The 144,179-nt window shown below is 38.5% G+C and overlaps 4 protein-coding genes across 6 annotated transcripts in view; 2 read left to right on the top strand and 2 right to left on the bottom strand.

The window, feature by feature from the left end:
* The window catches only part of LOC113951837 (ephrin type-B receptor 5), a 58,400-nt gene extending 45,618 nt beyond the window's left edge, over nucleotides 1-12,782 (top strand). The window contains exons 5-15 of the mRNA XM_027653357.1: nucleotides 1,077-1,201; nucleotides 2,260-2,422; nucleotides 3,228-3,342; nucleotides 6,080-6,135; nucleotides 6,251-6,370; nucleotides 6,762-7,009; nucleotides 7,926-8,141; nucleotides 9,142-9,291; nucleotides 9,440-9,633; nucleotides 10,871-11,026; nucleotides 12,075-12,782. Of these exons, the coding sequence (XP_027509158.1) occupies nucleotides 1,077-1,201; nucleotides 2,260-2,422; nucleotides 3,228-3,342; nucleotides 6,080-6,135; nucleotides 6,251-6,370; nucleotides 6,762-7,009; nucleotides 7,926-8,141; nucleotides 9,142-9,291; nucleotides 9,440-9,633; nucleotides 10,871-11,026; nucleotides 12,075-12,183 (1,652 nt within the window). The 3' untranslated portion in view covers nucleotides 12,184-12,782. The remainder of the gene's footprint in view (nucleotides 1-1,076; nucleotides 1,202-2,259; nucleotides 2,423-3,227; nucleotides 3,343-6,079; nucleotides 6,136-6,250; nucleotides 6,371-6,761; nucleotides 7,010-7,925; nucleotides 8,142-9,141; nucleotides 9,292-9,439; nucleotides 9,634-10,870; nucleotides 11,027-12,074) is intronic.
* Nucleotides 12,783-57,760: 44,978 nt separating this feature from the next.
* LOC113952018 (transient receptor potential cation channel subfamily V member 6-like) lies at nucleotides 57,761-82,090 on the bottom strand. Of its 2 annotated transcripts, none has more exons than XM_027653679.1 (15): nucleotides 81,471-82,090; nucleotides 71,789-71,886; nucleotides 71,287-71,409; nucleotides 70,575-70,715; nucleotides 69,940-70,038; nucleotides 69,567-69,742; nucleotides 68,573-68,719; nucleotides 66,559-66,597; nucleotides 65,966-66,052; nucleotides 64,263-64,339; nucleotides 63,920-64,085; nucleotides 63,569-63,635; nucleotides 62,716-62,984; nucleotides 61,853-61,959; nucleotides 57,761-60,359 (listed from the first exon to the last, which is right to left on the bottom strand). In XM_027653679.1, the coding sequence occupies exons 1-15, from the start codon at nucleotides 81,599-81,601 to the stop codon at nucleotides 60,086-60,088; spliced, it is 2,001 nt and encodes a 666-aa protein (XP_027509480.1). In that variant the 5' UTR covers nucleotides 81,602-82,090; the 3' UTR covers nucleotides 57,761-60,085. The 2 variants fall into 2 exon arrangements, with proteins under 2 accessions (XP_027509480.1, XP_027509479.1); XM_027653678.1 differs by having other exon boundaries at nucleotides 66,385-66,597; nucleotides 81,471-81,601.
* Nucleotides 82,091-102,324: 20,234 nt separating this feature from the next.
* On the bottom strand, nucleotides 102,325-123,690 carry KEL (Kell metallo-endopeptidase (Kell blood group)). Of its 2 annotated transcripts, XM_027653666.1 has the most exons (19): nucleotides 123,472-123,690; nucleotides 123,221-123,373; nucleotides 119,101-119,242; nucleotides 117,410-117,613; nucleotides 116,691-116,815; nucleotides 115,610-115,756; nucleotides 115,273-115,335; nucleotides 114,089-114,277; nucleotides 113,545-113,690; nucleotides 112,165-112,288; nucleotides 111,541-111,651; nucleotides 110,739-110,837; nucleotides 110,141-110,218; nucleotides 109,600-109,703; nucleotides 108,687-108,797; nucleotides 106,519-106,586; nucleotides 106,133-106,290; nucleotides 105,211-105,306; nucleotides 102,325-103,991 (listed from the first exon to the last, which is right to left on the bottom strand). In XM_027653666.1, exons 2-19 carry the CDS (start codon nucleotides 123,236-123,238, stop codon nucleotides 103,815-103,817), a joined length of 2,160 nt encoding a protein of 719 aa, XP_027509467.1. In that variant the 5' UTR covers nucleotides 123,239-123,373; nucleotides 123,472-123,690; the 3' UTR covers nucleotides 102,325-103,814. The 2 variants fall into 2 exon arrangements, with proteins under 2 accessions (XP_027509467.1, XP_027509468.1); XM_027653667.1 differs by lacking the exons at nucleotides 117,410-117,613; nucleotides 119,101-119,242; nucleotides 123,221-123,373; nucleotides 123,472-123,690 and adding an exon at nucleotides 117,281-117,376.
* A 10,387-nt stretch (nucleotides 123,691-134,077) lies between these two features.
* LOC113951836 (taste receptor type 2 member 40-like) lies at nucleotides 134,078-135,013 on the top strand. Its single transcript, XM_027653356.1, has one exon. The coding sequence runs from the start codon at nucleotides 134,078-134,080 to the stop codon at nucleotides 135,011-135,013; it is 936 nt and encodes a 311-aa protein (XP_027509157.1).
* The last annotated feature ends 9,166 nt before the right edge of the window (nucleotides 135,014-144,179 follow it).

Here is a 144,179-nt window from a genome sequence, read left to right as displayed (position 1 = left end):
TTCAGATTCATGCTTTTAAATCCTTCATTTATGTTTGTTATGTCCAGACCCTTGCTTTCTACATAAAGGGAAGTTGACATTTTCCCCCAGTAATTAATATCATTCTTTGGCTGTAAGTGCTTAATATCGTAATGTAATCAAGGGAGCTAACAACTTCATCTGGGTAGTATTCCAGGCTGGTGTGTTTACCTAAAGAAAGAACACTGGCAAACTATTTAAGAACAGACAGAAAAAACTGTATGTGACGTTTCTACACATGCACACTTAACAGTGACCTTTAGGTGGTGGTCCCAGGCAGCAGTGATAGTTAGAAGCCCATTCAGACTGGACTTCTGTATTCCAATGCCCCACAGAAGGACTAAGAGTCTCAAATACCGTAAAAGTTTTGACATCTAGGCAACAGTCTTGACAGAGATTGGTCTGAGATCCAGGAGCTGGTCTGAACACAAGGCTGCATACCAGGCTATGAAAATGAAGTGCTTTCATTCTCTGGGGTCTGCAACTGAACTGAGGCATACTCCAAAGTCTGTTCCTTAATGTGGCAGTGGTCTCATCTGCCTCTGTCTTCTGGTTTGCAGTAATGATCTGATAGTGAAAGGCCTCCGTTGCTCCAGTAGACAATACATGATTTTTTCCCCCAGGCAAAGAATCTAGGGGAGAAGCAGAAGGGAGGTAGTGTGTTCTGCTTCTGTTCTGACCACTATCACATTCTTTGTCCAAGTGTGATATTAAAACAAGGCAGTGGCACTGAACATCTTCTCAGCTTGATGTAAAAATTGCGAGTTTGAAGATTATGTTCCAGCTACAGTACAGATAATTTAGCTCCTGTGCATGATCAGTTGGATGTGGATTTCTTCATTTTCTTTCTGTCTGTGTTGTCAATGACTGTATCTCCCAGCAGAGTAGTATTGTGCCAGATTTCTTCTGGTTATTCTACAAAACACTTCATAACGCAAATTATGGGAAATTAAAGGAAAAGCTGACCTAACTTATTAACTCATCATAATGAATATTCAATCATAGTTCATTGTTAAGCTTGTCCCTTTGCAATCTCTCCTTTCTCTCTTTTATTTCAGTCCCCTCTGCAGTCCCTATGATGCATCAGGTGAGTCGTACTACCAATAGCATCACACTGTCATGGCCTCAGCCAGACCAGCCCAATGGAGTAATCCTGGATTACCAGCTACGCTACTTTGATAAGGTGAGTAGAAAGTGATACCGTGCTGATTGTTCTATAGAGAACAGAGAAATCTTCTGTCTGGGAGATGCACCCCTGGATCAGAATGAACAAGGTGGAGGAAAGAACAGAGGAGGAAAGAACAAACTGTAGCAGAATTATTACCAGAAGTAATACACGCTTCATCTGACATCAGTCCATGTGCATTTCCCAACTTGGAAACATCTATGGACATTGCAAATTAAAACAAATAGAAGACACTTGCTTAAACTTAAAAGCTGTGGCTAATAATAAGTTTAGCACCAGCTGACACAGGTAACAGCAGAAGGAACTCAATTTTCTAAATGTGTTTATTGGAATTGGACTGACTGCAAAAGTCTGTCATGTTTGTGAGGGAAGTCTTGTGTCCCCATTTATGCCTGGACAGATGTTTCTAAGAAAATTTTCGAGGAGGGATGCACTTTTTCATTCACTAAGTGATAAATACCAGTTACCTCTTTGTGTGCTGGAATTGCAGGGTGGCAAATACAGACTTGTCTTCCATTCACATGTTTTGTGACTCCTAATCCATCTGATTTGAGGGGAAGAGGTATGTGGGGCTATTCAGACAAGCTCCCATTCCATATTCTTGATCTTTCACATAAATATTTTTGCAGGATTGTGCGGGGCTACTGTTTTTCTAGTGGTAAAAGGGACTGCTATTTGTGATGTCTAGCAGCTTCCTGGATACAGCATTACACGTGTTCTTACTCTGGATTCTCGTAGGAGAATAAATGAGTTTGGAGTTTGTAGAAAGCAAATCACAGGACCAGGTAGTTTTCTCTCTCACTCTTGTTTAGATTAAGTCTTTAGCAGAGCCTAGGGAGTCTTTAGCAGAAGCCCAGGCCTAAGGGAATGAAAAGCAGTAGTGAGGAATGAGTAGTGTGTGGGAAAGTAAGGTCTTGAATAGCAGCTGTGGTTGGGAGGCTCTGTAACAGGTTCAGAGAATAATGGGCTGATGTGGAAACTATCATGTCTTGATGAGGAGAGCGAGCAGCGAGGGCAGAAGTTTCACATTCTTTTTTGGTCACTGACATTCACAGGCAGAAGATGAGGATAATTCATTCACTTTAACTAGTGAAACCAACATGGCCACCATATCAAGTCTGAGCCCAGGCAAGATCTATGCCTTTCAAGTACGAGCTAGAACAGCAGTGGGCTATGGCCCATACAGTGGGAAGATGTATTTCCAGACTTTAACAGGAGGTAAGTGCTACCATTTTGTAGTCAGATCTCTATATGATCATCTGTCACTTGTGTGTGTCCCTGAGTGTATTAGCTTATCCTCTGGAGGACTGCTACTAGACACTCCTGCTCAACTTGTATTTCTGTATATCTTAATTTGCATATGCAGATTTGTTCACTCAAAGAAGCTTCATGCTATCGGAGTGTATTGTTTACACTACTGCCATACTCCCCAGTCCTGTTCCTTGTTGCCTCTCTACCTCTGACCAGCAGGAGCTGAGTATGTCAGTAGAACTCTCTTCAGGGAGATGTTGCAGTACGTAGCACTATACACTGCTGTAGTTTGACTTCCAGCTGGACATCTTACATGGGACACGGGATGTCTCATGAGACATCTTGCAGCTGAAAGCTCTGTGAAAGTCTTAAAGACAGGTGGGACATAGGACACAAAGATAGATGGGGCACAAGCATATATGAGGAAGCTTGCTTTCCAGCAGTATGGAATTAGTTTGTATGGATCAAAGGTACTCATATATGTCATCTGCAAGCTAAATTGATAGGTGACAATGGGATCAAAGCCCAGGTGTAGAGCTAACCTATACTTAAGTGGCTAGTTAGGTGTCAGTGGACCAGGGGATGGAAAAATGGACTCAGGAGCACTGGCTTTTCAGAAGTAGAAGGAAGGCACTGGAGAAGCATAGTGACTGGGAACCAAAGGGCTGGTAGGGATGGAATTACAGGTGAGACCCAGCTGAGTAGAAGGGAAACTCTGACAATTCCTGTCCTCTGCATCTGTGTGTGTGTATGCATGTGTCTTCCGTTCTAGGGGAACGTTCGGAGATGGTGCAGGACCGACTGCCGCTTATCGTGGGGTCAGCACTCGGTGGTCTAGCCTTCTTGGTGATTGCTGCCATTGCCATCCTTGCCATCATCTTCAAGAGGTGAATTCCTTGACCTGCTCATGTGCACTTCAGACAGTGGAACTTTCTTACCCCCACAACATAACCCCGTCCCAAGGGAAACAGCCTGATCTACATTTATCCACATGTCCTTGGGATGCCATTTTGTAATTAAGGAAAGATCTACCCCATTATTCCTATCTGAGAAACCTCTCTTTGGTAAACCACTCACATACTCAGCTGATATTTGGCTAGTTAGCAATATGAACACAAGGAAAATATTTTAAAACTCGTGCTCAAAAGGTATTTAAATGTATCACTGTAAAGAAGGGACTGTAAATTGCATTTTAGGCAAGCAAGTGGAGAATGAAACTGTAGTGGAGAAGGAGTGGTGGAATAAGTATTCAGGTCTAGTTATTTAGAAGGTGCTAAGTATCCTGTCACCAAGAATCAAGGGCTCATTTGCTGAGGAGTAAAATCTATACAACCCCTATGGTTCCATGAAACACTAACTCATAAAATATAGGTTAAAGAAAACAGACACCACTTTCCATTTTGGAAAGAATAAAGGGCATATAAGTAATTGTAGAGATAATCGGTTATAGCAAAAATAGAAGGACAAATTTTAAAGAAAAAAAAGTAAGAGTTGCTGCTTTCGTAGAGATACAAAAGTAAACAATGGGGGTTTTGTTATTTGAAGAAAAGAAACAGTCATTACCCACTCCTTGAATTTACTGAGGTTTGAACTTAATCCCCTAGATTGTCAGTAATGGATTCTGTATCTTTTCTCTACTGTGCCTCTGCACAAGAGGGACTTTTTAGCTTTTTCTGCTGACCTAAAAAATGTATAAACTACTTAACTTTAGAAATTGACATCTAGTTTTAATGATTTCTTTTTTGTTGTCTTCCCTTATCCACATTTGTTTTCTCCTTCTGTGTATACTCTCTTTTAATATTTTTCTTTCCAGAAAGAAAAAAATTATAAAATATTGTTATAATTGAATTGTTGCCTTCTTTTGTAGCTTTGAACTGTTAAAAATATCAATTCTTGTTACAGCTGGAAATGTGATATTTTGTGCACAACTCAATAAAGCATATATTTTTCTAAAAAAAATAAACTAAACCCAGAATAAGTTAATACTACCAAAACTGTGTTGGGGAAAGACATTTATGGGTATCTGTAAATATACATATAAGGAAATATCATAAAAAATTGATCCATTTATACTTAAAGGATAATGTACAGTTAACAGACAATTGTTCAGAAGAAGCAGAGATACCAAATTTCTATTTTAAATTTGTCCTCCATAAGAAAAGTAAGTTTGAAGATGCAGGTAATGAGGAACACCACTTGAAATGAGTAGTTCTTTAAGAAGTTGAACATATGTAGAGTCAAATGCTATAACTTTAGCTTGTTTTTATAAATTGTTGATACACATTTTTCAGGCAATATGCAATGTGAAACACCTATTTTAACTAATTGTTTTGGGAGTTTTTTAAGATGGAAGACCATTAATATGTTAGATAATCCATAAAAAAACCTTAAAGTAGACCTGACTTTCAGGTGCAACAGCAGTTAGAGCTCTTAGGTGTGTGCCCCCAGTAAAGCCAGTTTCTTTGCACAACAAAACAGAATTTCAAGGTAGAATTGTCTGCGTTTTTGAAATTTTAGCAGAATTTTAAGAGATAAGCCTGACAAGTAAGAATAATACAGTTATCTGTTAGAATGACAGAATTAACTATGTTCATAAGGAAAAATAACGTTTCATGATACTCTGCGTTCAGAAGCTAGTTGAATCAGCAGCTAAAAGGTCTTGTGCTGAAACAGCAAAATATATGGGTTGACGCAAATCCATGCATACAGCAGAGATACTGCAGGATAACACAGAGTTTGATTTACAGTCTCATCTAATTGATAAGATGATTATAAACTAGCATGAATTGTAGATTTTTGAGGAAAAAATGAATGTTGTTGGGAACAAAGAAAGTGGCTTGAAATTGGAAAATATATTTAGAGCAAACAAAGAATAAGACGAAACTTAGAAAATAATTAGATCGTGTGGGAAAAAATGCTTGAATTGCATACCTTTAAAGGGAGAATGAAATCTGAGAAATGCCTGTGTTGAGAAGGACCTATACTTACTGGAAATCAGTTGCATATATGCAATAAAAATTACAGTAATAAAGACAATACCTGTTTTGATCTGCACATGCAAAAATAGCATCATGGTACAGATTTCTGTCCCTTTGGCTCTTTGTTGTTGTGTTTGGGTACCATACTTATGAAAAGAATAGCCAACGTAAATGCTATTAAGAGTCCAGGAGGAAAAACAATTGGGAGAAATCTATACAAATTAAGTATTAGAGTAAATGGCTCTTAGAATGTTTTCAAAGAAATTAAAAGGCATCACAGGAGATGGCTTAGATTACTATCAAAAAGAATCATTTGTTGTAATTTGATGAAATTAAAATGCAAATTTAGCCTGAATAGCAAGAAAATTTCCAAGACAGTGATGTTAAACTGTAATATTTTTTTTCAGGGTAGTGATGGAGGCCCTCTCATTTGTCATATCTAAAGTGAGGATGCAAACAGTGGTGTAAAAACTACCACATAGAAAACAAGCATGTACTGGTTACCTGGAGATGGACAGGATCTTAACACCCATCTTGTATCCCTAAATTCAAGGGTTCTCTGAGCCTTGCATTGAGAAGCCTACCCTGACATCCTGTGAGAGACTCTTGTGTGTGTTTTGACTTTACTTTCCTTTATGTCCTGCAGTAAAAGGCGCGAGACTCCATACACAGACCGCCTGCAGCAGTATATCGGTACACGAGGTAAGTGGTTTTGAGCAACAGAAGGCAAGGGCCTGTCTCTTTTCAGGAATCATTACCACCTGTATGTCTCAGGGTTTTATTCTGGTGATGTTTTGGGCTGTCTCCTCCGCTGCAGGACTTGGAGTGAAGTATTATATTGATCCCTCAACCTATGAAGATCCCAATGAAGCTATTCGAGAATTTGCCAAGGAGATTGATGTGTCCCTCATCAAGATTGAGGAGGTTATTGGATCAGGTAGTGTGAGAATCTCCAGATTTTAAAGTGCCTTCTTGTTCACCTTGAGAACTGGCACGCTGCGGGGCTGAAATGGACCCATGGATCCATGGTACATCAAGTGTGTCAGGATTGCTAACCTTCATTTTTACCAAAATTCATCTTAACCTACTTACCCTTAGATGCTGACTCCAAACCAAGTTTAAAACACCCTAAAACTCAGAATTCCTCATTTGAACCTTGAATATGTAGTCTCCAATCTTCATCAAGAACTTTACCTTAATCTGAACAGTCCTAATAACCCTATTTCCAAGCAGTGCCTGAAGTCATCCACAGTAGAATGCTTTAGTACACCTGACTAAAATTCATTGCTGTTTCCTTACTTGAGGTGTGTTTCTTCCCTTCCTGACAGGAGAGTTTGGAGAGGTGTGCTTTGGGCGCCTAAAACACCCAGGGAAGCGTGAATACACAGTAGCTATTAAGACTTTGAAGTCAGGTTACACAGAGGAACAGCGACGGGAGTTCCTGAGCGAGGCCAGCATCATGGGGCAATTTGAGCATCCCAATGTCATCCACCTGGAGGGTGTGGTCACCAAGAGCCGACCAGTCATGATTGTCACAGAGTTCATGGAGAACGGATCACTGGATTCCTTCCTCAGGGTACCACAACCAGAGTCTCCCACAGTCGTTACCTCTTCATCTTGCTGTGTGCCAGTCTCAGATCTGATAATTTTGCCTTTTCTTCCTTTTCACTCCTATCTCTTTAAGTCCTCAATTGCCCTCTTCAGGTGCAGTAGAAATAATAGCAAGTTACCAGAGTAAGTGGTTTTGGGCCATCATGGTGAAAATATTTCAAAAACTCAACCATCATATAACATTTTTTCAGTATTTTAGACTTCTCAAACTCCAGTAATTAATGTAAACAGTACCAAATTGTTTATCTTTGTACACAGCCTTTCAGTTGCTTATGCGCATGTTCCAGTTTGCCTTTCTAGTCATGTATATAAGACTTTATTCCACAGAATATTTTCAAGTTTCAACATTGTAATGAAGTAATGAATCTTGCAGTTATTTTTAGACTCATAGTTTTCAATGCTTTTTCTAGTAATGAAACAAAAATGCAGGCATTTTTTTGGTATAGATGGCCACTTCTCTTTTTTACTGGTTCATACACTAATTCAACCACAAATGCTTTGGCAGGTACATTTTGAAGAGTATGTGAACCCATTGTGTAGAACTGCATAAGCCCATTGTAAAGATCTTAGTAAGAGCAGAATTGTCTACTGCCATTCATTTAGTCATCTTAGCGCGACTGGGCATAGGATGCTAAAGGAGAATGTGGCCACAAGAGGAGAATTGCCTTCAGAAAAAGATAACTACTAGTGTCTGATTTCATTTGAGGTTACTTTAAGCACTTTCTTATTCGCTGTCCCTGAACCTTCAGATTTTGGCTGAAGATAAGATTTATGTTCTCTAACTTCATAGATCCACCTTGTTACCTTGTTTTTTGTTAATCTTCCCTGTTGGCTTTGTGTTTTGTGATCATAAAAGCTTCTGTTTGCCTCCTCTCTTGCAGCAGAAGGAGGGACAGTTCAGTGTGTTACAGCTGGTAGGAATGCTACGGGGGATTGCAGCTGGCATGCGCTATCTTTCCGACATGAACTATGTGCATCGTGACCTGGCAGCACGTAACATCTTAGTCAACAGTAACCTGGTGTGCAAGGTGTCAGACTTTGGGTTGTCCCGCTTTCTGGAGGACGATGCTTCAAATCCCACCTACACTGGAGGTCTGGTGAGTTACTGCAATGGTGCGAATTAGTCAGCAGTGCTGACAGCTGTAGTTATTTTCTTTGTTCCTCTTTGATTTGGTGTACCCTTTTTAGTCCATCTTGAGACCATAGAGAACAGTGGAGTAGAGTCTTCTGTCTCTGGGGCAATTTGTTCCAAACCAGCAAAAAACAAAGATAGCAATATCTGATTCACTCTGCCTGGTGAAGTCTTGGTGCTGTTCTTTTTGGCATGACGGTGAATAGGTCAAACCTCATAGCCTGATGTAGCTGTTATCTTCCTCCATTCATTAGCTTTTTACAGGAAGGATAAAGGACTGAAAGAGAGATTGAAATCCTGTACCACCACCCTTTGAGGAAAGAGTTCTTTTTTTCCTACAGAAAAGATAAATGGCCTAAGTATATTTATGGGCTTATAACTAACCATCAAATGAACTTATTGTCTATGAAGTTCTGGCACTTTATACACATACTACAAAAAGGGTGGGAGTATAACAGGTGGGTTGAAGATGAAGGGGATACAGAAGAATCCAGTCACTGAAAAGCAAAACAATTTTTAGATATATCCATTTTGAAGAACCACCACCTGAATGATACTTCATCTTGCCAGTCATACCTGAAGTCAGAGAGGTCAAGATGGAAAGAGAAAGAACCTAATGCTAGCCACTGAGTATAGTGTTGCAGGTTAGGATTATTTAAATGGCTTTAGATTTCCAAATGATTGCAACTTTCAGGAGGATTTTACTATATGCTGCTTTCAAATGCTGTAAAGTAGAGGTCTGTAGCAGAAAGGAGGCACGATTCTCTCTTTTCATCTAGATTTGTCAATAAAACAAGGTTGAAACCTTGAACATGATTTGAATTTAAACCAACAGTGTCTACAAGACAGAATCAAATTGACTGTCACCCCATGCTCAGAGTTGTGTTGTGCTGTTTCACTGATGTCATTTTCACAAATAGTCCTTATCTCACTAATGTTATGGTTGCTTTCTGTCTGCTTTCTAGGGCTGCAAAATCCCTATCCGTTGGACTGCCCCTGAAGCTATCCAGTATCGCAAGTTCACCTCCTCCAGTGATGTCTGGAGCTATGGCATTGTAATGTGGGAGGTGATGTCCTATGGTGAAAGACCTTACTGGGACATGTCCAATCAGGATGTAAGTTTTAGAAGTGGTGAGAATGTACATCCACCTCTCTATTCTATATCAGTTCAAGCAGAGAAAAATCATAAACACCAACTCACTGAAGGTCTTTTGTCTTTTATTTTCCCAGCCATGATAAAGCCTTGTTCTTCTTTTGCTGCAGGTAATTAATGCCATTGACCAGGACTATCGCCTGCCACCACCCCCAGACTGCCCAACTGTTTTGCACCTGCTGATGCTTGACTGCTGGCAGAAGGAACGGGTTCAGAGACCCAAGTTTGAGCAGATAGTCAGTGCCCTAGATAAAATGATTCGCAAACCATCTGCCCTGAAAGCCATTGGCACTGGGACCAGCAGGTGAGATGAGGATTAAATGCAAAATAATAGGACTTGTCTCTTGATAGGCATCATGAGGAACAGAAAACAATAAATCTTTTTTTTTTCCAACCCTCCCATCTGAGACTGGGAACAAAAAAGAAGAAAAAAAAAAAAGAGAAAGCAGGTTGGAAGAAATATGTATCCTAATTCATTTAATGGGTGATGAGGAGTCGTGAGTGCTGAATGTGACAGGAGATAAATCTCAGTGAGTTGCACTGAGGATGAATGAGTGAGGGATCTTAGGGAATGAAGGTAGGGGACAAATCTGAGTGTGGTTGCATAAGATATTCTGTGATCACACAATACTGTGTGACCACAAGAGATGATGAAGGAAAAGAAGACCTTAGCTTATGGAGAGAAGAAATTCTCCAGAAAATAATAATTAGAACTGCAGCTTGCATCCCGTATTTTCCCAACTGCATTTTGCAACATGATGGAACAGGGGGCAGGAGGTCAGCAAAGGAGAAGTCTCAGCGGAATAAATGGTGCCAAGGTTAGATGACTGCTGGGCTGATGACAAAATTACATCCTGCTGGCCTGGAGGGTTTTTCCCTGTGGTTATAAATCTTGTCTCTGTGGAATGCACTCCACATCTGGGGGAGGGGGAAAGTATCTAGTGACTTCTGGTTTACTAAAAGCAGCAAGTGTTATAGCTTCAGGACAGATTTAGATGATGGGGAGAAGAGCAAATACCATGTGTGAACAGTCATTTCTTTGGCCTTTTACTACTATGCGTTTATCTGATGGGTGTTGGAGCTCAAACAACACACTCATTCTCTCATAGGTTACTATCTGATCCAAGGAAAGCATTTATGAGAGGAAGACTTAGTCACGAAGTTGAAAAGGTATATAAGGTCTCATCTTTCCTTCAGAAACCTCATCACTGAAGCTCTTTGCCCAGCTACTAGGCCTAGACCCAGAAAGTGTGGAAAGATTATGGGCAATGAGAAGAGAATGTGCCTGAGCGAGTATGGGCAATGGGAAGGATCAATTTCTTGGGTTGGTTGACTGGTTTTAGGCAGAAAAAGGGACACAGGTAGCCAAGAAACAGCATATCATGGTGGGAGTTCATGAATCAGGGCATGAAGAACAAATGCCATTGTTCTTCATTCTGTACTCTTCGGAGGTTGTGTTCTCTTCCTCTCATATCTTTTACTTTACTAGTGTGGTCAGCTGAAGTTGATAACTTGGGTTTTAGAACCTGCCTCTTTTGCAGACCATCTCAGCCTCTCCTGAGCAACTGTTCTCCAGATTTCCCTTCACTCAGCAATGCCCATGAGTGGTTGGATGCTATCAAGATGGGCCGTTACAAGGAGAATTTTGACCAGGCTGGTCTGATGACGTTTGATGTCATATCCCGCATGACTCTAGAGTAAGTAGTGGGACAGAGAGCAAAAGATACCAGACACTGAGTTTTCCATGCAGAAAGTGAAAGCAGTCTGAGAAATGTTCAGTAAGGGCTACGTGGAGAATATATACACATGAAAAAGGAGAGGGAAGCCAGAGCAAAGTAGCTGCTGTTTCTTACATATTGCTAGGGCCTCTGGGCATCGTCCATACCATGATACATTTGTAGTGTGTTTCTATAAGCATTTGTTCTGATCCAGTGTGCGTTAGAAAACATATTGTCAGTGTTGCAGAGAAACTGTTACATCAGAATGTTCATGACAGCTACCACAGGTAATAACCACTTTTAAGTAGGTATGTAGAATCAGCCACACCATCTACTGGACTGAAGTGTTACTTAGAAGACAGGAACCAGGAAAAGGAACATTCTTGGAATCATAAAATGGTTTGGATTGGAAGGGACCTTTAAAGATTATCTGGTCCAAGACCCTTGCCATGAGCAGGGGCACCTTTCATTAGATGATGCTTCTCAGAGCCCTGTCCAACCTGACGTTGAATAGTTACAGGGATGGGGCATCCAGAACTTCTTCTGGCAACCTGTTTCACTGTCTCACTACCCTTTCTTGTCTCTCTAAAACTACCCTTTTTCAAACTGTTGTGCCTTGTCCTGTCACTGCAGGGCCTGGTAAAAAGTCTTTCTCCATCTTTCTTGTAAGCCCCCTTTATATATTAACAGGCTGCAAGAAGGTCTTTCTGGAGCCTTCTCTTCTCCTGGCTGAACAACTCTAACTCTCCTTTTTTTTTCATAGGAGAGGAGTTCCAATCCTCTGATCCTTTTTGTGGCCCACTTCCACTGCTTCTTTTTGTACCTACCAAGTTCTGCCAACGCCCCCCTCCACCCACACACATTTGTCAAGCAAAAGCAGAACCCTTGTCAGCAGTTTCTCAGAATATACAGATATACGCACATATATATCCATACACATTGATTTGGATGTACAGCAAAATGGACTGAGAGCATTCAGAACAAGCAGCCTATTTTAACAGTTTCCATGTCTTTTGTTCTTTTGCAGAGATATCCAGCGTATTGGCATCACCCTCGTCGGTCACCAAAAGAAGATTCTAAACAGCATCCAGCTCATGCGAGTCCATTTGAATCAACTTGAACCGGTTGAAGTGTGATGTTTACACCATCCTTATTCCACTAGTCTCAAACTCTGAAAAGGTTCTGGGGGAATTCAGAGGGATTTTCACTGTAAGAAAAAATCGTCAGTACGCTACTTGAAGACTTAATGCACCCAGAGTGCACGCTACATGTCCTGTTCCATGAACAAAAACAAAGCCTTGCTATGATTTGAAAGCAGAGCTAAATGACTGGTGACAATTAGTTGTGGTTGACATCATACATTGGGAATGGGTTCGGGGTGGGAAGGTTATAATAACATGGGGCGGAGATGGGATAATAACTTGGACAGATCACAAGCACCTGTTGCCTCTTCTCTGCCAGCGAAAGGTATCTGACAACTTTACAAAGTCATCAGCAGGCTTTGTCTATGGCCAAGAGCCCAGCAAAGCTACAAAGACATAATAAAGGCAAAAAAATTAGCATTTTTTTCAGAAGAATGGTCTGAGAGATTATTATTCAGATGGAGCATGAGGCTATCACTTGGTATGCCAGCTCAGTCCAGAACTGAAGTTCCAGCTGGTGCACAATATGTGGTAAGCAATAACACATTACCTGGTGAAGAAGTTGAGAGTAAAGGGTTCAAAATTCAATGCTATTTCACATTTCACATGCTGTTCTTGGATCTGCTTCGTGGTAGAAATTACTGATCTTTTCTGGTTATGTGAGGAACAGTCCATCCTTGGTGCTACACAACCCTATTTATGGGACTGCAACAGAATGGATAAATAAGAATTCGTAGAACCAATCCTGCTGGATCTACAAGTGGAGAGGGAAACAAATAGGTTCTGGTTCTCACAAGCCTGTTCTTATGAGGAAAGCCGTGATACTCAGAAATCCTGAGTACCCAGAATTTTGATTTTGTTCTCTTCTGACCCCCTTACAGACACTGAAGAGTGTGACAAAATCCAAAACCCTTTGCTCTTGAAAAATACTTCTTTTTCTCACCCTGGCCCTTGGGCACAGCTGTTTGAATATTGGTTTTGAAGAAAATGCAGACCTGTGGTAGTAAACTTTAAATAGACAATTGGAACAAGGAAGGTGAAACTCACAAATTTTTGTCAAAAGTGATCAGGGAATGGTACCAGTCCCACAAGTCACTTCAGTCCTTAAAAATCATTAACAATGTTCTTGAGATCGACTATGTTGTTTCGTAGAAGTACATGAGAGTGACCAGAATGGCAGAGCTTATATACCCCTTCAGACAGACTTAAGGAAAGATCTGCTTTGAGAAGGGGCAGAGTTTCAGGGCTATATCTCTCTGTCTATCCCTATGCAGGAGTAAGAAAACATGATACTGAGCTTGAGAGGAAAACTCATACACTTGGGGAAAACTATACACTAGCTACCTCATTAATACATAGGAAGGGAAATAGAAATGTCCCTGTTAAACAAGACCCCAGTGATGGTACCTTTTTTGTGTCTAGAGAGGAAATAACCCTGACTGTTCCAATATGTGCTCATCTGCTGGCTCACTGTGAACTAGTCATGAACTTACTGTATTTCTCCAGCTGTCAAGGTTAGAATATCACAACTACTTCAGATACTACTCCTGTACAAATTTAAGGATTCCCCCAGTCAACCCAGCAATTGAAGACTTTCTGTCTAAAGACATGTTTAATAGTGATTGAAGAGTCCAATAATATGATGGGAGGTGCTCCAGAATAGTTGCTCTAGAAGCCAACACAGTTCAGGCTCTTTGTTAAGCCATTAGAGCAACATTATAATTAATTTTTTTTAGCTGACGAGGGAAAACAGCAGGGCATTCTTTCAAGATATAAAAAAGTCAATACAAAAACAATACAAGGAAACATGAATAAAACATTCATGGCAGTACAAAGAGAGTGTGAAGGTTTAAAAAAACCCCACACATCAGCCTAGAGTCCAACCCTAGAAAATTTCAGTCTGTGCTTTTTAAGGGGTTTCTGTAAACTTGTAATACTCACACATCCAGTCCCATGTATGCTGACTGACTGTCAGCTCCACCCACGGCATCTGAGACAGAACAAGTGTTGTCCTTTTCAGAAAGCATATTGAGCACAAGATGTTGAGGGGAATCTGTGGTCTCTAGCACCTTCCATATATATTCACCAGAGGACAACAGTGCATATATGCATCTTTATATATGAGTATATTCTAGAAGTTCTCTATGTGGCATTTGGGGAAACGTGGCAGCCTTTCTTTTCCATGCCTTGGGTGGCCAGGATCAGTGGAGAAATTAGCAATCTAGTTCAAATCCTATGGCCTCTTTTCAGCCTGGCGGAAATTTATATGCAGAAAATACACTATGGGAGCCTTGTCTGAATCTTATTCTATTGTCAATGAGGTTTAGTAGCCCCTTGTGGGGAGCTGCAGTGAATTAACCTGCTCACTGGTAGTTCAGGCAGTACAACGTTTACTTTAGCATATGAAGTGTATTGCAAAGTTGTTTTCACAGTCAGTGGAAAGGGATTTACTTGCTATACCAAGGAAGGCATGTAGTGATTGGCCGTCATAGATCTCCTCTTCCTCCTCTTCTAAGGCATTTTGAAATCTCCCCATGATAGTTCCAAGTCAAGTGTCAAGGTGTCATGGCTGTGGCTAGAACTGCACAGGGACAGACTTGGCATCACAAACTGAGTGCAAATGGATAACTCTTTTCTCTAAGTCTCTCCATTCTCTTTATTCCCAGTCTGTTCCTTATTTTCAAGTGCTTATTTTCTTCCATAGGTTGGAATGCAAAGGTTCTGATGTTGCTATGCAACTTGTGTTGTTTGTCATCATGTCACTCCTCAACTCTCCAAGCATGGAGGAAAGGCAGTCATGGCAAAAGCGTTAGAAATATCCTGACCTTACTTTTCTCAATTGTCTGAAAACAGAAATGCTACATTCTGTTTCCACAGTCATCTGGGATGTCCTATAGTATATGAGCACCCTCAACAGGTAGGGATAAGGATCAGGAGAGAAAGGAGTGGGGCTCACCTAGGCACCTAATATCTGTCCTTCACCAGAACAGTGAGAAACAATGCCAAAAAGTCTTACAGAGCCATATTGTTTGCCAGAGGAGTAATGGGAGATTAACAAGTTATTGCCTGCCTTTACTCTGTGTGATTTCTATAGTATGCAGTGTATAAGAATAATGAGTAAATTAAATGCACAAGGATCAATGCACAGACCTTCTTGAGGGCATTAGATATTTTTAATGAAAGCTCAGAAGAGTCATACCTATAGTTAAAAAGAATATATTGCTAAGACTAATAGCTTGAACATCAACTTCTCACTGTCTGGAAACAGGAAGAAACTTCACCTTAAGGCAAGTTGTTTTGTAATTATTCCTGATGAGGTTCCTTGAACCTACCTTTTTAGTGTCAGTTGCTGGAGAGCCTCCCAGACAGATAATTGGATCTGCACCAGTATGTCAGTTAATGTATTGTGCTGCCAAAGAGCATGTCGGGCAAGCAAGTTCCCACCTATACCGCTTTGGCAGCCAAGTGAAATTCTCAGCCAGGAGCTACATGCCTGTGCACTCCCTGCCTCACTAAGCTGTGGCATGTTTATTCTGAAACAGGCCCTGCTCACCAGAGTGTTCAAAGACAAACATGTAAACTAAGATTTTTGCATCCATACCTGAAATGATGTTGAGGAAAGACTCCATGATGGTCTGACTTACAGAGGGATTTCTGTGTTTTGAACCTGAGTATCCTCAGTGCACATGCAGGTGAAATGGCTTGCAGACCCTGTTTGGGGTTTTGTTTGTTTGTTTGTTTGGGTTTGTTTGTTTTTTTTAATTGAAGGATGTAAACTTAGTACAACATGATATTAAGGCTAATTTAGGGAGCATAAGCTGCTTCATGGAGAGAAATGCTGGAAGAGGCTGTCTGTTTAGTACAAATATATTCAGCACTTAGGGCTATCTAGAAAGAAAGAAGCTGATGTAGCTTCCTTAGTCCTAGAAAATTCATATGTTATGAAGTTGAACGAAACCTCTGGGTGTGGTGGGAAATGATGAGCAACACCAAGGAACTCACCTTTAATAAGCAAATAAGGATAGAACTGTCCCCACCACTGGATCTTCCTTGGTCAGGAATTCCAGCCAAGTCTACCTGAGGGATACACTAAGTGAAGGCAGCCAGACTGAATCCATTCAGCCTTTGGCTTGCTTTCTCACCGGTCAACTACGCAGTTTTTTTAAAGATGCAGCTAGGCAATAGATCTGGGTTCAAGCCAGAGATCTGGGTTCTTTCCTTTTCCTGAAACCAGGTGATGCTAGAAGAGCAGTGAAATCAGCTGATCACATTTTCCATGCTAGCAACTATTCATGGGTACCGAGCACCCTGAGGATTGCAGACCACATGTAAATTTGAATCTTTGGATATCATTAAAAGACAGTATGGAAGAGCAAACCTCATGTCCAACTAAAAAGCTAATCTAATCCTTCACTTTTCAAATCTGTGGAAAAAATGGCACCTGTGTCAGAATTTACATTTTGTTGTGGCATTCAAGGTCATCGTGCCGTGTGTATGAAGCTGTTCCACTTCAGTGTTACTGAAAGGGCTGCACTGAGTTAATGAGAAATCACTGTCTTCTAGACCTTGCCGATCTGTAACTGGGGCCTGTTCAAAGAGGAATCACGCCCCCTGGTGTGCTGAAATACAGAGCTGCTCTCAAAAAGCCTTGGAGCTTAGCTATTTCATTTCCCTTTTTCAGGTGATAAGAAAACTCTCTTCTTGAAATATTCTCAGTTGAAACATGCAGATTCATGAAAACATGTCGAGATTTCTTTCTGGTTTCTTCCATTATCTTTCTTCCTTGAATGAACAGAGTAATATAATGTAATGTCTTCTAGGCAACTGTTTTAAAAGCAAGTCACAAGTATGAGTGCAATGGGTTGGCATCTATGCCTCAACTAGTTAATACAGTTTGGTCTGTTATTTATATCTCATACAAGACCAAGTGTACTTAGCTAACAGTGATAAAGCTGTTTGCTTCTTAAAGTTAATCCCTTAAATTCAGGCCATGCTAAGTAAGGTTGGGTTTTTTTACAGTGACTCTAGAAATCATACATGCTGCTGGCTAATACTAGAATTTTAGTTACATCTGTACAACTCTCTCTCTCTGCATTTTGGTAACTTTTAGCCAAACCTATACTGCCCGATCTGTAACAGATTGATCATTTATAAACAATTCTGTTTCTGAGAACAGACTCTAGTCCTCTTTGAAGTGTACTAACTGCAAGTGAACAGGAGATTAAAAATAAGAAAATCAGGTTTACTCAGACAAATCAGCTAGTTCAACAGACATGAATGAGAAGGTACTATCTGAAATAAGCTATTTAAAAATAGATGTATTCATGTTGCTCTGTTAAAAAGGGCAGTAATTATAATATAACCTTACTGTCTCTATTATATGTTGTAAAACTGTTGCTATTTTAACCTGTCATCTTTGTGAACTAATAACAAGAACAAACTAATAACAATAACAATAATAACAATTATCATGATAAAAAAGTGTGGGTTTCCCCAAAGAAGAGGACTACAGTAAGAATAGTCAACAGCTGAGTTGCCTGCAGTTTGTACTGAGAAGCAATGGTTGGATTTTTTTGGACAGGTAAAATATTATTGCAAAATAAAAGATCAGTCTATCAGACCTACCAAGCAGGAGACTAAATGTCTTCTCTTCTTCTGAACTCATATCCTGAATTTGGATCCTCTGAATAAGCTCTCCTTTTGTGGACCCAAGTCTGAACATGGGGCCTCCAAATATCATCTGCAGGTTATACAAAGTACTAGAAATAAGACCAAGTCTTTTCACAAAAAGCCATGAGCATATTGCCATGGAAATTAAGGCAGAAGAGGGAACATTGATCTTTACCCTCAAGGACATTACATTTCACCTCTTGACCCACTAGTGAGTTTACCTTACACTTGACTGAAGAATCATTCCTAGAAAGGCATCTCATCTTGATTAATTCAGGAATAATGAATCTACAAGATACATTGGACTGTTTTTTCCCATGGCTATGATAATGTTTAATTGATGTTTGCCTGACACTTCTTTACACTACCCAATTGGGATAAAGAGCTGTTTGTGATCTGATAGTTCTGCATTTTCCACTATCATTGGGTCACATATTCACTTCTTTATACTCTAAAATATTGAAATATTTAAATGTCTCCCTGTCACACATCTTTTTTAGTTCTCCCTTCATTGCTATGGTTCTCCATCACAATTTTGGGCTTCCTTTTTAAGAGGAGAATATCAAGAACAGACAAACCCAGTCTCACTATTACTATACATGGACAGGAAACCAGCTTCTTACACTGACATATTCACCCACAGATCATAGTAAGCCTTTCAAAATTAAGTTCTTTGACTACTAGGACATTCTGATCCTTCTGACATAAATGTTTTTTTTAGGAAACACATTCCATGTAGATAGAAAGTGCACTCTTTTTTCCCCAGCTGTCAAGGACTAACTCTGGGTGAGAGTTTTCAAAAAATGGATCTTTATATAATCATGGAATCACATATATTGGCATTTTACAATGCTAAGCAGTCTTTAGTTAGTATTGTCAATCTAATAGACCATAAAATGGTCCATAAGTCAAGTTTAGACCATGTGAGATCAATTTTATGAGAGCCTTGCTATCCAAATCTCAAACTAAATACTCACAAGAGTATATCACTGTCTACCACTTCCTCCCTAAACACAGTTTTCCTTTGCTTGTTTGGGACCTTGTCAGAAGAATCAGGCATCTAGCTATTCCTGAGTTGTAAGCCCTTCTTAAATACAATACAGAATGAACCTATTACTTCAATTTTCTGAAACTCCAAGGGCAGAAGTCACAAATCCTGGGCCTTATTGCTTAGTGTTATTTTAATGGCAAGTAAGAATGTACAAATATAAAATGCCTAAAAACTAAATTGATCCAGAACTTTAGTCTCCTTAATGGCCTTATCAAAGATAGGCTTTACCACATGCAGTATATTGGTTCTAAGTCACGTATGTGTGGTCTGGTGGGCAAGCATAGCAGCGGTATCCTAAGATCTAAAATAAATCAGTCAACAAAATCTTAAACAACTGCATCTTCTCACTGAAATGTATTAGGTAGAGCAACTGTGGATCACAGGCTTGGGCATTTAGGTGTTCTAGTCTTTTAGTGGATCTGGGTGGTCATGCTGTAAAATTATCCTGTCATTTGTTATATAACTCTAACTGTTCTGTTGGGATTGCACAAGACTGTGGTATATGTGTTCCATCATAGCAACTCAGTGTTATTTCCACACATCAGCTGGGATCTGTGATCCCATTCACGTGGGCATGTAACCATGTGAATTACTGAGTCTTTTAATCTGATGATAGAATTAAAAAATAATATCCACTCTTTCCAGTACTCTCTTCAAATTGATCCATTATAATCAAAATCCCACAATAATGAACTACTCTTAAGTTCTTAAGTAATGTCCCGGTCATCAATCTCCCCTGCTTTTTCATTTTTTGACATACCAAGCTAGATCAAGGATCATTCTTGGATCTCCTCTGTCTTGTTCAATGATCTGGTTAGATTGGCAGCATTAGTCAAAAAGAAGTATAGATTTATCCCTAATCCAGTGAATGTAAACTGGAGAACTAATTTCATTTTCTTCAAGTTTGTAGTGTACTAGTGGCTTAGATTGAATAGTTTTCACCCTGAGGTTGAAAAGCACCATTCAAATGATCCAGGGGGAGGACTCTGTGCCAAAAAATGTCTCCATTTACACACCACAACTTCATTTGAAATTCCCACAACAACATTCCAAAATTATTTGCTGAGGGCAAAAGTAGTAGAGGAATCTAGGGGGTTTGCTTGAGAAAGAGAGAAAATGATTTTGAAAAGAATCAAGTCACAGCAGAGAGTAAAGACAGAGCACATGAAAGATTTATGTTCATCAGAGGAGAAGGTAGAGGGAATAAGAAGAACTTCCAGACTGGGCAGAAAGAACATACAAACAACAAGCAAACCCATGAAGAATTTTAAAAGTAAGAAACTGCTTTGGACCTACAGCCTCAAAATAACAGAAAATGCAGCAAATCCCAACTTCTCTAGGCAACCTACTCCAGTGCTTTATTACCCTCACAGTAAAATACATTTCATAATGTTCAGATGGAACCTCATATATTTTAGTTTGTGCTGATTGCTTCTTTTTCTGCTACTGGACACCACTGGAAGAGGCTGTCTCTACCTTCTTTAAACACTCTCTTCAGATTTCTGTATATGTAGAACAGTCACAGTTCTCTCAGCCTCACCTCATAGGAAAGAATCTCCAATTGCCTTAGTGGCCTTTTATTGGACTCTGTGCAGCAGCTCCATGTCCCTCTTGTATTGGGAAGCCCAGAACTGGGCACAGGCCTCCAGGTGTTGCCTCATCAGAGCTGAGCAGAGGGGAAGAATCATCTCCCTTGACCTGCTGGTAGCATTCTGCCTAATGTAGCTGAGGATTAGCTTTCTTTGTGGCAAGGGCGCACTGCTGGCTCATGTTCAACTTGTGATCCATCAAGACCCCCAGACTCTTTTCTGCAAAACCATACAGCCAAAGGCATAATTTATAACAGGGTTGGGTTTTTTTAGTGTTTCATTTTGGTGCAGGAGTTAAAGGAGAAATTTCCTCTTGATTTTGGAGGATGACGAAAAAGAGCTATTCATATAATGAAATGCAAGTGGAAGCATAACAAAGATAATAATTGTTTGCAAACATTAGAGAGGACAAACAAAGGGAGAAATAAATATTGATATTAATCCCTGTTTATAATCTTACCTCCTATTTACAGTCTCTATTAATGGGGCAAAATGGAACCTGAGTAGATGTACCTACTTAGCATTCATCATGTAAGTAAGAGCAGTTCATCATGCACAGAGAAGCAGTGCAAGGCTTATGTCCCGCTTCAATCTTATTTTATAGTGTGAGTAGGATGTAAAGGAGTTCATCAGCCTCATAATGGTTCTATTTAAACAGATTTTTTTTCCTCATAAAAGTAGTTCATTGAAATGCCTTCAATGAAATGTCACTATATTTACAGTGAAGTAATCAAGAGTAAGATTAGACCACCATCTGTAGCAGATTTGATCTGAAAAATGTCTAACTGTCTGAAAAGTTGCTTTCATTAATCATGTAGATGGAGAGATAAGTGATCCTTTTTTGAAAGCTTTCATGCTTTCTTAATCTGAAATTAGACAATGGACCAGTAGCAGTTTTAAAGGAGAATGTTGAAAACTCAATGGGATGGAAAGATCTGTGATGTTAATTTCAGTAGGAGTAGATTTTGATATTACAAGGAAAGAAATTTAAATAAATTCTAATATACACATAGTACAGTCATATATAAGCATAATGTATACATATATATATACACACCACAGGTATATATATGTATACCCACAGACACTGAGAAGGAATTGATGGTTCACTATGAAAAGTAGTAGGAAATTTCTCGTCTAAACTTATTTCCTTACACTCATAGGTTGTGGTATTGACAATTACCAAATACGGTGGCCAGATCATTGTCTAACATAAATTAACTATTGGCATTTATTGCACTATTCCAGTTTTTATCAAATGACAATTCAGCCCAGTAGCATCTTGAGGGAAAAACCCAACTTTATAGAAAGAAGAAATACAATGTGCAAGGTATAGAATTTGGAGAAATGAAAATAGAAATGAAATATGGAAATGAAAACAATTGTTTTGGATTTACATTCTTTTCCATCTGTCCTGCAGAGATTTTCTGCTCTTCAGGGATAATTCAGATTAACAGTACAATGAAAAGATGGTTCTCTCATGCAACAAGGCACTGTGCTGATCTTCTCTTGACATCATCTCCTTTTTCCGTTATCTCCTTCACCAAACTGCTGGATTCTTTCATCACAGCACTGTGAGGAGCAGCCTGTCCTCCAACACATGATTTCCTATTGTCTATCACACCATATCAAATGTGCCAGGAGCACTTCAACAATTAGAAATCCACAGCACAGCCACAGATATACCAAGAGATACTTGGGAAACTAAAGGATTTTCAAAGATTTCCATGAGAATAAGTAATGAGTATCCATGGAACAAGGGAGATGAAGTGTAGGATTTCTTTGAAGTCTCAGGAAATTCTCAAGATTCTCATCTCATTTTCTTGTTAGGAGTGACTTTGTAGAAGACAGTCTGGATTTTGTCCTGTGAGAAGGACTGTAAGATCTGGTCTAGTTTCTCATCTGTGCAGTGTTCATTTTACTTTGACCCAAAAGCAGGTACTACAACTGTGAAATGAATTGGCACTCAGAATGAACAATATTCACTGTCAATATTTCTCATTAAAGTGTTTTAGCAGCTTGTTTATTCCGCTTCTGTTCCCACTCATATTTTTACACTTCTCTGATAGTTTCTATGTGAGTACCTCAAGTACTTGGAATTGTTACTTCAACAAATTTTGCATCAGCCTTTGTTTATGGTTCTGAAATAATTTTTATTTTACAGATGGAGAAACTGAGGCACAGAGAAATGAAGTATCTTGTTCATAAATAGGAAATTGACCATAGCTACATTTTGCACATAAATCCCTATATTCCCTACTTTTTTCAGACTTTTTCTGGAACAGGAGGATGCAATTTCCACGCAATGCACAGAGTTGCTGTGAAATCATTCTAAAAAGTGATATCCTCTTTGAAAAATTCACAGACTAAAATGTAATATTCACCCTTAAATTTAGGTGAACTCACAAAAAAAAAAATATACTACTGCTCCTGAGGGCTATATGGATGTACAAGAATTTCAGATGCATTCTCTTCTCAGGGATTGTGTTTGTTCATAGAGGAGGCTCCTCCCTAAGACTGCTTACATTGCTTCCTCTGGCATGTCTCTGTAGCAACATCTGTGAGAATGAGCTTCAGATAGGAAAAGCAGCAGCATCTGAATCCATATTGCTTCTCACAGCACTGAAACATGTCTGCAGAGGTTATCACAATGTGATCTTTCTCAATTATCAATCCAGACAAATCAAATCGGAATGAGAAATTGTGAAAAAGAGTTGAGAGTGGGCTACATTTCAAGGACAAAATTAACTTATGGTCTTTTTAAGTTATCATAAGTACACAGTTTAGGTACATAGGTTTCTTAGACAGTGTAGGTACAGTTTACCTCTTGGAGTGAAAGCAGAGTATCCAGAGGTATCAAAAAACTGAGTCATGGGATAATAAAATAAAACATCCTTTAGTAGGTAATTTTTGGTAGCTCTTTGAGATCCTCAGTGAATCTCTAACATGGTTCAGGACCATTATTAGATCATTTTCTATCATTTAGGTATCCTGATACTGTCCTTTCAGCTCTGCATTTATACCTGCTTACAGCTCAGATGTTGTTGTTTCATTAACAAGCTCTGGGGCTGCCTCCATCAAAGTCGAGCAGCACCCACTTTGTCCTACAAGGCTGTCTCCCCCACTGCACCTAGAGACATATGAATAAATTAACCATCTCAGTGCTGAATCCCCACCATTCAGCCATTTCCAGTCCAGCTTGGCAAGTTTATTCTCTGCTACAGCTACAGTCTTGTGCCCATTATCCAAACATACAGGCCCCAGAAGATTTCCTCTAAAAAAATATTTCAGTCTAGACTAGTACAAGAAGGCTTATTATCCTTCTGATAAATACCACAGGTTTTACAAGCAAGAAGTTTCTGAATAGCTCGTTACCCTTCAAGGCTTGGAGCAGGGGAGGCTGCCAGAGCCTGGAACAATAAAAATTGCCTATTCATAGTCTTAAAATAAATACATTTGTTACAGGAAATGAGTTTTGCTGCATCAGCAAACCAGACTTGGTTAGTGGTTTTTGTTATCAAGACAGCAGACACCTAAGAACTCTCAAGATATTATCTGCCTTTTATAGATCATTTTATAGACATTTTGCATAACTAGAAGATAATTCAGCTTTTAAATTACTAGAGAGCTGATGAAAGTGTCACAAAGGAAGTATAATTCTGACTCAGGTGGTAATTCAGCATTCCAGGGTTATTGCACATTTATTACACTTGACCAGACTTTGTACAAGGTGTCAAATTACCTTCACATCATTTTCTAGCATGTGACATCTGAGATCCATGCAGAAATCGCACATATTCCTGGCATTATTTCTGGATTTCTGTTCCCATTTCAAGCTCATCAACCAGTCTCAAGTAAACTGGATCAGTGATTCTTGTCTTAGTACAAAATTCAGTAACCAAATGCTTTCTTTCTGACAGATGGAAATATACTGAGAGAACACAAAGCTGTCTCTTTGATTCCCATCGTTCTGCTCTAACCAGGAAATCTGGGTAAAAAAAGAATCCTAATTAAATATTCAAACCTTTCATCTTGCTCCATCCCAGCATGGGAGCTGCAGCTGAATACAATACATAATGACCCCTCTGGAAAGTTTGAAGATAAAGATGTCATTGTTAAGAGAAATAAATAATTTTTAGGGAAAATAAAGCTTGGCTGCATGCCCGTTGTAATTATCTCTGATACTGTGAGCCACAGGGGTTCTCCCTGTATGGATCCAGCCAGGTTTATTTGCCAAAATGAAAAAAAAAAAAAAAAACAACAAAAAAAAAAACTTCTTCATCAGTTTGTTAAGTAAATTAAAGCGATACCCTAAGAAAATGTAATAACAACATGCAGCATCATGCTTTTCATAGGGAGCAAATGAAAACCCTTCTGCCTGCTTTTAATTGGGTGGGCTGTGCTTAAGAAATTGAGAAGTCAAGCCTGCAGTTACTGACAAACACCCTGAAAGGGCAAGATTGGGGTAACAGAGAATCTTGCCAACAGGTATTGCACCACAGATACACAAGGCTGAAGAACCAAATTAGAAAAAGGACAGTCTCTCTGACCTGCATCTGCAAAGTGCCGTACAGAAACCAAAGAAGAAAGAGCTGAAAGATGCAGAAAAGGACTGGAGTTTGTCTGAATTGATAGTTAGCACTTGTTCAGCATTCACTGGTTCTGCATAACACCAGGTAGTGCTGTCAGCAACTCATCTTTACCAGCAGTGAGATACCTGATTTATTAAAAAGATAATTAAGTGGTTGTAATAGTCCTTAATAGTCCAGTGGGTGATATAAACATCTGCAGTTACAATCCAGGACCTCTGTTTTGCTGTCTTTCAGCACAAGGAAACAAAGGTATCATGTATGTGTATTTGGATGTCAGTCTCAATGAAACATTGAAAGATTTAGGGCTCATCATTTACCGTAAATCCATTATGGAAAGTAGGTCCTGATCCTCCACAAGTGTACCAGAAAAAGATGGGAGAAACCCTTCTACCAAGACTTCTAAGTTCCCTTCGTATGTTTCTCCATGGTTTCTGAGTACTTCATAGAAAAAAGGGCTGTTCTGAAGCTTCTCTCTATCCATGCAGACTATGATGTCTTCAGTGTTAGAAATAGGCAGCAATGTAGATGGTGACAATGTAGATGTTCTTCAGTTTAGCAGGTTCGTCAAGAAAATTGGTGGTCTTCCTGTCAGTTGTTACTCCTAGAGAGAGTCAAGAATTAACTCAGATTAAATCTGAACTATATATAGGGAAAAAAAGCCCTGCCAGCTGATTACAAATATGATCTAAAGTCAAGCTTAAAGTAATAATTTTTCTCAGAAGAAAATATACATGAAATCCTGGAATTTCATTTCATTGGGATCTACCTTAGGTACTCCAAAATCACACTTTTAGCCATTTCTGAAGTCTAAATCATTTAGATTACAAATGCTTGGGCTTCTATGCTTGAGGGGGCTGTTTTGTGGCCTTACAGAGCTCTGTTTGTGCAGGAGGATCTCTTACCATTGTACCTGAATCTTCTGGGCTTCTGTTCTGTTCTTTTGGGCCACTCTAACTAATTTTATTGCTTTATTTTTAAGAATAAGGTCACTGTCTGTATATTTTTACCTTTGCCTTAAAATTGTTTGCATCTGTGCCTAACATGCTCTTGTTTTTATTCTCAGTAGGTCGTTCATGATACTAAAATGCCTAAAACGAATTTTTAAAGTCTACCATTAAAATTCTGTGAAGATGCAGTAAGTGCAATATCCCTTACTTAAAATGTTAATCAAAATTCTGTAAAATATATTCTATATTATTTGAAATTATTTTTAAAGTAGGTGCTCATCACCTGATTGGATATGCACATGTAAGGCTAGATACTTGTACATATCTGATGAACTTTGGTAACGAGGCTGTTGAAGTGTCCCAGAATTATGAAATTAGGTTCTTTTATTACAGATTTTTTTTTCTTCAGGTGACAGAAGTCCAAATGTGAAAATGGTGAAAACCTAATCATTTTAGTAAAGAAGTGTTAAATATATTTTGATTGCAATTATAATGAAGAGTAGCAAAATATCACTTGCCTGGTACTTCCTTGCTCTGAAATGTTATTGCTAATCTGTAGGGAAGTCCCAGTCAACAAAGGAAGAGAACAGGGAGAAGCTCCCTCCTTTGGTGTCCTTCCTACCTGTCAATACTGGAATTAATCTCAGCTCATTCCTCACTAGGCTTATTCTTCCCAGACATGTTTGATTGTGTTACTCACCAATTATTCATATTAAGATGACTCAAGCAATGAGGTTTTGTCACTTCTCTTGGAAGTACATACCAGTATGAAAGCTTTTTTTTGTTTCATTATTAACCCTCAAAGCAATCCTTAAAGCCTGAAGGCTGGTCACTAATTATGATTTCAGTTTGACTTTCAGATAGCCCTTCCAGATTTTGAGGGTATTGTTCCATGTATGTTTGTTTAAATACTGTAACAGTGTCACAGTACTAGAACAAGGACAGAACTCCACTTGCTTTTATTTGAACAGAGCATCTGCTCCCTGTGGTAGGAAAGCTGTAGCTTTCTACACAGTACTTTAGTGATGGTCTCAGAAGTGGTGCCATTTCATTCACCCATCTCTTACTCAAAGAGCTGCCTCAATCCAGCAAGGACTGTCTTGGCTGATAGTTTAGGTAACAACAGTTCTGACAAGTGTGTTAGTGACCTGCAAAAGATAAACGTATAATTTTGTCCAGGACACAGAGCTGAGCACCATGGATTTGGCAAGAGTAGCAGGATACATATATTGACCAGTTTCTTTTTGTAGTTCTTTTATTTTTTTTGGGGGGGGGGGGAGGAGTAGGTGTATATTCCCTTCCCTTCCCTTCTACTCCTCTTTTCCCCCAAAGACTTAGCAGTACTGTCCTTGAGAAAACAGGCCCAACACTGAAATGGCAGCAAATCTGATGGCCTATGGAAAAGGTGTCAGATACAGACAAATGTATGTGAACCTCTCAGGACTACAAAAACTGAACTTGAGAATTTCACAGCAATTCACTTACTTTGCACAAAACTTGTATTTCTTTCTTCCCACTGGGCCAGGAAGACTCTATGGGCTCCTCCATGCTAAAGAGGGAGAAAAAACATCCAAAGCAACACATGTGGGCAGGCTTTTTAGCCTAAATGGGAAACCTTTTTACATAAATTTCTACAAATGCAAAGACACATGCGAAAAATGACTGAAAATGACCCAAATACTAATAAATCTACCTAAATTTCCTAACCATCCAGAAAGCAATCCTTCATATCAGTTCCCATGTAAAGGCTCAAGATTTAGGGTTGGTGTTGGTTTATTTTTTTGAAAGTAAATGTAATGAATTTGGTCTGAGATAGGAACAACAGTCTATTTTATTTTTCTAACACTAAAAAAAAATGTGCTGAACTGAGAGATGCCTAGAACAACTCAGCACAAAAAGGCCTACCTCAAACAACTACCTCAAATGTTTATTTTAACTTTAAACTCTCAGTCTTGATGGTTACTCTAGGACCACAGGCAGCTCGGTGGTGAGGATGCCTTAGCCATTCTGCTGCAATGAGAATAAATGAACACAAGGCAGCAGCAGAGATCTTAGTGGAGGACAGGAAGGGGCTTTAGGGAATTCATCTCTGCCTGAACTTGAGATACTTGCTCAGCGTATCTCTGTTTGGAGAAGATATATATTTGGCAACCTTAATGAAATACAAGCCATTTGAACTAGGTTTTGGTTCAAGTGGCTACAAACATCAACCTAATCCCCACCTAAACTCTCATCTTTAGCTAAGCCATTGACACCTGGGTGTTTATCAGAGCCTATGTATAAAAAGTGCACAGGCTTTATGAGGCCAGATTTACAACCTTGGAATGCAGCTGCTACCCCTAAATGTCAGGGAGTTTGTCCATAAAATTATATACCTTTTTCTCATTCCCAGGCTTGATTGCACCCTGGCTCAGACAATGAGTGTCATTTAGTTATTTTGAAAATGCTACTTTATCAGCTAACAGAGTTCTTGTAATAGAAATAAATAATTTTTTTAAAATGCATCCTTCTTTGTCTGCTTGTTTTATTCACATTCTCTTGAACTGTGCCACACTTTTGGCTCCTGAGCCCAGAGTACAAACTCCTACATGCTCCTCAGAGTTAAGCCATTTGCATGAAATGAGGACTAGTAGCTAGAGCAAGTTTCGTCCAAAATATCTGGAACACAGTGATTCAGCTTGGAAGAAAATAATGTCTTGCTCTACATAATGATTTGCAATCTGGGACACGGAGGGACTCCTTGAAAAAGCTTTTAATTAAGGTTCCTCTTTCCCCACAAAAATCCTGCCACCGTTGGACAAAACATGTTACATTGTTCTGTAACTAAAAAAAGTCACATAAATAGATGAGCAGATGATTTGGACTTGTTCTCAAGATTCTGAAGTGACAGTAGAACTTTGCAGATAGCAACAGAGAGGAATGAGGCTAATCATGATAAGCATCATTTACTGCATGATTTCTCTCCATTGACTCACAATACGGTAAGTGATGGTTAGCAGACATGTCCTCTGTCTAACTAGCAAAAAGTCTTCTATATGGGTGATATCTATTGCTCTATGGCTAAGCTCTCCATCAGAATTCATATGAGTTCCACTTTTCTGAAAGTTAGATCAGCTAAATATGAAGATAATAATTGTTGAAAAGGCTCAGTCAAACAGAAAATTATTTAACCTGTATTTGAACATAGACAAGTTCTGATATCTATGTCCTACATACCTGCTGAAATGATACTTTCCTTTGAAACAGAGTTCTGGTTCAGAGGTAATAACAGCACAACATAAACTGGTTTTTATTTTCTCACCCTAAGATGGTTCTGTGTTAGCGAATATAAAGCTTTGCTGTTTTATGTGACAATTTATTCTGAATATATTTATGACTATTAGAAAAATTCAGACAATTCTGAAATTAAAACTTTTCTGCTCAAAACAGAGGTCTGAGATACCCTTAGGAGAGTTTACATTTACTTACTCTGTTTCTGATACAAAATGTTTCTATACAAAAAGGAAACTTTTTGTCAATCCCTGAGATCAGTTACACCAATTTGAGCCAGAATCCTACTTCCCTGAGTATAGATGCTGAATATATATTTGTTTGCAATCAGCTGTGATCCAGGTGAGATCCTTGGGCTTTTGTATTCCCTAGTGAAAGAGAGTGTGGGCCTTTTCAAGATGCCAAAGGCCAGGAATGAATGTGTTGAGCCGTTTTCTGAAGGGAGTTGATGCATGAGCCCTCTTTCTTACACATCACAGAAGTATTCAAATCAATGCCAGGAACTCAATACCCACTACATTCTGCCTCTCAGTGATACAAACCAAACAATTTTCAAAATGCATCTTGTCTCTGAATACAGACTTTGTAGTCCTATGACTTCCATATCTCTTCTCTGTGTGTGCTGCACTTCCAAACACCTGAACCATTAAACTGACAGTAAATACAGCTATTTTTCTCTCTGAGTAGTTGAAAATGTTGTCCTACTGGGGAATTTTAAACTGATGTCACTGCTGTGTCTTCCATCTTATTTACCTGAGCAAGTGTTAAATGCAATGAAGGCATCACAGACATCACTATAGGTGAAAAAACCTGCTCAAAAACCTGAGTAAATCCCAGTCAACTAACCTACCACAAATATTCCTATATAAAACCTTTCTCATGGGGAGTTTCTTCACACCTTCTTGTTCTATTGTCTTTCTAATTTTTGGTCTACTACACGTCAAGGTGGTGCAGCATTTAGTTCCTTGCTTAAAAAAAAAACCCTGAAACAGATAACCACTCAGAAAGCCACAACCTTGGCCTTGAAATACAGGAAAGAAAAGATGGAATTTTACCTTTGCAAATGAGAAAATAGTTAGAAGAATTTTAAAATACTAAGAAAAAAAGCTGATTCAGAAATTCTAAAGCAATATGAAAAAAACCTGAGCTATCTTTAGTCCATCTTTTTCCCTTATACCCATGCTGTTATTCACATATTTGCATGGAGAGTTTCTCTCAGGAAAGAGTGACTAGTGACTAGCTCAAAACACAGGTCTATGGGCTCATGGGCAGCACAGGGCTCTGGCACTGCAGGAGCCTTCTTTTGGTTTGTGCTCTATAGATATGGAACCCCATCCGCAGTCACAGTACAGATCACATCAAAGTAACACTGCTAGAAAAGAGAAGATGAATCAAATAATATGTATCAGAAATTACAAATCTTATCTTATGTTAGCTTTCACTTTATCCTGAGTAACAGTTATTTCGTAAGTGGGTCTTGCTGTACTCAGTCCACTCTCCAACAAAGCAGGGCAGCCTCTCTCTGTCACACAGAGTTGTGCCCAGAATCCTAAATTGTATAACTTTTGAGGCAAATACCTTTAATATGTGCAGTAAAGAAGCGTGTAAGAGTTATGAGACAGCAGATACTACCTCTCTTAGCCCCAGTCACTAAAACTCAAGATGGTATTACAGTACTAGCCAATACCCAGAAACAGTCAGGACAGAAGCCTGTAATGATGTATATTTCAGCTAGTTGTGTACTTTCCATTGCAGCCACTTCTTGCACAATATACTATCTAAATAAGGACACGAAATGCTTCATTAGATTTATTATCTTTTAAATATGTAGATTCATCACTATTTGGTGCAATCTTATAGGAAGTAACTTCATATGTAATTATTTTTAAACCAGCAAGGTGCACATAAGTAGTTCAAAGAGTCAAAGGATAAGCAAAACACCTCATATGACTAACAATCTTTGATCATACAAGAATTAACATACCAGATAAAAAACTAAATCTTTATTTCATCTGAATTAATGTTAGATTTCATCTATAGAGTTGTAGAATAGGTGTAGAGCTCGATTTCTACATGATCATTAATCTTTGTCACTTGTGCAAATGGAGGCCAAGGTACGAGTCTTCTATCACAGAAGGCTCATAGACATCTAGTTTAGAGTTACATGAACTCTGCTATGAAGACAAACTGAGAAAGTTGGGACTGTTCAGCCTGGAGAAGAGAAGGTTGAGTGGAGACCTCATAGCAACCTTCCAGTATCTGAAGGGGGCTACAGGGAAGCTGGAGAGGGACTCTTTGATAGGAACTGTAGTGAAAGGACAATGGTACAAATTGAAAGAGGGGAAATTTAGGTTAGATATTATGAAGAAATTTTTTACTGTGAGGTTGGTGAGGCATTGGAACAGCTTGCCCAAGGAGGTTGTGGATGCCCCAACCCTGGCAGTGTTGGGACTAGGTGATCTTTAAGGTGTGTTCCAACCACTTAACATTTTATAATTCTGTGATTCTAGGAATTGTGCTCCATTTTATAAAACAAGGGAGGATACACTGCAATGGTAGCACAAAGAGCAAAGCAGTTTCAGCTTCAACATACAAGGAACAGTTTGATGAGGCACAGGCACTTTTCCTACTGACTTAATAGTTCTCCAGCTGACTAGCACAGCATTGACAAACTCCTCAGAATATAGGTTGTTCTCCACCTCTGGCTTTAGCCAGGGCAGGAGGACAAAGACAAGAAAACAGTCAAACACAAAATGTGCTTTATTTCCATTTTGGCAAAAGGTGACGCTTGTACATGTTAAGTTCTGATCTTGGCTATGTGTAGCTGTTTCTACCTTCCTTTATTTCTCACTATCCTTCCTCTCCACCCCTGTTCTCACATATACTGAGCTTGAGCCCTCTGCTTCTTTGAAATTAAGGAGATTACTACGATTTAAGGCCAGAAGCAACCCTAAAATCACATAGCCTGGCCCTCCAAATATCTTAGATCCTTATAACTCTCCACGTATCAGGGATTTGGGTAAAGACATTTAGATAGAGCCTGTGTTCCAGAAAGTATTGAGGATTAAAAATTTACCATTTGTTGAGGAATTTTGTTCCCCAGTTAATCAACGCTGCTGTTACAGATAATATCAGTCCTTTCATTTAAAATTAACATTGGTTTAAGTACTAAGCCACTGTTTCTTGTTACGTCATTCTCACGTACTTTACAGAGCTGTTGCCAAGGTGGTATTTTCTCCTTACGAAGACACTTAACAGTTGTAAAGTGGCACTTCTCATTTTTATTTTTTTCAGTACTTGTATGGACTGTACTTTTTAAGCTTTTCAGTGCCAGTCATGTTTTTCCAATTCTTGATTCATTCTTAGGATTCCCTTCAACAAGTTTTTTAACTTTTCAAATGCATTAGCAATTTACATATTAATTAACAATTTACATTCCTTCTCTTGCATAATACTTTTAATATGCATACCAAGAGTTTCACATTGACTGTCATGTTGATTTCTTTGTACTCTACTACCCCAAAATGGTTTTCAGTGTCAATGCTCCCACATCACGTATTCACCACTCTGCACTGTTTGAAAACAGAATAGAAGTGGTTCTCTGTCCCTCTGGAATAAAATAATTAATTCTAAAAACCAGCAGTTAGTCTGCTCTCAATTTGTAGCCCTGTAATCTGTGTCCATATGTAGTCAATTACTGTATTAATCCAAAGGATTAGTTTCTTTCACTTTAGTTAGGTCGCTATTTAGAGTAAGCTGTATTTTAGGTCTTTTTCTTTGCACTTTATAGAGCTTTTGAAACAGAGTCTGGAAAAGTTTAAACATACACAGGCCCAGTGGCATTTATTGAGCTTGAGTCATTTCAGTTATTTAGTTATACCCAAGGCAAAGGCAACCAATGGAACTGATGTGTTTGAAGTTCTGTTTGTTTATGCTCTTTTCTGTAGCTAATAGAAAAATATTTCCATGGGCCTGTGGCAAAACTTCTTTGGAAAAAGAAAGAGAGAAAGAAGGATGGAAGACAGGAAGGTGATCACTAGAACAGACACTGCTTTGGTGGTATGTTTGTTAAATAATTGTGACAAAGTAGAATGTATATCCCTTCTACACAACATCACAGTATCTTCACATGGGGAAAGTCATACATAAAAAGGCATATGATGTGACTAAATCTATAGAGATACCCATTGCATCTATTAGAACTTCAGCATTTCTAAATATCAACTGCTTCCAGTCACACATAGTGCCCAAATTATTCCTCTGCAACCCCAAGGGCACACAGTTTTCAGAATGTGAATTTGCATGATAAAAATGCTATTGAATCTATTTTGATATTAGTTCAAAATTACTTTGGGAGTGTTTTATTTTAGACTTGATTCTTAGGAATCAAATCAGAAAAGAAGTTTGAAGAGCTGTGGGTAGAAGAGGAGCTCAGCATAGAAATTTTTCTGGAGCAATTCACTATTTTCACTTCTTTGCCTATGACTCAGACCAGGGATACAGCAATTCCAGACTGATAAAAAAGCAGACTAATGGGAGTTATCTTAATTTGTTCCCGTTCTCTATTATTATCCCCAGCTACAGATCATCTCTCAGCACAGAACTGAAGCTAGCACTATCATATTTTATATCTATGATATCTTATTGCTGCAATGCTGTTCAGCAAACACTGTGCACATCAGTCACAAACAACAGCATTTTGTTACTTCACAAAGATGTATATCTCATTCATGCTCTGGATATTGGGGGATGTCTGAACTCAGTGGATTGCCTGATGGCAATCCAAAATTTTCTGCTTCTATAGAATTTTTGCCCTACATTTTCTTCTCTGGCATAGCACAGTCCTGCTATTGTTCCATGCAAAAGGAGGATCACAAGTGAAGGACAGTGAAGTCTACAAGGACCAGGTTATTCTGGAATGGGGCTAAGTTGCATTATGTACTGAATCAGCAATCCTCTAACACTAAAATCAGCAAGGTCCTTGAGAAAAGATTTGGTACTTGCCACAGCACAGTGGATTTGGACAAGGCCTGAACCAATTATAGGACTCTGTAGCTCTGGATAGAACACATCTTTTTATGTCTCAGGTACTTGGGCAACCCTTGAAAAGCACCCTGGGTATTTGACACGGAAAACACTGTGAAAATAATGTGTTCTCTTTTCAAATAAGCTTGTCTTTCTGACAGTAATCTTGTATCATGAACAGAATGATGCAACAAATAGCCACAGCCTCTAGTTTGTGTCTAGCCTTACACACAGAAAGGAACTTGATTTCTAGTATGCTGCAGGCACACCTCCTGTGCTCTTCATGATCACCAGGCAAGTCACAGGGTTCAAGAGCAATTTAACTGGATCATGTGGCTCTTACCTCAGAGAACTTACTAGAGATCTTAAACATACCACTAACACCACACTATCAGATATTTTTGCTGCTAGGGAATGTTCTGTGCTTCACTGAGATCATTGGTGACGCCACGACTTCTTGATAACTTGATTCCCCAGAACATCAGGGAGTTTAGCAGAGAATCCTTGCATCCATTCCAGCCACAATTCAAATGGGATTTCTGTGAATACTTTTAAGAATTCACAGAATAATTACAAGTGTCCTGGAAGTTAAAGGCTTCTGTATGGATAACCAAAACAAACAAAAGTAGGGAGACAGAAGTCTATATTACAGACTATTTTATGTTTATGCTTCCTTTCAGAGAACAGAACTTTATAAAACTTGCAGAGTTCATGATATACACTACAATAATACTTAAACAAAACATATTTTTAAATAATTTAAATACGTATCTGAAGTTTCCTTTGAATGAAGACCTCCATCAAAAATAGTTCAGCTGTTCTAGATGAATAACAAATCTTACTTATAGTTTTTACAATTTCAATGACTTTCACCATTTTCATAACAAAAAAGAGTAGAAGCGGTTCTCTAACACTGCCATTATTTGCAGTAGCGGGTGTTCTCTAAAAAGTGGTCCTGCAAAGTCCATGCGGTTTCTAATCAGGAACAATTCAAACTATTCAATTCAAAATATGCTGACTGACAATGACGTATCTTATACAACTTGTTGATGCTAACAACCCTTTCGAGTAATTTCTGCACATCTGCTTCTGATCAAAACCTATAATTTCTTGATATATTAATATTTCCTGCTAGCCTTTCTATTCATTGCTCTGAATATGCTATGATGACTCAGATGGAATGAAATTAAGCAAACCTAACTATAGTCTTTCCCCTCTGGTTCCTTTCCTTGTCTTGCTTCTCCAGACATACCTACATGTAATTTAGGAAGTATCTGTACCCTGATCAGAATTACTGTCTTAGTAATCTCTTATGTAACAGCTATTCTATCCCAGAAAAACATGGATCTTTTTCCCAGATACAAATAAATATTGTGCTTTGGAAGTGCACACACTTTGGAAGTGTAAGAAAAGATAGCATTACATCACCAGGAGCCTTTCAGGTATAATGCCAAGCAGAGCATACTTTGGTGTCTATTTTAGCCAAACTAATTTCATGGACAATTTGTCACTTCCTTCTTTCAGCTCCTAAGGAATGAGTAACAAGATGGATCATATCTGCTTGCTTTTTAGCAGAATCAGAATTGCCAACATGTTATAGTCAGTATATTATTAAAAATAATAAATCTGGGGCAATTCTTTAGGGACAATCAAGCAAATCTTGAAAACACAGCCTTTATTTCAAAATAAAAGGCAAAGGGGAATAAATTATTTTCCAAGGTATTAACTGTGAGGGCTCTTTTATCTTCTTCAGAACCGTATAGCAGAGCTTGTCAGCAGAGGTGGTATATACTGGATTAGAAAAGCCTATGGTCAGTCTAAGTTTAAAACCACTAAAATAATGGTACAACATTTTAGATCTATTAGATGAAAACAATTTTAAGAAGCAATTACAAATACTCCTCTACTATGGTCATGAAAATTTAAAGCTTGGAAAGTTCCAAATAAAACTCATGATCTTTTCTTCTTAGACCAGAGCTCTCCTCTAAAATACAGCTAGTATGGAACTTAATATGCATATCCATTTACCTGATGAAATAATCTATCAAAGGCCTTAGGAGTCTGGGGAATTCATTACTGAGTGGGAGCTGAAAGCTAGTCTACATTATTCCAGTTTATGAGAAGGGTATAAGTGAAGACTCAGGAAACTACAGTTAGTCTAACTTCAGTACCCAGAAAATTATGGAGATCATACTGGGTGTTATTGAAAGGCATTTAAAGAGCAATGAAATCATCAGGCACAGTCAAGGTATTCACAAAAGGGAAAGTGCTGTCCAACTTGGTATCTTTTTACTATGATATTGTCTGCATAGTGGTTGAAGGGAAGACAGTGAATGTAGATCTTCTGGATTTTAGTAAGGCTTTCAATACTATTTCTCACAGCATCCTTCTGGACAAGTCCAGCTGTGAGAAGAGCAGGTACACCGTGCACTGCATAAGGAACTGGCTGGACAACAGGGTTGAAAGGGTTCTAGTGAAAGGGGCTACATCTAGCTGGTGACTGGTTACCACCAGCGTTTCAGGGCTCAGTTCTAAGGTCAATTCTTTTTATCAATGATTGATCTGAATGCAGAAGTTGAGTCCATCATTAGGAAGTTTTTTGATGATGCCAAACTGGGAGGTGCTGTTGATTCTTTGGAAGGATAAGAGGCCTTGCAGAGGGATCTGGATAGATTGGAGCATTGGGCAGTCACCAATGGCATGAAACAAATGCCACATTCTGCACCTGGGTTGGGCTAACGTGGGGCACAAGTATAAACTGGAGAGGAGTAGCTGGATAGTGCACTGCAGAGAGGGCCCCGGGGGTGCTGTTGGGCAGCAGCTCAGTGTGAGTCAGCAGTGTGTGCCTGGGCAGCCCAGAGGGCAAACCACGTCCTGGGGACCATCAGACCCAGCTGGTCAGAAGAGGGGATCATCCCACTGTGCTTGGCATTGGTGTGGCCCCACACAGAGTGCTGGGTGCCCCAGTGCTGGGTGCAGAGGAGGGCAACAAAGCTGGCAGAAGGGCTGGAAGGCATATGCTGTGAGGAGCAGCTGAATACTCTGTGTTTGACTGGTTTGGAGTAAAGGAGTCTGAGGGGCAACCCCCTTGCTCTTTACAGCTCCCTGAGGAGGGGAAGTGGGAGGTGCTGGTCTCTTCTCCCTGGGATCCAGTGATAGGACACATGGAAATGGTTCAAAGCTGCACCAGGGGAGGTTTAGAGCTGATGTTAGGAAACTTTTCTGTACTGAGAGAGTTGTCAGATACTGAAACAGGCTTCCTAGAGAGGAGTTGGTTGTCCTAAGGCTGTCAGTGTCTAAGAGGCATTTGGACAATGCCCTTAATAACAGGCTTGAATTTGGTCAGCCTGAAGGGGTCAGGCAGCTGGACTATATGATTGCTGTTGGTCGCTTCCAACTAGAATTATAGTATTCTATTCTAATGTAAAAGAACATGAGGCTGTATTTCAAACATGAAAAAAACCCTGAACTGTTTGTGTAGCCTCATGAGACAACAGAAGAGGTGAATGTTGGTCAAAAGGTCATCTGTTCTTGGACCCACTTGAATGGGCTAACTGAGGTCAATGGGTTTAGACAGTGTCACAGAGTCAGATTTACCTCATAAAAATGCAACGGCTGTGGGCTGTTTGTGTTACATAATAACCCTTTAGATAAACCTGCTAGAAAAAGTCACTCTTAAAAATACAGTCATTTATGGTAATGACTACTTTCCTAATACTCTATTAGCAGTGCTGCATTCCTCAGCATGTTATCTGTGTAATCATCTAGAAGAATGTCCCAGACAGTTCTACATGAAATTCCAGTTCCTGCTAGGTAGTGGGGTGCTTTTTAGATATCTGAATAAACAACTTCGGTGTAATGTGAAACATGAACTGATAGCACTTGGCCTTTCCTACATTGGGAATACATGTATTGTTAAAAAAATATTGTGCATTTTCTACTGATATGTGTGTAATGTAATGATATACAATAATTTGAAAATGTATAGTCAAAATATATATAATAATTTAAATAAATAAAATCCTTGAGAAAATCAACCTAGTCCAATTTTTAATGCAGACAAGAATTACAGTATGTTACCCCTTAAGATACATTCAAAGTTTTTAATTAACATAGGCCTATTGGGAGACACGAGTTGATCAAAATGGAAGCTCTACCCTGCAAGTTGTAAGGTTGAAAATGGAGAGAGGTAACGCAAGTTATCCAAGGCCATTCACCATAATTAAATTTCAGGGTTACCTGATGCTTGTAATGATTTCCCTTTTTTATTTTGTAAAAGTAGGATAACATAGCCTTGGCCATACTGTGACACAATGGCAGTTGATTCACTCAGTGTTCTGTCAGAGAACTTGACCAATGACATGTATGATGCAGAAAGATGACAGAGGCTTCTTAAATGCTTTTATCAGGATCAGATCCACTCATGTATATAACATGTATATGCTCAAGTTCATAAGGTATTTAAGTGTACCTGTTGGAGTGTGGGGTCAGTGTCCTGTAAACTAGCATACCAGCACCAATGATGGGAGAATCTGCAGTACATTTAACTGTCCCTTTCCTGGTAGAGCTTCAACCTGAGAATGCTGTTGAACAAGTCTCTTGAATCTCCAACTGGATACAGTAGATTTATGCTTCTAAACATGGTATGAATGTAATCTACCTTACGGAAAATCCCCAAAAAAACAAAGAAAAAACCCAACCTCTGGATTCTCTACACTTTAATTTTTTTTCCTTGTAGAAAATTTACTGTTCCAGAAGTAAAATTTATTTCCTGTAAAAAGCAGATTTTGTCTTAGTTGACAACTTCTCTTATTTCTTTCGTTATAAGAAGGACAGGATCATCATCTTCTTTCTCATTCATGATTTTAGGAAATCTTCCCTCTATGTGCACACCCTCCCACTTTCTAGTCTTTCTAAATCAAACAATTTAAACTCTGTCTCACATTCACATTTGCTTTATACTTTGAATAAGGTTTTGCACCCATTCTTACCTTTACCTCATTTATTGAGACACCATAACCAAGGCTCAACAGAACTTTCCAGCAGAAAGTTGTGTCACTCCTTTACAGGATGGGACAGGAGCAAGTTTTCTGAAGGATGTTGGCTCTGCAACTGTTCACTTCTCTCATTCAGTTTGTGGCTACTTCTAGCCCTAAGCATTATAATATTTTCATTGTTACTCTCTTCCGACTCTTAAATAGGACAAAGTTTAAAAAATTAGGTTGCTAACAATGAAAATATTCTAACATCTCACCCCTTTCCTGTTTTCAGACACATTCCATTAATTTCATTATTTGCTTTGAAAGGTTCATTAATTCAGTGGCAGTGAACATTGGTAATAGAGCAAGAGGGCTAAGAGGAAAGGTTTCCAGTTGCTGCCCTTTTAGTTACTGTGCAATTACTGGCCGTCTGGACTTCAGTTCTCAAGCCAAGTTTTACTGCCTCCTCTATGTTCATGAGCTCCTTGTGTGCAAGCCTTGAACATGATTAAGCCAAATAGAATTATGGTATGCACACCCTAAGACTTAATAGAATAAGTAACTGATCAAGCCAGTCCTGTGATTCACTTGTTTGGCAACCCACAGGAAATAATCACCCACATGGCAGTATTCAGTTTCCCCAAATACCTTGCAAGAATAGGGTCCACAGTAAGTACTATGTTAGCATTGTGAAAATTTTTTACCCTAACAATAGTTTTTTTCCTCTGCTTGTATTCTGACCATCCATCTATAGACCATCAGGTAACATTGTCCATCCCCTCTCTTTCCCACGTATTGTTTCAGTAACACTGATGCTATGGCCCCTATGCTATGGATCCTGAAAATTAGTCACAGTGATGATTGTTATGTGTAGCTCTCTGCAATTAAGGATGAGATACTTCTCAGAGAGCTAAAACTCAAGAGGAATTAGTTTGCTATCCATTCACCATGCACAGTTCAGTGTGGAATTGGTAGTCCCTTCGTCAGCCTGATTTCAGACTATTTGGCTATCCCCCCCCCACTGGGTGTCACTATCAGAAAAGAAGGATACCAAAAGCATGGAAGCAGAGCAAGGTGCAGTTGGTATGTTGTGTCTTGGGATGCAGATGCACTGGAGATGGGAAGCGGGAGAGTCAGGAGGATTCAGCTTCACCCTTATCTCTGCCTCAAGTATGCAGTCACCTATACCTCCTTGTGCTAGTGTTAATTTTTGTTCAGCTCACAACACATCAAGAGCCCATCCAGCTGAAAACAAACATTTTTCTCAAGTTTCTTTTCTGCAACAAGCTCATATCTCTGTCTCAGCTTACAGCACAGCAGCATTGGTGCTGGCAAAAGGAAAGTAATAGAGTAGATGTAAGTTGTTTTGGACACAGAGAGAAGACTTCTGCTGTCAGTGGCAGTCAAAGCACATAACCTCACCTTATTGTGTCCACATAAATTCAGCCTCGCTGAAAGGGAAATACAGTTTCTCACTGGCTCACTTTCTTCCCCTAGGACCTTGCATGGAGATGGTGGAACATTCCTGAAATCTCTGGTTTATTCTTCACCACAGTCACATAATTTTAAAATGCTTTAAAATTTTTTCCCTCTCCACAAACATTTCAGCAGAGAGGAGTCAGAGACAAGTAATAATAATTATGGGTGTGACACATAAAATTTCTGGTTGCAACTGAGCCAAAGTTCAGAGTATGGTTCCCTCGAGGCCACACACTGTTAATGATGGCAAAAGATTCTTATGATCTCTATTGTGCTTTCCCTCACAATTTGGAGCTGTTGAATTCTCAGCTGTCAAATCAGCTATGCCATTGAGTTGAAGTGTCCTTTGGTTTGTTTTTAGCATCTTTGGAATACTCATTTTTTAACACCGAATGATATATGGGTGTTAAGGAGGAACAGTTTCCAAGCTGCCTGGAAACAGCAATTCTAGGGCAAGTTTAGGGCAGGAGTTCAGGGCAGAAACAGAAAAACACTAGGTGGGGACACCAGACAAGAAAAAAAACAAAACCAAAACCAAAACAAAAACAAAAACAAAAAAACTGAAGCAAAAGGCAGAAAGGAACAGCAAGTCTTGGACATACCTTTTTTTCTCTGCAATAAGTTGATTTCATCCAGGCACCTAACCTGAGTTCTTTCACCCTGTCTGGTGTGTAAAAAAGAGTTCCAGAGCCAGAGGAGCAACCCATGATACTTAGGCAGGACCATTACCATGGTTCTGTGCCCTCCTCAGCTGAACTCAAATCGTCAACTCCATCTCTTTTTCCCTCTAATGTTTAAATGGCACTTCCCTTTTTCCACCTGGGATAAGACTAACCAGGTGGGAAACATGCTTCCATAGAAAATGTTGGTGCAGAAGAGTGGCAGGGAGTTGCAACACTTGGCTAAAGCAGACAACTTGGCTGAGTTTCAGAGACAGCCTGATGGAAAGTTGCTGGGTGAAAGCAAGCAAACACCTCTCTCCCAAACTACTTCCTGCTTTAAAGAGAGGTAGCTTTCTTCAGGAGCTGTAGGAAGTCTACTGTGTTCCCCAAATAGTCTTGTTTATACTCCACATAGGACTTGCAGCATCTATTTTCAAGAACAGATTTCAAAAAGAAGCAGATTTACAAGAGAAGTGCCCAAGTTGTCAGGGGCTCCAGTTTATCTCCTCTGAATTTCACTTTCTTTCTCTCTGAGGTATATTTTGCCCCTGTCTGCAGTAGCAGAACAAATGTGAAGGTTTGCTTGAAGCTCTTCTGCTTTAATTTCAAGGCAAACTTCTCTCTCATGCCTCTTTCTGCCACAAGTAACCCCACATGCATATGCTTAAAAGTCAGTCCTGGGTAGCAGCTGCCCGTGCCCTTCAACCATCTTAAGATGGTCTTCTCCCCCTGAGTCATTAAACCAAAAGTTTATCAGCAGAGAGACTGAAAAGGAACAATCTCCATAAGATCTCTTTAATGCAGATTTTTGTTACACCTACAGAAATATCTCTGCAGGTACTTGCTAACCCTGAATGAAAATTTGATCATGATAGATTGGGAAAAAAACCCAGTGTGAGGCCCCAGGAATCAGGCTGTATCATCTCTTTGTCACCATAAACCAAGGATGGCAGCTTCATGCTCTAATCATGACCAGAAATCAAAGAAAACTAGTTTTGATATGTAAAGTATGAGTTGGAATGACTGTAATCTGCTGCAAGTTTGGCAGGCTGGCTTGAACCAGGTCTCTGAGTACACCCTGTCTGCTGAACTGCATGAGGATACACCCTGTGAACTCAGAGAGTCTCACCACCCTTGTGGATGGAAGACCACTGCCTTCCTTTCAAAGGACTTGTGGCCAGGGGTAGATGTACATGGACAAGTGTGAGAACCTTAGTGACCAGGAACATAAACCTCTATGGCCTCCTTGCGGACAGTCAGGATGAGAGATCTGTCTTTGTCCAAACAGATGAATGGCTTCAAAGGGGTGAAGGGAACTTATGTAACTCAGTATGTGTAGCTGCCTATCACGTTTGTCTCATGTGGGTCTTTGTAAGATCAGGTTCAGATTAGGTAGGAACACATGCATTCACACCAGCAAACTTACGTTATATTTCACTGCTCTGTTCATGGTTGTGACCAGCCATTCCTTTAGGGACAGCAGTGATGCTTGTGTTCTCAGGAGCACTTACTAGAAATATAAGACAAACATAATTTGTTTTAGTCCTCTTAGCTGAAGAATAGTCCCTTGAAAAATGATTAAATGTCAAGGGCCTGACTTTTAACAAGGAAAAGGCCTAGGGGAGGTAAAATCCTGTCCTGCCCACTCAGAACAAACTCTCTCTTACTCCCTATCAATCATTTAGGCGCTCTGAAAGAGCTGACCCATCATCTTTACTCAGAAATGTCAGTTTCCTGAAGTTCAAACAGTGCCTCCTGGGTTCCAGACTGTGCCTGCTGCCTCTTGGCCTGTCTCTGGGCACCACTGAAAAGGGCCTGGCTCTGTCCTTTTTGGGTGCTTCCTTCAGATATTTGTACAGATTGATGGATACCCCCCAGAACTTTCCCTTCCCCAGCCTAAAAAATCCCAGCTCTCTCAGTCTCTCTTCATGCAAAGGATCCTCCTGTTCCTTTATCATCTTCATGTCCCTTTGCTGGACTCTCTCCAGTATGCCAATGTCTGTTTTGTACTAGGGGTCCAAAACCGGACACAGAACTCCAAGTGTGGCCTCACCAGAGCTGAGTAGAGGAGAAAGATCATCTCCCTTGACCTGCTGGTAACACTTTGTCTAATGCAACCTTCTTTGCAGCAAGGGCACTTTGCTGGCTCAAGGTCAACTTGGTGTCCAACAGAACCTCAAGGGCCTTTTCTGCCAAACTGCTTCCCAGCTGAGTGACTCCCAGCATATATTGATACATGGCATGGCTCCTTGCCAGGTGAGGGAGGTTACACTTCCCTTTGTTGGACTTTTCAGAGACTTGTCAGACTATTTCTCCAGCCTACCATTCCTCTGGATGTCTCTGAAGTTGATCTGAGCCCATTCAGTATGTACTGTATATATCCAGTAGAATGGATTGAAAAAAAGTTGTTTTACTTTCTATACCACTATATTTATCTTAGGTATATATTAAAGTGACATTAATGTGACAGCAGCCATAGCCATGCTGCCAAATACTATTATTTCCTTGAGCAGCTCAGATCTATATCTCAGTTCCATCACATAAAAAAGGGGAACAGTAACACTAAATTTTATTTGTCTTAGTGTGACCAATTAGCTCCCAATCTCCAATGATAATCACAAATACTACTATGGTAAATTAGCTTTATGTTCTTAGTATTTGCAACTCTCTGTAAGCAAGAGATGTAGAAAATGCTTACGAGTTATTGTGCATGGCACAGAGAGAGTATCAATTAATTACATACCGCATTTGCTGTGTTGATGAACTGTTGCAGGATGTGGGAAAATTATAGTTTGCCCTGGAATTAGCAACGCATGATTAAGCCTAAGTGGGCTATGGTACTACCTCTTAGCATTAATATTAACAAGAACCTTCCCTCAATTAGGATTTTATCATTAGTTAGCTAACTTTAGATGAAAATTGACTCCTGACTTTCCATTTTCTCCCTTCCCTTCATAAACACAGCCAAGAGCAAAAAAATTTGGTATTTCATAGAATCATAGGATGGTTTGGTTTTGAAGAGAGCTTCCAGGCTAATTCCAACCCCTTGCCATGGGCAGAGACACCTTCCACTGGACCAGGATGCTCAAAACTCCATCCAATCTGGCCTTGAACACTTCCAGAGATGGGGTATCCACAGCCTCTCTGGGAAACCTGTTCCAGTGCCTCATCAACCTCGCAGTAAAGAATTTCTTCCTGTTGTTTAACCTAAATCTCTCCTCTTTTTGTTTAAAACTGTTCCCCTCATCCTGTCACTCTCTGCCTGTGTAGAAGGTTGCTCTCCCCCTTATTTTTAAGCCTTTTTTAAGTACTGAAAGTCAATGAAGTCTCCCTGGAACCTTCTCTTCTCCAGGATGAACAACCCAAGCTTTCTCAGCCTGTCTTCATAGGAGAGGTGCTCCAGCCCTCTGATCATCTTTGTAGCCCCCCTCCCGGCCCATTCTAAGAGGATTTGAGGATACTGATTTTGTTATTTTCTTGGTCAGACATTTTCAAGTGTAGTTCAACTTTGGGAAGTGAACCATAAAAATGGCATGTACACAGAACTTCATACTTATAATATACTCTTCTTTAGTACCATCTCTGACTCAAGTTTTTTATTTGAAAATTAAAAATATCTAGCTCCACATTAAATGTTATTTTATAAATTTAACCTGAGGACTAAGAGGCAAACAGTCTTGCTTTTTGTTCTTCAGAATTAGTCATCCTATAAAATAAAGCCTTGTAAAGTATGACAGACATCAAAATAAGTATTCAATTGTGGTTTTCAAAATTATATAGTAATGGATCTGTTCCCTGACTGGATTACTGACATTTTTAAAGCATGGAAATAAAAATACCTCAAATAAACAAACTCTTCTTGATGAAAAAAAGTATTCCAGAAACAACAATGGAGTAAAGACTGAGATGTTCACAAATCCTTCTCTAAAGAATTCAAGCACTATCTCTAGATACCATATTCAACAGTTCAATAACATCATTGAATGTCAATACGGCCAGGTTCCCAAAATGTGTGAAGTTCTAGCCATATTGATAACTCTAGTTACGTTTGCAACTCTTGCTACTTTTTAAAGTAGAAGACGGGGAGAACAAGTTAAAGTAACATTCTCATACTGGGTTAATGACAAAGAGAAAAAGCTAAGCTAATGAAAAATATGTGGGTAATGCAGGGATTTTGATGGGTGGACAAAAAGCACAAGACATTCAGAATAGGGAAAATGTTTATTGAGTAAACAGAACTGAACACACCGCCCAGAAAAAATTCAGAAGTAAAAAAATGGCAAAATAATGAAGACATAGGAAAAAACAAACAAATAAATAAACAAAAACAAACAAACAAACAAAAAAACACAAAAGCAAGAGCATTAAGAGAAAGTAAACCTGGAAGTCAATGTAACTGTAGTCTGTCAATTAGCCTTCAGAGAGTTGGTACTAAAGGATTACAAATTTTGATCTCATTTGGAAGTGGGTTACTTACAGTAAATATTAACCTTATACCTGTGGAATAATGTCCTTCATTAGAATTGGGCTACTATGGCTCCAGGAGTTTCCAGTAAGCATTCCGGACATGTTAAAAATCCCTTCTGGAGTTCTGATTGAAAAGTAGCCCTAACCTTGAGATCTGAAAGCATTCAGTTCATACTCTAAATGAGGGTACTGAGGTCAAAACAGAAGGCACATCTCCAAAATGGTACTGAGCTAAGCAATAGAGTTGTGTTCCTCTGTTTTCTCTAACTACGATTTATGTGAAGAGCAAATATTAAATAAAAATTAAGTACTCTCTAGAATCTCAAAGAAGGCCTAATCACATCTGTTGTGTTGCATTTCCACTTAAAAAGGTGAAATTCTATAAGCCTTCCTTAAAGGGAAATTGAAAACCATGAAATTTTAAGTTTCATCTAGGATTTCATTGCTTTTGTTGTTCTGGTTGAAATGCAGGTGTCTAAATTTTTATCATAACATAGAAAGGGCTCCCAAGTGGATGAAATTACTGTTAAAAAGTAGACCACTTGCAGAGAAATCAAAGTTGAAATGTTCACCACTAAGATTTGCTGCTTTTAGAGGTCAAAAAAAAATCGCCAACCTGCAGTTACTGTTAATTCAGACTAGTCACTCATGCATGTTTTTAAAAGTAACCACAGCAAGATCCTGCTAAGCAAGTGAGTGCTAAGGAAAGAAACTTCCTTGAAGTTCGTGGTATCAGGTCCTGATTGCTGCAGAGGTAGGCATCTAGTCTAAATAGTACATGTCTGTATGTTTCTAGTCAGAGAGCCGACAAGTTCCCTCTATAACTGAGAGAAGCATGCAAGGCAAAATGAGTTCTTATCTGAAGTAGTCTCCCAGCACTGACCACTGAGAAAACCTGACATTGAGCACCCACCTAACATTTTCGTGGTTAAAGTTAAGGAAAATCCACTGCCTGATGTCAGAAATTTAACCTAGCAGTTTTAGTTCGAATTGATCTTGGGTACAGAAATATGTTTGTTTTCTGTGGTAATTGTTGGTATGTTTTTCATGATCTTCTATTTTTTTTAATGAGATTTCTTTATTTTTTACTCTTTCTGTGATTTATTTAAAGCTTGATAAGTTTGTGAGTAGGATGCTATGGTAGTATGGTCTTATGATAGTGAGAAATCAAACTCTATGACCCTTCCTGGCACAGAGCACATATAATTTAGGACCATTGAATCTCTTACCTCTCTGCACTAACAAAAGAAAAGCTAACATACCTCCAGCTTGAAAACCAGTTCTAAATAGAGTGATATGATCAAACACTGACATCACCTGTATCTGAAGTTACTCACACGGTCACTTGCTATACACGATACGAAGTGTTTCCAATGATACTGTTGATTTTGCATATGAGGATCTTTGTAACAAACGAAGCACTAATCATCCTTTTCATGCAAATCCAATTGTATGCTGATCACTTAGTGTGGTTCCTGATTTTGCCTTTATAATTACGTTTTCCAGAGCATTGAGAAAACTCAGTGCTATAAAGTATATCTTTACCAAGTTAAGCTACCATTTCCTTGGTAAGGTAAGTAAAACAGTTTATTCCAGGATACCTGTATTTTCACATGAAGAAGAGGGATGACTGGTAGTTTGGTTTTGTGTGAAAATTTTGTTGTGATGTGACCTTACCAGTAGGTTTCATCAGTTTTTTTGAAAAAAAGACATGACAATTCTATATATTAGGTTTGCCTACACTAACAACAGCTGTAGACTTTCTGCATATTTATTTAAAATTATACTTTCCAGTGGCCTTTTTTTAAAAAGGAAAAATCTGCTTTTACTTTTTTCATTTGTCATTGGTTTAATCAGAGTGCTCAGCAGCCTCCAATATATATACACAAATACGAATTTAAATCTTTCTTTCTTCCCATACTTACTTTCAAAGTTAACTTTGCAATTCTGAGTCCTAATTTATTTGATTTAGCAAATGCATTTAATTTCTTCTTTCTTTTTCAGTTCAACTTATTCATTATCATTCTGCAGCATTCATATTTTCCTCAGAGTAAAAGCCTGACTCATACATTTTTTCTCTTTGAAGCACAGCGGTCTGAATACTAACATGAACTGAACATGAACAGGTACTGGAACTGTCAACTGTAATTTGACAGTTTATAAAGTAAAATAGGCAGCTGTTATGAGAAAAAGCTTTTAATATGACACCACTCAGTTAAAAGCATCATCAAGATATAAAGGTATCCCTGAAAGACTGCCACCAGACTGACATTCACCTTTCACAGGTACTGAAATTATTATTACAGAAGCTGAAAGTGAATTCATGCAACTGAGTGTGCATACATGAATATTCACAAAGTGACAGGCACACAGACATGAATAGAGACCAAAGATCAGAGTCCTTTACATTCTTACCTAAAGGATAACATTTTTTATTTTAATCTTCTGTAAGGAAATTGCTGTCCCTAACAAGGACTGTGGGTACAGCCAGGAGTCATTGTCCCCCTGAACAGTCAATAGTTTTTCTAGCTTTCTTTTCTGTCTCATTCCATGTCCCCGTGGCCACTCCTCTGTCTGTAATGAGAAATCAGAGCTATATTCTTCTTTTACCTTCTTCAGTCTGTGCAGGATTTTTTCACTTCTGCATTCTTTGGAGTCACTGAGTTCGTAGGGAAAAACATTAATAGTGTATCTGCCTTTAACCCCTCTGATCCTCTGTTATCTTCTACTTTTATCTTTAAGACTTTTTAAGGTTAAGCCAAAACCATACTTCACACTACATCTGGCAGACCAGTTATTGAGGACTGTTGTTGTCTTCTATTTATGCCTTAAGCAGAAAACATAAAGAAAAAGACCTGGCAAAGTCTGATGTGTGCAATGTATGGGATCCATTTTCATGTCACAATGTTTTAGCGTTTCCTGTCACATTTGCTACATGTCTCTGGGAAACATCTCTCTCTCACATATGTACTGTCAGTCTCCAAGCTGAGGAAACAACTTTCACAAGATTCAGCTTTCATTGCTCATTTTAGCCATGGGTTGGCTAAGGATGCCGATGAGGAAAATCTCAGCCACAAATGGAAATTTCAGAATGTCTTTTAATCCTCATTAACTTGGATCTCTGCTGTGCCAGGATTTCAATATATGTTAATGAAAATAATTTGCACTCCTATTCTAGCAAATCTGGGAAATGTTGGACCTGACAAATCATCAATTCTCTCCTTTCTTTTCCATCTATTCTTTTTGAGATTTGGCTTGAAAGAGTAACTGGTGCCTTTACTTTCTAAACACTGGGTACTTTTGGTAATGTTTGGAAGCCCCCCAACGTTGTTCTGCTAGACAATAGACATTGTCAAACAATGTCTATTGTCTTGTGTATTGTCTGACAAACAGAAGAAGAAACAGTTTCTGGAAAGGAAAATTGGTAAAGAGGACACCACATATCAGTAGAAGAAGTGGAATAATTAAAACCACATCTCCATATGGAATGACTCACATGTTTTCTCAAACGAAAAATAAATCATACACACAGCTCTGGAAAAAACTTAAGAGATGCTAAACAGATTCCTTCAAGCTGTCCTTTCATAAAGAAAATGCTTCAGATGATTTTTATTGCTTTGATGAGAAAGAATGAATGCTAGGAGTTAGCAATGCTGTGCTGTCTGTAGCAGGAGCTCACCCTCACTCTGTTGGGTTTGTCTACAGAAGTTGTTTCCCTTTTTGTGATTTTCAAGCCAAGGCTGTATGAACTCAAGTCCTTCAGTAACTGTTCAACCAGTGATGTAGAGCAGACCTTCACTTGCTTATGCATAAACATTCTATGAAAGTCACACCTCCTCCAAGAATAATACAACTTTATATACATTATACACTCCACTTGGTCAAGGCAAGATTAAGGCAAAATGGACTGTGGACCATGGAGGCCTTTCTTTTCTTCTGTCTCAGACTGCGACATTTTACCAGTTTTAGTTAGGGTGTTACTAAATTCACATGCCCAATGTTTACAAAATAAAATAAAGAAATCAGAGGCAATATTTTTATTGGTTTATTAGTTTATTAGGGTTTTTTACATCTGAAGTTGTAATTGCAGATCACATTGTCATTGGGTATAAACCCCACACTTTCTTCTACAGTGGAAACATCACTACTCCCTGAAGGTATGTGATCTTGTGTACTGTGTAAATAGGGTTTAAGGTGTGTTTTAGAGGGAGCACTCACCACCATCTGTGATGATCTCACAGAAACTTCTTCTTATTTTCATGTTGGCATAAAATAATATAGTTGTGATCTAAACCTTTTAGGGAATCACTTAACACTTTCTCTTTTCCTTTTTTCTCTCTTTTATTTCTGTCTGTCTTCTATTCCTCCATTTCTAGTCTGATCATTTTTCCTTTTTCTTACTTTCATCTTCTCCCGTATGAAACAGCATGGTTATTAGAGATGTGGAATGCAAGAAAATAGTAAGATGGAATGGAGAAAGTCTGGTTGTTCTAGTCAGACAGTACTCAGAACCTGCACTTATCCTCTTACAGTTAAAAATTGCACTTCTGCTGGCTTGCAACTAATGCTCCAATTTGGAGCCCAAAATCTCAGCTAAAGGATTGGAGATCAATTGCCCAGCCTTCCAGACTTCCTGAATAATATCAAGATTCCTGTCCACAGTGACTTACCTTAAGGTTTTCAGAAGTTTGCTTTTAAGAGAGGTTTCTTTGTGGATCTGCTTGGGCTATGGGCATTATCACAGGAAGTCATGAGGGCAAGGATACTAAAACATGTTAGTCCTTCAGATAATATGGTAATACAGTTTTAAAAACGCTCAACAAAGTAGACATTTCTTTATAGATTTTAGAAAAAGATAACATCAAAATCTTTACTTAGGTTTAACTTCAACTTCATAAAACAACCTTGATGAAATGCACTGAAATTAACTAGATTAAAAAATAATTTAGATTGTCTCAATTTTGCCTTCTCAAGTGTAGGTCTGAGCTTAGCAGAAAATTTTCCTTTACAATCAAAAGTATTGCATTTCCAGTTTCACAGTCAAAACACTTTCTGAAAATATTCGGGTTGTACTATCACTGCAGAGAACAAGGCAGTTTTTAAATATAGCAGTTCCTGAATGAAGTCATTACACCATGGGACCCAATTTTAAACCACATTTTTACTAAGTGAACGAAAGTCAAATGGAGGAGTCTCTGACAACTTTGTGATGTTTTGATAGTAAAAAGTGTCCCTTATTTACTTGTTAAAAGTTATTTCTTACTACTTTTTTCCCATAATTCTCGGTTGGGGTTTTTTTCACTTTTCTAGTTAGTTGGTAGAAATACAAAAATGTAATAAAATTATTGACAAACAACACTTTGTGTAAGTTCCTAATTTCTAGAGGCAAGTGCCTTGACTTACTGAGCTGATATAATGAATAGTTAGGCTAAAGTCAGAGGCCCAGAGTCTGACCTTCTGTATGTCACTATTAGGGAAGTAACTTTAGTTAAATAAGCACAATTAGAAAGGTATTATGAAGAAAACCCCCGCATAACTGACAGGAAGAAAACTTATATGAGGATATATTAGGAATCTTCAGTATTAGACTGCATCTGTGCAAATGATTCAGTCGGAAGGATGGGAAATTTCTTTCATTGCCATTTTCAGATCCCAATAAACCATTATATTCATATTATTTTCTGCACAATTTTTGAATACCTTTATTTCTTTTTTTTTTGAGTGATACTTACAATTGATCTGATAAGGCTTCATGTCAATTAAATACAAGTGCAATGTAACTTTAATATTATACTTGTAGATTTTCCCAGCATTTGTGTGAATAAAGCAGAAAGGGTTTGGTTCCCAACAGCACCAACATTTCCATTGCTCCACATGTAAACTGCCACATAATACTTCTTTTTACATTCTCCAGTGGAGCAACATATCGTAATAATAGTTTCATGTTCTTCTTCAGCCTTAAGTGTAACAGGACCTGTACATCTTCCTGTTTATTGTAAAGAAATATTTATTATAGCTCTTCTTGGTGTTTCACACTGTAAAACCATCTCCATTAATGAAGCCATCACGGGCTATGTTCCAGCTACTGTGTGAAATCAAATTACTAGGAAGCCACAGTAACTCACTGCATTGCCTGTATTTGTGTTTTCTGCACTCAGTAATATGTGGAAAAACCCTCACTTTCTTCAAGTCATTTGGAAAAAACATTTATTTTTGAGGAGGTTCTCATTGCTTTAATTTACCTATGCATGTTCAGCACAGTGTTATATCTGCAGGTAATCTACTCAGCAGTGCATTTTGGGAGGACAAGAGACAAGACACAAAGTTAGAACAAGAGGGGCTCCATCTGGATATAAGGAAAAAGCTTTTCATAATGAAGGCAGGTCAATAGTGGAATAGATTTCTCAGAGCATTTGTGAAATTTCTTTCCTCAGAAGCTTTCAAGGTCAGATAAGAGAAAGCCCAGAGCAACTTTGTCAGATCTCATAGAAGACCCTGTTTTGAGCAGGAACATGTACAAAATAACCTCCTGATGTCCCCTCCAACTTAAATTGTTTCATGATCTTAAGATCCTAGTTCTTTTATCATAGTGACTGTGTCAAACAAAACAGAGTAATGTGTCTTTTCCATGTTCTGTATCATCTCCAAAAGATGCAGAAAAAGGTGGTGAGAGAGAAGATTCTCAGCTCTGTCCATAGGCTTCCCTGACTAACTCTTTTTGAGCTCATATGGCAACAAGAAAATTAAAACTCAACTTAACTTGAAAATTTTGTCTTCTTTTAAACTAAGTCATCAATTCTCTTGTAGCTTTATGAAATGGGGAGCTATTCCACACTAAACAGCTCTGACTAGTTTTTCTTTTCTTCTGACTTTTCAGTGCCAAAACAATGCATGAAACATCACTCACAGAAAGACTAAATAGTGGTTAGTGGATTTGTTTCATGCATTCGCGTTCCTTCTAATCAATTTTTAAAAACTCTCTACTCCTTGATGTATTTTGTTTTATTTATTGGCATGTAGAACTAGTCAAACAGGACTCACACCATTGTTAACCTTATTTTTCTTGCATCACAGGGCTTTCCCAGTTTCAAAGGTGAAATGTGCATGTAGGTGGCAAATACAAACAGGAAAGAGTTATTTGTGTGCATAGTGATGTTGGTAAGTGAAGAAAATGCTCAATGGTTGCAAACAAGAAATTCCCACTTGTGTGTATGTGGGTGTGTGTTTGATGTGATCAAAATTAATAGAAATAGACTAACCACATGTAACAATTTCTTTGGAAAGACAGATGTCCCCTCAGCTTTTATTGCTGAGCACAACATCATAATGTCTGGAATATCCTTCTAGTCAATTGTCCCAGCTGTGTACCCTCTCAGCTTTTTGTGCACCCCCAGCCTACTTGTTGGTGGGGAAGTGTGAGAAGCAGAAAAGGCCTTGATACTGTACAAGCACCAGCCAACAATGGCTAAAACATGCCTGTATTGTCAACACTGTTTTAATCGCAAATTTAAAACACACTACCATACAAGCTATTATGAAGAAAACAAACTCTATCCCAATCAAAACCGGCACATTCAAATTTTCTCTATATTATTATGCAGGAAGACTAGATGGCTAAATGACAGCAGAAGATACCAGTATGGGAGAAACCCCAAAATTAGTCAGTGCAGTAATGATATAAAACAAGAGCCCAGTTCCCAAATTTCCAAACTCAGCACAGATGTCTCATTAAGTAATGTGAAGACCCAGGGGAATGATTTAAAGCAACCTGCACTAAGTACCTAGTTATCTCACATACTTCTGTATCTTATTTGCATACTCTTCATACATGCCTACAAAAAAGAAAATACTTTGGGAATTGCCTGAACTTTTGTAAAGTCCAGTGGTACTCTGTAGTTCTCAAAACACTTTTGAAGCTGCTATGCAATTACCATTAAAAATAAAGATTACTCCTTCCTTCCCTCCCTCCTTCCTTCCTTCCTTCCTTCCTTCCTTCCTTCCTTCCTTCCTTCCTTCCTTCCTACCTTCCTTTCTTCCTTCTAGAGAAAATCCAGAGACACAAGTTTTAAATATGAAGATACGTATACATCTAGAGGAAGCATTTCTTAACATAGAAGGGGTGTCAGAACATTTATGGCCAACAACACAGAGAAAATTGTTGTAAATTAAAGAATCTATTTAATTAGGTATTAGCAAAATCCTCTGTCCAGTCAATAGGAAAGCTAGTGGCTCACAAGCAGACATAATTAAATATAGAGATTTTATTACTTTAGCATTCAATTATATGCCTGAGTCTTTGGACTTGAGTCTTTGGACTTAATCTTTGGAAAACATTGGTGAGGAAAGGTTTTTAGAATAGATCTTCCTAAGAAATTACAGAGTTCCTATCACTTAATCCTTTTTCTTTCAATAGTGAAGAATTGCGCTATAGTTCAAAAATGCCTTCACTTTTTAGCATATATTTGAGTTTAAATAGCTTGCCTATTTTGTATTATGAGGAGGTAGTTCTGACACTAGATCATCTGCTCTGTACTGATTGTTCCATCAAAAAGAGAAACACCATGGCAGTTGCATTTATAGTTATCCAAGGGAATGCTCCCTCAGACTCTCCTAGTACCCAGCTCACCAGCTATTGGATATCAGAAATTCCTCTTAAAAACAACTCAAAAATCACTTGCCCTGATTCTTGCTTTACCTGAGCAGTGTTCAAGGCTATAGATCAAATAAACTTGAAGGAAGAATGTTGAACAAAGCCTTAAATGGCAACTCCTCTTTGAAGTGATGAAGAGGTGAGAATACATTGCTACAGTATATAAAAAGCATTTCAAAATATTTTATCTTTGCCCTTCACAGAGAATAGAATGAAAGCATCCAGGTTTCTTGTGAAAAGGTAGTGGCTAACAATCCAAAAAAACCTGGACTGACTATATGTCTTCTTTCAGCATAGGTTCCACCAGACCATGAGTCTGTTGAAACTTATACGCTTTAAGACCAGAAGAAAACTAGGATCACCATCTGGTGTCTGATGAGCCACTCCTTCCATCAGCCACTCCCTGGTGAGATTAGTGTTTGTTAAAGGTCAGTTGCTTTAGAATTAAGATGGAAACCCAGATATGTGTGTGCAGGCTGTCCACAGCCGGTGCCAGCTGTTGACACAATGCCATGAAGGTGACCTTTTGCACATCGACATTTATGATCCATTCCTGATTATTTCATATGTGGAATATCATAGTCTTACCAGTGGGAGGCCCATTCCAAGCATTGAGACATAGAAGGAAAAAGCATACCGGTGTTCTCGAGCATCTCAGCTGTATCCCCAGAGTATCAAATTAGAGGGAGCCAGTCTCTATTGCTTCAACAGTCCAAGGCACTTCCCCCAAGAGATGAAGCAAACTAACAGTACCATGACCTTAAAAAAAGAACTAACTCTTATCTGAGTCCATTAGATTCTGTTTCGTGTCTGTCATAAAAGACAATATGTGGAAGCAGTACATCTATGTGCAGAAGGGGCATAGATGGAGTCGCCTCTGCCTTGTACCTCCTTAAAACCTATTCTTGTCACTTTGTTATCTTTCAATTCAAGTGCAAGAAAACTAATTGTTTGCCCAGCTATGTCCCTGGAAATTCTAGGAAGTGACCACATTCTTTTCAGCTTTCCCTCCATGTCCCAGACAGAAGCGGGTCATCAATGCACAGCATGGTTTTGCCAAGTGGCTGTCCCTCCAGGTTGACTATACAACTAATATAGTTTATTAGAATGTGTTGCATATATTGTTCCCCTAAAAGCTTTAATGTATTTATATTTTGCATTAAAATTCCTAGAATAACTTAGAACTTCTCAGTTTTTAAAAAATCATTTTTTCTGATACTATAGGCTGGTTGAGCTTATGGAACACAGTAGTATTTTCTTTCCCAGTCCTGCTTCTTTCCGACATACAGTCTCAGTTAATAGCAACAAAAAGAGAACTTTAGCCAACAAATGTATTTGATTCATGAGTAGGAAGGTGTTCTAAGGACAAGGTTTTCATGTCTGCAGAGGGATGATTGTAAAGCATGCTTCTGTTGGAGCAGCAGAGAGGAAAAAATAGCAGCAGATCTTACATACTTTGCAGTTATCGACCAAGCATAAAACAGCACCAAGACTAACGGGTTATCATATGGCCCATCTCACAGATGCTTGCTTGCACCTTCACTAGCTTCTTGTCTTAGATTGTAGGCTAAGGCAGGACAGAACTCTTGCCAAAGAGTTCTCTGTGCACGGTTGAGAGAGCTTGATTAAAATGTTGTGATTTCAGAAATAAAAATAACCTTCTTCTTAAAAGTTATAGGTTGTAAGTATTACCTTAATCTTCTATGAACCAAGTATTTGTTGAATTGGTTTATTCCCATTTAGGAAACTTTCAAAAATCAACTTAAATCATAGTAATAATTTAAAGAGATTGTGTAAACATCAAATTCAGTGAGCCATGATTATACACTGGTCCATTATAAAGCTTGGATATCTATATCTCTTTTACATGTGTATTACTAAGAAAACTCTGTACATATGAGTATTTTACTGCAAGCAGCCATAGCAAGGACAGTTGCCTCACTGTCCAATACATTTTCAAAAACATGAAAATACAGTTTCTTCTCCAAAGAGCTTGAATTGCGGTTTTCACTAAACACTCAATGACTTTTAAGAACAGGGCCTTGATATTTCATAGTTTGAACTGAAAATCGGTAATGAAACTCTTTGCAAATTTTGTATAAAGAAATATCTGAAGTGGATTGCTGTGGAACAAAAACTTTCATTAAAAAAATTTAACATGGACCTATATGTGACAATCCTAACAATTTGTTAGCTAATGTCTATGATTGCTGTTAGAGAAGCAACACAAAAACTGACTCATGATATTTATTTTAGACAAAGAAGCAGTCAGATACTCCATGTTTTTATTGTCAGCAAAATAGATCTCATCTTACTACAAGCAACTGGATCAAAACATTCATTCTTATCACATTATCATAAACTCAGAAGTTAGTTCAGTGATGTAGAAGACAGTTTGAAGTTAGCAGTTTCAAGGACGGGAGGAATGCCTGCTTTGAAATTGTTGCAATATTGTTAGGAGGGAGAGAAAAGACACCTTGCAACAGCAAGGAGCAGCAATACTGTTTCAGAATCATAGTTATAACTACATCACAAAACACAAATTTGAAGCAAACCTGTAAGCATCACATTCATGCGGAACCTTACAGCGAAAGTGTTTTGTCTTTGTGTGACTATAGTCACTGCTATTTCTGTGTCAGAGCCAGATTGCTTTGAAACTGCTCAAAGGTTAGTCTGCTGCCTCCCATTACCTCATCACCTGAGGTTCACATGGTCACACTTCAGGTATATGTGTCCTAATGAAGGAGGGTAGGTATTCCACATTTACATATTAAATTTAATATTTCCATCTTCTGGTGTGCCCTTACATCTGCTGAATTTTCCCACTTCAAATTTTCTTCTGTAGCTGTTTATCTTCCAGATAAATAAACTATGCTAAAAATGGTCTGCACCACTGATCATCAACAAAATACTGAGGAATCAATTTCCTATCGGTAAAATATTCTGCCCCCTTTTGTATAAGGTTTTTTCTAGGATTTTTTTTTAATATGCAAGTCATGTCAGGAAACTGGAAGTCAAATTCCAGTAGGAGCCAGTAAGAAATTTTTTACAGTGTGTATGGTGAAATACTGAAACAGGTTTCCCAGAGAGGTGGTGGATGCCCCACCTCTGGAAACATTCAAGGTCGGGTTGGACAGGGTTCTGAGCAACCTGACTCAGTTGAAGATGTCCCTCCTCAGTTTCTGGACTACATGACCTTTAAAGGTCCCTTCCAACCCAAACTATTTTATGATTCTATGATTCTCTATCTTATTTGCATTAGGCAACTCTAAAGACAGAAAATAAATCACACAGTTCTGATGCTGTTATATGCATGGGTTCTGTGCAAGGAGCTTGAAAGCTAACTGTCACGGAATGTAATTTTACAAGAGAAGGTACCTCCTTGAAAAAATCTGCTACTGGATTTTTTCTTTTCTTTTTATGGAGAGCAGATACAGAAATTATGAAAGGCCTAGCACTGGTAAATGAATTTTGTTCTGCCTCCTGCAATGTCAAAATGTTGTTTTAATTTCTAAGATAAAATTTCTCATTGTTTATAGCAATGAAGAAGAACACAAAATCAGAACCAGGGCTTATACATCTTGTACTTCAAACTACCCTTATTATTATTATTATTATGTCACAAAGATGAGTTCTTTTGTAGAAATGACAATATGTGGCTCCATCTCTATTGTATTTCTGTGGTTTTCAAACTAGTAAAAAGTCTACTATACTTGGGGGCAGGGGTAGGATGGAGAAATCATCAGTCCTCTCCTTCTTGTTGTTTCTAATTCACTATGAAAAAAAAATTAATCTAAAATCAGAGCAACACTTCACAGTTCTGGTTAATTGGCTACATCTATTCCATCTCCACAGACCAGCAGTATAAATGTAAAAGGACTTAAGTGACCAAGACTAGGCAATAGCTTCAATTCAATAAAAAGAGTCAACTCAAAAGTATACAGTTGAATTCCGGAGGGACAGTCTTCTGTCAGTCTTCCATTACAGCACAAAAAAAAGTTCACATTCAAGTAAGAGAAAGAGGATATTTAAATAAATATACATAATTGTAAAGATCATTATACTCGTCACAGCACCTGCAAGAGAGGAGATGTTTGATATTTCAATATAATTAGAAATCCACTGGATTCAGCTTTTTCATTATCTTCTTTGATTATCACACAATGATTTGGCTCAAAGTCTAGTGTTAGGTAATAGTCCTTGATTTCTTAAAAAACAAAGTTGCTGTTACTAGCCCTGTTGGAAGGAAATGTAAAGACCTTGGATTGCTTTCTTCTCAATTTCTGCTACTGGATTGAAACTCTGCACTCCTGAGAATACAAAAGAACCTGAAATGACTGTCCATTTCTCGGATCATTTCTTACATTTCTTCATTTTTCTTAAAGTGTCCTTAGGCAGAAGACAAATTGACAGACTGGCACAGTGTCATGCCTGGAAGGGAACAGCGTGGGTGACTCAGTTTTTCATTGGATAGTTTCAGACTTTCAGAGAGACAGAGCGAGTGCACATCAGCTTCTGAACTGCCTCTGCAATAGCTATTATTCATCTATCCAACATTTCCTCACTGTTTCTTTCTGTGTTATAGAGAGCTCACTACCCAGCCTCGATGTCTCAGTCTGAATCATAAACCTACTCTTCCACAGAAAACAAAAGACCAGCTTTAGCTCACTTGGGAGATAAATATCTCTGCTGAAATTTCACACTGCTGAAAGTTACCTAACCAGGTCATACATGCTCTTAATAGGAAAAGAAGTTCCCACTTCAGAATCCTCTCAGGAATAGCAATCAGGAATAGCAATCACTTCTTTTCAAAAGCTTAAAGTGCATTCATGTGACAAAAACAAACAAAGAAACAAGCAAAAACCCCATCACCAATAAAGAACCCAAACAAGCAACACAAACCAAAATGATAACAGTCCTGCTAAGATAGCAATGTTGAAAATGCAGTTAATAGAGACTGCCTTTATTCAGAGGCCAAAATCTGTCAGGCCCTGAATTCCTGCTGAGTATTTACAGTCCTTTTTAATCATCACAGTATCAACAACTACCTTTATTCCTGAGCTCAGTTACAGGGTTTGGTTGTTGGTCTTTTTCCAACTCTGTACCAAATCATAAACCAGTCATCCTTCTTTGCTATGAGAGCATCGTGATTTTGTGAAACTGGGGAGATAGATTATACTGCATGTAACAATCTGGAAGAGGGCTTAATGATCACTTTTTCATAAATGGATGAAATCTCATTGCTGGCTTCTCTTGCTCATTTGCATTATATAGCTCAACAAGCCCACCAGCTTGGTGCAAATATCAGTGCAACTGCAGAGGCACTTATAAGTAGGAGAGAAAAGACTGCTTTCACATATCATAGCATAGATGCCATGAACTGCTCACGAAATCTTCACCGGTGGAGTTCTTCAAGGCTGATAAATGTGTGTAGCATTCTGGGGAGTGTATGAACAGCTATAGAAGACAATTGTGGCAAAAGGGATTCATCTTGTGGAGTAAAAATAGAGGCTTCTTAGACATCATAGACCTCCTCCTCCGTGGCATGACCAACCTCTCCACAAAGTTGGCGGAAAGTGTTGCGCCTCAGGATCTCCCAGCCACGGTGAGAACTAGTTCTGGATGTGCTTCGTGACAATGACAGAGTAGAAAATTCCTTCTTATACAGGATGTCTCTGTTGATTTCCAGCTTTTCGGAACCTTTGTCATAGTTATCCCTATCCTGAGCCTTAAATGCTTCTGTGTACCGCATCATCTTGTGTTTGTTGGGATCAATCCTGTCTTCAACTCTGTAAGAGGATTAAAAAACGTAAACTGAACAATGTGCAAAAGTACCAGTTTATCCACAAAACCCCTCCACAAAAACAGGCATGCTGATCTTCCAGAAAGTCTGCACAGAAACAGAAAACTGATTATAGGCAGGGTGCTAGGGGCTGCTAGCACAGTTATCTCCTAGACATTTATCCACATCATTGACTTCAGTACCTTTGTCTGCCCATGGTTTCTTGTCCTTTAACTTATTTCCCAATCATGATTTACCCTTTCCATTATGCCAGTTGTAAGCAATTTGAAGACTTAACCCACCTGAGTCTAGTTCCAGACTCTTTGTGTATAGGCATATATTCATCTATTTCCTCTGTTCTTGACTTTCCTCCATGGCTGTCAGACATAAGGATGCCCCTTATTCTTTGCTGCACTTTAAAACTCCACTCCCATCAACCCTTCTCTACATTACTTATAAGCTGTCTTCTGAAATACTGTCTCATGCTAAATACAATGAACATACATGTAATTTGACAGAACTAGTTCACAGCAACACTCTTTTCTCATATCATCCAGTGCATAATTGCTCTTGCAATACATTGTTTTATTCTGCATCTTGGTCTGAAGGTGTTGCATACTGGTATCATTTTAGGTCTTGCTTGTTCTTTCTAGTAAACCTGAAAATCTACAAGGCTCAATTCTCTGTCAAAAATTGCAGAAAGTTCTGTGCAGGGCCAGGAGTTGGACTGTGATAATCCTTGTGGGTCCCTTTCAACTCAGAATATCCTATTATTCTATGATTTATACAGCCGCCACTCCCCCTTCTGGCTTTACCAGCAGAAGATGGTGCAGTTAGAAAAGACACATGCCCATAAGGTAAATCATTTCTTACCTGGCATAAATATTGATTAAAATCAAAAATAATGAGGAATTTAGTTTTATCTAGACTATAGATATCTTGTTAGTTCAGTGCCTAATCCAAAATCCTGGACATAAGACTTTGCCACCTGATGTAGTTGTTGCAAAATATGATATAGTTACTAGAGTCACATGAGAAAAGAATCTTAACTCTAATTATTCCAGTTCTGATTTTGAATCATTTGTAGAGCAGTTCATTGCTGTTGAATGCCTAATAGATTTACTCTAACTCTGCCATTTCATATATCTAATGGATAGGGTCAGCCAACCAAGCACACCAGTGAAGTTTTGTGATACTCATTATGGTAAGTTTGAAAGAAAAATTCAGGCCTTGCAACTCATGCAGTTTCTGGGGTCTGTCCATGTAACTACTGGATAAGAAAGCATCATCAAATTTCAGAAAGAAGTGCACAGCAGAGCTTTCTGAGGGGAACAGTGTTTGCCTACCAGTCACAGACAGAAAACAGATTGGGGTCTGTATTCTGTAAGGAAAGCTCTCCAAACACTCCTCCCCAGGCCATTGAAAAGGCTCTTTATTAACACCCATACATTGGATTCTTCTTCTTAGATCCTCACATGCACACACTAGAAGAGAACTCACCTGAGATACCATCGGTCCCCTAACCCATATTCCCGACCACAGATTCCCGAGCGAGGCCAGAGACACCTTGGCAGTTTCCGCTCCAGCATGACAGTAGTAGCGACAACCTTTGGAATGAAAAAAAAGAAAGAACTTAAACAAATTAGAAAAAAATCTGACTCTCTTTCAAAATTATCAGTTTTGTGAGCACTGACCCAAACCATACTTCATTACCAGTTCCCTATGTAATGAAAAAAATAGTAGAGTCAATACTCCATTTATTATAGGGCAATCACTATTTTAGGTCTAACTGCGCCATGTTTTGTGGAAGCAATGGTGGCCTTAAAACAGTGTTAAATTTCTTTTCTTTTATGATTGATGACAATGAGTAGGATAATCAATTTGCAATCAATTTGCAATCAATTTGCAAGAGAAGAGGACAGTATCTATACTCACATTAACTCACCACAACTTACCAATGTGGCCACATGACTACATTTAACCATTTGACTGATTGCTTTCTCACAGAAGAGTACTAGGAAATGGATTTCCTGTTGATTACCTTATAGAACTGGTTGAATTTTTTTGCTTTCTGAGCAAGAGATTCAGGCCAACTTCTCTTAATAGATCTTAAGACATCGCTAACCTTCATGCAATCATTACCTTGCATTCTATCCCCCCTCGGTCAATCTCTATAATTATAATTTAACTCAGTTACACAGAAGTGTTATTTGCAAAAAAAGACATCACTTTAATTCTATTTAATAAGAGATTCTGCATGCAGGGAACAAAGAGCTAGGGAGACACAAAATGCACAAGAGAGGCTGATGGGTTTCTAGCTGTTATTTGAAATAAGGTAGGAATGCCAGCCTTAACTAGATTACCTGGGCTCTCCAGAGCTCATCCTGCTCATGGGCCACTCTCCAGTGGGTATCACCCATCATGGCAATTAACAAGTTGAGCATAAGGAGGGCAGCAATGATGGCAAAAGCAAAGTATACCACGCTGTACATAAAAGGCAGGTCCACATCATAGTTTGCAGGGCCATCAATGATAGTGAGGAACAGCTCAAAAGTGGTGAACAAGGACATGGGATAGTTGTAGAATTGCCCAAGGTTTTCAGGATTCTCTGTCTGGAAGATGATGTAAAAAGCTAGAGGAGAGCAATGAGGGAAAAAGAGAGTTTAACAACAGGAATCACATTCCAAGAGAAACAACAGGGTCCTGTAGGAGATTGTGACAACAAAAAGTGGACTGGGAAGGAGCTGCATGTGTTTCTATGCTAGTACAGAACCCAGCAAGGACAAATCCCTCTATAGAATCACTGGTTTCTACTATAAAATGACCCAAAATTACTTTGATTGTTTATTTATTCTCAAATTAGTGAACTTAACTTCCTCAAGGATAATAAAGCTATGTGTGTTAATCTCATTTTCCACAGACAAGTATCAGAAATGCAGTATGTTTTTAAACCTGGACTTACACATATGTGGGATTATCTGAATTATCCTATTTCTATTACCCTGGAAGGAGCAAGAATTGAAAACCAAACTCATGAGAACAGAAATTAGTATTGGGAAAGTGACCACACTTAGAGAAATAGAAGCTATATATCATCACCACCTTTGCCAGCTTTTCAGAGGGCAACCAGAGATTAAATCAAAATCCACACTCTTAATTCATACCAAAGCAGTTGTCAGGGGTAACATATTGCTGTTTTTTCTTTTGTAGACTCACCTGATGCAAAGCCTAATATCACCACAGCCATGAGCCAGCAAAAGCGCATAAGATCTCCAAATATCATCTGTAGAGAAAAGACAGAGCCACCATAAGGCCCAACTGTCCCACCAAGTTGCAGTGCAACCCTATGTAAACATTTTCCCAGATTCTAAGACCATGAGCGAACTAAAGGAAACTTCTGAACCAAAGAGAGAATGTGAAAGTCCTAAACCCTCTGTGCAGACAAGAACTTGCCTGTTTGCCATTAATTCTAGTCCCGAGAGAGAAAAAGTATTCTTACAGTTCTTCCTATCCTAAAAGAGGTGTCAGGACATGTGTAAAAAGTCTGTATTTGTTTGTGTCTTATACCTTCTGGATCATGATGGTAAAAGGCCCAAGCATCTGGAAGCCTCGTGCGAAGTACATGACATTGCACCATCCTAGCACCAGGGCAAAGGACATGGGCACCACCTCTCCAGTGGTGCTGGTGAGACGCATCACCATGGTTACTAGAATCATGCAAGCATATGTGATGCTGCAAAGAAGAAACAGTGAAAAAAAGTTCAGTGGAGGAAGATTCAGTTGAACCAGTAAGAGAAATAAGATAAGGAATACGCTAAAAGAATGGAGAAAGTGACTCATCTGGCAAAAGACAGCAGTGGGGGAAATGGGACAAAATATATTTACTGGACTTAAAAAGTGCTGTACTTACACAATTATGTGGAAAGGACCTCCTAGGATTGTTTGTCCAAAGTATTTCGCTGCTCCAACTCTAAGGATATCTGGGATCTAAGAGAGACATCCTATTAACTTTAGGACTCAGATTCCATCATATTACTAAATGTCATGGTAACCACATACATTCAGAGGTTCCTGGGGACAGCTGCATCTGCTTTTTTTGATGGTTAACAGATTGATTTCTTTGTTACTTTAAAATCAGAATGGTTGAGGCTGGTGGGCCCTTCTTGGGATGAGACAGAGGTTGCTGGATAAATACTTGGGCACATTAAGAGACATGTCGCAGAGAGGTGCCGTGCCCCAATAATGGAGATAAAAAGACCTTCTAGGGGAATCAAAGGAGTCTGTTGTTATTCACACTGTGTAAGCTGCAGCCTAGCCCCAGGGTCCTGACCAAACATAGGAAGATGGACTTGTCCTTCTGGAACATAGGGTAGTAAAATATCCTGGGTTGGAAGGGACCCACAAGGGTCATCAACTCCAGCTCTTAGCCCTTTACAGGACATCCCCAAGAGTCACAGCATGTGCTTGAGAGTGTTGTCTAAACAATTCTTGATCTCAGAAAGGCTTGGTGCTGTGACCATTTCCCTCGGGAGCCTGTTCCAGTGCCCAACCACCCTCTGGGTGAAAAACTTTTTCCTAACATCTAATCTAAACCTCCCCTGACTCAGCTTCATGCTGTTTCTTCGAGTCCTGTCATTCACCTTGAGAGTGAAGAGATCTGTACCTACCCCTCTGCTTCCCCTCAGGAGGATGTTGAAGACCCCAGTGAGGTCTCCCGTCAATCTCCTCTTCTCCAGACTGAACAGACCAAGTGAACTCAGCCTCTCCTCATACGGCTTCCCTTTCAGATTTTCACCATCCCCATGGCCCTCCTTTGGACACCCTCTAATAGCTTAATGTCTATTTTATATTGAGGTGGCCAAAACTGCACATAATACACGAGGTGGAGATGCACCAGTGCAGAGTAAAGTGGAACAACCACCTTTTTTGACTGGCTGGTGATGCCTTGCCTAATGTACCCCATAGGCAGAAAGCTGCTTACAACACCTGTTTTATTTTCAGTCCTTCTTGGCATCATCCTCTGAGATTTCTCATACAAGTTTCAGTCTTCTATTTCATATTATAGTAAAATCACATGGGGAATAGGTTTGTTCTAATTTAAATAACTTTCACTTTTTTTGTTGTTTTTTGGAGAGTTCATAGTAAGGAGAACAACTAAATACGTTCACCTCAGAACTCTGGTTGAGAAAGGCTGCTGTTACAGGTCCATAGAGTAAATGATCTCCAATTAAATATAAACTTTTCTGTGTACACACAGAATTCACTTCATCCAGCACCCCTAAATATGTGAGTATTTAGGGGAGCTGGATGAAGTAACATCTGGGAGTCAGCTGGACCCACAGATGGTGCTAACAGGAACTGTGGCACTCCCCTGCATATAGTATTTGAGAGTATGACCAGTCCTTCTAATTGCTTCTTCGGCACATGGAGTCTTACTAGGACATTGTCACAGTCTCTGTCTCATCTAATAGATACTGCTGACAATGTCTATTGCCATTTACCTAAGAGTAAGCAAATACCCTTACCAACTGGTGAGCACAAATCCATGTTAGTATAACAAGCAGGATTTGTCTTGACAAAACTTGAAACTATGCAGCTCACCATTTCTCTTACCTCAAGGACCAAAATTACTACAGCTCCAATGACTGTGATCAGCTCCCCCACCAGCCTCAGCTCATCCTCATATGCCACATAAGATTCCTGGGGAAAAAAAAAAAAGGAAATGGAAATTAAAAATAAATTTTAAAGAAAGTGAAAGTAAATTTAAAAAGAGGATAGGGATGAAGGCAGACTACTGTTACTACAATAAACATGACTAGACCTGGCAATGCCACAGGAACCAGCCCAGCTCCACAATGGAGAACAGAGCACATCTCATATTCCTCCCTGACAACGGTCAGCTGGCCGAAAGAGAGTACAAGGACAGCTGTAATATGTGAGGACTGGGAATGGCTTGAACTTTCCAGTTAAGTAGGTTATGTGGGAATTGCCCAATGCTGCCTATGGGGCCCTGACTCCTACAGTCACAGTACCTGCAGCATTTTCTGGACATAGACTGTATTGTCTCTGCTGCTTGTTTTGTTGCCCGTTCGGGGTTTCAGAGGTCGGTAGACGCAGCACATAGTGAAGCAGACCATGTAGAGTATATAGAATAAAGCCAGGAAACAGAAATAGGGACGACCATACATATTCCACTTCAGGCTCACCAGCTCCTTCACAGGTGTTAGGTCCAAGATCTGGCGTGCCTGAGAAAGATAGAAAGAAGTAGTTAATTGCCATAAACACATTTTTTTTATAAGCATCATTCACACTGTTTCCTGGGAGAGTATTAACAAACTATTCTCACCTATGCTATTCAGAATTACAAAGTGGAATTTATTTTGAAAATGCAGGTTTGGATTTACACAGTTTGACAATACAGAGTTTTGGGAAAAAAGTAAAAAATATATCCTACAGAGAACAGCTTTTGAGTACCAGTGGGAAGTACAAGAAAAACATTTTAGATACTGGAATAAGTTTGTCATCTATGTAGGACCATGGAACTGAGGATGACAGAATATTCCTGTTAGTAGTAGAACACAAATTTTTTATCAGATGTTTAAGATAAGAAAACCACAACATTTTCCCAGAAGATAGATGTACTTGTCCAACTCTCTATGGCTTATGTAAAACAACTACATTTTAGGTTTCTGCATTATATTGTCTGAGTGATAATTAATTGAATCATCTATGCCAAGCCTTCAGCTTCTGTTAGAAGACTGACACTCAGAGCATAAGCAGGAGAAACAGGAGCATAAGAGGAGAATTTGACCCACACACTACGAGAGAGATAATGTACCTGTAGGTGTTCAGTTTTCTGTAGAAATCAGTATTCTAGAATTCTTTGCATAGGAAAGTAAATTTCATTTTCAAAGGGATGATATAAATTTGAAGTTTACTATAATCTTCCTGTAGATTAACTCCCTTCTATTGTTTTACTTTTCATTCACTTAAGGATCAGAAAATATATCTTAGTACCTCTGTGTGTATGCATTCCCCTTAATATGAGAGAAACTGCTTCCGACTGGGGGTTAAAGATGCCCTGGGAGGGTATGATAACATGAGGTAAGACATAGCATTCCTCTAGAGGAGACGGCAAACATTTTGGGCCAAACATATATCAAATGCACAAAAGAATAACTAGGTCTACATCAAAAGATTGCAATTGCACATTTTTAAGAGCATTCTGGAAAATAAAGAAATCATTATATCTCTTGATGTTAGGAGGCATCTTATCCTTTGCGCTATATGGATGTTTTGGGATAAGAATAGGTACAATATTCTGCTTTCTTCTAGGATTATGATTTAGTCTTCTAAAGTGAACAACCTCTAAGGCTGCTCTTCCCTGAATTTCTCTATGTATCACCAGCCATAGAAACATAGACTATTTTGCATAAAAGCAAATTAGAGTTTCATAGACTTCCTCCACACTGTACAAAGCTCTCCAATAGGTGAAACTTCTGTTAGAAAAGTTTGACTAAAATTTTGATAGATGGAAATAATACAGGATGCGTAGAATTGGGCTAATTGAAGTGTCTTCTGATTCATTTCCTGTCCTATTAGGATTATTTAAGGTGACTACAACTGACAGGGTGGTGTACCTTGTAAGTCTTATGGAAATCTGTCTAAGTGTGCCATTACACTCCGCTATTTTTGTCTTAGTAATCCCTTTACAAGTTTTTGAGCCTAGAGCAGAGATAATTTGTCCCCTTTGTTTTGAGTCATAACCAGTCATTAAATGAAAGGAATAATAACAATGAGTGGTTTTAAAATGCATTCCAGTTTAGGACTTCTGAGCATAGTCCTGTCTCACAGGGGCATTGTGAGAGTTAACCAGAATCGCAGTTGTAGGAAGACACTACAGCTACTCTACAGGTACTTAGTATGTCTTTCAGTTTGATGAGAGACAACCCTTTTCTGTAGCTTGCTCCTACTAAATTCTTTCCATAATCTACAAGTTTCACACCTCAGAAGAAACTGTATATAAAGTTTCTTCTGAGAAAGATGTAGATGTAGCCAGACCTTAATAAACTGCTACACATATTGTATTCCCTGCACCACATGGTATGAAGTTCTTGCTCTATGGATCATATAAAAGAGCTTGAACCTTCAAACTCATCATGTTTCTCCTTTTGTAATCACCATGGTCTGCACATAGAAAGCACACAGTGTCCACAGTACCTCTCTCTTCTTGGTTGATACAATGAGCTCAAGGAAGGACTGATCTTCAGCCCAGGAGTCAATCTCTGTGATATCATAGAGCACAGTGGTCAAGGGGCCAAAAGACCAGAGATTCTGCTTCCTCTTCTGCATAAGGTATTGAAACATCTGAGGAGACAAGAAGAGGGCCAAGGATATCAGAATCTTTCCTGTATATGCATTTGCAATGAGTGTATTGGCAATGAGAACAAATAAAGTTGTTAAAAACCCTTAATTATGACATACTTTTTCTTGAACTTGGTACTTGCTGTGGTCCTCATATCTCTCAATCACAGTAGATTAAGTGGAAGAACTTTTTTGATTCCTATTTGGTTATTAGCTCATGTTTGAGGTAAAAGATGAGTGGTTTTTACTCTAAATTCTAATCAAACTGCTAGAGTTATTTGACACAGTCATACATCCTAACAATAGATTTCAGATATTGATTAGAAACACAATTCTTTTATACTCTTCTACAAGTTTTCAGAAAAGAGGTATGACAAGGGAAATGATCCTGTCCTTACTGGATCTACAGAAGAAATACTAACCACATTTGTCTTTTTGTTGAGGGGAAGGATGAGATTTTGCCTAAAATGATAAGGTTTTTTCTGTGAATAAATGCCTGTGTATACCCAGAGAAATTTCCCGCATGTCACATTTAGGGTTATGAACTCTAGACAACAAAGACAACAATTTCAGTGAGACTTTCAAAACATTACTTGGGGTGAATCTTTCTGTTAATACCTGTTTAATTCAAATGCTTCAAAAATTGGGTAAAAAATATCTATTTTAAGATAAAGAAATTTTTTATAAAGGGTCTTCTGGTCGTACATGGCACTTTTAGCAAAAAAAAAAAAGTACTTGTTACGATCTTCTACCCACTAAGAACATGCACAAACTCCCTTGGTCTGAACGATGTTATTTCAAGTTCTCCATTGATCTTTTGTATGGAGGTACCAGTGTCACACAAACTCACCACAGTGTTGCCTTCAACTCCGGCCAGTTTGAATGGAGTAAGACCCTCATTGTTAGGGATCAGTTCCAGTGACCCTGATCCCTCTTTGTTCCTGTCATAGGAAAGAATCAGGCTGTACATGTGGCAGGCAAACGTCTTATTAGGCTGGAGAACCAGGATGTGAAGAACAGTGTTACCTATGAAGAAAGCAGACCAGATAAATTATGTGGAATAGCCCAGCCCTGTGCAAAGACTGAGAATTGACGGGTGGCTTTTATTTTCCTCACATCCCTCATTCCACATTTGCTTGTAGTGAGAGAAAAATATTTGAGTACACAAACGACAGAGTCTGAATTAAAATGTCCAGATTCTCTATATGCCCCAGAGTACATACCCAGAGAATCTTGAGCTCTGATGTCAGCTCCATTTTCAATGAGCAACTGTACAATTTCCTCATTTCCCACACAGGCAGCAAATGATAAAACATGCTCTCCTGCAATGAAAGGAATGGGGAGAAACAACATTAAGAACCCAGGAGGTAGGAGAGGTAGAAGCATGCTGAGGGAAAATTATCCATGCTATGAAGCCAGAGGATATGAAAGGAAGAATTACTTTAGGTAACCTGTAAATTTTCTGCACCACTCCTCATCCTACTCAGAAAGGAAAAGAAGAGCTGCCCCACACAACACTAAAAGAATGAAGTATTCTTTTCATGAGTTTACCCCCATAAGAAGGTTGACAAATAATTCGCAATATATGCTGCTAGGAAGATATTAAATTACAATTTTTATACAATATATTTTTTTATACATGCAAACATATAAAATGTGTATTATTGATATTTATGTAACATTTACATACTCAGATGAAGTCTTACTGTCTGATAAAAAGTGTGTGTCTGATGACACTTGGAGATAGGACCCTCTGCTTACCCAGTTTAGATGGGGACTAAAGTAAGCCTCCCTCACACCCCCTCACCACTCTGCTGGTTTCCTCCTATAGCAACAAGGGGAGAAGTTAAGGTTGTACCAAAATAGAAAAGGCTCTGGGAGCTGCGCCTGAAGAAGTGCCCAGTGGCCTGTGCTGTGCTGGCATCGGCTCCTCTCTTAAGCAAAGCCTTCACCAAAGTGATGTTCTGGTTCGCTGCTGCAATATGGAGAGCTGTCTGCCCTGTAAGACACAGAAATAAAACCTTGTCTTCCAAGAAAGTAACTTCAGGCTGATCAGTAGCCTACAGTTCACATGTCAGTCATGGTAAATGGAAGATTTTGGGACTGCATCCACAGCAACTATAGGAATTAGCTTTGAAGTTATCTCTGTTGGGTGCAGAGGGTTGTATGACAGATTTTCCAGAGGTCCCATTCTACTTAAATCTTTTTATGAAATCATGAAAATTGACTTTACAACCTGCCAAAAAACCTCAACAGGATGCACCTTCTAGATTTTTTTCCATGGAAAAACAAGACATGCCACACTCTTCTGGGAAGCAAACTATACATAATCTTGCAATCTCACAATAGCCAACAGGTCCACCTGTGGTTAAGGCCTTTGCATGTTTGCACATGTGTGCACTTGCATTTAATATAACTCCACCTTCCATTTGTATGTTGGCTTTGCTATGTAACAGTTTAGCAATACATTGAACCCGGAACAGTATAAGCCAATTTCCTAAATGTACAGGTAGTACTTCCTCTCTTCCCCTGCAGAGAATCCTGTCCATCCTCATTCCCAGCGATGTTACCTTCATAGAGCTCTGATGTCATCCTCTCATTGACAAGCTCAGGAGCTGCTTCCATCAGAGCCACTGCCACCTCCAAGTTATCATACAAGGCAGCTACATGAAGGGCAGTCTCCCCCACTGCACCTAGAAACAGTAGGAGAAGCATGTGAGTCATCTAGACATTCAACTGTATGGGACAAATGCAGAAATAAATTCATTGAGGTGGAGAATTATGGGAGTGCTAGGTCCTCCCTTGAGTACTGCTTGGTACAGCCACATAATTGCACAGTCTCTGTCCTTCACCAAAATCTGACAGCTGAGCAGAAACATCAGGTATTTGTACCTGATTCAGGCAGATCTCAGGCCTGAAGTGAATGAGCACATTAAGTCAGAAAACTCAGTTTGTTGCAAAGCTTCAGACACAGGCTGCTAATGCAAAGGTTTTAGCAAAATAACAAACTACTCATTGTAGGGAGCTCTTGCCTTCCACAGAAAACCATTTTTCACAAATAATCTGAATTACCTCTCTGATAGACATCGCATGTTCCATCAGTGAGAAGTTTCCTAATGGCTGCAAGGTCATTCTCTTTGGCAGCCTGGAGGAGTGGGGATTCCCAGATCCTGCAGTCAAGAAAAAGAGGCTCTTAAGAAACAAAATCAAAGACATGGTGCCTCTTTCCAGAGCTAGCATGGCCTTTGCTCGAGACAGTATTTTCTTGAACATTTTCACTGAAAAATGCACATCTACTGTCTGAGATGTTCTTTCAATGCACAAAGAAAGAACAGGCAAAAGCAGAGCAGTGCAATTCTAAAAACCTGGTGAGATCTTCGTCTCTTGGCTTACTGAGGCTGAACCATATGGTGGCAGCAGAGGGAAAGATAGGAGAAAAGAATAATCAAAATGTTTCTGGTTTGTATAGCCCACATTTTGAGGCATAGAAGATAGTGAATGGTGAGTCATTTATGCACCTCCTGCCGGTAGACTAGTTATCTCAGGAGACAGAAAAGGCCAGTTGTTATTTCATGCAGCACAATAAATTAAAAAAGTAATCTGAATTGCTCCCATAAGGGATAGAAAGGTACAAACAAAATTGTCATTTGTGTTGTAGCAATGCTTCCTATGATATAATTAAAAGAATGAACTCTGAAATGTAGTTCCTCGTTATACAAAGTCATGAAGAAAAATTTGACAGCTTAGCTATTAGCTACTTTTTTCTCTGATGCTGAAAGAATTGAGGAAAATGTTGAGAACTGCAATTATGCATGTCATGAGTGGTTCACTTATAGTTGAAGCATGTCCTTGAATCTTCCTTGAGGATCTGAGTTGTCTGAGTAGATCCTTCGGGGCTGATGAAGAATTTACAAGTACAGCCACCAAACTTCACTACAGCAAGATCTTTGTAAGTAAACAACAGGTCAAGGGAGGTGATCCTCCCCCTCTACTCAGCTCTGGAAAGGCCATCCTTAGAGTCCTGTGTCCAGGTCCTAGGATCTTCAGCACAAAAAGCTACTGGAGCTACTGGAGAGAGTTTAACAAAAGGCCACAAAGATGATTATGGGACTAGAGCATCACTCATATGAGGAAAGACTAAGAGAACTGTAACTGTTTAGCCTGGAGAAGAGAAGGCTTGGGTGTTGTTCTTATCAATTTGTATAAGCACCTGAAAAGAGTTACCTACAATGTATGCTTGCTCAGCATCCAAATAATCTCTGCCAGTTTTCAAAACTATGAGTTGGCTACCAAAAAATCACAGAAAATTAGAACAGAATCTCCTAATTTGGGGTAAATATTTCTGTTATCCTTCAATATCTTCAGGTTTATCTTTTAATTCATAAAGAAAATGTTTTGGGGTAGGGTTTTTTGCTTTTTCGGTTTTATACAAAAAAAAGAATTTTAAGTATCCCAAGTTCAGGAGCTAAAGATTTAAGGGGAGGAAAGACCTCCAAATTCAAACAAACAGTTTATGGCTCATGAATTTTCAATATGAAATAGAAAGAGATTCCTCTTTCCAAACGGGAAAAGTTCAGTTCCAGATCTCTGTTCAAATGCAAATTTTGAGCTTTTTCTCTCACCTCTGCTTTATTGTAGTATAGATGTTTAATTTGTTCTTGATTTTCTAGCATGGCTTAGGTCAAGCTGTAATGTGTGATGCAGGGATGTCTAAGGATTACAGTAGAATAATAAAAAAATTCAAGCTGATACGAAGAACACCAGCCCTCATTTTTCTACCAGACTCAGTCTGTGTTTTTACTATAGTGTAACAACTGCCAATAGTCTGAGTGTTAAACACACACACCCTAAAAAAAGTACATGGGACAAGTATGTTGGTCAAATCTAAAGACACAGTCAATGCTTTCTCCTTGTGATGTTCTGTATATGCTGGTATTATTTAGTTACAAGATTTTGGGGATAGGGTTTATAGGGTAAATAAACCCTATAAAGCAATAGGTCTTTTGCATTACATGATAACACTGATGTGAGAATACATTACCAAGGAATATAACTCTACTATAAACTACAAGAAAATTCACATCAGAGACAGAGAGAATATAAATGGCCCATTGCAAAAAATGTTTTCTTACTATTTGTGCGTTTTAAGTATAGGAAAATTTAACAATAAAATGATAAGAAAACAGGCAACATAACTTCTGTGGCTTACAGGAATATATATTTCTTGCTTTAAATTATTCTGTTATGAATAATGAAATCCTGAAGCATTTTTTTTTTTTTATGTGCCATTATCTCTGGATTTAATCCACTTGAAATGTGAGAGTTCTGCACTCCTTTATAGTGGAAAGACAGTGTACACAGTGGAGAAAACTTGGGAGATAAAGCAAAACAAAGAGAAGTACCAGAATTACACAGATAAATAGGAATCATTTAAAGTAGTGTATATTAATGGGCACAGGCTACAAGTAATAAAAGCATAACTGATATATCATTGGTTTATTATATTTATCATTCCACAAAAGGAGCATTTCCTGACACCAAACGCTCTAGAAAGTAGACTAGAAAAACTCTGAAGAGGAGAATAAAATATAAAGAACCATCCTCAACAAATTAGGCAGCCATTCTGAGATATTTTTGTGTCCTCCAAACTCTTAGCCTTGCTGCTTAAGGAAGTATTCCTTCTATAGCTTACTCATGCGTCAGTGCATTAGTAGCTAATGACAAGATGATTTGATGAGAAGATTGCATCTAGGATCAGACAAATAGGAATTAAATAAAGAGGCACTCTGAGGAGAAGTCGTAAGATCAAGTATTAGTGAAGTCAGCTTGCCACCTCTGCCACTATTTTGGCTGAAAAAGACTCTGTGTTGCTGGAAAATGTAACTTTCAGAGGCAGGAAGTGGAAAAGAGGTGGGGTTTCAATAGTATAAACAAAGCTACAATTAATATGTTGATGCTTTACTGGGTAGGCCTTTATCCCTCAAATGACCTCACAGAGGAGGAAGGATTGGGCAAGAGACAATGTAGGAGGACACAAACACAATACCTTTCTCACAAAAATTACCAAAGTCTTTGTAAACAACTAATTAAATTAAAATACTGCTACAAAGAAGACGCTTAATAAATACTATACTCTTTTGGAAACCGAGAGCAAAATTGTCAAACATTTCTTCTTACTGTAGCAACCTCCAACTGGGTTTAAAAAGCCAGAGTTCTCAGGCCAAAGATCAAGCCAGAAGAAGAACGCAGAAATGTTAGTAAATGTCATGGCACACTGCCTGTAATGTCTCAAAGGTTCTTGAGTTACATATTTATAGCATATGCTTTTACTCTCATTTAATTTTCTGTCCCATAATTGGGGAAACATTTTACTCCCATTTAAAACATACCATTCTAATTATCAACTAATTTTTAATATATTAAAGCAATGTACTGAGCATATAAATGTCAAAAACTAGGTGAAGCAAATTCACTAATATAAAAAATTACACAAAGTCACCTGAATTTAGAACCTTCAAAACATTTTCAGTTATTTAATTTCTGTATATTTAACCAACTTTCTTCCTGACTGATCAAATGCAGCATGAACTTTACATTTTACAACTTGACTTCCTGTGTGTCAAAGCAGCAGACAGCAAAATCTGTAACTTAGTCTCTTAACAGAGCTGCCTACAGTAGATGCTTAGTTTCCATAAAGAACCATCATGTCACTGGATGGAGAGGGTGGCTTTCAGAGAATTATTCAGCAGAGACATATCTAGACACCTTGAGAAGATAATTCAGCACATCTTAGTTAAACTCCTGTTCTAATCCTGTTCGTTCCCTTCAGCAGGTATGGAATCAATAGATACTGAGCTCCTAATTTAGCCAGATAAGTTAGGTTTGTAACGTTAGGCAGTATGGATGTTGTCTTACAGGATCAGTTTAGGATAAGCACAGTTACAAGGCAAACCAGTAGTTCTGATGGGCAACGAAAACCACAGCAGTATCCACCTGGATGTGTTCCTGGGTTCTTCTTACTGAGCTAAGGAATGTATCTATGTTGAGGTACTTAGTAAGCCTTGATCATGTGTTACTATCGTTGAGTTTTCTTCATGGATTATACAATTATGTGCTCAGGAAGTGTTTTTCCAATATAGGTGAGAACAAAATCAGGAACACCTGCAAATCCATTGTGAAACAAAGAGAAGATATAATGTAGGTCAGATTCTGACTGAGGGAGTACTGTAATACAGTTTTAAACAAGGTTAAAGATTTCATGAGCACTTTCTGCTGGTAATATGTACCCTTTTGGGTTTACAGCTTCTTAAGCACTTCTTTTGGAGTGCATCCTGCTCATTAGACTTATGGAGAGATAGAAAATGCAAGGACTAGTCCATAAGTCTTAACTCTGTTATGAAAAGAATTGGGATTTATATGGTTATTCTTTTAAAACAAGGAAACATATTAAAAATGTGAACTGTCCGGACAACAACCAATTGTAAGTTTCTATCTCAAAACTGAACTCATCAGAGGGGCAATGAAGCATCTCTGTCTGTTCTTCCCTTCTCAGATTCTAAACCTTCAGTCACTCACTGTATAGAATTTTCCTATTGCTTGCTCTAGTTCAAGTTTGCTTCTGTCTTCATGCTTTATCCCCATAGATAGTCAGTTACTGAGGTTCTAAAGCAATTATTTCTATCTAAGTTATAAATTCATCAGCAGGATATTATTTTAGCTTTCTCTTCTTTCCCTGTTGTGCTGCTCAAAATATCAGTGTTCAACAATGCATCATGAAATTGCCAGAGGAGATTCATCATCTCCCTTCCTTCTACTAGCATGTGCATGTAAATATGTGGAAGACTTCAGGAGAGCAGAGGAGAGCACAGAGGAAGCTAACCAGGTGAGAGGGATCCAAGCAATAATCTCGCAAGATGGCGAAGAATGAGTTAGGAAGCAATTGCATGAAGTGAAAAGAAGACAGATAACAGGGGCTTGGACAATCAACAGGGTCAGCACATTTCTTCAGCACTAACAGCAAGACTCAGCAAATTAACAGCCAGTGTCTGTCAAAGACCTTTCAGCTGAGAGTAAACAGACATTCTCTGGAAATAAATTAAACAGGTTAATAATTGCCAATGATACTAGACAAGAAACTGATAGGGAATTCTTATCCCTTCAGATATTTAACTATCTACCACACTAAGCAGTAGAAATCTTGGTCAGTCGTTTCCAGCAGGGCATTCTCCTTGTGTTAACTTCTTTTCTTTTTTTTTTCTAATTCTGCGTCTGAGACCATTCTCATGCTAGAACTGGATTAACAGTTCAGAATGTTTTAGTTGTTATTTATTATCACTAAGTCATTAAAAAAAATGTTCTCTGAAGCATTTGTAATCTCTGAAGCATCTTTTGATGCATTCTGCATCAAAACTTCTAGCCCACTTCAATACAGATTTTCTTGCAGTTTTATTATATGTTATGTTCCTATGTCTAATCATTTTCTCTAACAGCTTTGTAGTTTGGGATGGATTTTTTTTTCCTCTGGGCACAAATTTCACGTTTACTTCTTCACAAGGAAACCTATAGCCAAGTTTAAGAAGTCAAATAACTTCCTAAACCTATGAGCCTGAACCATGTCTTAGGCACTGAGGTGGGATGTGTGTATGTCTGTGCATTGCTGGGGAAACGTGAGTTCTGACAGACCTTTACATCTGTGAAATTAAGGAGGCTTGTTTTCCATTATTAGGCTCAAAGCTTCCATTAGGATGAAGTTGTAACAGCCAAAGAAAAGACCAGAAATGCTGTCACTGTTGCTTTTGACTTTATTTTACATCCAGTGAGGGAGTTTCCAATAGATTGTTCTTTGCATCTTGACTACTCAGAAGCACTGTTATTGAAACATATTATAAATGAAGTGGTGGAACTGGAAGCTGCCAATTTTATTTCACCGTCACCTTTGGCAGCAAAGGATCTGATTAATACTGACAGGCATAGCAGATTTTAAGACAGGACAATTCTATGTTAATTGTGGGCTGAAAACTCAGTAATGTTGTTTATACAACTGAACAGTAAATCTATGGTGACATCTCATTCACTACCAAGTTAAGAAAGATTCGTCTAGAAGCTGAAGGATCTCTGGGTCCCTGTACAACTCTTAAGCAACTCAGTTTACTAGCATTAGACTAAGCTACTTTTTTATCTGTGACATGTTTGTTTTCAGGGTAAGCAAAGCAGCTTGCTAATATGTCTGTGAGGCTAAAAAATTTGGAAAGTAAAGGGGATTTAAAGTTTGTATTGTGGCATCTTTGGAATGACCATCTCTGCAAGTTATGCAAATTATTCCAAGAACCTCTAGTGTATTATTTCTCATAGCACAAATTTCTATACTTAATTAATATGTAAAAATATTTTGAGTGGTTTGGGTTTGGTTTTGGTTTTTTTTCAAATGTACCACACAAGTTAACCATTTTATTGTCATTAGAAAATCTAAGCCTCAGAGCACCCCATGAAGGCCACTAATCCCTAAGCAGCAGCTGTGAGAGAGAAGAAACACAGAGAGGAGAGATTATTTATCAGAGTTATAGGCAGAAGAAATAGTAGAAAGAAAATATAACATAATTTTATTTATTAGTTATTTTTTATGAATAGTGCAATTCTCATATGATGGATTTTCTAAAATTACATGGTAGAAGGAATTTGTTCACATTTCCTTAGAACCTCTTGCCCTGGACTAAAAAAAAAAATAAAACAATGGTTCTCATAATTTCCAGAAGATCTATTACACTGTGACAGGCATGTGATTCTTCACCTCTACTAGGCCCAAAATTTCATAAGTATTTATTTCTTTGTTTCCAATCATTATGAATTTTGTTGAGGATTTATGCTTATATGCTCTAGGTTATATAGATCCCAGAGTTGGCTTCCAAAGATAATTCTAGAAAGGACATAGGAGATGTGACCACTGTCCCTGGGATTCCACACTGAGCTACAGGCTGTTAAAAAAGGAGAGTCTTCAACAGAAAGAAACCAGTAGATGAAGGCCAAATAAACTCAAACTCTTCTTTAATATTAGGAGACTGTATCACATTTCCCAACCCTGGTTTTTCCTTTGGGAAATGTTATACATTGCAGTATTAATATCTCTCTGAGGAAAATGCTCAGATCTACTCCTAATAAGATTCAAAGAATTGTTTCACATGAAGAAAGAGAATGAACAGCCATTCCAGTGAGGGTGACAACTACCAAAACAGTTAGCCTTCAGGTATTATTATCACCAGTTGTAGGACAGAAATAAACACTGTTCTTCTCTTGCAGACTTTCTGTGTGCAAACAGAGAGAATATCAGTTAAATAATAACACATTTACCACTGGCTTTCAATAAAACAATAGTAGAATTTAATCTCTGCTAATTGCTCTATGTGTTCCAGCACTATTAAGACTAAGAACTCAAACTGAAGCCACAACACTGCAGTTCTGCACCACAAAACGACAGGATGTAGCAAAAGCCCTCTTGGTGTTCAACAGTTTTTCCACAAAAGCAGAGGTTTTGAAAGAGTAGTTCTCATACACAAATCACCATACAAGGTCTTCCTGTTGTATTTTTCTATCTGTACATAACCAAAAATGCAAAAGCAATAAAACTGAATTAAGTCCTCTGCAAAATGTTCATTTTCATTCTCCTCACACTGAGCATCTCTGGGGACAAGAAGGGAAGAGTAGGATAATAAGAGGAAGAATTCGTCCTGTCCCTTTTTAGGAAAAGAGTTTCCATTGGCACCACGTAATTTCTGACCAAATAGCAGAAAACTTATTTGTGTTAGTTGTAAGTTGTGGGAAACATATAGACCTAGAATGGAAAAAGAACAACTGTGTCCCCATACAACCCTGATTTCACAGACAGTGATATTGTATGCATTACATGTGTTCTTACACAGATCTTTATAAAAACAAAAACACAGGAAAGGGAACTATGGGGACCACTGGGATTGCACTATAGTGATTTAAGACAAGTTTATGAAGACGAGTTTATATTCCTTACAGGTTTTTCTGTTTTCCTCTATCAGTAGCAACACACAATATGTTCATGGGACTGTGCAGCACATGACTAGTGAGGAGTAATGAGCAAAGAGAGGGTCGAATGGCAATCTAACAGTAGCCTATGTGAAAGGGAGCACCAAAATGGAAGGGGCCAAACCCTTCTTGGTAATTGCCAACAATAAAAAAGGGACTAGAGCATCAAGTTATGATTTTGGAGGTTCAAGCTGAATATTTGGGAAAAAATCCTTTTTCTCTAGGAGGATACTACAACACCATAACAGGTACCTGGAGCTACAGTAGAATCTCTGGCCTAGGAGGCTTTCAAGACTGAGCTAAACATGACTTAAGCAATACGATCTGTTGTTGGCAGTAGTTCAGCTTCAAGTGGGAGGTTAGATAGAGATCAGCACATCTTCCTTCCACATCACTTTGACTTAAAAATGTGAAGATAATGTCATAACTACAAAATATTTTTATATTACCAATATTTATTATTAATTGATATTAAGTGTTAGTATGGAACTAATATAATAATATAATTGATTTAATACTTTAAATATATTTAGACTTCTGTTTTGTACTCATTTGGATATTACAGAATCTGCTGAGAACTTATTTTTCAGTTACTTGTGATGGTTTTCATGAGTGTAAACACTTCAGCATTCCATGGAAATACTATTGTTCCCTTTGCCCCTCCCATTTTAAGTGTGTTTAAGTCCTATTGCTCTGAAGCAAACTTGAACATGCTTTTTTACTTGGTCAGAAGTTAAATGATGATATATCTAAGTTCTTTCCCTACAGACGAACACGTACCTTTGTCCCTTTTAAGTTGCTATCCTGCTTATTTCTATTCATATATGTGTGTATACATATACATATGCATAGATAAATATCTTTTTGCCCCCATAGATGTTCAGAGTTTTGTACAGAAGGAAAAAAAGATTTTATAAGCAACTGGAAGCAATTTGTTATTTGAGTAATGCAGCATTTGTGCATGCAGAAATGACAGGGAACAATGAAAACCAGATACAGCTGTATTTCCATGAACAGTCCTCCATTTCTGTGGGTGGAGGGAGCAACTCTGCACAGCAGTGAAAAATACCCTTGATTCAGTACTCACATGGGAAGACACAAGCAATCTTCTGGATAACAAGCTCTGAAAGGAGTCACTGTACATGTTGACACCAATGTCACAGGGGTGAGAAACAGCAGTCCAACTAAGGAGGTGACTGACCACCAGAATGTTGGACAATATTAGGTCTGCTCTATCCCACAGTAAGGGCAACATTTAAAGACACAGAAAGCAGAATTCTCACAAAAAAACTCTCTGCTATTTCAACTGACTGTAGCATATACATCACACACAGTCTTAATAATAATAATAATGGTAATGATAATAATAATGAGAATAGTAATAGTTAAAAACAAACCTTCATGAATTTTCTGGTGAGCTTTACCAATGAAGCAGGAAAAACAAGAGTATACAGTATTAATTTGTGACTGAAGTCCTGCACTTGGTAATTTAATTTCGACCTAGTAAATCTACCTGTGAAAGCAGATAAGATTGGCACTCCAGAAGCATTCCACCTTGAAAGGAGAAATCTGATAGAGAAAAGTGCTCCAGGGTTGTTTAAAGTTTATCTGCTGGCAGAAAAGCCTAAGGGGAAATGGTGAGTATCAGCTACAGGGAGAGAGCAGCAGCAGAAAGGGAAGACAAGAAGGCTAAAATACACTGTACCTTTTCTGCTGGAGTAAGTAGATTTCATCCAGATGTTTATCCCAGGATTTTTTGCCTTGCAACTTCTGACTTAGTCCATTCCAGATCCGGGAGTAGAAGGGATTGTTCTCCCCAAATAAAGGTACCCCCATATCAGGTCCCTTTTCCTCTGTTGCCTAGCTGCCTGAAAGCCAGCAATGCCCACTTAGAAAAAAGTCAAGAAAGGCTCACTACAGGTCACCACTCCTCCAACCCTAGTCGCTTACTTACAGAGGAGACTGTCTGTCAACTGCATCAGCTGATCAAAGTACATGTAAAAACACAAAATAAAATCACTTGTTCCTAGCAGACCATACCTTGAACCTCATCAATTACTTAGTTTCCAAAATAGCCCAACCCAAAGGTGTGTCTGATTTAGAAGAAGCTCACCAGCAGCCTACTGCTCAAAAAGACCCTGTACAGCACTGAAGAATTCATGTAGCATCAAAGTCCTAGGCTTCTAGTATTTTGATTTTGAAGTCTAGAATTTAGAAGCAATCATCCTCTTTTTGTATCTCTGAATTCCTCTGGAAAGCGACATGTAAGCAATTTTGAAACAGACAGCTGAACAACTCAGGCAAAACACCCTTAAGGTGAGTGAACATGTGGGAACGTGCCCTAAAAGACAGGGCACTCTGGGAAGGTAGTATAGAGGAGGACACACCTCCCACCTCAGCTGTCTGCAAATCCCATTAAAGAAATTATCATTACAGACTCCACCTTCTCCATGTAAAACAAAATCACTTTACTCTACAAATTGGAAGAGTTTATGTAGATTAATACATAAATTTTGCATATTTCATTTTCCTTCAATGTTCTAAAATATCTCATTATGTCTTCACATTTCTTCCAGAAAAATCTTATTCAGGAAAGGGATGAAAATTTTTATGTAACAAAAACTAGTTTTTGGAACAGAAAAACATAACTGGGGGGAGGGTGCAAAGCAGTAAAGCCACTATCAAAATGAAGAGAGGAGACAACCTTTTTCTTGTGAAGAAGCTGGAAGCTATGTAGGAGAAAAAAAGAAAAAGAGAAAGAAAAGAAAAGAAAAGAAAAGAAAAGAAAAGAAAAGAAAAGAAAAGAAAAGAAAAGAAAAGAGAAAAGAAAAGAAAAGAAAAGAAAAGAAAAGAAAAGAAAAGAAAAGAAAAGAAAAGAAAAGAAAAGAAAAGAAAAAAGGGAAAAGCTCCTAGTTTCTAATCTTTTCCCTAAAGATCTGTCATAGTAATTTTGCATCTTGAATCAACAGAAATATCTCTTTCTTTTTATTCCTGTTGTAGCAGAAAAGACTTCTGTTCAGGATGCCTGGATCTGGCAGAATCAGTAGGTAAGGGAGAAAAGTGTATAAAGCAATAGGGCTGAGTCATGTCTTTGAAATTCCTGATTTGTTAAGAGGTTACTTAGACATACCAAACCAGGATCAATATCCAAACTTCTGTGAACTCATGATGTATACATAAATTGCCACACAGAAAAAAAAGTGTTTTAAGGCAAACTCAAGAAATCATATTCAAAAATGCAAGATTCGATGAATTGACCAGTTCTAGGAGAAAGTGTCAAGTTAATTTGTCATAATGGGAAACAATGTATTACTTGCTACACTGAGAGGTTAGAGTTTATACCAACCAGGTGTTTTGAGCATATATTGTGTTTTTAACAATATATGAGGGTTTTCTTTAACAATTTTAATAACTGATGTTGTTATATCCTAGCACTGTGAGGGGGGGCGTGGGAGAAGCAACTCCCCTCAAAGCTGAGAAAGATATTTAGGCATTGAAGTGTTAAGTACCTGTGATTGACAAACACAATCTCCTTTAATCCCAAGCGCAGAATACTTTCTACTGCTTGTACCAAGCAGTACAAACCCTAGAAGACTGGTATCAGCAAGCCAAGCAAGCAGCAACCCATTCCTCCCTTCCCTGCGCAGCACTGCCACACCAACAGCAGCTCTGAGGTATAAGAAATGAGTAACAGTCAGACAGCAGGTTGAGGAGGGTGTTCTCAGCTAGCCATGGAAGCAACAGCTGCAGCAGCCAGACATTTCAAACAACTGTAAACCAGCGTCTCAGGTGGACTCACCACATTGTCGTGGGCGTCTCTTTAGAGCCCTCATTATAGCTTCAGAGTGCAGTAAAGCTGACCCAATAGTTTTCTTTTATCCACTTGTATGAACATAAAGTCTAAGAGATGTTTTCTTGTAATTCATCATAGAGGTCATTTTCCATGGTAATAGAATATGGAGATGAAAGATGAATGAAATATGTAAGCATATGATATGGACCACAACTTCTTTAGCAGATCATACCTGTTAAGCACGGCTGGGCTTTTATTCTAGTAGGAGGCTATAAATAGTTTTTTTCAAAAACTAAGGACTTGATAAGGCCTCGTAGTTGAGGGGTGGATTGTAAGTCTGTATCGTTTTGGTGTATGTGGTTTTCCACACACCTGTAGCTGCTTTTAGCTCTTTGAATCCTTTTCCACAGCTCCTGAGTCATGCTGTGACTGGTTTCTAGCCCTTCAGCTCCTGACCTTATTCTAGTTCTACTTGTTTCTTATTCCAAGCTCCTACCTCAAATAGTGTCTTTATCTTGGCTGTCATTGATGCACTTTGCAAGTGTATGTCTTGACTTCGTTTCTGGCTTGGACTGATTCTGACTGACCTGATTCCAGCTTGGCACTACCTAACAAACATGGTAGATGATGTCAAAATCTCCTTACCCACAAATTCCCTCGTATATCTATAGTCCATCAGTAGTACCGTAAGCATGAAGAAATTGCAAAACACAACCTGGTCAAATGTGTTCCTCACACTGCAGTGTCTAATGAATGAACTGACTTCTGGTGAACCTGAAACTTAAGCTAACATTTTCCAGCAACATACTTGAAAAGGAAAAATTGTTACAGGAAAATTATGGAAGAAGACCACAGGTAAATTTTTCATATAGTCTCCAGTTTTATTTTCATCTCAGCCATCTTTTCATTTGCTTCTTTCTTTTAAAAATAAATCAAAACTGGCCTACTATAAAAGCAATTTCAGTGCTAATGTAGAGACAGACGTAATTTGCACAGTACCTAGATTCCTTTCCTTCTGAATGTTCCTGACCCTTACATTCCATGTTCTTACAAAACTCCTGTTAACCTTCCTGGAAATTTTGAGTGCTGAAGGTATGTAGAATTAAATCCAATGTGCTTATCTAGTGACAAATCAGGGTGGGAATCCTTTTTTATTTTTTTTAATCTTTCTGTTTTTCTCTTACAGTGTCTTTAGAGGAGGAAAAATTGCAAGAGCTGGGTGATACTGATGTAAGTGTAATCCTAGTCTTTCACAGAATCCATAGGAATGTGAACTCTGAGTAGCAGGAAACAGAAAAGATAGAAGGCATTGTAAAAGTAAGGGAACCTATTGAAAACAAAGGAGCAACAAAATTAGTTAGACATGGTAGATGTCCCCCATTTTGATTTTCTGAAAAGATTTTAAATGCTTCCATTAAGCACAGAAGATTATGTAACAAGTAGTATCAGGAAAACTTACACAAAGTGGCTTTTGTTGAGAAAGGAAAGAAAGGGAAGTCAACTCATTTATTATGATGACTTGAAATTCTCTTCTACATTTGCCTTCCAAATTTGGCCCCAGATTTTAAGCAACTGGTAGATAAATTGAGTAGCATAATTAGATGCTTAAGACATCCAGAGCACTGTACAGCCATTGAGTAGCCAAGTCATCTTGGCTGGCATACAGACAATCCAAGTTGTCTAGGTCAGAGATAAGTATTGCCCCAACCCTTCTGCCTGGACAAATTTCTACACAAAGATTTACCTGTTTTGCCAGAGCCACCAGGCTGTCAAGTTGGTTCAGAAGCTCTCTTTCTTCCACTTATTTACCCTGTCTTGTTTCATATATTCTCTCTGAATCACATATATGCTCAAACTTTACAAACGAAATCACATTTTCAATTTTTTTATCAAATTCATAAATAAAATCACTATAAATATATGCTCTTAAAAATTACCACTTCAGAAGTTACAAGAGAAATCCTGTTGTTTCAGCAAGAGCAAAAACAAAGTGCATGGATTGCATTCTCAAGTTTAGACTACCATCTTAAGAGCAAGACTGGAAGTGCAGTATACAAGCAGATCACTCTTTCAACATCGTCCCCGTACATTTCTCATTGTACTGCAATTCTTTATCTGGAATCGCAGCATCTAATAAAAGCTCTAAAGATGTAAGTTGTGAGAGAGAAGAATGAGAGAAGGAGAAATGCAGGGAAAAAGCAATGACAAATAACAGTTTCTAAGTGCAGACAGAACACAGAACAGAAAGTCAAGAACTTGCCAAGTCAGCAGTAAAGAGTGATGTAATTTCTCAATATGTATAATGGATAATCTTCCATCTGAGAAGATTATCATAATAACTAGGCAACAACTGCTTTAAGTATTGCAGATATGTTAGGGAATCCTGTTGGACTGTGATATTTCCAGTTGTTCAAGTTATAGTATCTTACTTGTGTAGCATAAGAAAACAAAGTTGTGGATGATTGTATGGAAATGCACAGTATTATGTACAATGTGATATCACACAGCTGAGTGTGATACATATCAAACCCCAAAACAAATTAACAGAGGAAAATAACTAGATATTCCAGAAGCAGCATACTAGTGGTGTTATCTCCACCAGTCTTGAGAAACTCTTATCTTCACAAGATCTCATCTACTGTGTAAATATGAATTACTTAACCACCAGTAAATCACAGGAACTCAGAAACAGACGTAACTTAACAATGTATTATAAACTATATCAGGGCATAAGTGTCCTGTAAGGATCTAGTCTATATTATGCAATTAGTTCTAATGTGTATTTCTGTGAATCTGTCTCCTGGCCTGAACAAGTGCAAAAGGCTAGGGGGAAGATGGTTTAAATAAAACTTTGCACTGTATTATCTTAATTAATAGTACGAGCTTGTTGTATCCAAGTGTGTGTGTGTAGTAAGCCTGGTTAAGAGACTTAAAGTGGAATGGTCTCTGCTTTTTGACTTGGAGTAGCAGAAGCAAGGCCAGCTACTTATGGTTAAGTAATGTCAGCAGAGGCACAGATTCCCCTGAAAGATGCATTCCTGAGGTTCTGGTCAGTTGGTTGAGGGATCAGCAATAGTTCCATCGACTGTTACAGAAAATCCTGATGCAGCAGCACTAGACTTCATAAAACTTACCCCACCAACATTTGCAGCAGACTTTGTAGCATTTCCAGGAAAAACAAAAAGGGAATTGAAGATCTCTGATGCGTGCAGTCATATCAGCAATGTAAAGGAGATCTCTTAGTGAAATAGGTTCACCAAGAAAATTCTGATTTATAAACAACCTTGAATAAGTGAGTCAGTAGGATTCTGCCTCACTGGGAAAGCCCAGGGAAGTGTCCTGGGTGTTTTTCTACTGTTGTGATTTGAGCTATTAGCTAAGTCAGGCAACTTTCTCTTGCTGAATTGGGAAGCTTACTTACTGGTGGTTTACATAGGAGACCAATCCCCCAACCTCCTGTCTGGGGAGAGTGTCTTGGGGACTCATGTACTGAATAAAAGCAGAAGCTTTGGAAAAGACGGACCGAGTAAATGTGAAACCAATAATCTAGTCTCGCATATAGGGAACTGGTAGTGGGTCCTAACATTAAAATAGGTAATATAGAAAAAGTAAAAAAGGGTTTGGAACCCCACCAGTGCTGTAGACTAACACAAAAATTGTGACAGTAGAATAATAAGATATAGAAATCAAATTAGGAGAGCCTTCTCATTTGTGATCAGGAGTGCCACAAGAATAGTAAGTCTTTCATTCCATTACTGTAAAGTTATGTGTATGAGTATGTAGGTCCTGCTTTTTCAGTGGAAATTCTCCTTGCTCCTAAAGGTACACAAAAGTGTGAAACTATAGCTTGGGATGCATTCATAGCAATGCTAAACTGCAAATCCGTGGCTAGAAAAATTTTTGCAGTTTGGAAAAAAGAAGTTGGTGTGACAGCTGCTTGGTTTTCATGCCTTATATTGTTGATTTGAGTCTGGGTGTGAGTAAAATGACTGCGAATTTCATGGCTGGCATCAGGTTTAAAGGATTCTCTGAGACCTCTGAAGTATGAATACATCTTGATTTGATTCTGACTTTTTTGAGTCTTAGTCTGTAGCAAATGTGCTACTACGTCAGGATGGCAGACAGAAAATTAAACTTGGATTGTGACTAGTTTATTTTTGTTGCAATAGGTGACACTATTTAGTACTTGGAACACACAGCTCTGAGTTATGTTGCTGTCCAAAGCATCATTAGGGGAACTCCTGAACATAAATTTTGGTGAAAGACCTGTTCTGAAAGTTTTGGCAGTAGAAGGCAGAAGATCATAGGCAAATTCCAGATCTGACTGGTTGTTCTGGAAAATCAGCTTCAACAATCCACTGTTCCTAAAGCAGAGACAAGTAAATCTGCTTAATGCAAGATCTGCTTAATGCAAGAAACTGCTGTTTCTTTGCTGACTAGTGGTGGAAGGAGTATTTACTGTGTTTACTTATATATGAAGATCATCTGTATTGTCAGGATAAAAAGCACAGAAGATAGGACGGGATCTAATCTCCAGAATTACACAGATTCTCTTGAAAATCATACTTAAGCTCTCCTAATATGAAGTTGCTCAAGGTGGGTCTGCTTTTGACTGGGAAAAAAATCTCAGATTGGGTGTAGATCTGAAGGAGTTGAAATCCCATCCAAACCTTGGTGGTTATTGTATCCAGTTATGATTTCTGAAGAACTGCTTATAGAATTTTCTCAATAGAGAAGTGAGAAAGCAGATAGTGGTTTCTTACATTAACTATTGGAAAGCCTTTGATTAGCTGAGTTTACCAGAGCTTGATCCCAAGCCAACAGAGTTTTAAATGGTCTCCTCTGAAACAAAGCAGAGAAGCTAGATATGTTCCTCTCAAGGTGGTTATCCTGAAGGATATTCTTCAAAGTACTTGCTCTTAGATAGAGGAAGTATTTGTCTATTAATCAGCTTTGGTTAGCTAAGCCAGGGAAGGTTCAGGTTACTGTGTTACTGTGTGAGTAATCCTGTTCTTTGTGTGCAGGTATGGTATTACAATAGTTAAGAAAGATACTCAAGGGCTCTAGCACTCATTGCCCTGGGCTTCTGGGAAAAGGACTATTATGCACCTCATGGAAAATTTTATGGTAGAAAGTGACGAGCGCTGTACGCAAAGGGAAACTGATTCAGGGAGAAGGCAGAGAACTAAACTTAAAATAAAATTTTATCAGCACTGAGAAAGGAAATGACAAATCTTCTATAAGATGGAACTGATTGTTTTTTATTTAAAGCATTTATTAAAGTGACTATTAAAACTAAAACAATTTATTTGTATATTTAGTTACTTATTAGCAATTTTTTATGTTCCCCTTTACTTCTGCTGCAAAAGCTGGTGATTGAGATCTTTTTGTTTAGATTTTTGTTTTTCCTCAGATTCTGTTGTGTTCACTCTATTTAATAATGCAGGATTTTTCTTTTATTTTGCCTGACATAACAGTGTGCTGTATCAGAAAGTTTCATTTCATTATCATTCCTTTTTCATTTCTTGTAATATGTGGTTTTCTTCAGATTCATGTTATTCGATTAGACTATCAGCTGATGAATTTTGAGCCTGATATGCCACGAGAACCAAATAGTTACATTGGTATTGCATGAGTATTTGCATTGGTGATTAATTGCCTTCATCCCCGCCAGCAAATTGATAGCAGTTTTACTCCATAGCAGAAAGAGGTTTGTCATTATAACGACATAATTAAGAACAGATGAATGATCAAAATTAAAAATTACACTTTCTTCCCCCTGAGAATGTTGAATATACCAGAAAGTTGTTCCCTGAAACAGATCTGCACTAATTAAAAAGTGAGTACAGAACAAAAGTTATTCTGAGAAGTCAGGTCTTTGGCCCCTCTATGTACACCAAGCACAGTCAAATTTTTCTATTATGAACAGTCTCCTGAAGCTTTTGAAGTGTATGTTTTCACTGACAACTAACTAGGTTCTTAAGTGGAAAGAAGTTCCATTGACTTACATAACCTTGAATAGGTCTGACATTCAGAAAAAAAACTATTATTACTATTATTATTATTATTATTATTCCCTTTGCAAGTATGATTCATGACTTTTTCCAGGCAGAGGCTCATTTATAGCCTCCCTAAAGTCTCTTACTATCAGTGGCCATGAACCAAACAATTAAATATGCTTAAATATTCCTTAAACTACATCTTAATCAAGGATTTCTTTCTTTTGTTGATTAGATGATCCAAAATGACACCTTTTCCTTGAGTGACCAACAAAAAATCACTTGTGCTGCTGAAATTAATGTGTTACAAAGATCACAACAAAGCATCCAAATTTGGTATAGTAAAATTGCATTAGGGGGTGACTCAGTGGTGACATCACATCTCCTTGATGAAGTCCTTATTTCCCAATATGAGTTGTGGTCAGTGTACATCCACTATCACTAAACACAAGCTCAGATCTTGGTTTAATACTCAAAAACTGAATAGCAAATATAAATGCATATTTTATTTTACTTATTCACAACTGTCTCCATAGTGAGTGTCCTAGTTTTAACCTATTTGTCTTCATAGTAATAATTTTTAAGTTATTTTCTGGACTGCAATGCATGAGTTTTGGAGGATTTAGCTAAAATAAACTTGCAAGATCTCAGTTTACAGAAATGAAAAATAAGAATTTGCCTTTCATAACACCTGGAAAACAACTGTCTTCCCAAGATGTACCCTCTATCAAATAATTTTAGCCTTGATCTATTTCAAATATGTACACACCAAAGGTCCAACCATACTGTAATTACCATGGTATCTCCCTGTATTAGCTAAAGGATTTTGGATGAGAATCTGCCACAAGCAGGCACAGCAGCCCAGAATTCTGATACTGATATTGTTGCTACCAACCAATTCCGTTAATATAGAGCTAGCTCGGGTATCTCACTACTACAGACTGTAGAGTAAACCTCCTTCAACAAAAACCCTTTTATCATTCTCTGCACACCGCAGTCCCCTGTGAATCAACCTGCTTCTTAATCTGGTATCTTCTGAAACATCTATGATTTTGTGTTTATACGTAGGAAGGAGCAACTTCTCATCTGCTCCTCATGATTTCAGAGTAAATTTGCTGGAGGTTCAAGGCCATCATTCTCCAAAAAAATAAAATGGTAGCATCACTTTTTTTGGGAAAACACTTCTTGAGACATCCTGTGTAGCCTCTCACTTAGAGTGAGGCCTTCACAAACACAAAAATCAGGTCAGCTGAAGCTCTTAAAGCAGACCATCTCCCATTAATACAGCAGAATAACCAGCATTAGGGCTCAAGTCCTTGCCCATCTTCTGAGTTTAAGACTGTAAGATCAGAGGTCACGTCTTTAGAACTGCTGTAAGAACACTGTATCTGGTTGACCTTCATCCAAACCCTGGGGAAAAGACCACAAAGTATTTTTCCGCCTGAACATCCCCTGTGCACCCACGGCATTTTTCCATAATTTGCCCTTTGGAGTCACCAAGTTTATTGAAAAAGAAATGCTAACCTAACACACTTATTCAATTTGGCTTCTCCTGAGTGTGGGATTAGCAAGGAAAATTGTTACTTAAAGTCTTCTCTGTATCTTAAGTTTTTTCTGAAGTCAACTATAAATATGTTCATGTGGTGCCATATATAAACTTCATTTGAAAACTGATTTTGTCTGTTACAGACAAGATCATCAGTAAAGTCTTTTGGTTCCAAAAAGTGTAATGTCACCTCTTTCTATTTTCTTATTTAGGTTATGTAGAGTTTTAAGTCCTCCCTCATTTGGAAATTTCCTTTTCCTAACTCTTTGATTTATCTTCATTTCCACCATCCAGCGACAAAATTCTGATACCTCTTTTCAGGTATCAGAAATAATATATTAAGAACTTGGAGTGTGGGAAGCATGTACATCAATATTCTAGTGCTTATAAAACCCATAGGACTTATTTTGACAACTAATTTCCACAGTTCACAAAACACTGCTGATTTGCAGTGATCTGCAGCTCTGCATCTGTTTCACGGACACTTTTAGCTCCATAACATTTTCAGTGAAAAGGTTACATTATTGTCAAGGAGAAGTTAAAAATAATAAATTGGAAGCAACAGTACTGACGGCATAAATTTAAACTCTAATACTAAATTTCTTTTCTGAACTGGTAGTTCCTTAGCTATGGATGCTATGTCTGAAACTACCTATACTATTTCTTTGCCACGGTATGATGAACACAAAGTCTTAGCTGCATTTTTAGTTCACATGGCGCCATACAGTGACAGTGTTAAAGATGTGTTGGTGATGACTCCATGAATTGGAGCAGTCATTCAGCTACTCTTGTTTTGTTGCATTACCTGTGGGAGATAATTTTTTTAATAATAAATAGAGCAATTGTAACTTGATAATAAATCACAAGGTGATTTAACACTAAATAATAAATGGCCAGTTTTTCCACAGCTATCTACCCTAGGGGAGTGATATGCATTGAAACCTTACCCAAATGAACAAATTACTTTGAAAAACAGAAGGAACTTATTATAGGGCTAATAAAAGATCGTTTTGCAATTTTGGGAATACTTCTCACTACTGGGTAGCAAATGTAATTTCTAGCATTTTTATGTTTTGTGTCAGTTCTTTAATATTGCCTAGCCATTGTGTAGTATTATCTTTTCCTATGAAACTATATAAAGTATTTTTTATATTAATAGCTATTGCTTATGTTATGTAGAAACAGCAAACATTTCAAGCCATGACTAGGAAGTCATAGGGAGGAAACCCTTAGAATACACTTTTTACTATGTCATTTCACATGTAAAGAAACTCAGAAGGCAGTCACATAAGTTACTAAATATAAGGCATTTGAACTTCCCCGCCTTTGGGGTTCATCTTCAAGAAAACACTTGTGAATCTGCTATATTTGGAAATAAAGAAGAACAGCAACAAAAAAAATCTTCAAAACAACTTCTGCTATTTGTTTCCTAGGGCTAGACTACAAGACATAAACGAAGAAACTCAGTAAGAACCTGGGCTCAGGTGCTGCAGTGGTGGGCATGGTTCACATTCCAAAACATACAGATCATATTACAGATTGGGCATCACATAATCAAGAGTATTATGGGAAGAATGCACATTCTGACAACTTCTGTCCTCTGTTGCAATTCTGAGAAAGCATGACAATAATATCATACTAGGGAATACTTCTGCCACAACTACACTTTCAAAACATGTTCACTTGCATTAGAAACAGCAAAAGTTGTTTGTTGGCAGTACCAATACATTCCCATTTTGAAAAGAATAGCAATAAAAGGGAGGGTCCCAGGTTTAAAAGAGCTTTATCCAATAGAAAAAGAGAAGATCAAGCACACTACAGAAGATGTAGATAACGCAAAGCATCTAAGATATCTTTGCAGCTGCAGCCATTACCTGTCCAATCTGTCCTGCAACCCAGTCCTCTCAGTCCAAATGCTTCACAGTAGGACACAAACGCTTCTCTCTCCCTCTCCTGACAACTCTGTTTAAACAATTTAAATAATTTCCCAAGAAATAGCATTGAAACATTCAATTTTGGGTTGACTGGCTTTGTTTCAGCAAACTGAAAGAAATAAAAACCCCAACACTCTAACACTTTAGAGTATCGCATTGTGTAACTTCCTACGTCAGACTCCTTGAAGACTATTTGTTATACTCCCACTTAGCTAGCACACATGCAGGTACAACTTGAGCAAAGTCCTGGCCTCAATGAAGCCATGGCTGTTTTGCAACTGACTTCTTTTCAAAATCCAAATACAGGTACATTTAAAGTGACAGTGCAATCTCTTACATCTTCCTATTCCGTTACAGCAAGTCGATATTGCAGACCCAGGCTTACAGACACCGAAGGCAGAAACAGTGTGACTGGAACAGCAAAGCTTTTCTGAGTTGGAGGCAGAGGGATACTGGAATGATATCTGTCCCATGGGAAATTCAGAACTGAAAATTACCAAGGTTAACATATTCCATAGCTATTTAGAAAGTATGATTAGAATAATAAAAATGAAAGAAGACTAATTTTCTTAATAATCATATTAAATTGTTTAAACACAGATTTAATTATTTAGTTATTTTTAATACTATATATTTTTCCTTGCTAGTAAGAGTGACTGAAATATATTGCATGACACAGATTGTGCAGCTTCAGGGGCAGTTCATAGTAACACCTCTGGCAGCAGTGAACTATCACAGTCTTTCTTACCAACTACCTAATTGTCTTGCATCTCCACCTTATCATTGTACTGCCCTCATTTACCCCAAACCAAATTACAGCCTGGAAGGAGATTGCAGCAGTGATTTGTGTACCTTATCTGATGAGTAGTTACATCGTGTGGTCAACTCTGGAATGGGTTCAAGAGAAATTAAGACAGAACCTTGTATAATTGCCCGTTTATAAAGAAAACATGTCAAAACAATGTCACTGATGTTTTGCCCGGGGAGAAAGGGATTCAAGGCCCTGACAATGCACCTAATGACTTTTGCATTCCCACGGTTGTTATACCATTCCTCTTCTCTGTATTTTCAATAAGAAAATGGAGAGCTGCCTCACATTCTCATTTGCAAGAACCTTGGGTATATGTAGCCTCCACCCATTTGGAGGCCTCATTCTATTGCCATAATGATATATATTAATTTGTTAAATAATAATAACAACTAATTACAGTTATTAATTTAATTAAATAGTCATTCAATTGCATCTTTTTCTAGATAGGCCTTGGATCATTTCACAAATGAAGAAAAACATTAATATCTACATCATAAAAGCTGAATAAAAAGCAGAGTTATGGATATATGCGGATTCCATGGGAAGTGAACATAACTTGCATTGTACAAGCACTGCAATGTCTTCTGCAGAAAGACTACAGCACATCTTGGACTGAATCCCTGAATTTTTTGAGGTTTTTTTAAAAATTACTTCCTAGATTTCATTGCTAAAAAAAGAACCCTGAAAATATTAAGCAAGCATAATTAGAACAGAAGGCCAAAAAAATTTCCCATATTGTTTTTCTTATAATCTTAGTATAATAATTTTCTTAAGAACTTGTTTAATGACAATGACTTTCTGAAATAATAAGTATAAGAAGCTGAAATTCTTTTCAAGTAACTTATGTTTAATGTTGTGTCTAAATTTGATCAGGGTAGCCTGAAGAAAATTAGAGAAAAAAACTGTAAAAATGCTTCAAAACAAGCATAGTGAGGCTGTTGTAGAGGAGATTTCAATACTTACTGAATGCATATTGAGGTGGTTGATGATTGTCATAAAGACATTTGGATAAATGATGTGAGGCTTTACAGGCCATACAGGGGTGTGCTTCAACAATTAAAGCTTTTCTCACTCCTCTGTTGATGATGAAGGAATTAGGTTCTTCATGTATTTAAAAAGGAGGTCCAGCAGTTGGTGGAGTAGTCTGATTTAGAAGCTTCCAGTTGTGAACTTTCTCTTTTATCTGAATTCACTTCATTCGAAATGAAAGGTAGGGCTGTTTATTTCCATTAAATCTAGATATTTAAAAAAATGAGTTAAGTCTAAGCATAAAAACTAGTTTATCCTGTACTAGTACAGCTGTTTGAGCTTGTTGGAAAAGACTGCCTCATGGAGGTGACTCATTCTGTTGCTGTTAAAGACCAGATTTAATACAGGCTTGATTCATACTATATGTCTTGAGTATAATTCTACTGTTATTATTTTAAATAATTAACAGTAATCCAAGTAAAAGCAAATGAAAACAAAAATTGCACAAGAAGACAATGAGAAGAGAAAGTGGCTACACAGCCTCTGCCTCAGTAGAAATCCAATTTTCACTCCTTTTTAAAATAATGATCCATCACTCCCAGCTCAGAAGCTTTTCATTTGTTGTTACTGTGTCTTGGTGAGATACACAAAATATTTGGAGAAAGGATGTTACCTTCACATCTTGCATGTGATCTTGCACATCTTGGGATGATACAACCTGGCTGCTGGTACCTTCCCTTAAAAGAAGCACGATATTTTTATTTTTCAGGATCCAATATTAGTGGTGAAAAGTGGCCAAATTTTGAAACCTCAGACAGGCTTCTGCTCTCTTTCACCCTTCCTTCTAAGTTTTCTATTTACTGATGACCTTAGAAGCTGAGAATTCTGCATGAGAAAGCAAAGAGGGGAGGTACCTGCCTTCCTGTGTAATGCACAGGATAGTCATGAGATACAGATTCTGACAACTAGTTAGCATTCTGATAATAATGCATGACAGATAAATGAAAAACACAGTCTGCAGAGGGGAACTAGTTTCTCAGAATTTGCAGTGCATGTTTTGACTTCCTGCAAGATCAGATCAGTAGCCATAATATAGAATAGACTGCAGTCACTTCACTACAGACCTCTATTCACAATTATCTATGGCCTGAGCTGCAGTAGCTGATTCATCTCAAACCCAACATCCATCATTCCTGTCTGGCAGCTACCTGCCGTTCCCACCCTATGGTTCCAAAAACTGCCAGTTCTCTCTGTCCTGCTCTGCGTCTTTCCACTTATTTCTCTTCTGGGATCTTCACAAAGTTCTGCTTGTGCCATTCCCCGCTAGGCTGTTGCCTGGCTCTTGTGGTTCTGGGCACTTACAAGGGAATCTGCTCCCCTTTACAGAATGCAGTATGCCCAAGTTCTCCATCTCTATCTATTTTCTGATCGGGGCATCAAAATCAGCCAGTGGGTGTGCCTTTAGTTTCCTGGCACTATCCTGTTCTCTGAGGAATACAGCCTTAAGGTAGGATGCAGAAATTCAGTGATTATGATCTTTCAGTCCATTTCCTTTCTTCCCTCCATTGGCTCCTTTTTGCCCCAAGGCCCTCACTGCTCCAACTTGGGAATGACTTTACAGCCTCATCCACCTCCTCATTACAAATCCAATGGGGTTTTGACCTCACATAGGAGAGTCATCTGATGCAGACAGTGATAACCTTTCAGGTGCCGCCAATTGTCCTGTGCTTCACTGGACCGGAGAGTTGCTTTACTAGATTTCATGCACCAGCTCTTTCAACCTGATGAGGGAGAAAGCATACATTAACTAGTTTGCCTTACCCCCCTCCCCCAGCCCAAACTGAGAGCAGTGGGCAATGTGCTCTACTGGCTTGGATATTTTCATCATCTTTGCAACTCACACTGAGTCAAGTTGTAGAACTTGCTAAGGGACAAAAATCTGAAATATTGAGTGACAATCCCTAGAAAGAGAAATTATTGGTATAACTCCAGTTTATCCAGTTGTTTCCATGTATTCATCTTTCCCTTATGCTACCCATTTTGCACCACTCTGGATCCATTGTAAGGACAGAGGAATACATATCCACTGTTCTTTTCTACCTTGGAGCTTCTGCTTTAAAGGAGTCCAAGGGTAGTCCTTTGGACTACACTAAGAATCCACTCCATTGGCTGCAGAAATGAACTTGTATCTCTGGTCAGAAAAGCACAGCGTCAGGTAGGAATCTGTTGTCCAGTGCAGCCTGTGTGACAAGAAGCAGAAAGGACCATGAGGATTCCAGAAAAGGACCAGATCATGTGAAGTAAGATTTTTGAATGGAGGCCAGTCTTCCTCAGAAGGAAGAAGTGATGTTAACCTACTAATGTGCAGGCCAGGAAAGCCCAAGCAAAAAAAGACTCAGATCAAAATAAGTCCAACTTAGGTTCAATATCCAACAACTTTTAAAACAAGATAGTTTATTGAAGATAAATTTGAAGAATGTAGCATAATCTTTGCCTCCACATGGGGTGGCAGTCCTGATAAAGCATAATTTAACTCTGGGAATAGAGATGAAGTTGTGGAAAAAACAGTAATTATTAATTTAGCTCGTTCAACCTTTTTTCTCCATCTTTATTATCCTGAATGCATACAAATTGAAATTTTCACACACACTTGCATCCACATACACAAAACACTGCAATAGGGAACATCCAGAGAAATATGCATACAAGGTCTGAGATGGTCAGATGAATATTTTACTATTGTCAACCACGCTGAGTAAAAAAACCTTTGTCAGACCTCTCCATATTTTTATTTTTTTTAAAGAATTTTGCAGTTTGATTTTATGAATTCTTCAGAGATGGAGCTGTACTGAAAGAGCACTGCTATTAGTTTAAATCTTTCTCATTTCACATTTCATCTTAGTACATCCTTTTCCTAATTTCACTATACATACTTTTCTAGTGAACATGTATAACCACAAACAAAGCTAAAGGAGAGTCAGAACTCTCTGTACTCAAGCAAGGATTGTGTGGTCACTGTTTCTTTTTAAGACCACGGCTTCTATTGAATTTTTAATGTTTGTCACTCAGTAAAGGGCAATCTAGACTTCCTCTATCCCACCCTAATCATTTGTTTCTGCTGGCTAGCTGCAGACTAGCCTTTGTGTGACTGCACAGTTAACTGGATCCAAAACTCACATATTAGAAAAGTGACCTAAAAAACCCGGTATTTAGAAGGGTTTTGTCACCTAATATACCGCATAAACCGAGCCACATCAACACTAGTGTCAGCAAAGGAAAAGATGTAGGAGCAAGTGTCCAGTGTCAGGAACCCTTGCTGAGGCAGGAGTATGGACTTATGCCAGAATGAATATGTCACCATGACCTCAGTGGTAGTGTGAGTTTTCACATCTAGCATCTATTTACTCACCTACTTCAGTGAAATAAAGAATTTCAGAGGTGCAGGTGAGGACTTGCAAGTATTTCGCACTCCCTGTGAGGAATGCAGAACACCTTTGATATACAATCTTACACTGATTTGGGCGCAGATTCCTTTAGATCCAGAGATCTCTGTAGGGAACACGCCTCTTGAAGTTGCTTTACTAATTGCTCTGCAGGACTGAAAATTCCACGTACCAGTCACACTCCCTCTTACTCTTTTCTGATGCACTCAGTCTTCGGATGTGTTAAAGCATCTGTCCTACTCCTGTGCTAGAGTGTATAGTTACTGATACATGGTGTATTGAACTTGCTCTGTATTACTCACCATTCAGTAGGAGACAGTATATAAGAAATTTAGGCAGCCATGTAATACTCAACAATTCCACTTAATGAATATTTCTGAAAAATTGAACTTCTAAGTTCCTTCAGTATGATTCTAATGAGCATTTTCTAGGCTGAGTGTAAAATCTTTTGAAGACTAGCTGGAAAAAAAAATCCTTGAATGTCTTAGACAGTGAGTTCAAGATGACCTAAGACCACCACTTGGTGTAGAAATCTCAGTATCTATGAATGGAAATGTATATATCTTTGTATGTGCTTAAGTCTGTAGTAACTTTCATAGGCCTGAGAAAATTATTGTCTTGATTTGACAAGCTAAATTCCTGACCCATCTAAATTCCAGACAATTTTCTGGATATCTTGGGAAAAAAAAGTGAAAACCTTGAATAAAAATAGTAATAATAGTAGAAAAGGGAAAAAAAAACCAACAAAAAGTGACAACCCCCCACCCCCCAAACAAAATTCAAAACAACCCAACAACCAACCAACCAAAAACCAAACCAAAACAAAAAAAACCCAAACAACTCACCAAAAATCAAAGGAAAAGGGAAAGCCAAAGGAGAGTAACATAAAGTTGTATGTAAATTCAGGAAATGTGGAAGATATTTGCTGCAGCAAATGATAGTTAGGGTTAAATGTGAGTTTGAAAATAGCTAGAAAATTATCTTCCAGGCTACATGGTGGAAAGTCACCGTCAGAGTCCTAAAATGTAGTCTGGACAGAGAGTCAGAGTGGGTAATTTGATCTGACAGAATGAATGGTAAGGGCTAATAATCCATGGAGAATAGGTGCTTTGTAAAATAAGCTGTTTCTTCATTGATGTTGTTAGATCACCATCTAGAGGATATTTAAAAACACATGCTTGTCATTCTACTGTAGTTTCTTGAAATTTTATTTCTATTCATTGAGGCTGTGTGAGTCAAGCAGCACAAATTAGTAATAGCTGGTTAAACACTGAAGTGGGAAATTAATTATATTGTCCACTCCACTGGTACATTTTTTGTTCAGTTTCAGACAGTTGTTAGCTACAGATATGTTCAAGTGTTATCTTTTGATATCAGGTGGTGCCCTATTGTTATAATCCTATCTCTTCATTCTGTTTTAACCTTTGAGATGAGATATACCTTTTTTTTTATTCCCAATAATGTTCACACTATTTTCTTACTTTAGAGTGTTGTTAGCTACATATGATGCAAAGTTTTTGCCTAACTGCATATGACACCTTTGTATGTCAGATGAGTGCCATGATGTCACAATGTGCTCCAGCCGAGAATGTGGTGGTAGTTAAGTCCAGACTCTGTTAGCTGAAAAGCAGTGAGGAGCAGAAGTGTCTTGTGCTGGACAGGAAAACAGAATGGGGGATAATCAAACCCTGGTTGTTTTTCTGGGATTTACCATCTATCTGATGGGTTTGTTCCCAGTTACTTACTGCTCAGTCTTTTCTAATGCCTTCACACCAGTGAAAAGTCAGATCATGATTCACGCTGCCAAGAATGGACAGCGAGAGGGAAACAGTCCATCAGCAGGTGAGAGGAATGGTTGAAGTGGGAGGATGAGAAAGAAGGGGCTTGGAGAGTAACTAAGGCAGGAAATGAGATAGGGTGTGGACACAGAAGCTTGGTTTTGTAAGGAGAAAATCAGAGGGGGAACAAGAACACATATGTCAAGGAGAAGTGGGGGTCAGATAGTCCCTAAGGAATAGGGAGCTAGCAACAGAATGAGATAGCAAGGCCAGCAGGGCAGGGGCCTGAGCAGGACAGGCCTGGGTATGGCAGTCAGGAGCAGACAAGAAGTCACCAGGGAAGTCCACGGCATTGAGACAAGTCCACATTCAAGGAGGAATACCAGTCAGTGTCAGGGTCAAATGTAGTGATGGTGACCAGGGTCAGACACAGTCCAGTGACTGCCCAGCCCCACACTTACAGGGCAGAGGATGTGAGAGAGGCACAAGTTCAGGCTGGTTCATGGATATTAAGACCTCTTAGATCACCCATGGCCCTGACTGCAGCTTCCCGTCTCAGCTGGTCCCCCTCACACCACACAGAGATCCAAAAGGAAAGGTCCAGGCCACTCCTGGGGAGCAGGAAAGAAATGAAAGAAATCAGGGTCAGACACAGTCCATTACTGCAGGCAAGTCCATAGTGTTAAGCCATATTCAAGGTCAAAACAGGAAGACAATTCGTAGGTGAAGATCCAGAATAACAAGGTCCATGGCCAGGCACAGCTATGATGGAGATGGAAGTGGAGATAGGTAGACTTGCAACAGGCCACAAATACAGATCTGAGACCCAGGCCCTAGCTTAAATAAAGCCCCTGAACACATGGGATTCAGGTAGAGGCTCCAGCTGAGGCTGCCAAGAGCCACTGCAGCCTATTACTACAGTCATGGCCCTGAAAAGATAAAAGAATGTAAATGAATCTGAGATGACTTATAATGTAAAAGTACAGGAATAAAGGAAAGGAAGAAGATGCAAAGGAAGGAGAGTAAGGACAAAGCAATTTCTGAAATAAAAGATTTCAAAAACAGAATCACAGAAACAAGAAAAGGACAACAGAAGCAGAGATGGAATGAGGTATAATGCAAATCTGTTTAGGATGAAGGAGAAAATGGACATACAGTAAGGGTGAGATGGATTTGAGAGTTTAGAAAGTAGGGCAAGAAAAGTAGGGGAGGGAAGCAGAGGTATATGAAAAGATGAAAAGTATGAAAGAAGCGAACAGTCTCCTTTTCACCCCAGTCACAGGTTGGGAGGAAATGGAGGAAACTTTCGTGGCTTCATCAACAGGGGAAGGAATGGAGGTGATCGATATGGTGCAGACTGAGGACTCAGAGACATTGAGCAATGCAGCGGTGAAGGATCTGCTGTTGGATCTGGCTCTTTCCCTGAAGATTGGTGGCACTGTGCTCTTTTTTTTATGCATGACGTAGAGCATGAAATAATTTCTGTGATCACGGATGATAACAATTTGAGCATCTACCTGTGTTTCATGGTCACCTCCTGGACAATACGGCTTCTCTTCATCAACCATATCCCACGGAACACTGAAGACAAAGGCAGACACCTTGTGCATGTATTGAAAGTGTTTTTCCTTCTCCTTGAGAAACACAATAAATTCTCAATCCAAGACTCGTGACTTTTTCTAAGCCAGATCTCCCTTCTTGCACTTCCCATACATTCTTTGTGTAAAAACATCATAGTTTCTAATAAGAATTGATTCAACTCACCAACTTCAGGGGAGACTCTGTCTTTTAAATAGAATATTCATAAATTCATCATATATTGTAAGAACAAGAGAAAAAATGCATATTCCAGGGAACAGTGGCCCATATACGCTTAACAAGATAGATATAAGAAAAGTTAAGATTCCTCAAAATGCAGACTGTCAATGGCTTTTGTTTTTCTAAACAGTATAAACTAAGAAATCAACTAGTCTCAGAACACTGAAATGACATCTGTATTACACACAATGTGTTGGGCAATGTTAATTGATATTAACATCTAAAAAAAAAGACAGTCTGGACATGCTGCTAGGAGAAAACTGAATGAGTGAAGGAGGACTATACACTGTTTAAATGGCAACAACAAGCACAGGTCCAATTTTGTTATTTTTTATGATGAGTAAATAAATTATTTTGAGGTATTATTATCTATGACTTGGAAGTTCAGCTAAGAATGACAGTTGTGTTGGGAACAGTGCAAATACAGTACAAAGAAACAGGCCTGATCATAAAGAGTTTGCAATCAAAGTAATTTTTTAATTAATATTTTAGTTAAGTAATGAAAACAAAATCTCTGAACAGTCTGTTCTTGGAAAATATTTTGATGCATTGGTCAATACTTAGAAAGTATTAACACAGTTATTTTTACAAGGCTTACATTGATGAGGGATGTTTCCACTTGCCATCACCTATTCCACAAACAATCCCCACACAGCCAATATAACAGGTAAAATAAAGATGCTCCCATAATCAAGAACAGTTTGAAGAGTATGCAAAAGGTAGGAGTATTTTGTATTCTTATTGACTTTGGTAAATTTTAGAATATTGGTATAAATTTTCTAATTATGAGAATCTGAAATGAATGTAATTATTAAGTTGATCTTGAGAATATATTTTAAGCACTTCTCCTGCTACCCCAAAACACGTTGCTTCTTACCCCTGTTTTTCCTCCAAATTAAATTAACACCTAAAATCCAATTTTAAGTAGAAAGTAAAATCCTGCAGCAGCTCTACTTGTCTGCTTGGATGGTAAATATCTACAAATGTAGGGATGAGAGAACTTCCAGGAATGAGAGAACCAGGTTCAGGATCCAGAGAAATTTTTGGATTTCTAATTAATCGATCTTTAGAGACTTCTAGAAACCCCCATGACTGTCCCATACTCCACTCTCAACCATATCTTTAACCCTAGAGACTAAAAAAGAAAGTCTTGTTGAAAAAGAAAGAAGAAAGAGAATCTGTTCTCAGCTCCCAATCCCTCTTTCACTAATGGGGATGCTTTAGTGTTTCCCCTTTTTTCTCTTATGAGTTTTTATGATTAAACAAAAACAGAACAGAGAAGGCCTTCAGTAACCTTCATTATTACAAAAACAGAACAGAGAAGGCCTTCAATAACCTTCATTATTACAAAAACAGAACAGAGAAGGCCTTCAGTAACCTTAAGTAACATCTTTCAGCCGGGAAACTGTAGTCACTGAGTCTTTCCTAGTACCTGTCTCAATTTATTAGTAAAAGAAGAGAAGAGAATTCTTCCCTCTCTTATAAAGTACATGTGTGGGTTGCATAGTAACCCACAGCATTTTCCTAGGAGTCATTCATTCATGAACAAGTCTTAGAGCTCCAGCTTATTGACCTGTCCATTAAACATGACTGGGAAGCTGCTGGGGTAGACAGGGAAATGCACTGAATAGAAGGACTAGTGATGTTAACAGTCTTTCTGTTTATAGCTCCTCAGAAGCTGCTGCCTGCTAGAGACTGGGTAGTCACCTTGGGACTTGTTACGCTCCAGAGTTACATCTGGGACAGAGTTCTGAGAGCCTTGGAGGAGACCTTCTTCACTTATAAACTCAGTTTAAAAATTTCCCTACCATCAACTTCTACAGAGAGGATAACAAGAAAAGGAAGATAAAGGAAGGTCACTCATGTCACCCTAGGGGCCCTGCGAAGAAGGTCATACTTTCATGGTCAGGCCTTCCTGTCCCTGGGGTCATATCTCTCTTCCTCCTTTCCCACACAGATTACCAGATGCGGCATTTGTTGTCTGGGTTCATTGGGGATCCACTGGAACAGCGGAAGAGCTTGGAGAAGTCCTCACTATTGCTGACAGGTCCACAGACACGAAGTGGCAAGGGACTATGCGGATCTGTGTTCAGGGAAAACTGTAGCTTTTCTGGCTCCTGGTGTCCACACATTGCCTTTCAGGAAGTAAAATAGAAAAGTCAGTTTGGGTGAAAGTCCTCATGTCATCAAGACTTAAGGCTCCTCACACCTCTGCACACATCTGAGGGTGCTAGAGTAAACAAGGTAACATGCATACATGGCTGCCAACAATGTTCAAATCTTTCTTATGACTGTTTTTCCTTTCCTTATACTTCTCTGTCCCAATTTCTATATCTGACAAGCCATCTGTTCTTTTTCTGTACTGCATAGTCCAGAACACAGGGAATTTAAGCCACCTTGGCTAGGATCATTCAACCTTGGACTCCATCTAAAGTAATGGTAAAGATATTGTCTCAGTGTCCAGTTTCAGCTTCTTAAGTGAAATCAATGAGTGCTCCTCAAGAAAGGAGAGCACTTACACAAAATCCCATTACTACCTTAGAGACTCGGGGGAGGATTATGTGACTTTACTGGTGTTAAACTGGCAATCCAAGTCTTCCTTCTTGTGATTTTACTCTTTGTTCATTGACAAATGATGCAGTAGCTGCCAGACAACTTCTGAAATGCAAATCTTGCCATCAAGACCCAATAATCTCCTTTTCTACACACTGCTCTCACCTAATCTCAATATACGCACAAAACTTTTCCCTTTGCACAATTACAGTGACTTACAAGGACATGACTTTTCTAAGCACAGAAATCCAATGATCTATCACAAGGAACTCAACAGCACAGCTATGCACAATTGCACAACTTTGCAGAAATCCTTAAAGCAGGTTCCCGCAGAAATATCTATGTGTGCATGTCCTTCTAGTTCTTTATCTCTAAATAACATTTGAAACTCTTTTTTTCACTAGCAGTCACTCAAAATTATAAGACATCTAGTTATTCAGCAAGACAGAAAGGTAAATGGAGGAAGGGATGGACTTTTGTAGTAAGATTTCACTCAATAGCAAAAAAACTACTCAGAAGCTGGCAATGCTTTCCCTGACACAGCTTGTCTGCTATGAGTTAATTTTGGTAGATTTCAGATCTTTGTAAAAGTTCTATCTGCAGACAGGACTTTTGTTAGTTTTGAAATCTGTAACAGGTCCCGTATCTGTGAATTTTAGTTTCTAAATAATGTTCTGAATGTCACAGATTTATCAGTCATTCCCAGTTCTGTGAAGAAGAGGGAACAGAGATTGAATATCAAGAAAGACAAACTAATAATGGAGAGTGAGAAAGACACATGACTAGCTTAGAACTCATTACATGAGCAAAACTGAGGTAGAAAAGTTGATCATGTGAAAGTCCAATCTTAGATAAATCCTTCTCTTCTTTGTGCTTTTTCTGCCAGTTCTTATAGGCCTGTGGAGAGAGAAAATGGGTAATAATAAACCCTCCTTCAGACAGTAACCCAAGCTCATGTCTTACGCCTATGAAATCTATCAATCTAATACATATTTAATAAATTAGCAAGATTGTATCATTATCCTCACTCTGAGGCTCTCTGCTGCTGGCCATGCCCCTAATAATTCTAATGTGGGAGAATAACAGCATAATTCCTTTCCTTCCCATATCAGATACTCCCACACATACTGTCATAAGAGAAGATGTGGTAACTGGACAATGAAAGAATGAAAATTATGTTCAAAACAATTCACAAATATTTGAGTGTAAATTAAAAGACTTTTTACCTCCTATCATTCTTCGTGCAAGAATGTAAAAGTACCATCTTAGACCTATGGATCTCACAGCACTCCCAGTAATTAAACTGCTGAAGCACTGCATGAGGAAATAAAAGACTCTTTCTAGATTAAAATATTGCTGAAAATATCTTTATGGAGTCATTTTACCACAACACAGAATTCTGTTTCATGTCTCAGCTTACTTCCTCAAGTATAGCATACACATAAATAATAGCATGCTTTTGTATGCATAACATAAATGGGGAAGTAAAGATGGTGAAGGGGAGAAGTTGTCTTACATGGAAGTAGTGAGGTTACAAGCAAAGCTTCGTGAGGATCCTCTGGAATAACAGAGGGCATGAAGGGTTCATGGTTCACTGGCACAAGTGTGCAAGAAATATGGAACTGAAGCAGCATATAGGAAAAGGGTACAGCAGAGCAATCCTCTGACATGGCAGCTGAGTTGCGTGGTGAGATTATGAGATTAGAGAAGTAAACTACAATACCTTGTAAGCGATGGTGAGCCCTCCAGTGTCAGCTGTATTCTCCAACAGTGTAAAAGTGCCACTGACATTAAAGCTGTAGCTTTCATACTGTTCAACCAAGCAGTCTATAGATTTTTGTAGCGCACTCCTGTTGCATGTAGGACAGCCCTCAGGCAACACTGCGGGAAAAAAAATCCTAGAAAGTAACACTATTTATGGCATTTGTCTGTGTTCCTCACATTAATCCCTGGTTCTTCTTAGTAGTCAGCTTGGGCTGGAATGGGGTTTCCTTAACTTCATCTACCTTAATGATATATGTATACATTAAAATAGCAACTAGGATTTCATATCACCTAAGGGAAAGTACGAGTGGGACCTAGAAGAGTAAATAAAGAGCCAGTACCCACCATAACCATAGAACGAGTGGAGAATTTCATGTGCCATGAAGACCCCAATGGCTCCAAAGTTCACAGCACTGAAAAATAAAGATGAAAAGAGTGCTTTTGGAAAGAAAAAGAGGGCAGATGAGCATTCCTTATAGCCACTGAGCACAACCGTGGGCTCAACAGGAGTATTCTACTCTGAGAGCACACAAGCACTTCCTATTTATTGTTGTTCAGATATGTAAAAATGCAAATACAAGTGTAAATTATCCTACAAATGCTTAAAGTTATACTATGGGATTATTTTAAAGTATTTGTAGCTAATGAGCCATCAAACCAATGAAGAATCTGTGAATGAGGTTCTGCCTTTATGAACTGTAATGACATGTATTGTTGTTGAAACATGTCCTTATTTACCCCTGATTTTCACCACAAACAACAACTGTAATGGTAACCACATAAATGCAGGATGTTTGGAGAAGCAATCTTGCAACAGTTGTCTAGTGAGAAATGATACATAAATTGGCAAGGCAAATTAAAAACATGAAGGTTTGACTACTATTTACCTGGTCTCACGTTGGCAATCTTGCTACTAGCAAGAGATTGTACTAGAGACCTCCAGTAGATTTTCTAAATGGAATTTCTATATTCTATGCAATGAATTTACAACTAGTCACACAAGGAAGAGTACACTCAAATTGCATTTCCATTATATGAAATTATGGGCTCATTCTTTCTTCCCATGCACTGATTAGCACAGCTGATGCATGAAATTATTGCACTACATCACCGGGAACTCAGTAGGAAGTGACAAGAACAGCTCATCTTCTCTTAGAACTGCTCTTTCAGAAGCTGATAACTTATAACTGTTGCCCAGAGAAGCTGTGGATGTCCCACCCCTGGAAGTGTTCACAGCCAGTCTTAATGGGGTTGTGAGCAGCCTGGTTTACTGGAAGGTGTCCCTACCCATGGCAGGTGGGTTGGAACTAGCTGACCTTCAAGGTCCTTCCAACCCAAACCATTCTATGATACTATAACAATTGTACTGCTTTTCTGACCTCTTGTTTTAAAGTTTATCCTCACAGTCATGTGAATTGGCTCTTGCCAAGTAAAGTTTAAATTCTGGAGCATCATCTGAGAAAACGCTATTGTGCCAATTCCCCAAAAGCTGATCAAGTTTGTCTTGTCAGTATATTTAATAAGGTGACAGTGAGAAAAATGTATTTTACTAACAATGAATACAAAAGGAATAAGAAGCTGAGAGTAAGAATATGGTAAGTGCAGCCCACGGCACCAGAAAAAGTATTCCTTTTCTATTATTCTTTTGAGATCCCCTTTTCTTAATACTATAATGAATTTGTTAAATACTACAAGAACTAGAACATTACCATGGAGAAAATAATTACTTTTAATTGAGACATGTTTCTTTCAAACTTCAGCCTTTTGCAACAGCGTAAGCTTATCTTTCACTGCTATGGTATTAGGAGAAGTATCTATCCATTATCAGCAAAAAAATACATTGGATGATATGTTTATGGTCAACTGCTTTAAGTGCTTTTAATATGAGAAAAAATATTGCTTAAGAGATCTGTTCTATATGAAGAAAGAACCCAACCAGAGTAGTATGGTCTACAGAAGTGTTCTTGTTGCAGGGGAAAACTCAGAATTAAAACTCTATTTGCTTAATTCTTCTAGACCTTTTCTAGAAAAGGTTTCTAGGAAAAAAAAAAAGACCATCTGGATACATTTGGAAAAGGCTTCTGACAAGAATTTGCTCTGTGAGGCTCCTATTTTCTCTGGGTTAGGTTTCTATGGTTTGGATTTTAGGAGTTCTTGGAATCTTGAAAATGAGAGGCAAAGGTGAAATGTCTACTTTACAGTTAACATACATGAGACTTCTAACTCTTTGTTCTGAAGTAATACTCTAGATTCCAGTAATATCCTAGATCTAGTAATATACTAGATCACCTAGATTCTGATTTTGCTCCAGCAGAGTCAATGATCACTCTCTTTCAGAAGTCATAAGGCAGTATTCATCCGGCTTCAGAAAAAGCTGGTTTTCCCCTTTTACTATGTCTTTCTGGGATGCAATAATAAAAAGAAGTTAAAGACAGACTCATTAAGATACTTCCTGGAAGAATGGTGCAGCCCAGGGACTACATTCAGCTTCCACCTTTGCAGCCCCTCTGTACCTGGGAAACTCTATGTGGAAAAAAGGGCTGCGAAACATTCCAGCAGGAAAGACCACCATATGGTGCCTTATTGAGTAGTATGAATGCACACTCCAGGGATACACATGCCACCTAGAAGTAAAGAAAAAAAAAAAAAAGAAAGAAATTAGAGAATGTACTAACTTCTTATCTCAGACTTTATTCCTTTCCTCCACTAAGTTGGCAAAAATAGTGTGCTCAGTTCAACTGTTCATACAGTACCAGCAAATGATGAAATTCACATGATCTAATTCCAGGTGTTCAAAATAAACCTTGACTTGTTTACAGATGGTCAGAGCTAATATCTTAGTTTTCATACACATGAGGGGATTCTCCCTCACTACCTGTGAAGTCCTGCACAGAATACTCTTCAGGAAGTGTAAGGCCCTAAGCACACTTGACAATGCTGCCTGCCTTCTAAAGCATCCTGTCTCCTGCCAGCATTCACATTATTACAGTGCTCTGGTATTTCCTTTGCTTACTCAAGAGAGTATGGGCGAAAAAAGTGGGGTGTTTTCAAAAGTCTGGGACTCTCTCCAAAATGGTGGGGTATTTTGGCAGCATGTGCCCAAGCTGAACACAAGACAGGCTATCCAATTCAAGGCTTTTTAAAGGAGGGTGCAGCAATGCCGACTTGCAGCAACATTCCAAGCTGGTGAAACCACATTTAGAAGTACTATGCCCAATTCTGCCCACTGCTCCCCACTTGCTCTCCCTCTCCTTCCACAGTAAAAGAGAGATACAGACATACAATTGGTCATGGTTCTGAGTGATCTGCTCTATCTGATCCTGCTTTGACAGGAGAACTGGACTGGGTGATCTCCATAGGTCACTTCCAACCTCAGTTCACAACTGTGTAATTCGGTTACATTTTTCAGATCACTTTCTGACTTACTTATTCTGTGGGAGATGCTGAAAGGGTTTCAGGTAGGAATTTTCCCTCAGTATCTTCAAGCAGGCCACCACATTGAGGAAAAAGGTGTCTTCATTTATGTCCAACTGAGGGAAGAGACAGGTAATGTGACTGTCATAGGGCATAAGCAAGAAATTAATTGAACAGTATAAGAAAAAGAAAAGTTCCACAGGTCACAAAAGGGTTAATCAAAAGAGAAACCAATGGGATACTTGTAGTTTTTTTCTCTTCAAGTTTTAAAGACCTTCAGTTTAAGATAGGACAGGAATGTTATCTGCAGGCCAAGCAGAACATACCAACAGATCAAAAATTGCTTCTATCAGGCCAGCCACTCTAAATAGGAGACAGCATAGACAACAGTATAGAACAAAGGTTCTCTGGGCCCATATATCCCCACAAAATGAACAGTAGGAAATGTGCATTGCTCCAGAGGTCATAACTTCTTTCATAAGCAGACACGATAGCAGTTGGTACAGGTAAACCGCCAAAAATGAGACAGGCATGTTTACATTATATAGCTCACATTCTGGTATTCCAGGTTCACTTTGGCAGTCTGGAGTGTGTGAGCTGGATAGCCAATCTCCACCTGTAGTTTGGAAACCTAAAATAATAATAAACAAACAAATGAACAAAAAGAAACAAGATCAATAGGAGGCTTTACATTCTGCAAGTCCTTTTAAACGCTATTTCTAAACAATGTAAGCATGATCTGTGAGTCAGCCCTTCAAAATGACAGCTACTCTGTTTCTCTTTCTTAATTCTCCAACCTGAGGCCTAATGTTGCTCTACTCTTCTTTTTCTTTATAGCATTGTTTTCTGCCATTCAGCTTTATAGCTTTTAGCCTCTCTAGGTGTATAAAACTGAATTGTATCTCAATGCAATTAATTCAAAGTATCCATGGACAAACAAAAACTGAGCCTCTCTATGTCCACACATCAATGTCGGTACACATGCATGATGGCACTTATAAAACCACTCTCAGTGTTTAGTATGTATAAAACATCTATTTAAGATTGTGTGCCTGTAGAAGCAGGTAGGAATATGTGAAGGTGCAGGCCTCTTCCATTCTAAAGGCTTCAGGGAAAGGAAGGCCTCAGTAACTTCAGCCTTCTGCACACACCGAGATTTTAGCGCTTTGGCGAGTCTGTTCATCCATCCATTCCAACTCATCCAGTCGGTCATAGAGGGCATCTTGGATCTCAGAGAACATCTGCTCAGCCTGCCATGGAGAAAAGAAAGAATGGTCACAGCTGCAGAAAAACATTGTTCAGGCTTAGCTACCATCTTCCCCTGCTCCAGTAATTCAACTACAGAATAATTGGAGAAAATTTCTTCTTTTTGTGATGAAAGAGATTTCAGTTTCCACAGTGATTTAGGCTAAAGTTATTTGGCATCCTATTTTCTCCCACACTTCTTTTCGTCTTGCCTCTCACAAAAACTATGCCTATGCTAACTGCTCCTTTTACTGTAGATACACTCAGAATGTGTTGGCATTGATTTGTTTCTTTGGAACTGGTCATATGATTGTTTAATGGCTTTGTAACTGAAAATCTTATTGAAATATATTATACTGGTGATGAATACTGTTAATACTTAACTGTTATTCCACGGAGCACACTGACATTGCATGTATTTTTAGAGCTGTCATAGCTATTGGTGACACACATATACGACTTTGCTAACAGTTGAGACAAAGGTAATAACCAGTATTTAGCTTTGACTATTCTAGCAATGACAGCAATGTCTTGTTCTGACATGTCTCATTCCCAAAAAAGGAGAGAAAGTGCGTAAGCACAGGAATACGTAAAAAGGTATAAAACCTACACATGATTTTGCTGCCTTGATGTGGTCATAAGTTGGCATGTCAAGAAAAGAAAGGTGAAGCTGCACTCTGCTTGGAGAGTAAGATGATGAATACCTACAAGTTTCTTGGTCTGCTGAGGGAAAATTTCTTGCACAATCATCTTCCCTAGAACTGGCTCAAAGAAAGAGCTGGTATCAGTCAAGCACTTCCTCCAGCGCTCAGCTGGGATCTGTAAGAACAGAGAAAGAAATAGACGCATAAGAGTGAGGACAAATAAATATGAAGTCAGTAAAAAGATATGTAGATGTACAGTCAGTAGCATACACATTGCTGTCTAAAAATGACAGCAGTGAATAAGTAATGTAGTTCTATTTAAGCTATCTCAGAAAGATTTAATCAATTAAAACACTGATTTCCTTATGATTTACTCCACTTATTTTCACTCAAGATGAAGATTCATATGCTAGTTGAGAAAAATACATAGAAGAAAGGTGATCATCTATATTTTGTTCACTAGTCCATGACACAGTGCACTCAGCTTCTGTAAAGTTTCATGTATCATGTCTGCTCACATATTTCCTTGAGAAAAAGAAAGAAATTAATGGCCTAGTGAGAGTAGATTTTCCCCCCACAAAACTAAGAAACTCCATATAGACAAGGCATCAAGAGAACATTCAGAAGACATGACCTATGGTGTTCAGCTGCTAGGGAGGCTGAAGAAGGTGATTAAAAACTAACTCACCATTCTGGATCCCATTTTTCCATAAAGAGTCTTATATAGGTCCAGGCGTACATCTTGGAATCGACTATCAAGGGCTGGGGAGAGATTCCCAACCAGACAAACAATCATATAAATGTGAAGGACCCTGTAGGAAAACGACATTTAAAAGGGAAGAAGGTTGAAGGCTAGTCACTCTAAGCACAGAGGTGAGGCAAGAGTCAAAGGAGTACCTTGAGGCAGAGGAACCCTAGGAACCTGAACAATGTCAACAAAGTACTCCGAATAGGCTACACCTGTGGTTATCAAAGGAGGATGATTTGACATAAGTCAACCAAAGAAACTCCCCAGAACACCATTGAGACTCAAGGGGTAATTGCCTTCGGGGGCACAGGATTCTTTATGGGAAGTAAGAGAAAGATAATTTTCAGGACTAGGTGAAACTTATTAAAGAATATTTGAGAGGCCTGTGGGATTCTGGGAGACTTCATTATGGTATGTTTATGGGAAGGATCAAAGGCAGGGAAAGGGAAAGATCGTGGTGGATTGGGAGAACATACATGGGAAAATGTATGTTCTTGTGGCTTGCCAGGGTGTCTATCTGACAGTAGGATATGCCCTATCTTATTAAATACTATTCTTAACTAACATTCTATTTGTTGTGTTTGGGGATGGATCTGAATACTGGAGAGATAACGAGTCTGAGAGTTGACTGTGGGAGGGACTTTTGTTCTAGCTAGTTGCTGGAAAGAGAAGTCTGAGAGTTGGCTATTGGAGATACTAGTGGTTTGGACCGGGTACTGGAGAGATCTGCTTATATATATGTGTTTTTAACAGGAAGAGACCAGAGTAACTGTAACCAAAGTACGGCTGCAAGACTTAGGGGCTCATATCCAGGTAATATACACAAGTGCCAGCAGCTATGGACACCAGGGGATCTAGGGTTAGCTTCTGGACAGACTGAATAGCTAAGACCAGCTACTGGAGTGATCCATATTTTGTGTGTGCATATATGTATTTCGCTAGTATAGACCAGTCCTGATTAGCTGGAGCTGCGGAATAGGATCAGGCTGTCTGAGCTGTTTGTGATTATATTAGTGCTAGAGCAAAGGTGTTGTGTTCCATCTCTATTGATCACACTCGCACACATGCACACACACATATATATATGATATATTTTTATATATGTGTTCGTATATGGTGCATGCATATGCAAGCCTATTGGGAATATATGCTAAGCCTCAGTACTGGCCAAATCGGTGGATATAGAGCCACAGTAGCCTTGCAATTGTTAGACTACTGGATTCAGCAGCCTCTGACACAGACCTATTTAATTCATGGTATCTGAAGTAAATATTTCTTGGGGCATGAACAACTACAGCCACACATATGGACTATTCCTACCTTCCCTTGTGCCATTTTTCGATGAGTTGTGACATGCCTCTTAAGTAATCCATGTCATGCACTGCAATTGGCTGAGAGAGGTTCATTGGCATGGGATAGAAGACAGCCTGGAGACATGACAGCCAGTCAATAGCAGGTGCATTTTCCTGGAAGTAAAACAAAGCTTACATACTGAACTATGAATCTAAATTGACTCACAAGAAATAATAGGGAAATAGGATAATCTTTCTAATACTGTTAAGAGATACTTTCAACAAGTCCAATTGTTTTTATGATGTGTATATTGATTGTAGTAGAAAAGGAAAATTGACTTTTTTAAAGGGAATTAGCACAGGAGAGGGGAGAGAATTTTGGGCCTGAAAAAATCCAACTGCTGTCAGTTAAAGATCATAAGTTTATAAGTTATTTCAAGCTCAGTGGGCTCCAAGTCTAAGTTGCAAGACAATGGCATCTAAAAAGAATATCTCCTTTGTCTTTTGATTTGGATCTTCACAATTTGAATGTCACATGTAATCATGTTACTTAAGTTCTAAGGCATAGATACCTGTAGCTCCCCAATGGTGGTGCGAAAGAACAGCATCCCGCTCTCCCGTCTTTTCTTCAGTGGGGTGACAACTTGCTGGAGGTTAGAGATGAAGGCCAAGGTAGGGGAAAACGAATCAGGGGGACCATCCTGTGTCCCTCCAAGTAGGACCCCCAGTTTCCTCAAATATGAAAGATACACACGGAGAACCTGCAATACAGACTGTATGATCAGGGGGAGGAACATGACTGAAAATTAATAACCGCATTCATCCATCCATCCATCCATCCAACCATCCAACCATCATAAAGTTCAATAATAAGTTCAACCATCATAAGTTCACCACATAAACTTCAATCTTTCAAAACTTCTGCAGACCCGCCCCTAAAACTGTCTTCTCACTGCAACATTCACAAGTGAAGTACAGTTACTCGGTGCAGTTCCTCTCTCAGTGAAGAACGCTGAATTCCCCAAAGATTATTTTTGTCACAGCATACAATTACTTTAAATACTAGAATAATTTTAGAGATGCGGGTCTGCCACCTCTGGAAAGAAATGTAGTGATATAATGAGCCAGTATTTTTGATTGAGAGAAAATGTCAGCTTCTAGTTTCAATCTTTATGAGGTATCAAAGGAATGCTTGTGACAGGTAGACAGGTTTAGTTTTCTTTGAGGACTCTTCTGAAAGACTCAGACTGAGAAACTGAAAACAACTCAGTGTTTACGAAGTTCAGAAAAATGTCAAATTAATTTTGTTACAATAACTCCCAGGGTCAAAGAGCTTGTTTCCCCAACTTATGTTTGAACATTTTAAAATAACTATAAAAATGCTAGCTACCTCTGCCCCCAATACACAGATTTTGTTATAAAGCTTTACTTTGGACAAAGAGATTTTTTAAAAACATTCATTCAAGGTGAAACACAAAGGGAAGCCCATGTTCATATTACTTGGCAAATATAAACTACAATTTTTGGCATTCTGTTTCTATATAAGAAGTTTTAAACCTGGCATCTAAAATGGGTTACAATTTACGAACTATCTTTTCGGAAAAGTAGAGTTCTGCAAAGAATTCCTTCTGGAGTCATTTTCAGAGGTGACTGACCGTAACCCATGGAAATAGACCACTCTGAACCAGGAGGCAATTCAAGCAGATCCCTTTACCAAATAGCCATTTTTACCTTGCTTCAGTCTCTGATATGTTACCTCAAGATAATTTTTCTCTTTGAATTCACTCTCAGGTGGCAACTCAAACTCAGGATGGTCAATCTGCAAAAAGGAGTAAAGGAAAAACATCTCACTATTTCCAGAAACCCTGGAAATGTGAGAATATGCTCTGCAGGCTTTGGTAATTTTTGTATTATGGAATTTGAAATGTTAATAGATTTCTTTTTATAACATATTTATGTAATAAAATCAAGAGTTTTACTGAAATTTAGGAAAACTTACCTCAGAGAAGAATATAGGCTTAACTTGAGCAAGCCTTGGTCTGACTCTTTACTCATAGTGCTTCCTGGTAGTGCTCTTTCTTTAGCAAACTCACCTGAATGATATTGGTTTTGGGGTCAGAAGGAATAGGTCCCACTTGGACTCTGAAAAAGGGAAAGGTGTTGTATCTGCCCATTAGAATCTGGAGAGTTTCATTAAAATCTTTTGTTTCCTCCACATCTGTGATACTCCATCCACCAACCTAGAGAGGGAGGGAGACAGCAAGGCTGCAGGTGAGAAAAACTTGCTTGATCCATATTTACAAAATTTTTTTCACACCTATGAGCTTAGTCATTATGACAACTGTGAAGCAACAAAGCAAATAGCAACAGGGGAACTTGTGAAGAGCTCTGATGGCTTTAAAATGACCTGACACTTTCCCTCAAGCAAAGCAATGAACTGAATATGACACAAGGAAAAGGAATTATAATTATCAGCAGAGCAAGCTGTGCAGGAAAAATAAGCTAGATAAGCAGGGGAGAGGAAAGACGTCTCATTTTTCTAAAGACATCCAACAACCAGAACAACCAGGAATCAGGGCTCACAGGTCCCACTTCCCTGGCAATCGGATTCACAGGTGGGCCTGTAGTTCCTTCTGCTGGAAAGTTCTGCACCCTCCTTGGAGATAAGACATAAATGCTCTTTTGTTGGCAGGAAAATGTATAACCCTCCATGGCACTAAGAGGAGTCTTCCAGAATGGAAAGAGAAAAATTTTATTCTTTAAACAAGCTCCCTTTGAAGCCTGGACTACTGGATGGCCATCAGATTTTAGATACAAAAGTTTTAGCTGTTTGCAAGATGTTCCCTGGCCTGTAAGTCAGATACTATCGAACTAAGCTGAGATTAAACACGATCCCTCTTTGTAGTCTTTGTTTTCTGACCATCCTTAAGTAATGTATAGGGTTATGAGGAAGGATTCAAATGATTTTCTGATGTCAGAAAATCAGATATTGAAACTGCATTTAAAGCTAGAAGATTTATCACTTAGAAGTTGTGTTGCGAACCATGAGTTTATTTCAGGGCCAGATGCTAGAAAAATTACATCCTGTAGGACCATATGACCCTAACTGCACACTCACTTTCCTTCTTGAAGGAATTATCTTCTGAAAGGAGAGGACACAGCACTAATATTCACCTGATTTAGGAGGTCCTTCAATGGCTGAGCTCCTTGAGACTCTATCTGTTCGATATTCATGCAGGAACGATAGAATTGCATTGCTTTCTCCTGGGCTGAGCCTCTTATGCCAAACTGTGGACTCTCTGAGAAAAAAAAAAATATTAAAAATTAAAAAAGTGGTTTAAAAAAGAAGTTGGGACAGTGTTAAAGCAGAGAACAGTTGTAAGAAAATACTACGCTTTGATTCAGAACATTTCAATAAATACATCCACATTTCCCACAGCGACTCAAAGCAAGGGGCCTTCTAGTGCCACAGCTCTTCCTGAGGCCAAATACGTGACATTCTTTGCATGGAAACAGGAGCACAGCAGGAAGATGGTGCATATTTAAGTCCATATCTGTCCCACATGGAGACAGACCACATCACTAGAGTGCACATTCAGACAAGCACAGCAACAAGTGCTTACTTTTACAAGACAACAATAAAATAGTTTGAGTTGCTGTCAGAATTTTAAAATGTGACTTTCATCTGTTACACTTGGTAAGGGTAATTAAAATGTTTAAAATGCAGCTATTGTAATATGATATGCTCAAAAATAAATCTGTACCTGTAATGATAGAAGAACGAAGAGATAGGACTCAGTCCCTGTTAGGAATGATTGTGCTCTCAATTGCTAGTACTCTCAGCTCTAACTGAGGCAGTTGCTGAAGGTAACACACCAATTATCTGTCCCTACCTAAAAGCCTTTTCAGGATCAACAGATTTTCTTCCAACAACACATCAAATACATTTAGTGATTCTTCTGCAGTTCTGCTTGAGTGTTTGCCTTCCCAGTTGCCACAGGCATATTTGTAGAAATCCTCACAGGGGTCTACAGTGTCATTCCTAGAATTCAGGAGTCTCTCCAACAGAGCAAGACCTGGCTTGGCATCACAGGATCCTGGAGAAGAAGTAAATAGGAGAGAACTGAGCAGTAGCAGTGGAGAGTGAGAACAACTCCAAACAAACAAATAAATGAACTAAAAACAGAAACAAAAAACCTAAAAACCCAAACCAACCAACTAACCAACCAAACAGTTCTCTGTGGGACATTTCCTCCAAAAGATTTATTTTTGGTGCAAACTCCTTTCCATGTAAAGTGTTAAATTCCTTGTAAGTCTTTGCTGAATATGGAGTGAAATGTCTTCTGTCTTTCACTTCCCAGGAGGATTGTCTTTGCACTTTATAAGGGAGATTCTTCAAATAAAGGGCAAGTAATCAGTCCAGAGGTGGTGTTCTCTCTTTGTACTACCTAGGTAGTCACAGTTAGTATTATTCTGCCTTCTCAGTGTCTTTTTTCTGAATCAGCCAAATTTGGCCTAACAATAAACAAGAAGCAACTGATAGTTTCAACACATGATGCAAAAGAAAGACATAGCACAGCAATAGTAAGGTCGTAAGATTAAAACATGGTTTGTTCAAGTATGGGAAACATACCTCAGCAATGACATTTTTTAAAAGAGGACAAAAACTTTCTATAATATCTTACTTTGATTTGTGACTCCCTTTATCTAAACTGCTGCAAATCACTGGGTATGTGTTCTCATTTTGGTTCAGTGTCTTGTATCGACATCAGATCAGATCAATTATTTACTGAAATAAACCACCTGTAAATTAAAGTGAGACTTTCCATACTATGGTTTCAACAGTTGACATGGGAGAAGGTGGGCCGAGTGGAAATAGACAAGATCTAAACTAACAGTTTTTTCTTGGTCTATGTAGTGAATGGCCTCCAACACATAAAAAGAGCTAAAGAAAAATGTCAGGTAGATGAAGAGAAAAAAGCTAGGTGAAGGGTCAAAAATGCTTATTTTGGAGTGTCTGCATCTACCAATATAAATGCATCTTCAGTATTGAGCATTCTATATGCTCAGACATTGCCATGAACCGTTCTCTAGATAGTTCTTTAGCAAATTTGAAAGGCAAATTAATATTTCTGCTCTATGCTCAGAGCTTCTCCATTAGCAACAGACTATGACTTTTCCTTTTACACTGTGACTGCACTGATCTGTGCTAGAAAATCAGGACTAGACTTAAGCCAGAGATGGAAAGGTGGAGGAGGAGCTCCAAATATCAGATTCTGTTCACTTTCCTGGAAGTGACTACAGACAGAACAGAATATGTTGATGAGATGCAAAGCAATATAATGATGCTCTCTCTGAAAACTGGGCTCAGGTATATTGAATAGCAGGCAGAGGAGGAGGACAGATGTGGAGGATCTCTCCCCAAAGAAGAGGTAGGAAAATGTAATTTTTTTACAAAAGGTGTTATGGTTCCCAGAGATTCTGAAAGGCTAAGCCTAGTACACAACGGAGGCAGACTGGAGAGAAAGGGATCTTACAAATGGGGTGGATAAGGAAGAAAGGGAAAGGATATCCCGTATTATACCTAGAGCACAAGTCATCACGATGTAGGTGATAAGCAGTGTAAAGCCAAGGACAGTACTGAGAATAAGTGTACACAGAAGTAGGCTTTTCCCCTGAAGGCATCGTTCTTTCTTTGCACCTGTTCTCAGCTCCTCGTCACAGGTCTGAAGAGACAGAAAAAATGAAGAAAGAAAAATTTATATTAAAGTTAGCACTGATAATATACTCCATCTATTAATCATGGATTAGTGCCAGAACACCAATAGTCATCCAAGTCATCTAAGTGACTGTACTCCCAGGGGCTTTCTCCCTTTCTTTGTTTCCCTGTCTTTTCAAGCTACAACTGTTGTACTGAGCTACTAATTATATATTGAAAATGCAGCTTGCTATGAGGAGGCTTATCCCTCCATAGTTCACTCTGGTTTGTGGAATCCCCTTGCATATACCTCCTGAAGATATCAAAGCCTTTTTGAGTCCATTTAAAGCTAATGATGTGATGTCTAGAACTGATGGTTCTTTATTGTGTTACAGTCTGGCAACCCCAGCACTAATTCCAGATCTCTCCTCAAGAAACAAGTACTGCATCCTAAGCCCTCTACCCTGGTTCAAGTGAGAGAAAAGATTTGCTCTATTCTATAACCTCCAGTAAGCTGTAAGTCACTGAGAAAATCTTATATACAAACATGTTTTATCTCACATAAATTTAGTTGTGTTCATAATGTAGGTGTGTCTTTCTAGTCAATAGAGAAGGCTAAGCACCTTATGAGTACACCTTCTATTTTGGATATCTGTCTTAGTATGAGCTGAAGCATCCTCCAGAGTTACCTTTCTTTTTCTCTCTTGACTGCAAAGGAAGATACATGATTATCTAACATCTACCTGGATAGTTAGATAAGATAATGTTTACTCTGTGTGTTCACTCCCTCTGTATATTTTAATGTACATTATTGTTGTTGTCCTTTCTATCTTTTTCATGACAACAGCTTAAAAAAATAATGTACATTATTTCATATCTTTCAAACATGCATTTTATTCAATTAATTCAGAAGCCTTTCAAAAGCTTACTTGACTCTTGGGAATTGCTAACAAGGGTTAAGTGCCTAACTGCTTTTCTCCTTTAAAATCCTATTATCCTGACTTCTTTAGGCAGGATGCTGAATAACTAAATGGAAAGCATGTACATACAAGTGAGTCCTGGCATTAGAAGGTGCTAGATACAGAACATGATCATACTGGCACTGTTTGAAATATAAAGGAGGACATCCAAATTCCTTTCATAAGTCCCTGTAGCAAAACACTTCAGGTTTTACTCCTAGAGTAAGAGAGTAAGTATCACAATTTAACAGTATGGTAGGGACGTGAGTGAAAGAAAATTAGCTTAGCTAATTTTGAGAAGAAAAATTATTCTTCAACATGCAAGCCCCCAGCTTTCACCATTTAGGAGGGAGTGAATGATTCACATTCACAATTCCTTTGACTTCTCTGTTGCAATAGACTTCTTGTTTTTCACATTAAAAATCTGGCTTGTTCCTACTATGAAATATTTATAATTTTGCAATACTTTGGTTTCGTGTTATCAGAGGACATCTGTCTCTCTCTTTTGAGTAATAAGTGGCATGGTTGTGGAGACACTAAGAAGAAATTGGTGTTTCAAGACTGTCAGTGCAATTTCTTATGACCTTCTGGTTAAGAGTAGGTCTATATCAAGCCTATACATTATGTTTCTTTTGAAATGCAAAATACATCAAATAGTAGATTTTAAAAATCTGTAAGAAAAACAGGACTGTCGCCCTCAAGTCTCCAACGTGAAACAACTACCTTGCTAAGAACAATATGCCTCAAAATAACAGCATACCAAAAAGAAGTGACAGGGGAAGGGGCTATGTACCTCCACTTAGAAACTGGATTATGGTCTGCGCTATACGAGCTATAAGGATAAAAATTTTCTTCAAACACTTCCCTTCCATAAGGAATGTCTTTCTAATCTTACCTCTGTAACTAGGTCTGGATTTGAAAGATTTTATGTGGACCTACATAAACAGAGATAAAAGAGGAGGGCAATCATACTTAGTTGTCCTTTCTATCTTTTTCATGACAACAGCTTAAAAAAAATCTAGACAGACAAATGCCCACTCCTTCAATACTCCTACACAGATACTGACCTGGGCAAAATCCCTGTCAGACTCTTTATCTAGAACAATCTTCACTTTTGTGCCTCGACGGACTAAGTGGTTCACAGGTACTGAAATACAGAACCCTTCCTAAGTCAACGATTTTTGGCCAAGGGAATGTGGATTGAACTAGGTGGAACAAGAGCTGAGATATAAAAACTTCCAGGGCACAGGATACAGGAATACTACATAGCTTGCAGGAAGCAGCAGCACTTTATTTGGAGGCTCGGTTGCCTCATCCAGAATGCTCCATATAAAGACGCAAGTGAATGGTTTGAACAAGCCTGGGGAAAAGGACTTCAAACTCTGACAGAGCTTTTCCTTATAGATCTCACTTAGGAGTGAGAAAAATAATCAGTATTTGCATAAAGTTGCAGATGAATGCAATTTCCAGTACAGTTTCAGTTCTTTCATGCTTTTAAGAATGTGCAAGTGTTCAAATTCAAATGGCTCCACTGTAGCTAAGTGAGAACAAATGCCCGTAAAATCACTAAAAGAAGACTTCTAATTGTCATCAATTATAAAATGTATTATTTTGAATTAAGATACTATATCAACCATCTGATTCAAATGTGAGCATGACTTAGACTAGCAGAATCATAACAGGTACAGTTACCAAAGTAAGAACTGTTTGATACACCTATATCAGCCAAAGAATTTGATTTTCTTGCAGCATCTCCTTCTTTCAGAAAGAAGCAGAAAAAGAAGCATCTAGCTTTCACGAAAATAAAGTAAATAGAAAGAGAGAGATCAAAGGCAGAGAGAATTGGAGTTATTTTTCATAACTATTTACCAGATAATTTAGAGGTTTTATTTTTCAGCCTGTAGATTATTCAAGAATTACTGACTTTGGCTGTTACCCAAATTGCATTTATCACATTACTCATGTGGATGACATATTTTCAGACTAATGCCTCCATACTTACCAAAAATTTCATTTTCTTAGATTTATCTTTTGTCAGCAATTCATGTAAGCACAATAAATTGAGCCCATTAAATGCCATTTGAGAAATATTTTAGGCTGTGTTCAAAATAGAGTATTTGTTAATGTGAAATACGAAACAGAAAGGTTGCTGAATTATATTCTGGACTACTAAAATTTTAAAGCATAACCACGGCCAATAACTAAAATGATAACTGTTGTCTGATCTTTATCACACAGAAATATGGAAATGGATATACAAAACAATAATTTCTGCAAATTCTTCAGCTAGAAAAATGCAGACAAGATAAAGTTATCTTTTGAATTACAGCCAGAGTCACACTGAACAGCTCTCATTGTAACAAAACATAGGTATTTTTTAGTTTGAATTATTTAGTCACATAGAACACTTTACATATCTGTTGTCCTTGAATGTTTCCTATATTTTAGCAATGCTGACCTAACAGTTCACTTCAGTGCAATTTGTCTGTAAATATGAAAATAAGATTTTATTAGCCCTTTGTATAAGACATCAAATCAGAAAAGTTAAGACATCAATTTAGAAAAGTTACACCACTCCATATGGGAAGCATTTAGCCTTATCACGTCATTCTCACATTCCAAAAAGTATGCCATGTTTATACACAATTATTTGGGGGTGGGGGGAAATTGTATGTTTCTGGGTAAGTACTTTCTTGTAATTTTGTGTGGAAAAATGGAGATACAATAAAAGAGGTCATTATTATTATTACTACTACTCCTATTATTATTAGTCCTTATTGGTCGGTGCTTCAAACAGTTTGGAATACAGTCTCAGGGTGGCCATTAGGATGACTAACAGGAAGGGCAAGAACCCCTAAATCATTGCACCATATCCCACATCGTCAAACCCGAGACTCGGACAAGCCCTTTCTGGATACAAACTGTCAAAAAACTCAACTACCCCAAGCTCCCTAAGGTAATAAGCAGTGTAGGTGTGATAGGGACAGAAAAGAGAGGTGCGAGACAAAGGTACCTCAGCAGACTACAAGACAGACCCATTTGCTTACCTCAGGAGGAGTGCTCATCCTTGTCACTGAGCAGGCTTTGCTTCTGCGATTACCACAGTTGTCAGCTCTGTTTACTTGTTTGCTATCAGTCTTCCATGCCCAGACACACTGCTAAGTTCAGAGACAATCTCTTCTTCCCAGCTTGGCTGTTTGCTGTGGGGAGGAGAAGAGAGAGGAAAAGCTCTGAGAAAAACGCCCTGAAGAAAATGGGAGGGAGGGAAACGGATATGTTACTACAACTCTCCACCCACCTTCTAAACACCTCTCTTCTCATAAAAAGTACTTTTTGTTCCCTTCTATGTCTCCCTGTGACCCACCCGTCTTTCTGTCTCTTGGAGCTCCACTGAAATCTTTTTGAACACGAGTATGTGATTCTCTATCTCCCTCAGCCTCTACTCAGCTATTTGCTGTTTCTTTTCTCTTCAGCAGCCTCGCTATCCTGCCCACCCAACATGCCTGTTTTGGTCTGATATTCTCACTGCCATTAGCCTGTTTCAACCTGCTGCTTCTCTGGGGCCCGGAGGCCTCTGCCTATTGCAGGATAGTGTGAGCTACAGATCTTAGTGCTCCTCCTCCCACAAAGGAAAGGCCACGGTGTTCACTTACTTCTTGCTTTCTCTCATCTGCACCCTAGTGTCCATTCAAGGGGTCAACACATCTGAGTTTTTCTTTCTTATTAAGAGTCATAAAAAAAAAAATCATTCATTATTGATTCTATTTACAGTTGTTCATTACTTCTCAGGTGATGGCCAGCCTGTGCGTCTTTGCTTACTTAAAGACGCATATTGGGAAGATTTGAGAGGATGGTTTCTCTGCTTTGAAGACTGGGAACCAGGATCACTTCTCTGAGACATTAAAAACTGAGTAGTTGATATTGGGAGATGAGACCTTCTCAAGTGGCGGCTGGGAGCTGAGACAGATGGTGGGGATCAGTTTGGTGACAGCTTCCAAAGTGATTGAAACAAGCAGAATACCAGGATGGAACTGTTTACCTCCCAATGATGCTAGTCTCTCAGGGAAATATGATGTCTAGGTTCACTAGTCTGAAGATAATTAGGTATCTGCACAGTAGTTCAGAGCTTCCATCAACCTGATTATTTCCCTATTACTGTAGTGCTTGCATAATTATTAGCATTCTACTATCACAACAGACTTCTTATATGGCTGCTACCAGTTACTTACTCCCAGTTCTTTTTACTGTTCAGGTCACTGGTAGTTATATATGCCTGCATTTGTCAAACATCTCTAAATACTGCCAAAAAATGTCCTTGCATAGTGCAAAAAAGGTCTTTGCTGACCTTCCTTTCCTTGCAGTGTGTCACTTCCCTTCAGCTTAACATCAGAATCCAATTTGCAAATACTTGCATAAATGATTGAGATTTGACTTAGTGGAAGTAACAAGACATTCTTTTGTTAGCTCCCAAGCTTTATGTAAAGAAGTAAATTTTGTTTCTATTTACTGAACACTATCTAGGCTTTTAAATTTAGCTGGGCAAGGAATTTATTGTCATTTTAGATTGTGAAATGTTTATGATAATTTTGAACACAATGCAATTAAAATTAAAGCAAGTAATAAAACCTCGACTGAAGTATTCACTTTTAAATTGAGAAGATCAAAAAAGCCTTTGGTCAATATGCTGAGGGGATATGATTGGAGTTACATGGTTTCGTATACCAGTATCTTTTAAACAGGTACTCCTATCTCCTCTTGATTAAATGTAATTTTACCACATAATTGGACAAAATATTACATTGACATTGCCACACCACATGGATTGTCACACACTACCTAGAAATTCTTTGAATATGTATATATGGATGATTTTTTCCAGACCTTGTAAAAAAATCAGGACATATCCTGAAAAGTAGATGGATCACTACTTCATTATACTTGTGCATGGGATGTTTCAGGAAATTAAATGCACTTTTCTCTCTCAGTGAAGAGCATGGCTCTTTGAATTAGTACTTGTTTCAGGGGTGCTGTAATGCCAAGAAAACTGTCTTGCAAGATCTAGTGTGGAGGTGATGTTTCCTCTTCTAATTCATCACAGACCATAGTAACATTATACACTGAATCTAACAGACACTACTGTTGGATTCCATCGGAAAAGTATGCTCCTGAGTAGCATTCTGTTATGACAGAGTTTATGAAATAATTCGGTAGGAAAGTTGAGTTTTTATGGGGAGAATCAAGTGGTTTAAATTTTTATTTATTCAAAAATTTACATATCCCTTTGAAAAAAAATGTGGATTTATTTCATGTACATGCTGTCACTGTGATCAGGGTCTGAGATATCCAGGTGTAAGACATATTTTATTCAAAATTATATGATCCACACTTCGGAAAAATTTTCTTGACTATGGTCTTAGCTGTTGCAAAGTGATTCAGACACTATAGTTATAAATGTTTTCAAGCAGAGTTTCTTGCATCTATCAGGGTAGGGACAGAGCACATTTGCACCTGGCAGAAATAAGGCAGGGAAGCATATCTTATATTTTCCACACTACCAATTCAATATGGAAGTCTTTTTCAGGTGAGGGATCATAGGACAGTGTAATGTCTGTATAAGTATTTAGGCCTCAAAAAAGGTCTACGTTGGAGAGGACTCTATGACAGCTGTTTGCACTCTGATGTGTTTATTGCATATACAGCCTGTAGAGGTTTGGGATCTCGTGAGCTGAATATCTGAATTATCCATGTATACATGAAAATGGTGCTGTACACGTGCTGTTGTTTTTTCCTGATAGCACGTAAATTTATTTGAAGACACTTTTACCAACTGCCGAAAAAAAAGACAAAAAGTTTCCCTGTAAAATGTTTCTAACTACAGAAGCAGGAAGAGGGGTTTGAGGGAGGCAAAGCGGGGGAAGACGTCACAAGTAATCCTTATCAGCTTGTTCCCTTCTTATCTTTAAGGCACATATGACAGCTCTCTGCTCACATGAGTGAGAGAACCTCTGGTGTTTTCTCTGTGACAGACTCTTTCTCTTCTCTACACAGTGCATTAACTTTTTCAAATCTAACACTGATCAGCACATTGAAAAGAATACAATATTGGACATGCCTTCCAGCTGCTACACATAAAAACATTTAATGGCAATTATCTTTTAGATACCTCTTAGAATGAAATAAAAATATGATTCAAAGAAATATGAACTTATTAAGTGGATTGATGTGCATTTGGCAGATGTTGTTGCAAGTATTTCTTATACATTCAAATGGTTAGGAATTTAAGGCAGAGTTCAGAAAATTACTTTCTTAATATCTGTCCTGAAGTGAAATTAAATTGGGATTTTGATCTTTTACAGTGTGTGAATAGTAAATTCCCCTGCAACAGTTTGGTGAAGTTTTGCTTCATAGATTAATATTCCAGCTTCAACCTTCCAAAAATGTATTAGGCTGCACAAAAGATTGCCAGCTTTATATAATTAAATGAACAAAAGAGCATTCGTAAAACATAATGAGGTAATGTTAATGTCACTGGCCATCTGGAAAACTCATGGGAAAAGTTTAACACTTACAAAGAGACTGCACTTAGTTTTAAAAATAAACTTGTCTAATTTAAGCTTTTCTACCTCAAATGGTCACTGATGATACTACCACTGACCAGTGTGACTCATGGGTTAAAACAACACAAAAGAAAACCTAATTTGTATGAAAGACCATCTGCTAAAGGTTAGCAGTAATTTTGGTAACCATCAAAAGCACAAATTTGCTTTCAGAACGTCAGAATACTGTAGCACTGTGAGAGCTTGTTGCTTCATTCCAGTTCAGAAAACTGGAGGTAGGATAACCTCAGAGCCATAATATTGCCTTGTGGATGCTCCCATATTTATCCTGACTGATGACAGGATAAATTCATTTTAAGCAGCCCAGAATTAGAGCTCTCAGCAGTGTGTTCTAACTGTTCCATTGCTGACAGAAAGAGATCCCTTCTGGGGCAAAAATGCTGTCAGAGACTCCTAGTCAGATAGGAACTTTTTACTCCCTTTTTTCCACAAAATTCTTGCTCTCTAATCTAGCATCAGTCAATCAGCACATAGGCTCATAGTCACAGAATGGTTTGAGTTGGAAGGGACCTTTTAAAGATCATGTAGTTCAACCCCTCACCTTGGTCAGGTTTCTTAAAGCCCTGTCCAACCTGACCTTGAACACTTCCAATAATGGGGCATCTACCACTTCCTTGGGCAACCTGTGCTTCCAGCTTTTCAGGAACATTTTTATTCAGGAAAAAAACCAGATACTTCTAACCACTAACACCAGTCAATAAACTCTAGATTCAGAGGAGGCAGGAAGAAGGGGAAAGACCAAAGACTGTAACAACAGACTAGCTCAATACATGACAGTTTGTTTATGTGGATGAATCTGTTAAAGATGATGAGAAAAAAAAGTGAAATAGCCTGACCTTTGTGAGTCTTTCAAACTGAAGATTCATTAATCCACCCAAAAGGAAGACTATACTAAGCCTGGAATCCAAGTGGATAGAATGGATATGTGAATATCCATATGTGAATTGGGAAGCAGGCAGGAAGGGTAGACTTGATGACAGAAAAGGGGTTGGTTTCAGGTACTAAAGATGGGAAGTGTGAGAATGAAGAGAGGAGGGTAGAAGAGATTTGGCAAGAAAGCCAGGAGAAGCAATGAAAATAAGAATGGCAGAAGACATTGAATTTGAAACTACAAAACATTCACCTTATTTTTCCCTGTCCTACATGAATGTACATGATTTTCCCTGGGCATAACCCTATCCAACATGAATGTATTGTATTATTTTCTATGTTACTTTAATATCTCATTTATTGCTTCACTAGGCACAATCTCTAAGAATAAACAGGTATAATTATAATATCACTTCAGGCTATTTTTAATGATTTTTTAGTTTGTTGTAGTTAGTGTACTAGTGAGAACTTGATTTTTCTTTTTTCTATGCAGCAGGGTGAAGATTTTTGTGGTTGCATATCTTTTTACACATTCAGACATTAACTATGAAACCATTCCAAAACACCCACAACGCATTGTTTTCCATTCAGAAAAACAAGTTCTAGCCTTTGAAACATTTATTTAAAAGTAAGGAGAGCAAGGAAGAATAAAAGTATAATCCGTGAATAAGCAATCACTAAACCTTCTATTGAGGAGACCTGCTAAGGCAAATGAGTCCAGCACATTGCCAGAGAGCCACTGTTAGAATCGAGTATGTACCAACTCTGTTCTTCACAGTGCACCACCTTCTAAAATACATCCTAGAACATTTTCCACAATTTTTGAAAGTAATTTCTACCTACTTTGCTTTTTACAACTGTTTACAGGCTGATTTAAAAGGATATTTCCTGTAAAACTCAGTTCTGATTCTGAAAAACTACAACAAAAAATCCCCTTTCATGTTCAACATAATCAAAAGTGGTGAATTTCATTCAAAAGCTATGTCCTGTGCTTTAGTGCATTAGCCCTGATTATCCCTAGATTCAACCCAGATGAAAGACAAGCCTGTGTGAGTTCTGGAGTTGTACACTAACACCTACTTAAGGCAAACTCAGGCTTGGTGACAGCAAAAGAGACATAAGTTTTATAACCTAAATGATGTGTGCTAATGTGTGAGGTGAGAAGGGTTTTGAATTTCAGAGATTATAGGGCTAACAAACAGAATCAATTACATTTTGCATGTAGATTAAGTTCTGATGCAGAATCACTTGAGTCATGAATGTTACAATGCAATAGCCACTTGACCACAACTCAGACCTCTGTCTGGTCATGTATATTTTAACTGTAATATCACAGCAAGAAATTATGTGGAAGCACAGTATTTACAGCTATTAACTGTATTAAGTCTATAGCCATAAGAAATAGTTTAGAAGATGTTGGGAAGACACCGTTTTTCAACATTTTTTTGGATAGAAGTACATCCATATTATTTATCATTAGTTACAGCTGTGGACCAGATAGTGAAGTATCATCAGTGATAAAAATTCTTCTCTTCTGTTTAGTCCCCAAATCTACAGTACCCATCTGTGTTTTAGATCATACTTGATACTAAAGCTCTTCATATATTTGCAATATCACAAAGCAATGCTTGTGAAATCAAGGAGACTGACACATTAAAAAAGTGATGTCATGTCTCCTGAGCAGAACCCTCTAGTTTTTTCTTCTTTGTTTCCACCAAGGTTTCATTTTATGTCTTCTCTTCTTACTCTTTTCATCCTGTTCCATATCTCCAGATATTGCACTGTGTTTCAGTAGTTAAGGCTTAAACTCAGGGTTCTGGAGATCTCAAGTTCCATTCCTGTCTCTGATCCTGTGGTTTTGAGTCACCTAGTAACTTGTCAGTGCATCTGTAAAGTGGAGTTGTTTGCATTTGCCCAGTAATGTGACATATTTTGAATTGAACTAAATAATTTCCTGTGTGATTATGAGATATTATTAAGTAACAAAGACTTCGTTTCACTGAACAGTCTAATTAGCTGGGAAATATTTTCGCTCAGACTGATGAAACGGAAACAACTGCATTTTTAGTAGATTTTTATGTAGTTAGATGAGTAAGCTGTGCTTTCATTCACTTCTCTTCTCCAAGGCAGGATCAGCTTTCCCTGTGACATTCCTGCAGCTTCTTGTTCAAACTTTTTTAAAAAGTTTGCAATGAGAATATATATGACTTTTTTGTCTAAGTTTTAACACTCTAATTGTAAAAAGAATCTGACTTAATTATGAAACCTGCCACTCCTTGCCCTCTCCATAATGTACTTCAAGAAATGTTTATTCCTGTATCTTCAGATATATTTGCCTGTGCAATATTTTTGCGCATGTAAGCCCTTTTTCAAATTTCTTCTCTCTAAACTTTTAGTTTAATTTTAAAATTGAAAGGTTGGTGCTTTCAATTTTACAGTTGCAGCATAACTTTATTAGTGCTGCATAGAAGAGTTCAATGCCTTAATTTGTAGCACAAACAAAAATTGTTTTTTGTATCTCCCAGCATGGCATTTGTTTTTATTACAGTTGTCTTCACAAATGTATATATGCCTGTGTTTATGCATATCTATAAACACTTGTCTGTATTTTGTCAGTCTGCATCTCCAGTTTGTCAAGATGATTTTGAATTCTGAATCTGTCTTCCAAAACTTTGTGGCCTGTTCGAGCCTGGTGTTATCCACTAATTTAGTAGTGTCCAGTCACAAGAAAAATACCTCCCACCCCCAAATATTGGATGCAATATTCCAGATACTATCTTAAAAATTGTGGAGGAAAATAATCACTTCCCTTAGTGTACTGGCTATACTCATGCTAAAACAGACTGGAGTACTGTACACCGTACACTTATTCTCTATACGTTCACTGAACTACTTTATGTATTTAACTACCCATCTACTGTGGTAGCTAATTCTCTTTAAATAATCTGTCTTCTTGGTCAAACCCTTTGAATTTACTTGTGTTGAATAGTGCTGATATTATTCATTTTACCACCAGGCAATAGAAAGATGGCACTGGGATGGACCCATTGATAAAGTTCCCAGGTACTGCTATGGTGAATTTGGTCAGGCATTCTGCACTGCTTCTGGGGTTTTGGCTGCCTGGTTTCAGAGCCAGCTTCCACAGTGCAGCTGACTGACTTTAAATCAAATTGCTGCAAGAAGCTTCAGTGGGGCTTGGCCTCCTCTATTTGCAGGAGCTGCTTCTAAGCTGAGTACTCACCCTTGGTCTCTACCTGAGCTATGCTGCAGCTTTGCCTCTACCTTTACACCTGCTGAGCTGATCTGGGTACAGATCCTTACCTGTAGATTTGAACTACTGGCTTGATCTTGGGCATGCCCTATCGCTATGGACATGTCTGGTGCTCACTGGACTGCTGGCTGTCTCTAGGTACCATCACGAGCTCATCTGTTCTGCTTGCCCATATGAGGTGGGACTGCACACCTGAAGTGCGCTGTCTTGCTGTCCTTGCCTGCCTTGTGGTGATGCTAACTTTTTGCCTCACCTTTCCTTATGCAACAGCTCCTCCTGCTGCTCTTTGATGCACATGGCTATTGTAACCTATGACTCAACCATAATTCTCCTTCTGGACTTCCACAATGTTGAGTATCTTTTGAAATAGATGTACTGATAGTAGCCTTTCTATAAACAGTGTATGGGGATACGTATGTACTTTGTTAACTGATTCCATGAGGATGGGGTGTTCAGGTTCAGCTAACACCCATCTGATCTCTGTGATGTTGATTTTGACTCATGGGCAGATATTGTGAAAGCTGGCTTGAGAGACCTCCATCTTCATCTGCACCATGGACTTCAAATGGGGTGCCTGACAATCAACATTGAGATAGTAAGGCTACACAATGCAATGGAGAACCTTCTTCACAGGTTCCAGAGTGCGATACGGTGACACTTAATGATAGGTATGAAATCACTACATAGAACATTGAAGTGATGTTCTTGAAGTCAGAAAGTTGGTTCCTGCTGTTCCACCCAAGTGCACAGCAAATATGACCCTGGGAACTGGAGGGTCATTTTCTGCAAGGTGAAGAAATTAGCTACCCATCAGCAGCTCACTTTGCCCCTTCCTGGAGAAAGAGATTGACCCAGGACTTTTTAGATAATTCCTGAGCATGAGCATAATTGAGAAAACAGCAGCAGCAGAATCAAATCCAGCAGCCAGAATAGCAGCAGTGTCAGTCAGCTGGTCAGCTAGTTGCTAGACAGGGTAGGATTGGCCTGGCTTTTGAGGTCTACAGTGAGTATAGGCATGTGAGTGACTCCAGGTCTCTTAGCCATGGAAACTAAGATCATTCCCTGGTATGGGCTACCAGGACAGTAGACAATTGCACAAAATAACTGCAAGTTCTGTAGTTTGTTACATATGGAATAAATTCTAATATACATAACCAATCAAAACTAAATTTCGAATAATTTCCATAAGCAGTTTGCTGACATGATCTGTGTTCAGTTCTCTAGTTGTACCTCATTAGGACAGTACTGTAGTATGTTAATAACTACTAACAGACGTTAGTCCGTCGTTAAGTACTTTCATTAAATATCCAACCTCTTCTGTTGAAACACCTCCAGCATGGATAGTATTTATACTGTTTGTTTAAAGCAGTCTCTATACTTACTATTCTACTTAATTAGATTCTGTAATGAATGGATTGTATTGCTACAAGTTGATGGATCCATTATCCTGATGATGCATGGATGCTATGGCTCTATTTTCCTGAGATCAAGCTAGGTAGTGGGGCCAAGCACATACCCCTTGGGCAGGTGTCCTAGCCCATGGTGGGGGAATTAGAACTAGATGATCTGTAAGGTCCCTTCTAATCCAAGCCATTATATGATTCTATCATTCTACAATACATAGAAACACACACAAGCACACACAGTCAGAATACTCAAGCACACAGTTGGCCATGCAGATCACAAAGACAGAAAAACCTCACCTTCTATAATAAGCTTTGGCAATTTAGCTAATGACACTATGAAACCATCAGAATTAGCAAGACACTTAAAATATAAGCACCCAGAACATGAAAACAAACCTCTACAATGTTTTCAGTAACATTTAAAGCCATATGACATTTAATCCAGTACTTTGCAAAATTTCACCGAACTTAATGACGAATTAAGTGTAGAATTAAGGAATTAAGTGTAGAAACCTCCTTCAAGGTTTCTTCCTTCACAGCAAAAGACAAAAAGCCACATAGCACCAGGGAAATGCTTATTTTTCCTGCCATAAAATGTAAAAATGACTGTGATAATGCACAGAAACCAACAGAGCAGCAAATTAATATACATTCCTTCGTCAGTAAACACTGTTGGAAGAAGCATAGAAAACACTGCTGACAGTTTGAAGAAACAAGTAGCAGTACAAATGACACAGTGGAAGAGGTTTCCTCTTTGGAGATAGATGAAAGTACAGACTTTTCTAAAATGCCTCAGATTTTGGTATTCTGTTGAATATTCTGTTTCTATTGAAAATTCTCTTTCAATAATGAGAGACATGAAGAACTACTTTCTGTGAGCCACGGAAGGAAAGATCTACCACAGTAAATTACTCTTTAATAAAAACTAATAAAAATTACTTATGGAAAAGCTGTGCAAGTGTAAAGACCAGTGGAACGGCTGCTTTGACAGGCATTCAAGAGAAGGATTCAGTGGTAAGGTTATATCCACAGCCATACATCTGCAATTAGTTCACCCTGGTAGCCGGAGATGTGCTATTGCAGCAAAGAAAGGGAGCCTGACAGGCACAAGGTGCTACACTAATGTGATTCATTTCATAAAAATAAGACTTTGAAAAAGTAAAATCTTTACAATAGTTTGTAATGACAGGGGTGTTGATGATGAAACACCATTGTATCTGTGGTGGGTTGACCTTGGCTGGCTGTCAGGTGCCTACCAAACCTCTTTGTAGCAGCTATCTGATAAAAAAAAGGACCTGACCCAGTATGAGAAGAGGTCATACTGAAGAGCAAGTATTTCTCATAAACCCAGAAGTGATAATTGTGCAAGTCAGGGAGAGATTAAGGCATCAGATATAAAAAACAAATCTAGACATGTAAAGTGGGACATCAGACACTGGAGTGCAAAACTGCAGTTCAGCAGCTGTATGACCCATCAAATGCAAATCCATTCTCCAAACTGAAAACACTGTATTTGAATCTTTATCCAATTTGCATGCTTAGATAAGTTGGCTGAGCTATCAACCACCAAAAAATGTAAAATAGCATAAATATTGAACGACATTATGATACTTGTCCCCCCGAGATAAATAGGTGAGCATGTGCTGATAACAGCTCATTGCGATTGACATTGCCTTGCAGATCTGAGGCTTTCAGGAACCCAGGAGAAGCCAACCAAGAATTGCAAGCTCTTGGGTCAAAATGGCCACAACTTTTGCCCTCCTTCTTCTATCAACTGCTATAATTGAATCCATGGCAGGAGTTCTAGGATTTGGAATTATCTTGGCAGTCAGTTTATCTAAGTGCATCAGGAGCAAAATATGGTCTCCATATGATATGATCATGATCTCTCTGAGTTTATGCAGTGTCATTTTGCAGTCCTGGACTATAGTGAATTCATTAATAAGTGTATATTGTGGTTCCTCCTATTATGAAGGAAATGCGTTTGTAGTTAATAAGACAGTTTTTGTATTTCTTGACTACTCTGGCTTCTGGTCTTGTGCCTGGCTTAGTGTCTTCTATTGTGTCAAGGTTGCCAGTTTTGCACAGTCCTTCTTCATCTGGCTGAAGCAAAGAATTGCCAGTCTTGTGCCCTGGTTGCTGATCACATCGTCGCTCTACTCCTTCACAACTGCACTTCCGTTCGTCTGGGGTCTCTACAGCATGCGCAACAACTTCACTGCTCCTTTAACCATGGCAAACTCTTCAGAAATGAGAGCCACAAGGAAGGACACTGTGGTTTTATTGATTGTTCTCAGTAATGCAGGCATAGTTTTCCCTTTAATACTGTCTATTGTTTCAAGTATTCTCCTGATTCGGTCTCTGTGGATACACACCAGGAAGATGCAAAGTAATGCAAGTGGCTACAGGGATCCCAGCTTAGAGGCTCATATGAGTGCTATCAAGTCAGTCTGTTCCTTCCTTATCCTCTACATTATATATTTTATTTGTTTGCTCCTCCTTATAAGTGATATTTTTTTACCTTTAAGCATCGGGAAATCCATGTGTACAGTTGTAACTGCTGCCTGTTCTGCAGGACACTCAGTGGTCCTAATTTGGAGCAATCCCAAATTTCGAGAGGTCCCAGCTAGGATTTTGCACCACGTAAACTGTCATATCAGAACTAGATCCCGTTAAAAGACAATGACTTAGACTGGATTTTCTAGTTTAGGTCCAAATTAACCAAACTGGAGTCACCACAGGTACAGAATAATAGAAGTCAGAATGAATAGATCAGGGCATCATGGAATCATGTAGAAGGTGGGAATTTGCTTTACGTGGATGGGATTTTTGGTTATGGAGAATTGTGTAAGTTCTGTCCTATTTTCAATGAGGATTGTCTGTGGAACACAATACTGTATTTGCTGTGCTTTCCTTGGAAATCACCACTGTTTCTCTGAGACAACAGAAAAGCAAGGCCAAGACTCAGACAAGAATGTCATCACCTGAAATGCTTTAAGTTACAAATCATGATACTAACAGAACAGATCATGTTTGTGCACAGGCAAGCTCAAAGTTTGTATGTGAATAGGACACTTGAAGGCTCTTTCTGGAGACTACAAGCCCATAATGAGGATGCTAAGGAACTCCCAATAATTTCAGAATTTCTTACTGATCCTTTTTGACTACTGTTGAAATCCAGAAAAATCTTTCTTGCTCCTAAAGGTATCTTTAAGATTCCAGTATGATTCAGTAGAGAATGACATGACCTTTTGAACTTCCTGCTCTTGCTGAAGTAGTAATCAGTGTCTGTGTTCCCAGCAAAAAGATACACCAGAAGACTCCTCAAAATCCTGTGACTGGAGCTAATAGGAAAAATCTCAGCACATTATTGTTACATTAGGACTGGAACTTTACAACCCTTTTCAGTTGCAGTGGGAGTTCACGTTCGTTTAAAGCGATTGTGACTGAAGTATATATGACTTGAGTCTTGAGTTGACGAAGCCCGTTCTGATTTAATGTATCTGGTTTTCATGTTGTCAATCTGTTGTCAATATGTTTGAAGGAACGTATCTGTATTTGAAGTGAGTCTGTGCCAGAATGGTTTTATTTTAAAAGTTTAAAAATACCAAGTTAAAGGATGAATTGTGTTGGAGTCTTCCTTCCCTGTAAAAATAAACTATTTCACAGGTGACAGCAGTGGCTTGCATGAAAACTTTTTTATGCCATTTAACAGAGCTGGTGAAAATTCAGGACAAGGCAATGATACTGTTAAGGTGGCCTTGTCACCAGCAGTGAAAAATGCTGGTTCTCAGCTTAGCACCACAAAACACGCATGTTGGGAGGGTTGGTCTATGTTCTGGCTTTCCGTGGTGTCCCCTCACTTGGCCTTAAGGAAGAAACCTCAGACCACTCTGACCACAGGAATAAGCAAGACACATGGGCTATGCTCAACCCATAAATCCTGTGTTTTCTCCTGCTCTGGGCTGAGCTATAAGGCACAGGGCTGATCAGCAGGGAGACCCTGGACAGCTGCTCTCACATAATTTGGTTTATGTTACATTACTCCACATTCCTTGTTGTCATGAGAATCAAAAGAGGTTCCTGTGCTATTTTCCTGGCTCTTTGAGTAGATCCTCCCTCCAAGGCTGTCTTTGCAGAGAACTAAATGGAAAAGTTAACTCTGCATTAACCTGCATCTTGGAATCTGAAAGGGAAAGTAGACGGAATATTGGAAGGCACCTTATAGGGTCAATCTTCTGGTAAACCTTTCTTTCTCTAACTGACCAACTGTATGGGGTCTGGCTGAACTGGAGTTCATTTCCCCACAGTAGCCCTCACAGTGCTGTGCTTTGCACTGGCAGCTAGAAGGGTGTTTGGGCTGCTGCTGAGCACAGCATCAGCGCTGTATTATTACTTCTTTAGTTGAGGGTAAGATCCTGGGAGGGGATCCAAGTAGGCCAGCTCACCCAAACTGATCAAAGGGATATTCCATACCATATGATGTCAGCTCAGATATAAAAGCTAAGGCACAGAGCAGGAGGGCAGGCATTCACTGCCTAATGGCTGCCTGCTGAGGAACCGTCACATGTACCAAAGCTCTGCTTCTCAGGAGTGGCCGACCATCGCTGCTCATGGCAAGTAGAGAATAAACCCTGCTATCCTTCGCTTCTGCACATGCAAGCTTCACTTTACTTTTTGCTTTAAATAAACTTCCTTATCCCAATCCACAAGTTGTTTTTTTCCACCTTACTTGCTCCCATGTCCCGCTGGGAAGGGGAGTGATGCAGCAGCTGGGTGGGCACCTGGAGTCCAGTCAAGGTCAACACACCACATCAGCTAACTCATTATTGTCATATGGATAAAAATATAGATAAAAATGCATTTTATAGCCAGTCTACTAAATCCTTGTGTCCTCTGATAAATTATTAAATAAATTGAATAAATCTTTGTTGTGGGAAAGAAAAAAGCCAACCCCTGTACTAGTAGGAAAATGATAGTTACTGGGATTAGGATCCTTTCGTGCCATGCATTTTGTCTGAGAGTAGGCATTTTTCTCTTTTACCTGTTTTGTTTGCAAGTTGGAAGTTCATTTGAGTTCACCATCTTGAACCTACCAGTTTGTAAACTGAAGAAAGTTTGAGTGTCATGGAATCAGACCCTTCTAAAACATCACCTTCAGCATCTTTATTGTTGATCTGAACGTGGAGACTGAGTGCTCCCTCTGTTAGTTTGCAGACAACACTAAGTTGGGAGGGAGTGTTGATCTGCTCAAGGGTAGGAAGGCTCTACAGAAGGATCTGTACAGGCTGGATCAATGGGCTGAGGACAACTGCATGAGATTCAAAAAGTAAAAGTGCTGGGTCCTGCGCTTGGGTCACAACAACTCTGTGCAGCCCTACAGGCTTGGTGAGGAGTGTCTCAAGAGCTGTTTGGCAGAAAAGGACTTGGGTGTGCTGTTTGACATCTGGCTGAACATGAGCCTGCAGTATTCCCAGGTGGCCAACAAGGCCTGTATCAAGATTAGTGAAGCCAGCAGGACTAAGGAAGTGGTACAGTAAAACAAATCCAGAAACAGAGTTCAAAGCTCATCCTGCTCTAACCCTAGCACTAGCAGATGATGCAAGTCACGGTGTCTTGTAGCTCTTTCTATTGAAGGTCCAGAAAAAAAAACCCACAAGATTTTCTAGGAAACTGCTCAAATATAGCATAAAATACAGATTCTAGCATTTGAACCAAAGGTCTTTTCCCCTAAAGAGACTTTCCTGGATTTTCTGTAGTTTATGTAGAAACTTTTCTTTTTGCCTGAAGAGCAAGTTCATCATAACTACTATGTGATTTGATTTCTGTTCCCTGAAGGAGAAATATTATAAAATTGCACCATTATGATTGTATTTTAACAAGGTATACAGCCTTTAGTTCCTTTGCATTGGATGTAAAGTAAGTTCCTTCTGTCATACTGCACGGGACTGTGGACTATTGGACACTGATAAAGTCATACACAGAAATGGTTCTGAACAAAATGATTAAGCAACTGGGCTACATTCAGAGATTCAGTTTTGTGATCATATAAACACGTATTTTGGTTGGCTATAGATGGCTGGTAAATCAATAAATCCTTCATAATGATATAAAATTATCCGTGATAAAAATGATCAATGAATTAATGAAAGAAACAAGGACAACAGCCCACATTTATTTTCTAAACCACAGCCTGGTCTCTTTTTCAATAACAAAACATTAATTTGATTCTAGTCATTAACTTAATGCAAGAAATGCAAATATCTAAGTAAAAATCACTACAGGATCCTTCTCTGATTTGCATACCTATAAGCATAGCTGGAATTTTCACCACCGAAATTCTAGAAGACATGCCACAGACTCTGTTTTCAATGCCCATCAGAACACGGTTCTAAGAACTGGGAAAATCTGTCACCATTACACAGATACTGCTCATTCCTCGCACACCTTCCCAAAATGAACACTACATGTGAAAACCAACATATACATGCACATGTACATACTGGTAACTGGACATCTTATATGATGGTTCTTTAATACCTCTGCACGTGCATATAGAAATATACATCTCTTAAAAGGCATAATTTCTTCATCACAGTTCCTTTTCTTTCATACTCATGGGGCTTAATTTGAGAAGATATGGAAATGCAAGTGTTACTCATGCCTACAGCAGAGGATCTGATATGGCAGGTTGCCAGAGCCTTACATAGGCCCAATTTTGTTGTTTATTTAGGCCAATTCACTAATTTCTCTTCACATCCACCTTCCTACACTTTATTTAAGCAGTGAAATGTCTTAGAACACTATCTTTGTTGCATGAAGGAAAGTTAAAATGATGAAACCTACACCTAGCCTTTGAATTATTTTCAAGTATCCTATGAAATGGAATTATTTTCCTTCTTTTTCTACACCCAGAACACTACACTAAGCTCAGAGATGAAAAATGGTATTTCTGTTGTCTTCAAGCTGTTGCAAGGATATGTGTTGAATTAATCTAAAATGCAGCGTAGACAGAAATTTCGGTTCAATGTGACAGTATATATGTGTTTGTGAAAGCCCAGGAGTAATTAACATCAGTCGCTCCAAAAGTGAAGGAAATTTCTGCTAGAAAGAATTGTCAGCAAAACAGTTTGCTTTTAACACAGTCACAGTAAGAGTGTATGTATAAGTACATCTTACATTCATATGGATTCCTAGATCACTTATTTTACAGGGCAGAAATAGAGACTTGAATGGACAACCTCATCTTTCCCAGTAAAAAGCCGAAGTGACAGACATCAGCATTATCGGTCTAAGAGGAAATAGCTACCAAATTCTTTTCTAATGTTGTCTGAACAAGCGCTAAGGTCCCACTGCAGAGGAATAAGACATGAAATAACTAGCACTCTCAAAACTGGGAAGAGAGCTGAAAGGGAAGATGAACATGACACATACTAAGTGCAGGACCAAGACAACAAAAGTGTCAGAGAAAAGCTGAAGAGAACAACATAGATTATTGTATAACTGGTTACAAGAGACCAGCAGTACAAAGGGAATTAATTAATTAATTGGTAGAACTTTCCTTAATTATCTGTTGATTTCTCTCAGCATCTGAGTACATGTTTCTTCACCATTTATGTTGACATCACCACAATTTTCAACTCTTGGACAGGCCAGATCATCAGTCTTCAGTGTTTGACACATTCCTTCCAACCAGCAGCAGGAGCAAAAGAACACATTATGCATCCCTATGGGGATCCAGTCACTTTGCTTTATCAAATCAATTTCATACAACCTCCAGAGCCTTGGTTATTGGTATTAGTTAGGCTGACTCTATTCTAGGTGTATGATTTTCAAGCAAGTGGATACAAGTTAACTGGTACAGCTTGCACTGAATTCCTGATTTTTTTATTACCTGCTCTTTGTGGGCACAATACGGAATTGTAGAGGAAGATGATCTACAGTTTAAACATAGAAAGAGTTGAATGATCCCAACAGGATATGCAAACAGCCATTTACTGTAATTTGCATCCTTGTGATTGCTGGTTGGGCTTTTACAATCAAAGCATGCTATCCTCAGCTAAGAGAAATAGAAAATCTATTGTATTTTTGAGGCTTTCCTGGATATCCACAACTTCGTCTTTTTCTGAGTATGTACCTTAAGAGCAAAACTACTATCCTGATTTTAGTTTAATTAATGCCTATATGTGGATGATACTTGTGAAAGGTGATAACTTTACACAGCATCTTGAAAATAGACCTAATACATGTTTAGAGAATATAAAAATACAAAAGCATCAAAACATTAGTAAAAATAGATTAATCATACCTGATACTTAAATTTTCATAGCTGAAATTATTTCCTTGTAAAGATATAGTCATTCTCTATTCTTCAAACTTGAAAATTTAATGATTCAATCAACCATACTTAATAGCAGAATTTACAACTCTTGAACAGATTTTCTCCTTCTGTATATCAAGACGTGTGACATAAGGTTTGCTGCAAATTCCATTTTCCTTGACAGAAGAATATGCCATGGAGAAACTCAGTGCACAAAAAATATTTACTTCAACGTCTTTTATTACTTAGGCTGCTATGTTATTAGAACTCATTTTTCATTATTAAATAGCTATTCACAGGACAAATACACTTATCTTCTTGCATAGTTCCCTCTCTCTTTCTTTCTCACACCCTACAAGCACATACATATGCTCACTCACAGTAACCTGTAATGGAATGACAAAAGGAAAACAGATTTAAATTATTAGCAATAATCAATCACAAGTGCTGAAGGAAGAAGCTATGCAAACATTGTTAGCAGCAGGAGAATGTTGATTAATGACTGATTTGCATCCTCAGATCACATCTGAAATCCCTTTCTTAAGCTAAAACTTTGGTGTTGTGCTAGTTGGGCTGGAGAAACTGTGGTTTTGAAGACCAGCTCCAGAAAGACATGACTGGTTTTAGTCATGTTTAGACTGTTTTTAATTTGTACTTTCAAATTCAGGGATGAAAGATTTAAATATTTAGAGAAAAAGTTTAGAAAACTTATCTTACAAAAAGGAACAAACATAGACATACAAGCCACCTGGTTCCTACTGAAGATTGAATCATTTTGATCTTGAGAACTGAGATCCTGGCACTTATTAAAAACTAGAAGTGACCTCACAATTCTCTATAGCCAAGGTCAGAGCATAATGCACCATAATTTATGCCAGTTTTCAGCAGTCACTGTATCAGTTGTTCCATTTTTAGCTGATTGCATACTCATCATGAAATCCTGGACAGCTATCTCAAGTTAATTTTACTACAAATGACTTGAATAAATAGTGATTTCATGACTACTTGGAATTAACAAAAACTTGAGGGGAAAAAGACTAACAGAGAATCATATTAAAAGATTTTTTTTAATGATTGCTTTAAGGAAAAATGAAAGAAACAGTAGCCACAAAAAGAAACTCTATAAATTAAAATATCTCAGAGAAAGTGCAATGAAAACATCTGCCTTAGACCACCATTCAAAGAAGTCACTAAAACTTTCAATTTGTTCAACTCTTGGGGACAGAAACATTCAGCACATCGTAAGATCAAAATCGAGTTTATTCTGAAACAGAACAACATCTTATCTTTTCTTACAACATAAATCATATTGACTTGCAACTAAGGTTTCTCGAAACCCAAATTTTGTTAAATATGTATATTTCTTTAAAGTACACTTTCATTAAGTCATACTTTTGTTGGAAAATTTCTGACTGATACTTCTCCAAAAGCATTTGAGCTCACAAGACAGTAACAAAACACACAACTAGCTTTTGGAAGGTTTTGAAAAATACATTCATAAATACACACAAAAGTAAATACTACTCCAGATGACTTCATTTCAGATATTTCTTCATACCATTGTCAGTTTGAGATACAGAGATTAATCATTCTCAAAGCTCAGGTTTATCTTAACCACAGGATACACTTCATTTCTCTGAAACTCAAGGTCCCTCCAGCACAGCTCGAGTAAGTGGTTTCCTTCCTAACTGCTTGTTTTCCTTCAGACAGCCCCATCTATACCTTAGCATTAAGTGTATTAGCTTCATCTCTTAGCTCCATCTGTGTTTTGTTTAAAGATAATGGCAGTTCAAAGACACATATACTTACACAGCTCCAAAACAAGTTTTGAAGCAGTCTTATTCACTTTGGACCACAAGACATGAACTTGGGTGTTCTTATCTTCCTCACTTTCATATACGTACAGGACTGATGGTCTTAAGACCTGGAGGAAGCTTTTAGAAAGGTGTACAGCCTTCTGTAAAAAAGGGTTCATACTCTGAATTGAAACAATCAAGCAAGAGCTCTTTGTCTCTTAATTATGTTGCAGTGAGTGACATATTTTAAAATTTTAAGTTATAATGTGCAGCAACTATGAAGGTATAAATTTCACATAGATACAAGAGAACTGTGCCCAAAGGAATCGGGAGTAAAGATTACAGCTGCAAGTTGAAATCATGGTATAGGACAGTGTCTTGTGGGAGATATGCTGGCCTATGGATCAGATCTGGCTCTGTATTTCTGCAATAAAAGCCCATGTGGGATGAATTTGCACGAATGAGCAGTGCCTATGTGTGTGAAACCAGAAGTCGGATCAAAGAAAGAATGTGTAGGTGCTGAGAGACAGCATGTAAAACTCTCCCAGGAACACAAAAGGTCCGGAGATTCTCACTCCTGTGGATTCACAAGAACAGAAAAACTCAGAACATCAAGTTTCCCAAGTTTGCCAAGACCACAGCGCATCATGATACCAGGTCAGTAAGTGTCTGAGTGTGAGGTAATAATGGGCCATACTATGTGAATTGTAATCTGCTATTAATAATAACAGCTTGGTTCTACTAACAATTTAACTAGTAAGAAGTGATCTAATAAACATTGATTGTGATCTTTTCCTCCCCTGACTTTAACACCTACCAAGAAAATTTACAATTCTATTTATGAAACCATCTTGTCCCTGCTTGCCTCTCTAGAACTAGCACAGGCTCATTAGTGGTTGCCTGCCTGAATCCCATCTGAACCTCATTTGACCAATAAATATTCCACTAACACTGCTCATTCTCCCTTCAGTGACCTGCCTAGTTTGCATCTTGTTGGTCACAGTGTAGGGGCGTCTGAGATTTTGCATATCCACACGGCAGAGTCCATTGTCAAGTACCAGATGAAAATGCTACATGGTCACTATGGAATAAGGGGTTTTTGTCTACTCTACAGAAACCTTCTCTTATTTCTATAGCAAAAATAACATTTATTCAGAAAGTCTACTGTGATAATTCCTGAACCAGGGAGCAAGGGATTTAAGGCGACCACTACAGTCATCAAGTCTATACTTGTGTTAACCAAAGGAAACATGCCCAGTAATTCCTTTCAGTGATTATGATCTTGGTCATTACTACAAAAGTTTTCTTCTGTTACCATTTTAATTGGAAGCTTATTCCAATCTTTTCTGATTGTTAAAAGCCTCCTTGTGGCATCCAGTCTTACATGTCTTCACAGCAACTTTATACTTTTCTTCATATTATACTGTCCTTGTTCCAGTTAGTGTTAACCTGTCTCAAAATACTTAGAAGCAGAGCTTTGTTTTGTTAGGCTGACAATTTTTGGAAGTCTTTTCATTGCCCTTTGACTTTGTATTCACCTGATCATGCCTGAAGGCTTTCTTTGTATTGTTCCAACTCTAGTAGATCATTTTGGTGAGCAAAGCATTGTGTTCAGTTTCTTAATCAAAGTATCTCAAAGTAGTTCTGGTGCTTGCTCCTTGATTTTCATATAATCATAGCATCATTTTAGTTGGAAAAGATGTTTAAGATCATCAGGTTCAACCAT

The sequence above is a fragment of the Corapipo altera genome, unplaced genomic scaffold, assembly GCF_003945725.1.
Source record: "Corapipo altera isolate COAL_440 unplaced genomic scaffold, ASM394572v1 61, whole genome shotgun sequence".
In the NCBI taxonomy this organism is placed as follows: Eukaryota; Metazoa; Chordata; class Aves; order Passeriformes; family Pipridae; genus Corapipo; species Corapipo altera.
This window is presented reverse-complemented; position numbering and strand designations above follow the sequence as displayed.

Excerpts from the sequence above, each read along its gene's own strand:
- LOC113952018 (XM_027653678.1), bottom strand. The coding sequence starts at position 81,601 with ATGGGGGTACCTTTATTTGGGGAGAACAATCCCTTCTACTCCCGGATC. Across the intron at positions 71,410-71,788 it reads ATGCGATGTCTATCAGAGAG|GTGCAGTGGGGGAGACTGCC; the intron begins GTAATTCAGATT and ends TACTGTTTCTAG. Across the intron at positions 62,985-63,568 it reads GATATTAGGCTTTGCATCAG|CTTTTTACATCATCTTCCAG; the intron begins GTGAGTCTACAA and ends GCTCTCCTCTAG.
- KEL (XM_027653666.1), bottom strand. Across the intron at positions 113,691-114,088 it reads CCACCATTGGGGAGCTACAG|GAAAATGCACCTGCTATTGA; the intron begins GTATCTATGCCT and ends TTTTACTTCCAG. Across the intron at positions 103,992-105,210 it reads TCTACCTCAGTTTTGCTCAT|GCAATGTGTGGACACCAGGA; the intron begins GTAATGAGTTCT and ends ACTTCCTGAAAG.
- LOC113951836 (XM_027653356.1), top strand. The coding sequence starts at position 134,078 with ATGGCCACAACTTTTGCCCTCCTTCTTCTATCAACTGCTATAATTGAA.